At 32.2% G+C, this 112,054-nt stretch overlaps 3 protein-coding genes across 14 annotated transcripts; 2 read left to right on the top strand and 1 right to left on the bottom strand.

The window, feature by feature from the left end:
* The first annotated feature begins 18,783 nt into the window (after window positions 1–18,783).
* Window positions 18,784–31,238, top strand: LOC148614059 (aplysianin-A-like). 2 transcript variants are annotated; one of them, XM_088587876.1, is made up of 8 exons: window positions 18,784–18,941; window positions 19,906–20,028; window positions 20,489–20,695; window positions 22,734–22,929; window positions 23,437–23,532; window positions 24,225–24,449; window positions 26,983–27,064; window positions 30,538–31,238. In XM_088587876.1, the coding sequence occupies exons 1-8, from the start codon at window positions 18,842–18,844 to the stop codon at window positions 31,222–31,224; spliced, it is 1,716 nt and encodes a 571-aa protein (XP_088444002.1). In that variant the 5' UTR covers window positions 18,784–18,841; the 3' UTR covers window positions 31,225–31,238. The 2 variants fall into 2 exon arrangements, with proteins under 2 accessions (XP_088444002.1, XP_088444003.1); XM_088587877.1 differs by lacking the exon at window positions 30,538–31,238 and adding an exon at window positions 27,844–28,135.
* Window positions 31,239–38,607: 7,369 nt separating this feature from the next.
* Window positions 38,608–69,280, bottom strand: LOC148614058 (src substrate cortactin-like). Of its 11 annotated transcripts, none has more exons than XM_088587866.1 (17): window positions 69,170–69,280; window positions 66,534–66,625; window positions 64,348–64,421; window positions 63,699–63,828; window positions 61,195–61,305; window positions 59,298–59,352; window positions 58,561–58,671; window positions 57,107–57,217; window positions 55,333–55,443; window positions 53,505–53,615; window positions 50,670–50,780; window positions 49,944–50,110; window positions 48,685–48,751; window positions 47,102–47,250; window positions 46,423–46,738; window positions 45,024–45,079; window positions 38,608–43,201 (listed from the first exon to the last, which is right to left on the bottom strand). In XM_088587866.1, exons 2-17 carry the CDS (start codon window positions 66,621–66,623, stop codon window positions 43,121–43,123), a joined length of 1,851 nt encoding a protein of 616 aa, XP_088443992.1. In that variant the 5' UTR covers window positions 66,624–66,625; window positions 69,170–69,280; the 3' UTR covers window positions 38,608–43,120. The 11 variants fall into 11 exon arrangements, with proteins under 11 accessions (XP_088443992.1, XP_088443991.1, XP_088443997.1 ...); XM_088587865.1 differs by lacking the exon at window positions 69,170–69,280 and adding an exon at window positions 67,704–67,722; XM_088587871.1 differs by lacking the exon at window positions 61,195–61,305.
* Window positions 69,281–72,714: 3,434 nt separating this feature from the next.
* On the top strand, window positions 72,715–110,669 carry LOC148614057 (circularly permutated Ras protein 1-like). The gene is made up of 17 exons (XM_088587864.1): window positions 72,715–72,827; window positions 78,242–78,366; window positions 82,967–83,127; window positions 84,458–84,658; window positions 85,607–85,797; window positions 88,034–88,225; window positions 91,094–91,309; window positions 93,553–93,704; window positions 95,132–95,332; window positions 96,217–96,301; window positions 97,075–97,181; window positions 97,906–98,060; window positions 99,720–99,902; window positions 101,360–101,486; window positions 103,208–103,313; window positions 104,433–104,570; window positions 107,634–110,669. Exons 2-17 carry the CDS (start codon window positions 78,275–78,277, stop codon window positions 107,742–107,744), a joined length of 2,418 nt encoding a protein of 805 aa, XP_088443990.1. The 5' UTR covers window positions 72,715–72,827; window positions 78,242–78,274; the 3' UTR covers window positions 107,745–110,669.
* Window positions 110,670–112,054: the final 1,385 nt, after the last annotated feature.

The raw sequence follows: 112,054 nt of genomic DNA, 5'->3' as shown, positions 1-112,054 counted from the left end.
TATACATAAATGAAAAGCTAGTAACGTTTGATATGTAACAGAACAATGAGTTAACATTTTACTGTTGACTATCCTGATGTATGTATAATGTTTCATTTACGAATCTAATAAATCGAGTGTAGTTCCTTTACAAATAAAAACTTTCATTTATACTCCAAAAAGGGTTTACAACAAAAGTAATTATCTACATATAATGTTTAGGTATTGTTTCAAAATTGCAATTCCCTGTGGTATTTCCCGACCAACTCAAATAACAATTTTTTGTTATTAACAATGCATAGTTTGCAAAATTGATTTCTTATAAATCAAACGAATGATAGGTCTAGACCACAGACACGCTCTTGGATATGAAAAAGGAAGGGTGAAAGTATCGCCGTCATTTAATCAGAATTTACTTCGTTATATGAAAAAAAAAACATGTTAATTTTTGTTTACTACAACATTTTAATCAAAATATCAAAACTTAAAATGTTTATGTTTTCCAACCATAAAGCACATTTTGCTTGATTCTTACCTTGAGCCTTACTTAATAGAAAATGAACATATATGATGAAGCGCAACATAAGCACCATCGCGTAACCTACACAAAAATAGTATATACTGACAGAGGTCTTTAATAAGTGTAAACACAACTTCAAGTAAGTTTTGAAAGGACCCAACACACCAATACCAAATTCTGGTTACATTTCCACGTCAATTAAATAAAATATTTATAATGGAAAGCATCCACGAAAAACTACCATGAAATGTGTCCTTGTGAAATGATATCCACGTGCTTGATATATAGATATAAGACACAACATATACTATTGTGCGTTAAGCGTTTCTTTGAAAAGTACATTTATATAATACAATGTTTACAAAGATAACTTTTCAGCACCTCCCATGTTTTTTTATGTGTATCATTACAAAGAAGCTGAATTAAAGTGGTGTTCATAGATGTTGATCTATTGAGCAAGAGTTGTAAAACACTCTAGACATTTTCATGTCTGAAGACGACTTAATGGCAAGTATTTCGGCAAGCATCTTGTCATGATTTATCACCTTCAAATGAAAGCAATTAAAAGTTTATGATATATTTAGTAGTAAACACATCATATGTGAATATCTCATAAAGTCAAAACGTTTTTATAATGTATTTAACATTAAGATTACAAACCCATTATCACACCCCTGATTACATGGCTGACCCTTTATTACAGCGCTTCTCGTACTTAATTCTCTATCATTTTCGTTACGGGTTCTTTCCCACTTTTAATTACTGACCTATTAAAATGCATAATACAGCATATATATAACATGGAAAACATATGTACATGCCGTATCTAAATTGATCAATAAACGTTTTTGTCTCGAAGCCCTCGTTCTGATATCGATATCTCGAGATAAAAGAACATGTGATACAAATACCAAAATATCATTTCGCATGTGATGACTTTGAAAAACAAGTAAAACTTGTTTTATAAGAAATATTATTCAATATGACATAACGACAACTATATATCGTTATAGCATCGTAATGTTTTTTGTTTTTGTTTTTGTTTTTGTTTTTGTTTTTGTTTTTTTTTTTTCGGGTATTATTTGATCATTTGATTGGGTCATTGTAATTTAAGTACTTGTGTATGAAGTTTATGAAGGACATTTAAATTTTCTGAACAAAAGAAGACATTTCTATGGCCATATAACAGAATATAAACAATGCTAGTCTAATTTAAAAATATACCTTTTATTATGTTTTCATTGACTTCTTATGTCTCTATACTAATAATGTACATTTATTTATTATTGGATCTGCAGCAAAGCCATATATTTCAGGATAACATAAACGGGATGTGCAGAGAAGATGATATAACGTCTTACCGCTAGAGGTTTTTTTAAAGATCTAGCCAAAACAGGACTAAAAACAACTCACAATTGAACTTATGTATGTCAAGTACAAGCAAATGTCGATATTTCGCTATTAGTATTTATTACAATAATATTTTAAACTCATTTTCATCAAACGATCTGCAAACTGTCAAAAGAATTGTTTGGTTTATTTGTTTGAAATCCCACATTACGGAAAATCGAACAGTTCTCTACCAAATAGGCTTCTGGAACAGAGTTGTTGCTACAAGATTAAAGTCATCACTTCAGAAGTTTTATGGTCGTCATCATGAACTCGTGGGTCGTTATGGTGTATCCGTCTGCACAATGAAAACTGATTTATTCAACGGGGCATAGTTTTCCTTTCCTCGTTTGTGTGCCCCGGACTTTACTTCTTTATGGGCGACTCGGTGGGCGTTTCTGGAAAAGAAGAGGACGCTTACCCTATCGGTGCACCTGGTCCATGCTCCCAGTTTTAGTGGAGTCCGAGTTGCTCATTTGCTTTTATTACTTTGTATGTATGATTTTAGTTGTTTTGTGTTCTTTGTTGTGTAAGTCTGTATTTATGAAAATACATTTAATTATTTCTGATGTAACAGTAATAATAGATGTGCTTAACTAGTTCTTTTGTTTCCATACGTGTGGTGAACAAACGGTTTAAAATACAGACAATGCTTCAGTAATGAGTGGTTTAAATTAGTTCTCCACTCGAGATGGTAAAATTTCTCCACTCGAGATGGTTAAATTAAAATTTTCAACATGCGCTATTATGCGAGTATGATAAAATCTTGATTTTACCAAAAAAAGTGGAGAAAAAGTTTAAATCAAGAATGGGCTGAAACAGAATTGGTTTCTCCCATGAAATCTGTAGAGAATTCGAAAATGTATAATTGCGAAAAAACTCTTGCAGAATTTTGAATACCGTCCGGTGGTTAAAAAGTCACTTGCAACTTTAATTAACGGCTTTGAATGAAAAAAATACACTACTACTATCATCGGTTTCCTTGAAAAACGCAAATGGTCTGTCATAAAAACACGCACACGAAAAATTACGAAAAAAGAGGAGAAATGATAAACTTTCAATTTTAATGGGTAAAAAGTTTATTCATATTTGACCATTCATTGTCTTTGATAGCAGCGATCGAAGTAGATTCGAATTTGTTTATTAATTTTTTTAATTTTAAAATATGATTCTGAATATTATACATCGATGCTAATATTTTGAAAATGGAAAGGTCATTTGCAGTGGATCATAAACATAATTATTGACTGACTTTTTAAAAACTTCAAACAAATTCAGAAAAAAAGGAAAATCAAAATATTGAATGCGATTGGAAAAAAAACTAGATAGCGTCGAAATCCGCTTTGAAAGAAAACTACAGATGGGTTTTCACATGCAATGAGCTTGATGCATCATACTCCATGGTCTGCGGAAAGGATTTTCTTTCGTGGTTTGACAATCTCAATCAACCCCCAGAGGTAAACATACCGAAAACACTGTGGGCAGAGTGTCCAACATACCAGATTAGACGTTCTGCCAGGCTTAGATCTGCATTGCGCTCAATCTTTATTACTTCCTGGTTCTGCACTTCATATTATATAATAAACCTAAGATTTGAAAAGAGTTAACGATATCATAATTAGATGTGATTATGCGACCAAATAATATATATAACACTATTAACGATGTCCTGATATTTCGAGGATTTTCCGAAATATAAAGAAAGTATAATTTTATATATTTACTTAATATTGCAATTCCTCTTCATTGAGAAATCTTTTAAACTGTTAATGAAGTTCCTTCAAGTCGTATTTTCCAAATAAAATTGGTTAATTTAAACACACCCTGATCATATAATTGATATTAATACTTTAAAACAAATTACACATGAAGGATGAGGTATATATTTATCTCAAATCTGAACATCAAATCTAGAAATTGTAATTTTCTAAAGATAAAGATAGCATTATGAATTCATTTTTTAATAATTATTAATATCACATTTTTATAGGGATAGTGCTTATTGGTAGATTTTTCTCCTTAATTAAAATGTTGTATCACTTCTTATTTTCTTTCCATTTCAATTTGGTATATATTCATATCATTCTTCAGGATCGGATGGTTATACAAATGCTTCGAGTAAACTAAACACATATTAAAGACACATTAAAACGAAATGTTGGTTATGCATTGTGAACAGTGTTTGGCTTTATTCGTGTCAACAGATATATTTTTGTTTATCATTTTTACTATTAAATAACCGTGGTTTTCCCGATGTAATTTTTTTTCAAATTTCAATTTTTGTCAAAATTCTAGAGAAAGTATATAAAAATTATACAATTTTAATCACCGAGAAGTAGTAGGTGTAGGGAATTTATGAAATAAAGCAAAATAAAATTGTGTACGTTAGAATTTTAATTTTAAGCTAGTAAGGACAATAAAGACATACAAACTACGGAGCATTGGTCTCTTCCATGCCTGCACTACTTTTGCCATTCCAGAATAGTGGAGAAACGTCAACGGTACGGAACTAGAGCTGCCTTGGAGTTTGAAAGACATAGTCTATCATGATTTGATATATTAGAAACAGGGTTTGTTTCTTTTAGTAATGATCACCGATCAAACTCCTAGAATATATTTTCTTCATTTATTTTCTCGTCTGTTTTTAATTTTGTTGTGTTTTTCTTTTATCTGTTGTTTCTTTTTATATTATTTCATTTTTATTACTATTACATGTATTATTATTATTTTGGCGATTACTGCAATAATTTCAACATTCCAAAATGTATTTTTCTCTGTTCTTGAAACTGTTATTTGGAAATTAAATAGATGAGATTAGTGTTAATAAACAGTTATTTTAGCATTAATTGTTGAGTTGGGAAAATCTGAAGTAAGATGTATTTTGAAGTATTTCTAGTATAATTTTTTGTAGATATAAGAACTAGTTCAATATAAATATATTATATGAGACCGTGCTACCCTATTCGTACAAGAAGTTGTAATTGGCGGGCAAAAAAACCACTTACAACGTATGCTCCATCTATATGAAAGCACACACCAAATTTGAAATCAATCTATTGTTTGGGAGTTCAGTAATTTAATGACGAAATTTTTTTCTATCATTCCATGTAAATTAAAAAAATAAAAAGTCACACGAAACATAAAGTTGATGTTGGACAGCATCTGAAATCGCTAACAATGTATGACCAATTGATATAAAGCCAATACAAGCAAATAAGGATGCCTGATATATTTTTATTGTAAAATATAATAAAACACTTATATTTATATTATATTATTATTATCATATTAAAATATGCTCCGCTCGAACAAGGTTTGCTCGAATAAAATTAGCGTTCTGTGTGTATATGTGTGTGTTTTTTCTGTATAACAGTGTATGTATCGTTTTAAAGATATGTAAATTAACTTTCAAGTTGGTTGGTTGTAGACTAAAATTAACTATGTAACTATGTCGAATGTGATGAATGGTATACCTAATCTGTCACCCTATAGTTCTGTGAAAAATTCATTTCTATTATAATTGGTTTAATTTCTTCTCACAGACAATTGAAGAATTTAGAATGTCAAAAGAAATATAACTCATATATTTTCAATTATATAATTACATATTTGTTGTAAATAAATGCTTATGCTAAATGCAGAGATCAGTAATGGATTTTTTTTCCAGAGTCGCAAAATGCCAGTGGTATATTAAAAAAGTGTTAAATGTATTACAGAGGTTAGGCAATCACACTACCTTCCTCATGTACGTATACATAGTAAAATCCTTGCATGAGAATTTTTCACCACACTTGCTCATATGATTTGGTTTTGAGAGAGTAATGAAGGGAACCAATATTATAGCAGAAATCAAAAGAACGCAATCCAGGGACAAAGACAAGAAACGGAAATCAGACACACACAACAAAAAAAAACACAAAATATTCCACCGGGATGACAGAATGTCACATAGGCTACCCCCTATCTTCAGTGAACGACGTGGAAACCCTTACACTACCAGGCAGGCTACAGATGGTCACAAAACAACATTTTACACAGGTACAGCGAAAGAGTTGCCCTTATAGACTCAAGCAAAAACAAAAACAAACAAACAGAAAATACAGAAAACACACCTAAAATAAGTTCAAAAAGTTCTGAGTCCCTTTTTAAAACAGAAATGAGGAAACTTATTATAAGTTAAACGAATGAACAATCAAAGAACTTCTATGAGTTAACTGACATGCCTGCTTTAGATCAGTTTAAACCTATAAAACGTTATGTTCTCAATGTATGCCATTTCAATCCCAATTGTTCCCATGCGGGGTTGGGAACTACCATACATAAGTCATACAACCACTGTATGTTTAAAAAAAAATACATCTTACATGAGATCGATCGAGAACTAACGGGGTTTATACTCATATGACAGATTGTACTAAAATAACAGGTCTGCGATTATGATCAAAAGTAGCACGTTCTTTTGTTTTTCTTTACGTAACAAAGATATATTATTTAGATACGTACAGTGCAGTCATATACATTTGACATGTGTTCAAAAGTAAATTAATATCGACAAAATTAGCTGTGTAAAATCTACTTTTTGTAACAAAGTTGCTACTTTGACATGTTTGACTTTTGTTAGAATCCTCCATTTGAGCTGATGGCTGCTATATTTGTATTAAAACTAGCGCATTCGATTGTACGTGCAATAGGATTGCAATTGGTAAGATATTACAAATGTACTTTAATTGATACACAGTCGAAGTTGAGATTATAAATCGTTCGTAGCAATAGAATAGGAGAAGATTGAATCCTTTGCAGTGACGAAATGTGCAACAAACTTCGGCTGACTATGTTTTGAGAGGTCTAACCGAAAAACCACTTGCCAATGACAGTCTTGTTTTGGAATGGTCCAGATTTTCTTCTACTTCAAGTAGACTCCTGACCGTTAAATTGTATAACAAAGAACAAGCGTGTGATGTAGAAGTTAAAAGAGCTACAAAATCGTCTGATATTAAACATTTCTTTAATACTCAAACTCATTTACGTGTGTTTGTGTGGGTCTATAGGTTTATTGAGCTAATAAAGGACTTGTCAAGAATAGGAGCCTTATCAAAAGATGAAATCGATGAATCCAAAGCCCAAATTATTCGTGACGCACAGCTAGACGAACTTTATGATGATCACCATGCAATAGTTAGACTAATGGTGAACTGTATAATTTGAATCAAAAACTGAATAAATTTGGACTAATACAGAGAGCTGGGCGACTTGTGTATGCAGATTATATTACCGAGAAAAATCTATGTGACAAAACTTTTTGTGAAATATTACCACGAAAAAGGTAAGCATGTATGTAGAACTAATTCGATATTATCGATGATGTCTGCAAAGTTTTGGATTATATCTGGTCGCGAAGAAATAAGACAGTGTTAGATCAAATGTTACGAGTGTCGAAGAAAAAAGCAGAAGCTGGACAGCAATTGATGACTTTGTTGCCGATTATTCGATTGAAAACTCCGTTAAAGGTTATACCAAGAATAGCTGCTGAAAGTATCGACCTTTTATGACTGTACAAGGCAGTAGAAAACGACCTAAAAACGTTATTTGTGTTTATTTTCATGTGCTTAACTTCATGGACCGTTCATTTCGAACTATCGTATGGACTAGATACTAATACGTTTTTAACGCATTTTATCGAATGGTGAATCATAGAGGACTTCCTACTGAGGTGCTATCCGATAATGGGACTAACTTTATACGAGCAGATTGTGAACCTTAGGAATTAGTTTTGAAGTTGGAAAAGGACAAAATAAATGATTCGGTATGTAATCATGGGATAATTTGGCATTTCAACCATACTGCCGCTTCACATTTGGATGGAGTTCACGAGACTAAGATACAATAAGCCAAAGGAGCTATTTATACAAATATTATGAGGAACTTCTAACCGTATCCGCCGGTGCTGAATCTTTGTTGAACTCAAGACCGTTAACTTATCAGGTAGCTAATCCACAAGGCGACGTACAATTATCTCCGAATCATTTTCTTCTTAGACAATTAGGCAGACAATTTGCTCCAGAATCGGCCTATAAAAAGGGACAATAATCCAAAGAAAAGTTGGCGTAGAGTTCATGTAAGAACTTGTTCGACATTTTTGGAATCATTGGTTACCGTGGTTACCAGCGTCAAATTGGACAAAAAAGTTCAAGGACTTAAAAGTTGATAATATTGTTCTTGTCATGAATCCAAACATTTTGAGGGCACATTGACCGTTAGGAAGAATGAAAGAGGTGTTTTCCTGACGGAATGGACATTTGAGAGTTGCGAAAGTGAGATTAAAGGAAACTATTTTTAGTAGGCCATCATGTAAGTTATGTCGATTATATATAATTAAAACTCTTTGATTAGTTACCATATACTTTACGAGTTACTCAATAATGTTATTGCTTTGTGTATGATTTTACTGTATTCTTATTTGCATTGATTTGTATTATTGATTGTTAGATCCAATTAAGAAGGGGGATAAATGGTGTAAAGCGAAAATTGTTATTATTTTTTCAATTGAAATTATCTAGTTAAATTGTCTCCCAAAGCGTTTGGTTTCTTCAAAACTTTCAATTTCAGTTCAAAGATAAGACAGGCTGTCCAGTCTAATAATTTTCTTCGATTTGTTGTCAGTAGATTAAGGTTAATATGTTTACTGATAGCACCTGCAGTTGTCTGCAGTATCAAAGGTTCAGCGATTTTAATACTCTTACAGTCCATTGTTTAGGTCAATTCATTTTGTTACTATTGAAGCGCGATAGTTGGTGAACATCTGTTTATTGGATGGAGCTATAAAATTGCAATCGAAGTAGTATGTAAACACAAGTTCGTTTGGTCTGACTAAGTGGTTGGTCAGTTTCATATCGGTACATCGTATCGTAATCGCATTCGTTAGTTTATTATTATGTAAAATGTAGGTGTTTATTTTTATTCAATTCAAGTGTGAACACAGACTGGTATCGTCCGAAGAGCAAATTTGAACATACATTCATGATGTCTTGAATGTGTTTGCATTGGCTAGAAATCAAAATATTGTGGTATTGATTAGCAGTAAGTACAATATTATGTTGAAAACAATATGATCACATGTCCATGACATTCAGTTTATTTTTTGTTACTTTGTATGTATGATTTTAGTTACTTTATGTTCTTTGTTGTGTATATCTGTTTTCCATGTCTGGTCTTTGTCCCTGGGTTACATTCTTTTGATTACCGCTATAACCTTGGTTCCCTTGATTACTCTACATCAGCAAGAAACAGGCATTACTACTCTTGAAATGTTAACATGCGTTAGTGAATACTACATTACAATATAGTTTAAATAATTAAAAACAGATCATTCTTCTCCGACATTAAAGAATCTTGTTTCGTGTAAGCAATGCAGTATAGCAAATTTCGTAACTTAAAGATTCTTTGAAAGTTTCATTAAATTCCGTTTAGTGGTGAAGGAGGATTAAAATTAAGATATGAGAACTCCACTGCATAAAGGAAGGAAGAACGGTCAACTCTATTACTATAATCCCCCACTAATATCGGGGGTGAAATAATCGCGGATGTTTCCTCTGTTATACATAGAGGAAATGGAGGGTACTTGTTTTTCAGAGTTAAAGTCCTATTTCTCATAAATTGAGTTTAGATTTATATATTACAAGACAAGCCATATACATAAACATACAATGCTATTTTCCTGAAGGTGTTCTTGCATGGATGTGTTGAACTTTGCTATGGCATGTAAAGGATTGACCATTTCACTTAATTCAGTTAGCTTGGTAAAATATGTTGCTCTAATTCTGGAGTTTTTTTTTCAGTTTAAAAGAAAACAACAGTATGGTATCTATTGTTTTGTATTAAGTTAATTATGGGCCAGTAAATGGTACCTGTAATTCGCTAGATCAGGATTAGGATTATTGTTGTATGCACAGACTTTCTCACGACTTTCTTTTGATTGATCTCAGCATCACATGATGATCTAGAGTTTTATTTTGAAAACATTTATGGTACTATCCCCCGTTGAACATCACAATAATTTAATTAAATGCTTTTGACAAGTAAACATTCTGGTTCAATTGAATCTGAGAAAATTAGCCATTGGTCAGAGTTCTTCAACTTTTCTTTTGAAAACAAAGCATTATACTTGTAGTACATGTTGTTATATAGATAGAAAATCCATTCAGTTGATAATATGATTACTATGATAGGGCACTATAGATATGGAAATGACATAAATGTCCAATGTATTAAGATATACGCCTCTGCAAATTAAAAAAAAACAAGAGTTCTGCTGGAACAAATAAAATAGTGACCAGATTTCTAATTTTACAGCTGAGCAATTAATGTTGATTTTAGTTACTCTATGTTCTTTGTTATGTATGTCTGTTTTCCATGTCTGGTCTTTGTTCCTGGATTAATTCTTTTGATTACCGCTATAACCTTGGTTCCCTTGATTACTCCTGAGCAAGTTGAAAATAAATTCTGGCCTACACCTCCTAGACAATAGATATATTTTCTGAAATCAGTCAAGATAATTCATACAGTGGTAAGGGAATACAAAATCTTGCCCCCAAAGGCCCAACGTGATTGGAAATAAATTTTCTGACCTGCAAAGTTCCAAAAATAAATATTCTGACCCCCTTTAAATCTACCCTTACAACCAATGGTCTTCCCTTAATTTTTTGGTTTCCATACAATATCTGTTGATAACATATCAGTGATCTAAAAAAGCCCGAACAATGCAAAGATAAATGCAAAATATGAGAAAATTTGTCAATAGCACCGATCGAATCACTTGATAATCGCCTTCAACATAGTGCTAATCGGTATTATGCTTGTTCACGGTTTAACTGCCGTTTCGGCGTCCCTTCACTCTTGTTTCGTTCATTGTGGAGCTCTAACTCATACACGACGGCAATAATTTGCAGACATCGTATCACGTGATTTATGTACACCTATTTTATGAATAAACATGTTCACATGACAACAAAATCCGAAATTGACCACACCATGACCAAATTACATGTAATATATTGATGCATCACAGGAATGGTTGGCGAGTTCACTAAATTTTTCAAAGACTGCAAATTTACATTGCCCCCTGCAGAATTGTTTTAACTCTTAGGTATCGCAGGCAGGATTTATGTTAAATAAATGTCGACTAAGCAATTGAAACACAAGTGGAAAAAGTCATGATTTATGTTTAAAAAATTTCTTTTACATATTGTTATGCAATATCTGATGGACTGACGATGTCATGTAAACAGGGCAATATATAGATGCTTCTGTTGCTTTTTTCTCCAAAAATTGTCCGGGTTATTTTTGTCATTTTCTTCTGTACTCAAAACAAGATAATTAAGTTCATATTAAGTTTTGACGATGTGTCATATTATTTTACTTACCTATTGGAAGAAAACTGATTAAGACAAAATACCACACTATCATCATAACAATTTCATTTTCTGTTTCATTTTGCTGAGGTAACCACAAAGTAATGAATGATAAAAATGACAGTATTATATGATAGGATATATCATAAATTAGTTTTCTTTTTAAATGTTCATACGCAACAACTGAGGTTGAAAAGCGAACGGAAATGACATAAAACAGCCACAGCCAGCTGATTATAATTTTATTGTTAGTTTGGTCTCTTTCTTTCAGATTGTGCGAGCAACTCATACATACCGAATGGAAAATGGAAAAATGACATTTATATTTGAACAGAAAACGCGCTAACGATTTTACCATTGATAATTTTAAGTATGCAAAATGTTTCATTGTTTAATGCATGAAACTAAAATTTTCTACAAATAAATGACTAAATTGTAGCAGCGGGTGGTGGCATGACAACGTAAACAAACTATATATGATTTTTTAACATTTTTTCACAGTACAAAATAAGTATCATCACTCTCGTATTTCCTGAACATTTCTTAAGAAATTCAAAGTGAATAAAAACGATTTGTTATTAAATCGCTCATTTCGCCATTTTGACTAAACTATTTAGTGTTAAAAATGTCAGGGTCGCATATATATATATATGCATAATTTTGAACACGCGCTTTAAGTAGAGCTCCATCTAAGAATCATGCAAAATGTGATACATGGTTGGAAAGCCTACATATTTTTATTTTTTGATATTGTGTTTAAAATGCTTTAGTAAACAGAAAGTAACATTTGGTTTTTCATATAACCCGTGCTCATAGGAGATAAAAATTGTATAGAATGCACTGTAGAATACGAAAGTAAGGGAGATAACTCTGTAATTGACACTCAAATACAACATAATCTATTGGATTTTCAATGTTGATTATCTCCTAAGAGCAGGCAGATTTGAATGAATAATTACACATTTCATAATATAGACCCATATAACAACTTAATTACAAAAATAAAAGTATGTAGCCTTTTTTGGGGTGTATCACATTTTTCAGATTTTGCATGATTCTTACAAAGACAGATACTTAAAATGCAAATGTGTATGATCAAAGATTAATCAAGGAGAAAAGAAGAAAGATTTTGAGCAGGAAAATATTTTTTTTTCAAAAGTACGTATTATTGTTACGAAATTTACGCTTGTGAGTTATTTTTCCAGATATTTGATTTGTATGTATCGCATCTGTGTGAGTTTCCCCTTTTATTCATTTGTCAAAAAGAGCATTTAAATGATTTTAGGCGACAGTTGAATTTTGAATTTGCTTGATTATAGTTTGTTTGTTTGTTGGGGTTTAACGTCCGAGCAGCAATATTTCAGCTATATTCAGACAATGAACATGAAACGGATGACAAAACGAACATGAAATGAAAAAAGAAGGATGGGTCACAAGGACAATAGAGTCGACAAATTTTGATTGCCACTGGAAAAAGGGGGGATGGCAAGGTCGGGCAATTTAGCCTCCTGTGGCGGAGCGCAAAGGTTCCTACTCCTATCGAATACCACAGCAGGGTTCTTTAACGTGCGAGGAACGTGGCATCTTTCCCAACACGGTGCACCACTATGGTTTGCGGTCAGGTTTTCCGTATTATAACCTGACAACCCCAGCATGCAACACGCCAGGGGTACCCCATTCCACCACCTGGGGCACACATCCCAGTTGCTCTGTGGGCAGAGCGCCTAGCCCCCGGCTAGGTTTCTGAGCACTATTTAGTCGCCTTATACGACAAGCTTAGCGCTGCTGCAGGCCTATTCTTTTAACACCCGGGCCTGCACGGGGCGCTTGATTATAGTAATGAAGTCATAGATCTCTTCGATGTTACGGTAAAACCGATAGATCCTCGAAACTAGTGTTAGTTCTTTTTACATAATGAAATCGGGGGTATGATAAAACATGATTTGAGTTAATACAAAAATACCAAACCAACTTATCCATCGGAAATGCCTGCTCAAAATCAAGACTGTGCGATGGTTTCCCACTTTTCGGTTTTTACCCTGATATTGCCATCCGTTATGTGAACTTTCCTTTTTGACTATTGCTAGGATTTAATAAGTTCGGCAATTTTGTTATTACCTTTCGTCGGTAACAAAGGAGAAAACTTTCACAAGGTAGAATGTAGTAGTTCAAAATGTAGCCTACAAGCTTCACTGCTAGTAGATTTACTGGTTTTTCTTCAAAGAAATTCAACGCTGCATACTTATCAACATTGGTTTGATGGCCCAAAAAATATGAGCCAAAAAATATAGATATACCCAGGCCAGATCCATAAAACAATCTTTAACTATCCTTTAAAAAAATAACAGTAATTTTGTTTTCAATAAAACAAATAATTTTTTTCACTTACTTTTGTATTAAGAATTCTAATACAAATTTACTGTAATTTTAGTTACCTGTATTATTCAAAGTTTGTTTTGATATCCGCTGTTTTGAAAATTCGTAATTTTCGAAGAGGAGATATGATACACGTCTGAACTCTTAATTTCAAATGCTAAAATGTTTTTGAAGTATTCATGTTTTTAATTGAAGCGATTGAAGTAGATTAAAATTATCTTGTTATATTGATTTGTGTAGTTTAACTATTTATCTGGTTCTGGATATTATACATGGATACTCTATAATAGGGAAAGATAACTTGAAGTGAACCATGTGTATTTATTGATCAATTCTTGTTGTATTGTATATATAATGAGACCGAGAACAAGTTAAAAATAAAAATAATTTTGAAATAGAAAATGATATGGGGATCGACAAACAAGGACAGACATAATACTGATTAAAATTATGGGGAATTTATAATGGCTAGAAATTTTGTCATCTGTAGAAACCTACTTTGATAGAAATCTACAGATAAGTTTTTCTTTGTACAAGGAGCGTTTCACTCTTCACACACTATGGTCCGCCGTCAGATTGACAACCCCCTACCCTCTGAGGTACACATCTGGAAATATCTTTGGCTTGATCATTCAACCAATTTATAAAGGTGTGATTTAATCATTATTCATAACACATCTATGGAAAGGAGACAATGCTTTCGTTAGATATGTTTTTGTGTTTTCAGTTTTTATCAATTTAAGCACTCAATGAACCTAATAAAAACATGATTTGAAACTGAAATACATATATGGAATATTACATATTCCGTTGCGTTTTAAAAATTGAAGTGTATTATCACTGCTTATACTTTTTGTATTTTGTATATGTTTAAATGGTTCTTCAGGATAAGATGGTTATACATATGCTTTAAGCAAAGAAAGCACACATTAAAGGGACATGAATGCGGAGGAAACGACTATGACAGTTCTAACATCGCTGGGAATTTTTCAGACCCTTCTGCGCTTACGTTATCTTCCCTGACTCAACTTGATCCGATTGAGCGGTGTAACAAATCGAGTCGTAACATTCTGAGTCGTTTGTATAATATTGATTTGTTGTGACATGTGACCGCTAATTTGATCCCCTATTCTACATAACAACACATAGATGAGCTGTCATGTACTGCCATACATCGTGTACTTGGTTAATGTCCTAGATAAATCCGACGAGGAGGAAAGATCCGGCTAGCGGAAGCTATATTTTAGGGCGATGAACTGTGTGCAGGCGGTGTTGCCATAAATGTCACAGCGGTACGAGTTCGAGTCCCGAAGAGGGAAAGATAACAAAAACTTGCTTCGCAAATTTGACAGTTCTAATAGCTTTGTGAATTTTGCAGACCCTTCAATGCTTACATTATCTTCCGTGTAACAAATCGAGTCGTCACATTCTGAGTCGTTTGTAAAATATTGATTTGATGTGACGTGTGTCGTTACTTTCATCCTCTATCCTACATAACAACACTTAGATGAGCTGTTTTGTACTTCCATACATCGTGTACTAAGTTACAGCCCTAGATTAATCCTACGAGAAAGAAAGACCCTGCCAGCGAAAACTACTCTTTTATTTAGCCTAGTCAAGTGGTCTAGGGCGCTGGACTCTGTAAAGGCGATATTGCTATAGATGCCACAGCGGTACAAGTTCGAGTCCCAAAGAGGGAACGACCAAAAAACTTGCATCGCAAATTTGACCGTTCAACATCGTTATGAATTTTTTAGACCCTTCTATGTTTGTATGTCTAAAGGATTGTACAACGATACCGATAAAGATGTTGATACACTATAATAAAATATATAATTAGCAAAATTTTCAGTCAACAAGTGACCTTCTTCAGTGGCTTAAATAAACTGTGTGTGTATGAAAGTAAATGGTCTGTGAACACAAATCACTACCTAAGCAGGTGAATACCTGTGACGTAAACAATTTTATTGACAGTTAACGAAGATGTTGAACATTGTGTTATAGACACAGATTGTATATTGATCTTGAACACTAAACTATAAAACTAAACATATTTACAAACACTGTAATAAGAAACTACAAAATAGGAAGAACTTAATGTTTTTGTTAATTCCGTGTGGGTGTAAAACACGGAGTTCTTTTATTCAAAATCCCTCCCTCTTCACTCTCTGTAGATCGCTCCAGACCATGTTTTGTTCCAAGATGAAGATTTTCATTTTGTTGAAATCATCAAGGCAGTGGTTTGGTAATCTGAAGTGTTGACTCAGTTGGAGTGAAGGCTTTTTTGTTAGGTCGCTCCTGTGTCTATTCAAGCGATTGGGAAAAGGCTGTTTAGATTCACCAACTTCACCAACATATTGAGGGCCACAGATGGGACAGTGGAGTAAATATATTACATTTGCACTCTTGCAGTGCACGTTACAAAATATTTTGTAGCGTTTTCTCGTGACTGTGCTGGTGAATGATGACGAGTGGTGCATTTGGTTACAATATTTGCACCTTTTGTCACTACAGGAGCGACTCTCGCCCGGAGTCAAGTTGGGCTTAGATATTTCAGCCCTCACAAGCAGACTATGCAAACTGTCTGGCTGTTTGAAAGCAATCATAGGTGGTTCGGGAAAAACTTTGGATAATGTTGAGTTTTTCTCGACAGAGGCCCAGTGCTCACGAATGGTATTGTGGCTGTTTTTAAGGCAGTGGTGGTATGTTAGAACACAAGGGATTCTGTAACATTTTTTCATTGCCTTGTATTGTAACAGACTACTTCTTGAGATATTGTTTAACCCTTCTTTGATGGTCTTGTATCTATATATCCTCCTTAAATTGTACTTCAGTTGACCTAGACGTTTTTTTAAGGATTCGTCATTTGAACAAATGCACCTTAGCCTAAGAGCTTGACTAAATAGTATTCTCTTAGGCATAAGATATTGATGTATGTCAGTTGGTTTGGAGTATAGGTCCGTGGAGGGCTCTTACTCCGATAAGGTGCTGCAGGTATCGAGGAATGAGATGTTAGTAGCAGATGTTTCGTGAGTTTACTTTATTGAAAGATGTTGACTGTTGGCACGTGCGATAAAATTGTTTAGTTCTTCTTTGTCATGTGTCAACTGTGACGTCCATAGTGACCAGAGTGGTGTTTGTTGGAAGGGAGTTAAGAGACTGCATCTTCTGTAAGTAATCAGTCTTATCTTTTATAAATGATGGAAGTTTTTCTACATGTGAGCGTAGATGAAAGTCCACGAATTCCGAAATTTTCTCTGTTGGATGGCCGTTAGCAAAGACTATAGGTCTACCTGGGTTCTTGACTGTGAATTTTGGGGAGAATCGACCAGGTCTAGGATTTTCAGATTTGAGATATTCAAGAGTTTTAATGTCAATGTGGTTATTTTCGTACATTTTGTTTAACTCAGAATGTGACGACTCTATTCACTACACTGCTCCATCGGATCAAATTGATACAGGGAAGATCACGTAAACTTATAGAAGGGTCTGAAAAATTCCCAACGATGTTAGAACTGTAAAATTTGCGAAGCAAATTTTTGTCGTTCCCTCCGCGGAACTCGAACTCGTACCGCTGTGATATAGAGTCGTCACATTCTGAGACGTTGTATAATATTGATTTGTTGTGACATGCATCATTAATTTGATCCTCTATCCTACATAATAACACCTAGATGAACTGTCCCGTACTACCATACATCGTGTACTAAGTTACAGCCCTAGATCAATCCTACGAGGAGGAATCACCCTGCCAGCGAAAGCTATATTTTATAGCCTAGCTGGCCGAGTGGTCTAGGGCGCTGGACTTAGTGCAGGCGATGTTGCCATAGATGTCACAGCGGTACGAGTTCGAGTACCGCGGAGGGAACGACAAAAATTTGCTTCGCAAATTTGACAGTTCTAACATCGTTGGGAATTTGATCCGATGGAGCTTATGTTCTAATATCTTTAAAAATAAAACCGCATTTTTTTAAATTTCAATAGAATTGCTTGAACGACCGATAAAAATATCCTCGTGTTTGCACGGAAGCTTTATGATCATTTTTGGAAAGAGTAATCAAGGAAACCAAGATTCAAAAGAATGTGACCCAGGGACAAAAACCAGATATGGAAAACAGACTTACAGAACAATGAACATAAAATAACCAAAATAATACATACAAAGTAACTAAAGTAAATGAGCTACTCGCACTCCACCAAATATTGGGAGCATGGACCAAAAATCACTTTTTACGGCTGTTTAAACTGCCAAATAAATATTAAATAGATGACATTTATTTCAATTTTAACTATTTTAGAATTAATGGCTGAGTGCAAACAAAAATATCTGAATGTATATTGTTCTAGGTAAAATATTAAGTGTTGGTCGGTATTTGAACTAGTTCACTATCAAACATTTGTAAAAGAATGCATTGTATCTATACAAGCACAGAAGAATGCCTGAAATATTTACTACTTAATAATACAATATGATCATTTATACTGCAGTATTATTCTGCTCGAATATAATTTGGTCGATGAAACGAAGCGCTTTGGTATGTTCTCTCCAGTCATTTGTATGTTGTTGTTTTTTTTTTCCTGTTTTTTTTTTTTTTTATTATTATCATTATTATTATTTTATTTTAATTTATGTATTTATCTATTTTTTTTTCTGTTTTTCGTTCCCTTTATAGATTTTAAGTATTGTGCATTACCATTACATTTTTCGAACGTTAATGATCATTCTAAACGTTTCTGAAAGTACGTCAGTACTCTGAAATAAGATTACATCTTATTGTGAACGTGATGTCAATCAAGTAATTTTTCGATTGTGCGTTTATAAAGTAGGATATCTTCTCCTTATCTTCCTTGGCTTCTCAAATTCTGTCGAATCAGGTTATATCGTGCACAATAAATTAATCTACAGTGTACTCTGTTTAAGGACAGAGAGACTAATTCTCTTTAAAACTGTTTTAAACTTACTTATGCATATAGTCCTACTGTTAAACTAATCAGTCCCTTCACTTGTCTTAAATACAACATGGGTCGTATATATACGTCACTTGTTTGGATAACTTAATCAGAACATTTCAGATCATGTGGCTAAAATGTGAATTGTGCACCTTATAATCATTATGTTATCTATATAAATGTTTCCTATCAATTGTCCCGACAGTTAGAATCTTGAGCAATGAAAACACTAACCGTTATTTTAATCGCTACTGTAGTAGCGTGCGTTAAAAGCGACATACTTCAAGGAGTAATTTTAGATGAAGAAAACTTGCAGGATGGTAAGGTTTTCTAACGTCACTAAGCCTGCCACGAAAGGCAGTTAAAGCTTCTGTTATATGAAATAGGCTTCCTTTGAATATATAATTGCTATATAGCTATACAACTCATATACTATAACAGTATTATTGTGTTATATGTCATGATCTCTAGGTTCAAAATATGCATTGTATTATGATGCACTCAAAACTTGAAATGTGCTTCAGAAAAGGTTATTTATGGCATTTGTTTAAAACATGTTAACATGATATTCATTTTCGAAATAAATTATTGGTTGACATGTAATACCGAGTAAGGATCTTTATTACTAGTTTCATATATTAAAAAAACGAAAAGGCATCTGTTTATAGCTCATGTAATTTTTTTTTAAATATGATTATAAATCATAATTAATGTAAAACTTGTAAAAAGCATTATTAAATCTAAACCTATCAACATGTTTAACTTTGTTCTCTTACAGGTTACATCTCCTTCATATTACATTCTAAGTAGTGGTTATGCAAATTCTGTAATATTCGATATATCCAAAAAGGCTACACATTTTTAAGTCGCTAATATTGTCAACAACTCAATGCACTCGTAATTTCAGTACTGTACATTCGCATATGATTTGCATTATCATATATTACTACCCCACCTTATGTTGCAGATGGGTGTCATAGAACCGTCAATTCTAGCTTACGAGACCAAAATGTACCTCAAATATCATATATGTATACATGTGTTCCACGTGTATATTTTACTTTAATGAGACCACTATTTAAACATTATTTACTAAAATTGGTATAATTGAAATATCGTGACATTTCTTAAAGTAAATCCTATACTTTTCAATATTCCATTTACGTGAAAACAATGTTTTTGTACAAAATCGTTTGGTGTTTTGTAAGTATAGAACATAAGCAATGAAAATATTTTTTTTTACAAAAATACATTCGATATTCATCTTGTTCATTTTATTAACAGTTGATTTAGATGATATAGGTGATAGTGCGCCCTTAGCAACCGACACAGTAGAAGTTGATATAGAAGATGAAGTGATTGGATCGAGTACGGGAGGCTTCGGCAACGGCAATATCTTGTTCCCAAGTAAGCAAAGGACAGAAATTTTACTTGTTCTTTTTGGTTTTTGTTATATGATTGCGTTATTATCCAATCAATTCGCATTCTTTCATAGCATGTGCTTCCGCTATTTTAAATTTTTTCATGAATAATATAGGGGATTATTCTTCAATTTTAAATTGACAAAATTGTCTTTTATTTATTTTAACGTTTTATTATATAAGTTGTAATGATTTTTTTTCGCATGCATTTGAATGCAGCTTGAAATGTATAAGAAATACTACGCTGTTACTGCAAAGTATCTTGTCCATATGCAATAAGTGCTACCTTACTTTTAAAATCTAAAAGTATTTTAGGGGACTTTAACTATACACCAAAAGATCTTTAATTCCACATATATATGTATTACCATACGAATGGTTGGAAGACGGAAAAAAAAACCAGATTGTTTTATGTTCTTTTTATAATGTTCTAATTATATCACTAGATGGTACGAACACAGAATGTGACGATGTAGCTATAATAGGAGCAGGTATAGCAGGATCATTTGCTGCCTGGAGACTACGACATTCTAACCTTTCCATTTCTGTTTATGAATACTCAAACCGTATTGGAGGGAGAATATTTACTAGTCATATCAACGGTGTCAAAGGATTCAATGCCGAGCTAGGTGCAATGCGCTTTCACATACCATGTAAGTGGATTAGGTTAAGAATATAAAATTATTGCTATATATAGAACTGCTTGTTGGTATTTTAGATTTTTTTCTTTCTTTACCCTTTATTCTGATTTATGGACTGTATGATTTTGATGGTTTCAAAAGACAATTTTGTCTCAAGGTAGAACCTTTCTAGTATTTCTTGAAGATAATTTTTTTTCGGAAAGATTACATTGAATAAAAATATTAAAAATTTTCGTGTGAAAAAACAGAGATCTGCAAAATTTGATTTCGAGATATTGCTTTTGTGTGGAATTTCAATATTTTGCAAACTATCAAAAACTGGCAAACAGAATTTCTTCTAAATGTAAATTAAAAACACTTAACTGACATTCTTTCATATTGCAAAATTGGTCACCGTACCTTTTTTCTTGTATTTTAAAAAAAATCCCATTAATTTTCCTGCAATTTATCGCTCCTTAAAATATGTTTTATACAATTAATTATTGTAATTTTATGTCAATTTTTTTTTTTTGAAATAATTTAAACATACTGTTTTTCATTATTTTTAAACATTATTTGTCGGTGAAAATAGATATGTCTTTATGTTTTTGTAAGATGAAAGAAATGTTCAGTGTAATAGTTCTGGTCTAACTCAACTGTGTGGTAGTCGATATGCATGCATGATATATATTTCTGCGTTGTAGGGTTTAGAATAGAATAAAGGATTTTCCTTACGGAAGTATGTATTCGGTATACACAAAGACTACCCCGCTAAAGTGTCTATTTGGGTAATGTGGACAATGTTATTCTTTTGGAAAAGGAAAGCATGTTTTACATGGGCAACTCCTGATTTACCTCTTGATCATTTTTGATATATCATTTAGAGAATTGTTATTATTCACATGCTACCTATTTTAGCTCCAACTCTATTAGGGATTTCCATTGGGTATGTAAGTCTCGTCATTTGACCCCGTGATTTCACGAGATTGGGTCCTAGTCTACCATTCAAAAGCATGGAGTCTTGTCATTTAGAGAACGTTGAGTTCAGTGTTGAGGGCAACACATCTTTTTGTGTTACAAAATACCGATAAAAAATAACAAATATCTATTTCTACATGATAAAGATATTACGAAAAAACATAAAATAGAAGATTTCGCATTGTTATACAGCGTTTCGAGTACTCGGAAGTAAACAATAAAATGCAAATAGGTCTTCGGTTTTCAATACGTTCCACGTTGTAAATTCCGGTAAAAAATGAAAATAGAACAAGACTTACATATCCTTATACAAAAAACAGACTGAATTATTGTCACAGACAGAGGGAAGTAGGCACCATTTTAGTTCTATCCGCACAACTCTCCCTTAACCACTCGATGAGTTTGAGTGAAATTTTACTTTAAAATCACGAGATAGTTCCTTGGGAACCTGATATTCGATCCTAATTAATTCGGGTTTCCATCAACCTAACATGAAATATTCCGTTGAATTAAATAGCCTGCTCCTGGGTCCCATTTTGTATCTTAGGGAATTTTTGAATAATCATATATGTTTCATATATCTCAATACAGTTTGTTTTCCACTCACTGCAAGTCATTTTTTTCTTTTTTTTTTTCTTTTTTTTTTTTTTTTTTTTTTTTGTTTATTTTCGATAATTATTTAAATACACATGTAAGTTAAATCCACAATCTGTCAATCTGTACTTCCTTTCATTTCAAACTTTGACGGTTCTATTTATTCAGTTAAAAAAATCAACATTGTTCAATAGTTATTTTTTTGATACCGTGGAAAAGTATGAAAAGTAATATTGCCGTTTTTTGCGGGGCGTGTAATTGTGTAATTAAAATGTTAAAACATGTTTTAATATATAATAGTAACAATTCTGCTGAAAGCATATCATGAGCTTTCATGTTATCTATAAATCAAACGCATAATAGTATTGAGATTATATTTTCCCCATACAAGGGTTGTATTAGTATTACCTCTCTCGTTAATAATCAATAGTGATACTAGTATTCGACAATAAATGTTTTTCAATGATGTTTATCAAGAACCTTAGAATGATTGTTTCAGCTCACCGTCTATTGAATAAAACAATAAACGAACTTGGGTTGACAATAGTCCCTTTCACTCAGGGATACGGAGCCTCAAACCATACCTCTATGTATCTGCGTGGAGTTCACATGCGGTATGACCAACTTGGTAAAAGCTTACAGACGCCTTATCATCTCAATCCAAATGAAAGAGTCCCATACGACCAATTAAGATGGTACTAATCATTAGAATCTTTCTGTGAACGTACTTTTTAGGGATTTTCTTGCTTCAATGGCTAAAATATTTGATCTGATTTTTAAGTCATGGTCACCTATCATAATCTAGAATGAAAATGTAGAATTTTCTAGTATCAGCTTTTTACCTAATAAAATGTTGCAATTGCAATGCATTTATCCAACATGTGTCTAATTCGACAGCTAAATGTTTAAAAATCCATCATTTTTTGACACCTTTAAAAATTGTATTTGTATGATTTTCTATATTGCTACATTTAATAATTATACATTGCAAATAATAAACACTATGATAACCCTGTTGATTAAAGAGATGCGTGCCTAAGATATTTTTTTACCGAAAAGGGTATTGGGACTAGTTCAACATTCAATTGACATAAAATGGACTATTGTGGCCCCATTTTTACAGGGATTTAATTGATTTGATTGTTTGAATTAGTAGTATCATCTTAGTGGTGAGATTTTGGCATATATTATCCTTTCCACAGGGAGATATTCATAAATAATACAGACTATCTACAACATCCAAACAAAAGTTCATTCTACTTGAAGACAAAGGATGGTATTCCACTTTACAAACAAAGGTATGAGACATTTGAACTGTTGAAGAGTAATCAAGGGAACCAAGGTTATAGCGGTAATCAAAGGAATGTAATCCAGGGACAGAGACCAGACATGGAAAACAGACATACACAACAAAGAACATGAAATAACTAAAATCATACATACAAAGTAACAAAAGCAAATGAGGAACTCGGACTCCACTAAAAACTAGGAGCATGGACCAGGTGAACCGGTAGAGTAAGCGTCCTCTGCTTTTTTAGAAACACCCGCCAATTTGCTCATAAAAAGTCAAGTCCGGAGTAGACGAACGAGGAAAGAAAAACTATGACCCGTTGAATAAATCAGTTTTCATGAAGCTTTAGATATAGCTGAATCTTTATTCGACGTTTTACATGATAGGTTTATATATGAATATTATACTAACGGCCAAGCAATATGTGTACCAATTTTATCAATTTTGTAACAGCATGTTTTGGTTTCAAAACACTTTTTTGTTATATGCACGTTCAGGTTAATTTCAAAATAGATAAATATTGGAGAAAAGGTATTATTTATTCAAAACAGTAGTTTTTCTTGTTTTTACTTCAAAGTGGGCATTTTAACGAAACAAACTAGGTCCTTTTAAATGCAGTTTGAGAATATATAGAGAACTACATAAAATTAAAGCAAATAACTGGAAACTATTTGTTCTTATTTGTGCAATCTTTTGTAGTATTCAAGCAGTATTTGCCAAGTATTTAAGCTCCGAGCTAGTACATTATATTGAAGACGTAAACAGTTTCTTGTCTGACTTCGGAACTACCAACGCGGCTTATGCGCTACCAGCAAGGGACCCAATCACTCCCGGGGAATCGTCACTAGAAATGTCTACTGTGAAAGAAGGAATGAATGCCCTTCCAAGACGTTTGCTTACCCAATTCAGAAATGATAGCACCAAGTATGTTAAAAATTATTTCTTTGATATCTTATGATTTACGTTTATGTATACCCTTTAATGCTAACTTTGTTTTATTCCATTTTATCATCTGTTATTTGAAGAATTTATCTATTTAGCATTTGAATTTCAAAATATTATTATTATTATTATTATTATTATTATTATTTTAATTATTTCATGTATTCCCAACTCAAGTAATAGTTTCTATGTTTTTTCTTTAACCACATACGTTGTATTTATAAATATTGCGTTTACGTGTGTATTAAACATACAAAAATTTTAGAATAAATGTAAATTTAGATAAAGAGCTATAAGGTGCCCAATGAAAATGTAATATAATAAATTTAAATCTTATGAAATCGTGCACTGAAAATTAATTCATCAGCCAACCTTATAACTACTTCCCGATTTAATTACTACTTAAAACTTCATAAAAAAGTCACTTAATGGGAAGAATTCCTTTATCAATAACAAATCGTCAAGGAAACTATTTTGTTGCAGCTGCAAATAAAATATCATAATAATTTTAATATCTTAGCAGAACTATATCCAAAGAACAGTATCATTCCGTTCGTATTATAATTGTAAATATGATTTTGTATAATGTATAGCGTCATACTATTAAGCAGTCTATATAAACCTAATTAGTCCCAGGGTAGCGTGTTCGCCTCAAGTGCGGCACGTCGTGGGTTAGATATCCGGAAGCGTCACCCCAAAAGACTTTTATAATTGGTATTCACTACTTCTCCGTCAAGCACGCGGTAGTGACGACTGGTTTGCTCGGAGATACAGTAATGTGTTCGAGTGGGGTGGCATGCGGACATTTTTGCTTCTGTGAGCCAGTATAAAAAGATCCGGTTAAAAGTGTTGGTATAGTACAGAGCAGGGTCTGTTCGTTTGGTAAATCTTTCTAGCCCTGAAATGCATGAAATGTCTACTATAGGACATTAAACCCTTATCAATATATTAATCAATTCACCTCAATTTCCACTGGTGTTAATATAGCTTCAAATTCATGACTTCATCGATAACAAATTAAAAGGACAGTTAAAGAACATTTTAAGCTTGGCTATACAATAAAAAACGGGTATTACATGGAAAGTATCACTCGCTGAATGCACTAAGTATTTACACTCCCAAGTATATGCAATATAAATACTACTGAGTATAGTATTCCCCAATATTCATACATGCAATAAGCATGTATTCTGAAAATGGGGGTGCGGTTCATATTGTTTAATTATATACTTGATGCCCAGTAGACCATTCCGTGCTATCTGTGGGATGGTCGATAAACATGCATGGAGCATGCTCATTATACACTTCCGTGATGAAACTTGTTTTGTTCTATTAAAGCCCCACCACACAAAAGTATATATTACGTATACTCATCAACTTATCAAGAAAGGGTCTATACTTTATGCTTTGCGTATTTGTATACTTTCACACCCCGTTTGATTACCCCGTATTGAATGTAGTTGCGGCCCGTGCAAGCATCCATTATTTTGACTTTCAATGTACCCAATTTATTGTGGTCACGTCTGTAGCCATATTGATTAGAGAGATTGTTTTCCGCTAGGCAGTCAAAACAAAATGAGTAGCGTTCCATGCAAAACATAAGAACCACTTCATTATCATCATTTTTTTCAACATGCGACCTTCTCTAACATTACTATGATAATGATATTTACAACAGTAATCCAATTAAAACTCTTGCTGGATACTAAACAAGTCAAATGTTTCTCGCTTGTTTAAATGCTTATATGATATCAATTTTATTTTCACATTTTTTATCTATTATTTTTAATTTTTGTCTTTTCCTTCATTTTAGGAAGCAAAATGATTCTTAAATTTCTCAAAATGATGAATAGTTTAAATAATGTACATAACATTTTAGGCTGATATAGGGGTCTCAGAATGATACCCTAACTAATGTGAATTTGCCAATGCTCTACAATTATTAAAATTTGTTTTTGTAATGCATAATCCTACGAGGAGGAATGACTCGGCCAGCCAAAAGCTATATTTTTATATAGCCTAGCTGGCCGAGTGGTCTAGGGCGCTGGACTTTGTGCAGGTGTACCGAATTAGACGTATGTTATAATATTGATTTGTTGTGAAATGTATCGTAAATTTGATCCACTATCCTACATAATAACACCTAGATGAGCTGCGCTGTACTACCATACATCGTGTACTAAGTTACAACCCTTCATTTATCCTACAAGGAGGAATGATACTTCTAGTGAAAGCTATATTTTTATATACCAAAGCTAGCCGAGTGGTCTATGGCGCTGGACTTTGTGCAGTGTTGCCAAAGATGTCACAGTGGTACGAGTTCGAGTCCCGCGTAGGGAACATCGTTGGGATTTTTTTCAGACCCTTCTATGCCTACATTATCTTCCCTATATCAATTTGATCCGATGGAGCAGTGTAGCGAATAGATTCTGAGACGTTGTTTATATATATATATATATAGATAGATAGATAGATAGATAGATAGATAAATATTTGGGTTTTTTTTCTATTTCAGACATCACATTTACTTAAAACATCATTTACTGGCTATTGAAAAACATGGAGATACTTACACCCTGCACTTCGATCATAATAGAGTAAGTTCAATAAATTGGTATTTTTGTCATTATGAAAATCTTGAGTGAAGGAAATTTTCTAAAAAAAAAAAAAAAAAAAAAAAACGCTTATTTTAAGAGTTTAATGGAGCAAAATACCATTCGATTAAAGGCTGTCGTAGAAGTTTTCCATGGTACAATTTTCGGAAATTCGTGGTCAAAGATCAACATTAAAGGCTCAATTTGAACATTTTTAGCATTTTCTTTGCAACTGTTTGACTACATTTTACGAACGTTGGACATAGTTTTGTAACGGCATTACTGCGAAGTCTAAAACTATCTTTTGTCTTTCTGATTCTTAAAATAGACCTCCGTCTGGAAAACCCAACACATTCAAAAATTTTAGAAAAAAACGCAAAAACTGTCGACATTTTTAACAAATTTATGATTTTTGCATTAGAAATACAATAAACGGTATACTAAGATAATTTGTGGAAAGTTTGAATGAAATCCTTTAAAAAAAATTGACAAATGTGATCACAAAATTACATGTTTTGTCAAAACACGGTTTTGTCATTGCATTGCTAGTAAAAAAGTTCAATTTACGATGTATCTCGTTAAAACATTAGTTCGCGAGTAAATATTGATACCTTAATCAAACAGTTACTTTTAACACATAATCTAAGAAATTATTTAAGGTTTAACCAAATTCTGACACATGTTCGGCATGATGAAATATATTGTTTGTCAGTTTTGTCATAATTTATAAATTAGACAGATTGGAATGTATGTTAACGAAAGCTAATTACATTCATTTACAGATTCATTAGTACTTACAGTTCCGTATTTTGTGTCGATCACTGATCAATGCCCCTGCATTTACCATCGTTTTCGTCGGTCCAGGACGTATGACATTCCATCTTTTCAAAGTATTATGTAGTTGCTATTTAAATATGGTCATGCAAATGCTTTCCGATTGTCAAAAATTCCTACACCTGGTAAACAAAAAACCGTTTAAAGAACGGTGTGAATGTCAGCTACATTTATAAAGTCAGCTGGTCAGTAAAGTTGCCCACATGTGACGTTTACAGAGACTTGGATTACAGTTTAACATATTATTAAGTTTAAAATACAATGAATCTTCGTACACAAAAGATTTCAAGTAAGTAATTATTTAGATTTATATCAACTTTATTTTATTTTAAAACTACATGTTGACAATTTTGTGTATTTTTACAAAATGTTTTCTTCCACTGTTCAAAACAAAAGGCGTATCATTATGGAAATTTTTGTTAAACTAATCGGTCACAATATAGATCTCAAGTTAATGTAAAGCTAATGATGAAAATTATTTAGTTACATCAAAGTCTTTTCTCTTGGATTTACATATTTACACACATAATCCCTGTCCAGTAAGACAAACTACCGCCATGAACTGCCGTTGCTCCAATGTTCCTATATGATATGTATGATAATGTTAAACCTATTTTACAACCCTCCATGATTTGGTCATCCTGCATAGTACTGTTTTAATTAGTTGTAAGTAATACAGATTTTGTTTGTTATAAGTTTATAGTGCTTCGTTATGTGCCATAATTTCCGTTAGGAGCTTTTTGCTATACTGATTGTGCCAACATTTTTAAAATTGTATTCAAGTCTTAGATGAAAATTCTTTATTGTATATTTGAATTTGTCTATACATGGTAAAAATGTACTATCACGTGTAAAATGCTATTCTTAATGGTGATATCATTAACATAATACATATCATTTCATGGACGGTAAAAACAGGGGTATTTATCCGTTATCGACACAAAATGTACAATTAAAAGCTCCAGTGATTGTATGAAATATCTTCATGCATATTGCTTACCCATGTCAATATGTTTTTACGTTAATGAAACTATAATAAATTGTAGGACATCGACAAAATTATCTTTTTGGTGTAAGATGTTATAAGACGGTGAACTTTTGACACACCATTGTCACTTTTTTATTTGAGGATTTCGCTCAAACTTTCCGCAAAATACGGTTTACATTACAAAGGTAAAATAAGAAAAATTAAAATCAAACTTTCGATAGTTTTTAATTTGGCTTTAAAATTTCGAAATTTCTTTGGTCCTCTAGGAGAAAGCATGTTTTGACAATGAAAAAAAAAACAAAATATAATATTCGACTATATTTTACACTTCGCAGAGACGTCTTGGTAAAGCTATTTTCAAATTTCGTTTACGGGTAAACGGTTTAAAAGAAATGCACAAATCATGTGACTTTAATGAGCTTTGATGTCGACCTTCGACTTCAAATTTTCGGAAATTGCACCACAGAAAACTTCAACGACAGACTTTAATCGGAATGCCTTTTAAACACCTTCAAAATGAAACAAAAATCAGCCTTGTGGTTTTTTGGTCCATAAAATTTTCAAAATTTACCCAATTTTTCCCGTACTATTTTAAGTACCATAATGTGTAAGAATTAGACACTGTTTGGCACATAATTTTCTCAGTTTTAGTCTGTTTTGCCTCATATATAATCAATACATCAAGAAAACAACGGAAGAGCTATTTCAATTTATCGCAAATTACCTGTGACGAAGATATTTTAAATGCTTATATAAAAAAAACGTGCGGGAAATTAACATATCTCTATCTTAAAAGGCAAACTATACAAACACATAGATGATTTTAATTTTTTAGACGTTTTCGTAAATATGAGGACATTTAGGGCCCTACAAGAAACGTTTCAGATATATGATAATAAATAATGTCTTTATCAGACTTTACAGTACAAGACAGTATGCCACTTTTTCCATATTAAATTGTATATGTGTGTATCATGGAATGATTGCTCCATGAGCGTTAGAGAGTGAGAGTGAGTAAACGTGAAAAGCGCAGTTTTTTTTTCAGAATATCATTATATAGTGACGATAATATTTATATTGTGTAAAACCCCTTACTACTCTAGTCCTTTTCCAAAAGATATTAAAAATAAAAAAAGACAATTAAGAAAAAACACTTTGATGATCGTTTCTGAAGATAATGCTCTATAATACTTATAAAATATATCTGCGTTTTGTTTTTTTTTGGTTTTGTTTTTGTTTTTTTTTTTTCTGTGCCACACCTTTTACACATTTTGCCTGATTCATACACACACTAGTATTTAAGTTGTTATTTAATTAGCAGTATGACCTCTAAATTTTACCAAATAATGATTTAACATACGCTTACAGATCAAAATACTTCTCAGGACGCTCTTGTATTTGAATACTTCGACTCTTTGTATTTGTTTTTAGGACTCCAATCGAACTCTGTGCGCATTTCAGCAGTAAACGTTCGATTTTTAGAGGGTATGATTATTTTTTTTTCTTGAATTCTGTCCTGACTTTGTCGCTTGTCTTTGATCTTTGACCATTGATTCTGTTCCTTTCTATTTGTTAAAAATTTTATTCTACCCCCATAAAAATCAAATGAGTGCCTTTAATATATACATTCCACATATTTTGATCGTATTTTTAGAACCCTGCCGTGAAGGACCAGTGTGCGAAAAAGGTTATTCTGGCTGTAAACAGAGCTGCTCTTGAAAGACTACAATGGGACGTGCTAAAACGCCCACATATGCACAAACTTATTACAAAGTCATTACGTGATGCTCATGCGGTAAAATTTTTCTTAGCATACGACAACGCATGGTGGAGAAACAGCAAGTATTACGACGTATTCGCCATTTCCGACACCCCTATTCACCGCACCTACGACTTCGGCACAGTTCATGGTACAAATATATCTGTTCTTGATGCCGTGTATTCAGATAATGACGTCACATTATGGGAGGAGCTAGTTCGTCGAGGACCAAAGTTGCATGGCAATAGCATGCACACCGTAACAAACGAAACTGTTTTTATCATACATAAGTATCTTGCAGCCATTTATGGTTATCCGTTTGAAAATATTCCCAAACCTATCGGCGGTGTAATAGGGATATGGGATTCATACCCGATAGGTGGGGCTTGGCAAGAATGGTTACCCGGATACGTCATGACAGATGTGGAAAGACAGATGGTCCAACCGTCATTGGCAGATGGTGTTTATGTTGCATCCAATGCATTTAACACCAAATCTCTGTCGTTCTGGATCGAGAGTGCTCTAGAAGCAGCAGAATTGGTACTACAGAAGTTTAAAATGCCATCATATTTGACAAATTAAATTATTTTTTGTGGTTTTGTCAATTTATTTGAAGGTATAAGATTAGGATACTTGATACATAATTGTCTAGCACCACTTAAAACTGTGAATTTATAAGGAAAGCTAAAAGTAATATGGTATCTTGTATAGGACTGTTACATCTGGTGCAACACGCGGTGATCCAACAAGCAGAAGAAAATGTTACCCATGAATGACAAATAGTTATGGTGCGCTATTGCTTTTTTATTGTTTTTGTGTTTATTTGTATGTTTGTTTGTTTTTATTGTTTTTTATTGTTTTGTTGTTGTCTTTGTTTTGTGTTGTGTGTGTGATTTTGTTTTGTTTTGTGTGTATGTTTTGTTTGTTTGTTTGTGTTTTAGTTTTAAACACTAGTTTTAAAAGGCCTTAACCATCCCCTTTAATGTAATGTAAAAAATGAACTGAAACAACAAGTAAACACACTATAAAATTCACTCAATAATACACCAAATACCTCAATATACACTATGTAGACAAAATGGGATATCCACTTAAAGAACGCTCACAGTTACTGTTACTGAAAGCTAGCTTAGAACATCTTAAAGGATGAAATTACCATCCAAACAACTAGCAGTAGAAATAATAGGTCACTACAATCCAGTAAATAATCAAGATTTAATGTATTGTAATGCTAGAAAAATAAAATTCTTAGTTATTTATGAATAATTTAATTTCAGAAGTAACAGGGTTTCTGATTGGATAAAAAAAAATTCGTTTACCATCTCACTGACCAAATTTTGTAACAACTGTGACGTTATCGTTTTTTTTAATGATTTACTCGTTAAATTTTGGTACTTAAATTGAATTATAAGGAATGACTTTTTTTCTCGGTCTATTTGAAGTAACTTCAATGCCCGTGGTGCACACAGGTTATTTACTGTGCACCATGTGACTAAGGTTATTTCTTCATAGACCGAAAAAATAAAGCAGTCATTCCTTGAAATAGTGGGGCGGAAACCTGACGTAATATTTCAAATTATGATACAAGCACAAATTTTTGCACACATCTTCTTCAATAAATGCTCTTTCAAATGAAATCGTGAGCTACTTCGATTTCGCCATTTTCAAGAAGGCCGTCACCTTTTGTCATGTCGGTTAAAACCAAACTACCATTCACCAAAGATATGGTCTTTATGCCAAGTTAATTTAAGATAATATCTCCATTCAAATTATCTTTGGAATCGAAATGGTCCTAAAATATAATGAATATCCAAATTTATCAGTGAAAGGTTTTCCCTTCCATGCGCCATTTTTGTCGCCTGAGCTCGTACAGATTTTGAATCTTCTTTATATATATGGGCGTGTATAGAATGCCATTTTAGGTATCATAAGACGTTTTTGTCGTTCTGAAATGCCAAAAATATGAAAAAACGGAATTTTTTTGGATTTTCCCAATATTTTTTAAAAGTGGTAATTTTACCTCATATGTTTCTAGTAATGCAGTTAAAATGTTGTACATCACAATAAAACATTTGTTCTTTATATTAGAATGCTTATTATTGATTGGTAATGCACATGTGCATGTTTGGTAAAAAAAAACCTTTTCATCTGTCATCGCAACTACAACTGCATAATGCTGTGCTTTGCAATCCGGATTTGTAGTTTTAACAATTTCTGGAGCATAGTTTCCTGGAACTGCACTTCAAAAGTTTTTTGCACGATGCCGTAATCAGAGGCAATGAAGTTCAATATGGCACCCACACACCGTCTTGTCTTTGCCAATCTCATCTATCTTGAGGCGGTAATTCCATCATCCGATTCAAGGACTGACCCAAAGTATGACCTGCTTGCAATGTAGCTCTTTTTACAACCTCTGTCAATGCAGCTTTGGACGGTGGGATAGCATTATATGGCTTTTACTTTCATGCAAAAATAGCAAGAGTCGTTTGTGGCTGTCATACATAATTACGACGAATGATTCAATAATACTGACACAATGCGAACCAATTTTGCCAATTAGAGACTCAATCAATGGAGCATCTCCATTGCACCAGGAAAGACATTCCAGGCGTGCCAACATGACTTTTGCACATTCCCAACAAAGGCAAAAACGGTATCACAGCCTTTATAAGCGTAGAGAAAAAACGTAGGACTCTTGCCTTCGATCAAAGAGTTCTATCGATATCGTGAAAAAGAATCCATCTGAAATATTTCCCCTCTCTGAATGCAAAAGTAGCTCAACATCCAACTGGACAAACACCGATAACATCAGAAATACTATCGCTACCATTAACAGCTGCGCCCTTCGCATGCAAGAACATTCGACAGTCTGGTTCTTCATAGTTGCAACGGAGAAATTTGTGATACATCGTTTTCACTATTGGAAAGAACATACTCAACTTTTGTCCCAAAAATTGTATATCTGTACCATTACGATACCGGAAATCATTTGAATAATGACATTATCCGAATTTAACTTGACTTACAGACCTCTCTTGAGGAAATGGAAGACTGGTTTTGACCGCCATTTTTAAAAGTTGGCGGCCGTCTTTACAAATGCAAAATCGAGCTGGCTCACGCTTTTATTTCAACAAGCATATAATAAGGTATAACGGTGCAAAATTTGGTGCTTGTATCATAATTTGAAATATTTTGCTGAAATTCTGAGGTTATCCGCTCCACTAAAAGGTTGCAATTTGGAGTCGAATATCTCTGTCTGTGAAAACCGGATTCAAAGAGCACACAATAATTTCTTTCCGAATAATTCCATTAAGGGCAGTTGATAAATTCATGGTTGAAAGAATGTACTTTATAGACTGTATTTCCGTAAAGAAATACTTCAGCAAGTCAGTCAGATGAAGACAATCGGTACGAAGTTGTCAAAATATGTGTTCGAACGGAACAAAAATACGACGACAATTTGGCAACTTCCTTACAACTCGTGCTAGTTCATTAGGCAGACGTTGCCACCTCCCGTCAATAACACATGCAAATATTTCTTGAGAATTCCATACGTTTCGCTTCTGTTTTGAATATGTAAAGCCCAAGCCTCCAGAAAAAGTGAATATAATAAATAGAAATAGAATAATTTTCCTGGCCATTTTATCAATGGCTTGAAGACAACAATATTAGTTTGTGAAATGAATATGTCCAATTTCTTATTATATATACATTGTATATAGAAATACTGGTATTTCAAACAAAAGCGATACTCATAATTATTTCTTTTAATTTTTTGAGTTAATGACAAATGTCCATACATGTGAGACTACAATGTATAATGTTGTATAATTTTTGATGTAAAAATGAGATGATACCAAATGAAATTCACAACGCTATCATTATGACCTTTTATTTGATTCGAGTTTTATAATGATATAACATTTAGTAATATTAACCATATAAATTTTGGAGGAGTTTTTTTCAGACAAACGTTTAGATGTAGAATTTCATAGAAAAGGTATCTATTATATTGCAATTTGTCTTGTTTTTGTTTGCGTCGTAACTTCCCTTGCATTCTTCAAAAACAGGATGTGGGTAATTACAGCTTTTAATAGCCTGGCTCTACAATTCACCATCACGAACGCAGGACAACCGTTGAATTTTTTTGAAAGTTATATGTACTACATTTCTTAGTTGAGTTCATTTTCATTTACGTTTAGCAAAACGACAACTGAAGAGGCAAGAATTTGAACCATTCTTTTTTCTTGGAAAAGAATACACGAGTTGATGCTTGTATAATTAGGCAATTTTGATACATCACGAATTGATTATGTATTTCGCCGATGGGAAACTACTACACTAACGGGTGTAATTTCATGGTATGATAAAGAGCTTGCAGCATGATCCGACCGCAGCATGCCGAACCCAGTTTACTTGGTTCAAGTGTGGAATTTAATAGGGACTTTCTATTTATTATGGGCACAACAAAAGGTTTGGACACAATATAGCAAAAAATTTTAAATAAAAAAAAAATAAATTCGAAATCGAACAACAAAATAAACAAGGGACTCTCCAGAGCTTGAATCGCTCAACTAATTTAATATCTTTAAAGTTGAATACATGCAAAAACTAAACATGGTTAACACCTTTGACCAAATTTGCACAGATGATATTTGTCACTTTTGCTAAAAAAAAAATAATCATCATTCTATTTGTATGTTAACCTATTAACAGGCTGAAAGTGCAAAATATTATTAAAATGCAATCAACAGAATTTCCGTTTCCACTAATCCTAGATCTTAAACAACTGATGTTGTTTGGATACAATATAGCACAAAATTTGGTATTTGATTTTAAATATTCGAAATCGGACCAAAATAAACAAAAGACTCTCAAAAGCCTGAATTGCTCACCTAGTTTAAAACTTTTAAAAAGAATACATGCAAAAACTAAAAATCATGGTTAAATACTTTTGACCAAATTTGCACAGATGATATTTGTTATGGTACTAATCACTTTTGCTGAAAAAAATTAATTATTATTACACAATTGATTTTTTTTTTTTTTTTTGCAATTTACATTAATCATCAATATACTTTTGTTTTATTAACAAAGGGCATAAACTGGGAAAATGGTCAGAATGACACTTCCTGGCACCAAAAATAGATATTGAAATACTGAACATTTCATCAATTTACATTAGTCATCAATCTGCTTTCTCTAAATAATAGGCAAAACAGATGAAAACGTAAAAAATTGACACTTTCCAAGGCCATAACTCCAAGAAGTGTCGACACATTTTCCGAAATTTGCACTAAAAACAGATATTGAAATACTGAATATTTTATCAATTCTAATTAATCATCAAACTGCTTTCCTTTCTAAATGATAGACAAAAATTGCCAAAAGAAGGTATAATCAGCAAAAAAGGAATAACAGATATAATTTTGGGAGTAGACAAGCCAAAGATTCATCAAATTCTGTTTAGCGGTTTCAGAGGAGAAGATTTTTAGTAACAGCGGCTATTTTTTTTTTTTTTTGACGGATCGAAAATCCGCACAAGACTATGCAAAATACCTAAGGAACATTAATACCAAATTTGGTTCCAATTGTTCAAGAAATGTCAGAGAAGATTTTTGTAAGAAAAAACGTTAAAAAGAGTATAAAACGTCGAAAAATGGGCAATAACTCCAAAAAAGCTTAACAAATTAAAACGAAAATTTGAATACAAATAGATCTCATCTTGCTGAATAATTTTACCCTAGTCAGAATTTGGCTTTACCCAACTGTTTTGGAGATATATGCTAACAATTTCTGTCTGACACCTTTGTTCTATTTTTTAGTAATGGCGGCCATGTTTTTCGACAGATCAAAAATCAGTTTTATACAGGAATATTCATACGAAGTTTGGTTCTAATTGGTCAAGAGTGTCAGAGGAAAGAGTTTTAATAAATTGATGACGACAGACGACGATGATGCCATGTTAGCTATTGCCATCACTTGGCGTCCGTCGTTTTCGTCGTCCGTCGTCGTCGTTATACAAAAAAACTCTTCTCCTCTGAAACTACTTGACTAATTAGAACCAAATTTGGTACGAATGTTCCTTGGGGTATCCTGCATAGAACTGATGTGAGGATTTTTGATTCGTCAAAAAACATGGCCACTGTTACTAAAAATAGAACATAGGGGTCAGACAGTAGTTTTTCGCATATATCTCCTAAACTGTTAGGTTTATCCAAATTCTTTCAATAGCTAAAATGATCCATATTATTAGGACTACAAAAATCTTCAGACTCCTTGTAAGAGTTATTGCCCTTGTGAGGGGAAAAATGACTTTATTTTTGATAGTTTTCAGTCAATATCTTGAAAACTATGATAGATTAAAAGAAACTTTCAATTGTTGAAAAGATCTTGTGATAGTCCTACCAAAGACTTCTTTAGTCAAAATTGTTGGGAAACTTTTTATTTAATTTATTGCCTTTGAAAGGCAAAATTCAAGAAGGTGGGCGATTCAGGCTCCTGGGAGCCTCTTGTTTTTGGGTGAGGCCAAATTTTATACCCCTTCAACCCCTTAACGGTAAATGACACACCTACATTGTAAAAAAAATCAAAACAGAATTCAAAAGAAAAAGAATTGACATTTGAATCATAAAATTCGGATCAAAAATACGCTTTTCCTATCAATTCTGATGAAGGGTTACTGAACTGATTTACTCTTGGAAAAAGTCAAAAGGAATAGACGAAAAGAAAGTCCGTATAACAAATAGCACTATCAAGGCAAAAACTGGAAACAACTGCCTTGGTCCTTAGTTGGTACAGGCATTTCTCACGGAACTTGTGGGTTAAACCATATAATGCACTAAAAATCTCGCTTCCATGACAGTTATTTGTTTCCGGTATATAACAAAAAAAGGCAAAATAAAATTGTCACTGGGCAAAGTGTGTAAAAGAGTAATCAAGGTACCAAAGGTTATAGCGGTAATCAAAAGAATGTAATCCAGGGACAAAGACCAGACATGGAAAACAGAAATACACAACAAAGAACATAAAGTAACTAAAATCATACATACAAAGTAACAAAAGCAAATGAGCAACTCGGACTCCACTTGAAACTGGGAGCATGGACCAGGTGCACCGGTAGGGAATCAGTAAGCAGCTATTCATTTTGAACGGGGTAAAATTTGGTTTCTTTCTTAAGTGAACAGTAAAACCATTGATTTTGACAACAATATTTGTATTCTTTGCATTTGAAAATGATATAAACAATATTACATTGGAACCAAAAATATAAGGGATAACATTTACTATTTGTCATCCATATCATAGGAACTGCCTGGTTTCTACACGGGCTTAAAACTTGGTTTCTTAATAGATGAATTTACAGATTTTCAATCGAACTGCATTAGATGTACCTTAAATTTCTTTTAACAAAAGCTAGTGGGCTTATTTTTTTTTATTTTTTTTTATTTATTTTTTTTTTGGAGGAGAGAGGTGTCGTCCATTTGGGACTTAAATATTTCATGAATAGTGGTTAAGTAATTTTTTTCTAAATAAAACAGTCAAAAGGGGAATCCAGGGGAACCAAGATTTAAACAGTAATCACAAGAAGATAATCCAAGGATAAGGACTACACAGGGAGACTAGACAGGTAAAATAGGCACACACAACAAAGAACACGAAATAAACCAAAATAACATTAATAAAGAAACATAGTAAATAGACACCACAAAGAAAATGTGGATGGAAACTAAAGACAGATCAATGGACTAAATTATCAATAAACATCAACTTTTAAAAGTGGGCGGAGGTATACGATAATAATTTTTCAACGATTTTGATAGTATTAATTAATTTCAGGGAAAAAGGCTTTTCAGTGATTGGATTTTCTGCAAAATTACTAGAGGTAAATACACTGATTTCTTACTTGTCTAAGAGAAGAAATAAGAAAAATACATTACACGCATAAATAACTTAATACTTATATCTTATAAAATTTCTTTATTTATACATTTTAGTACAGCGTTTATAATAAACAATTAATTTCATTGGTTGATCAATTTGGTTTTTATTACTTTCTATTTGAATAAAATCACATTTTTATGAATAAGATAGTATAGGTATAAAATGCTTCTATCCATTAATTAAAAAATATCTTCAGTAATTGTGTAATAAATAGGTCCACATTTTGTACACAAACCTATAAATACATATAACTATAAATACATAATGAATTTTATTGAAATAAAAAAAGATTCACAAGTAACATCTTATATTTGAATGTGTCTACTATTTCAAACTAGCAGTGCAAAAAAATATTAATGATAGCACTTTAAGGAATGAAATATCTATATGCTGGTATTAAAGCATCAATATCAGCACTGCAAATACAAATAGCATTAACTGTATACAGTGTTGGGGAAACCATTATGGCAAATATGAAAAATTACATTAAAAAAGGCCATTAAAATTCTTCCAACCATATGCTTGATTGCAGAATAACAGTCAATATATTATAAGTAATTTTATATATGATCAGGAGTTCATAGTTTCAGCCAGGGCCAGATCCAAACACTTTAAAAAGTGGATGCCAGTCAAGGTTCCTCAAAAAAGGGGGTGCTAGGACATTATATGCTATTCTTTGTCAATTTTACACATGAAAATGACAAATTTTCCAATAAAAAGGGTGGTGACAATCCCCTGCAACCCCTCTGGATCCCCCACTGCCAGCTTTCTAACTACTGTGAATTTTTAAATTATTGTAAACAAACTTTTTTTCAAAAGCGATTCATTTTTGTTAACTTCATGATCAAGAAAAAAATGCAATAATAAATCCCTGAAATTTTGCCTTTTTATTATAGAATATGGTAAAGTTAAACAGAGTTTCCCTTCTGAAAAGAAATGGGATCAATCAAATAAATAGCCTGAAACATGAAAATAAAGATGGTTTACTGAAAAAGCAATTTCATTTTGTTTCTATGAAAAGGTGCAAGTGGATTATAATCAAAATACTTAACCTTGTAGCAGTCTATCTAAAATTCAGATGGAATGTGATTCATGCATGTCAAAAACCCAATGAAATCAGTTTTAATTCTTGTTCAGAAACAGTTACTGGTCACATGACTTGTCTCAGTTTTTCATTTGGTTGTTGCCCTTTTGAGATAAAAATCATATGTGCATGAAATTTGCACTTTGCAAGAATTATTGTTCTTGATTTTGTTTCATTTGGTTGATTTTAGTGGGAGATGAATGTATGATTTTCTAAAAAGTGCAGATCTGAATGCAGAAATGATTATCGTTCTGTGAAAGTAGAGCATATGTAGACTGAAATGGCATCATTTGTTTGGTGAATCACTTTACCACTGGCATTGTCTGAAATTTATGTGGACTGGCACTAAAATATTTCATGTACTGTTGTGTACTATTGTTCATACAGTAAAAATCAATATTTTATTCAGAAATAAAAAGGCAAATCACAAGGATTTCTGAACCTACAGTAGCTGGAAAGGAGGAGGTCAAGAAAATATTTTGGAAGGCAGCAAACTTTATGGAAACCTAAACTGGATTTCAGCCTAAAATTTGCAAAAGTTAAAATCACTGCATTTGACAATTACATATGTGTAGGTTATTTATATATATAAAAAAATATGAAATATCTTACAGTACAAAAAATGATATGAATAGCCATCAACAGAAATAACTTGATTCATTCAAGGAATATGACACAGAAAGCCATTAAAATTATATACATATAAAAATACAAAGATGAAGGCCATCAAGAGAGACATGTTTAAGCACCAATGATACCTCCCTTAAGTGGTTGTACCATACAAATGTTAAACTCCAACTACACCTGCTAGGAGTCCCTTTCTGAAATTGTCTTTTTTATCTTTTTTTATTTTCATACCTCTTCGTGATAATGTGAGACAGTTCTCAAAGCAAAAAATGGAATCATGGTCACAATGTCAGGGCTTCATTATCAACTAGTGATCGTGGATGCACTGTATAACTTGTATAACTATGTTCAGTTATAACCCAACCGGCGACAACCATTTTCATCCATTATAAATTGAAATGTTTTAAAACAGCCAATCAAAACTTCCTTATCCTCTAAATGCCTGAACAGGCACAATGAATAAATATAGTTGGTTCATGTAGAATGTATTTGTCAGAAGAAATATATCTGGAAAAATTTCAATTTTGTTTACTACTGCTTCAAAGGTGTCCATATTAGAATATTTGAGCTTTCCCATAAATGTAACATTCAGATTGGTCAGTATTTAAGTATGAATTTATCAGGCATACAATTTACTGGTAGTTGTCCATAATACATTATATCTGTATCAATAACAGACCGAAAATTCTAAAAAAAAAACTACATCCATTTCTGCATTTTTTTTTCAAATCAACATAAAATACAAGATCATATAAAAGATAAATAATATCACAAAACATTTTACAATATCAAAAACATACGGTTAACATATTGACTTCCACGGTTCCTAATTTTAATGAAATGTCCAGTGAACACAGTTTTAAAAAGGTTAATGGTTAATAGTTTTGAGAGTCAATTGCCTTGGTACAATTTTTTGCTCTCATCTGTTCAACATGAAAATAGCAAAAATTGGTGAAGCACAAAAATTAATATGTTCACAGTATACAATGTATCTAAAATCATATTTGTTAGAAACTCAAGCTGTTCAAATGAACATTAGATAAATAATTTCTCCACTGATATCATATAAAAAGTAAAAGTGACATTAATGACATTATTACTTACTTTTCTAGTACCATAAATCCATAATAAACTTAACATATTGACTTGAATGCTGAACTTTATGGTGATACTGATTCTTCACAAAATTAGCCCTTTCACACTTATTTTAAGTCCATAGGTTGATTCAAAGGGAAAAGGGCTGAAGGGACTGGTCCCCCTCTTATGCTGAAAACCATTAAAGCTAAAACCTTAGGACCAATCAGAAGATTTTTTACATTTTCTAGTTCAACTACTGAAGATTAATATTAAATTTTCCCCCATTACTGATATATTAAAAATAATAACATCAAACCATTCTGTACTAGTATAATATGCATATTGGTAATATGGGAACATAGGCATAATTATGTCATTTTAAGAGTTGGCTCCCATTTACAACACCATTCTAATAAAAGCTAAATGGAAATGGAGAACTTCATTAAATTTCCTGACAGAAAGTAACAAATTATGCTGTGAAAAAAATTCATAATGGGCAACTACACAGTCAATGTTTAATTAAGACCTATTGAAAATTACAAGAAAATAAAAACCTGATCTTGCCCATTGCTGCATATAAAATACAGTCATAAATAGCAGTCAAAGGGAGGTAATTCCACTTCTCAAAAAGACAAAATAATGATGGAATGTTATCTGAGTAAAAAAGGAACTCCTCTGATCATCTGTTTTACAAATCAAGTATCAATTGACATTTCTGTCCATAAAAAAGAAACCCTTAACAAGTCACAAACCAAATTTTAAAAAAAGGTCTTAACCTCTCTTAAAGAGTCAGTGTACACAAATAATAATACAAAATAAAAAAACCTTTAGCAGGTGCCAAATCAAATGAAAAGCGTACTGGGCATACACCCTCCCCCTAAAAATGGGAATTTTTTTTGCATAAAATCTTGACTTTTTACAAATTCTATCCTGAAAAATGTCTTGCCTTACTTTGCTCTGAGTCAAATTCTATTTTATGCCCCCTAACCAGAAATCCTGGATAGACCCTGCCTATGTTGTGCTCACCTAAACCACTGACCTTTTATAAGGTCATGCGAAATTGATACCAATATATTATATAAAGGAAGGTTAAAACGTTGTTTTGAAATACATGTACAAATTACCATGGGTATGTAAATACATTGTAAAATCTTTCTTGTTATTTATCATCAATATTGAGTGACAAAGCAACATACCCTTCCTCTGCCAAAAAAAAAAAAAACATTTGACAAAGCAACATACCCTTCCTCTACAAAAAAAAAAAAAAAAACATTTTTATTTCTAAAATAAGTTTGTATCATAAAAAACTAAAATTTTCTCAACTAACAAGTTTTTTTTTCTATAAATATTCGTGGACTCCAGTGTTTCAATATATCAGCATTTTCAGAAATATAGTTCATATTTCCTGACGATGATTCAAAAGGTGAAAGTTCAAAACTTTAAGAGATGAATCTTTAAACATCAAGTATAAGGTTCAGAATGAACCACACCTCTCATTCACCATGACTTGTTGACTTTCAATGAACTTCTGACATACAAAACTAAGAGTTTATCCTTGACATGTTGTTCAAAAGTTCTGATTTGAACCTCTAAATGACTTATGAATGCATCCATAGCTTGATCTCTATACAGTGATATTGTCTTTGATGTCTAGATAACAAACATGCACCACATTGATAATACCATCTAATCATTAACAAACATACATGGTTATGCATAGATTTTGACACCAAATGGAATGTTTCCTTACTGCTGTAACTCAACATAATTAGCTGGAAATAGTCCATTTTTCCCTCTGCAATCACCTCGCCACCATCCATCATCAATCTGTCAAATGATAAAAAAATTTCAACCATTTATACTCAATTTCAAGGTAAACAAAAAATCAAAATTGGTAAAAATATATTAAAAAAAAACAATAAAATCTACAAAATACACTTCCCACATTTTTTTTCTAGCTTTGTGCCATGTTAAATCTCCCGAACAGCCTTTTAGGGACAACGAAATGTTAATAAATAAAAGGCCACCCTCTCTTACTGGTTTTCATGCACAATGGCCTGACAACCAAGAAATTAACTTTCATTGACCTTAATACAAAATTTTTTCAAGCCATGAAAAAAATAACTAGATTAAAGTACCTTCACAGTAAAAAGGCTTGTAGGTATCTTTCTCAGTTTATTTTCACCCCGTGCAGGTCCGGGTGTCAAAAGAATAGACCTGCAGCAGCAATAAGCTTATCGTAAAAAGCGACTAAATAGTGCTCAGAACCCTAGCCGGGGCCTAGGGCGCTCTGCCCACAGAGCAACTAGGATGTGTGCCCCAGGTGGTGGAATGGGGTACCCCTGGCATGTTACATACTGGGGTTGTCAGGCTATAAGACGGAAAACCTGACCGCAAACCATAGTGGTGCACCGTGTTGGGAAAGATGCCACGTTCCTCGCACGTTAAAGAACCCTACTGTGGTATTCTCCCAAAGTAGGAACCATAGGGCTCTGCCACAGGAAGCTAAATTGCCCGACCCTACCCACCTCTCCCTATTTCCAGTGGCAATCAAAATATGTCGACCCCATTGTCCTTGTGTCCCATCCCATTTTCATTTCATCATCAGTTCATGTTCATTTTATCATCAATTTCATGTTCATCGTCTGAAATATTGCTGCTTGGACATTAAACCCCAATAAACAAACAAACAAACAGTTTATTTTCAATCCCAAACTTTATTTATGAAAACATTACAAACCAAAGACCAATTTGTATTAAGTTTACTACTTCAGGGTACATTAAAATAATTTTGAGTTATGTGAATTTTCTATTTTGTGTTATTATGAAACTTATTATCCAGAAATAGCCAAGCCTCATATTATCTGGGTACACATACAAAGTTTTTGTTGATAGGTTTGTATTCTATACTCTATAAACAACAATATTCACAGCTTTTAAATGGAGTCAGAGACCCATTCTCATGAATTCACATGGTCATGTGATGAGAGTTACAACTCTGAATGTAAGGTAAGGGGTAAAAATTAGAAAATACAAGCTGGTAGCCCAAACTACGGTATATTTTTGTTGCATATTTACTATATGTTCAACTAAATTTTACCCATTAGTTTTTTAGCCCAGTTCAATATCTAGTAGTTATGGGTTATTGGGCAACTGCTAATTTTTACACCTGTAAGGTTTGGTAAAAACTTCAAAAGGAGTAGAGTCAGTAAAGTACATTTGAGATGATAAATTGTGTTATTTCATGCAATCTTTTGAACACAGGCCTACAAGTATTCGGAAACACCCTAAATCTGGTTGCCTGTTTACTGCATTAGGTGTTGCTCAAAATGAAAAAGGTATACAGGGGACAATATTAAGCTACCACACAAATAAACCAGTGGTTTATTCAACATCCTGTATTTGTATAATAAAAAGTCTTGTCAGAAAAAAAAACTGGATAAATGTCATTCTATGATCATTCTAAAAAAAAAAGGATCAAGTTGAGCATTAAATCAAAATATTTTCCAAATTCTGACATTTGTAATTGAATTATTGTTTTCAGGAAGTTGATGGAATGCAGACTTCAAGGAGAAATGTGAAAAGTAATTGAAACATTTAGCAAGATGAATAATGACAAGAATACATATAAACAGGTACATGTACTTACAAATTCTATGTTAGTAATAACATCATCAGGGTCAAATGTTAATTCATCTTCATCAGCTGAAAAAATAAAAAAAACCTGTTTTAAAGAAATTCCAGTTTCCAAGGGAAACTATTTCAATATTAGCTGATTGTTTTTTTTATTTTCAAACTTGTCCCACAGATTCCTGAACCATCTTTTGGTATAAATTTTATCAAAGTCTGAATAGAAATTCAAATGAAGGCATGAGCATGCTTACAAGGTGTGAAGAATCCACACAGGGACACAAAGCATTTATGCAAAAATACATTTCCAACCATGGTTTAAATTGAAAATATGAGTAACTGAGCCTGAAACCATCAATTAACAAAGCATTATTGTTAACAACCCTTTCAAGTTTAAAACAATTTGCTGTTGTGGTTTCAACAGAGTCGATCTTTGAAAATTTGCCTATATGAGGCTTAGACAGCCTCTAGATACCAACCTCTTCAATCAAGAGGAAATAAAAATAACTCATGTGTAGAAGTCCTCTATTTAGAATGCACTATATTGTTACATTTAGACGTACTGTTTCATACATAAAATTGATCCCATCTAATGTAGTAAAACTTAAAATGGAAACTTAAAATTCTGTGTATATTTTGATTAAATGTATAGTGTTGAGTATTTATACATGCACAAGAGTAATATATGTGATCGTAAACATGTGTAATTTGAATGAAGTAAGTTATCCAGAATGTTTCAGTGCCCTGCCATATCAGGTTCTCTTCTCAGCATGAGCTGGCTGATTTTCAAAATACCTAATTTCCTACAAATTTTAGGAACTAAAATTGCAATAAAATGAATTGAAAAAGAAGTTTAATTTTTACCCTTTTCTCACCTTCTCCATGCTTTCTTCCTGTGGTAGTGTCTAAGTGCCTGATATTTTACAGAACATAGTATTTGGCGGTTAAATTTTGAAGGCACCCCTGATTTGCACTAAAACTTACTGGCTTTTATGACAATATTCACTTATGCACCTATAAATTACTTAAATTTCCGCACATCCAGGATTAAAAACATAATTTTTTATGAAAAAACACTTAAAATTTCTATTTTGTCTGCCTGAGAACAGCTTTATTTCAATAAAATGAGAAAAAATTTTCAGTATGACAACCCTATAGTACTACTTTGAAAATAGAAGCATTTCTGCCAAGTTCACTTACCATGGGTTCAGTCTAAGCAGAGATAAAAATCACATCTTTGATAAGAGAAGTATAAAAATAGTTTGTTTTTTTTACTTCAAACAACTACCATTAATCATTTACTTTTTGGAAATTACAATCATATTAAAACATTATGTATATTTTTTTTTGTTTAGTCAACATGAAAACCCTCAGCTTAAATATGATACAAAAACTGAACTTAATTCCAACCATCTTACCAGCTTGGTAATCATATAAAGCAATAGCAGTTTTCCCATCTGATTGAGTTTCCACTACTGTTTGGGCCTCATTATAGGTTGTTTCTTCCTCTGGTTCAGGTCTGACTTGGACATCATCATAATCTACTTGTTCTTCCTCTTCAGCTTCCTGTGTGTCTGGAGGTGCAGCAACATCACCATATTCAGCTGGTTCAAAATCTTCCTGTGCACTGGTCCCTGAGTAGTCAGGGTTGGCAACCATCACAGTTTCCTCTTCCTGTTGGGCTTGCTCAGCAGCAGCTTGTTCTTCTTCCCATCTTTCCTTATTTCTCCTCTCCTTAAGAAAAAAAAATAACTCATTAAAAATTTTCTATGTGCATATACTTGTATTATTGAGTTATAAGAGGAGTACAAGTTTGCATCATAACTAATCTACACATCATTAGACCTACAATATACATGCAGAAAGAAACCATATATAACATTACAAATATGTATTTCCAAAAGCCTATTTTCCATGATCTAGGCTTGGATCATAAACATATTATTCTCCTTACATACACTAAAATTAAGATCAGAAATAACCTTTGACCCTAAAAGCACTACTGACAACCATGTGATTAAATTAAGCAGTCATTAATAAACTGCAATGCATATTTGTGACACAACTCAATATGTGGAATTTTTTAACACTGTCTACCTCTTCTTGTTTTCGCTGAATTTCAGCTTCTTTTTCTTCTCTTGCCCTTCGCCTGGCCCTTTCTTCCTCTGCTCGCTTCTTTGCCTCTTCCTCACCAGCTTTGGCCATATTTTCAAATTTGGATCTTAGATTTTTAGCACCTTCAGAACCTATAAAAGTATGCATATAGTTAATAGATATATGCTCTAATGGAAAAAAGGACAACATAAGACAAGGCCTATAATTGACCACTGCATCACTTGAAATTATACATTTAATATGGAATTTTTTTTATTGCTGTTAATGCCCAAATTTGGGAAATTTGTGAATGTTTCATCAAAAATGCAAAAATTGGGCACTTTTTGCAAAATTTATTTTCAATTTTTGAGTGTCTCCACCATTTTGGGGCCTAAAATTATTTATTACAATTTCTTCACACAACTTAGATAGGAGTTCAAATTGGATAAGACCTGGATCGTGCTCGCAAAGACCTTTAAAATATAACAAAATACACAGTGAAAAATGACATTTTTCCAATGTTGTAGTAATTGACAGATTTTTTGCCTTCCAGAAAATTGATTATTGAAGAAATAGTGAAAATTTTTATACCATTTAAAAATTTTTTGTCATTTGCTTCAAAATAATTTTGGAAAATAGGAGCCAAATATGGCCCTTATCATACCTTCTCCGTTGACTATAATGGGTGTTTTGATTCAGCAAAGAAATTAAATAAAATAAGATAAGAGTGAAGAAAACTGCCTACAAAATAATAATGAAAAGAAATATTCGTGACAACAATTAGTGACAACAAGCCTCAAATACTGCAAACTGCACAATAACCTCTTGTTGGCTGATACATATAGGTAAGCACAAGTTATTATATTTAATTTAGAGGATCACTCCAATTCAATAAGCTGGATTAAATGTTATTTTTAACAGTACTTGCATGGGTTTCAAACAATCTCCATTGACAGCTAGAGAGTTCTGAACCTGGTTTCATAAAACATCTGATATTGTGATTTTCATCAAATTCTTGAGGTTTTTCTCAAATCTTTATTTACAAACCATAAATTGTGTATATGGAAAATTTTGCCACAAAAATCTTTTTTGTCATTTCGAGGTTACCAAAAAAACACAAAAATTAAAAATGTAAAATATAAATTCCCTTTATCATGACTACAGATCAATTACAAATTTTCCTAAGTACTAGTATACCAATATATAAATATATAAAATAAAATACACATATTTTGACACCAAACCACAAAATTTTCTTTCCGCAAAAATTACTGATTATACAGTAATTGGTTGAAATTTGAGTCGAGAAGGAACTTTAGAAAAATCAGAACTTCTTTATGACACCTGGTGTCGGTTTCACAAAAAGTCGTAAGTGTGAAATTGATTGTAAATCATGACGTCACAATGCTAAATTACTTTATGACGTCATTACTTACGATCAACTTTACACTTACGACTTTTTGTGAAATCGATACCTGCCCATGAACCTATTCAGACTTTGCTTTTACTTCTTTTTGCAAAGTTCCCCCAAAAAACATGGAGATATACCATATTCTTAATACTTTTTACCCCAAAAATTTGCATACTTGAACTGGCTCTTGTCTTTTGATAAGATGTGGAAGCTCCTTGCATGTCATCATAACCACCTGCTGACTGAAAATTAGAAATATAAATACTAACTACTTTAACTTCAAAAAAATTATAATTTTTCAGGTGTTTCCTCAAAGAAGGGAGACAAATTGTCAAAGTGGTCTTATATTTTTAAGATTTTTTATACGCATACATTAGCACAGTGTCAATTTTATAACTCTTATATAATCAATTACCATATTTTCCAGACTATAAGTCGATGTGGAGTATAAGTCAAATTGCCTAATTTTGACAAAAATCGATGAAAAAGCTTAGATAAATCAAATTTGGCAGATAAGTTGAGGGTCAGAGATGTGCATTTATGGTAGGTGTCAGTGGAGATCCGAGTTGAGCGGTTTGTTTTCAACAGCATATTATTCCAGCAATATTACTAAATATAATATTTCTGAATTGAAATAATATTTGTGTTTTGGTTAAAGTTTACTTTGTCTGCAAGTTCAATTATTTTTATTGAATGGTGTGTCAATGGCTTTGAAGACTTAGATCATCAGGTGTACGAAATTGTAAATATGTCAAACGAGGGCACCCATGTGTGAAATAAGCGGGAAATTCATTTGACTGGTCATAATTATGAGTGGTAATTAATAAACAATATTACCTGGTATTATAAAATACAAACAAACAATAATTATTACCTGCAAATTTGGTTGTAATTAGCCATTTAGATAATACCTTAACTAATTGTAATTTGAGCCACATGCGAACGTGTTACGACATACTGTAAATGGGTATAAATCTGCATATTAAAGGACCGACAACTCAGAACACTCAATAATGTCTTTCCAGTTAATTAAGAGTTTTGTTAATGTATCTTCCAGAGTTTGTTAATGTATTTTAACGGTTTTCAAAGTTTTTATTAACATTGCCGTAGTTATTCATGAAGGATAGAGGCAATGATCAACAATATTTGAATTCAATCACCGGTTTGACTGTTTGAGTAACAGCTGTCATTGCTTGCAGTTCACCAAAAATTTTGAATTAAAGACATTAAAAGTGAACAAAGCAAATCTAATGAAATGCATTGAAGATGAACATTTTCTTTGAAATCCTTATATAAGTCAAAGTGGACAATAAGTCGAGGCTGACACTCTTCTGAAAAAAAATATCAACTTATAGTCCTGAAAATACGGTAAATATATGTTCTTATTGTTATCAATAGCAGTAAATGTTTGCAAACTAAGAAGAAAATGTTTACTTGATCTCGTCTGTCATCTTCAATGCCAAACTTGCCACCAAACCCTCGTTTAGAATCAGTCTGTGATGAATGTAAAGGTACCTTCTCATGGCTATCATATCCTGCAGCTGACTGATCAACTCTGTCAGACTGAACTCCATATTTCCCACCAAAACCTTTGGAATAATCTGCAAAGGAAAACACAAAAGACTGGTTCCAAAGTTATAGTCAGAGTGTAAGTTATAATCCACATTTAAGTTTTGACACTTTAAATATTTTACAGATAGGAGACTACCATCTCTGGACAACATCCTTGTGAAAAGTTTGATAAAGGGTAGTTTTAGTAGTTCTTATCATTTCTCTTGTTGTTTTCTCTCTCTAATCTTTGATTGTGCTATACTGTATATTGGCCAGTTAATACAAAAAAACTTTTATCAGTACATCTTTTTTTACTAAAGTAAATGTTCAACAGATTCATACATTATTCTTTTATTTGGCTATGATATGCCTCACAAAGAAAATTACTTGGTTTCCAGGCCCTCCCCTGTCTCTCATTTTTTCTGTATGTAAAAAATTAAAAAGCATCTACATCACCTTGTTAGGCAATGAAGCTGTGAAAACAAATGTCTCTCTCCATCATTGCTTTTCATGAATAATGTCCAGAAAACTTAGAAATTTAACTTTGGAAGGCCTTACATAGTTATCAGGTACATGCATTAGACAGCTGGGTCCCTATTTTATATTTACCTGTTTGAGACTCATGCTTTCCTAACTTCTCCTGATGATCAAATCCCACTGCAGATTTATCCATGTGATCTGACTGAACACCATATTTACCACCAAAACCTTTAGAGTAATCTGTAAAGTTCAAGATCATATTTGCTTTTCGAACAATATAAAGGGAAATGGTGAAAATATCCAGAACTGATTCATTAATATACTCTTACATACACTTTCTTACAATTTAAGATTTTGTACAGCAAGAAAAAATGAAACTTTACAAAATAATTATTGAAATACATATGATAAAAAAATAATTTTCACCTGAAAATGATAATTTATAACTTTATACTTCCCAAATTGAAGACAGGGTTGGGAGGGGCAGGAAGAAGGGGAGAGGTAGTAAAACAATATAAATATCTGAAAGTAAAAAAAAAAACATGCTAATTGTTTTTGTCCTTTAAAATTAAATTAAAATTTTGTCCTACAAAATACAGTGAACAAAACAAAATATAATTATTCTGATGATAACATATCAGTATACCATTTACAGCAAACGCATTAATTTTTAACTTTTTCTTCTTTCACCATGGATTGATAAGCTCGGAAAATAGTACCAGGCGAAATTGATTTTTAACACAATGTAACACTTATCTGGGAAAATTGATACCTCCAAATGTGGTCACTCAAAAAAAAATTGGGAAATTAATACATTTACAGTAATTTCAAATTTTCAAAGCAAAAGAAGGGATATTTAAGAAATGTTGGTGCAATCTACATTTGATCAAACTTGAACTGCATTTTATAATGTTCAGTATATATCTAGTCTTCTATACATACATTTACAAAACAAATAGGAGCAAACTTTAAAAGCTGCACATGCACTATAGAGGCAGTATCAGTCTTTTTAAGAATCATGCAAATTCTATAAAATGTGATACACCTAAAAAAAAAAGGCTACATATTTTTATATTTGTTATTAAGTTGCTTCATAGGTTTATATGATGAAATGTATAACTATTCATTCTAATCTGTCTACTCTAAGAATATAATTCATATGGAAAATTCAATAGTATTTATTGTATTTTAGCGTCATTTACAGAGTTATCTCCATGAATTTTGAATTCTACAGTACATTCTACATAATTGTTATCTCCTATGCACAAGAGTTATATGAAAAACCACAAGTTACTTTCTGTTTACCATGGCATTTTAAACAAAATACCAAAAATAAAAATATGTAGGCTTACCAACCATGAATCACATTTGCAGGATTCTTACTTAGACTGGTACTTAATAACATATAATTCATGTATTGGCTGGATTTCCATGAATTCTACATAAACAGCTTCAAATTTTATTTGCTTGATCCAGGTGAAAATCTTGTAGCAAAATTTAGCCTTTGTAGAATGATTCTTATCATTTAGATGAAGTATTTTATTTGTATACGTAAGTATACTGTCGACATATAAAGACAATAACAGTGAATTGACTTGAAATAAAAATAATAAACAGATGAAGCCTATATTAAGGGTAAAATGCCAAGCGTTTTTTACAAGTCAAGCCAAATTTGTATATTGTTTTCATTTCTAGTCAAATATACTGTTATTGTTTTTATACTACAATCCTTGTAACATTTTAAATCGTTTGTTTTTTATACGACATGTTTACTGCATTTCTTCCCCACTAGTGGCCCCCGATAGTGATGATAAGATAATCTGGTAGTTCACGAAGGGTAGAAAAGTAGGCAGAGCCTAAATTTTATACACTGTAATGTCAACATGCAAGAAATAATGGAAAAATTATCAAACTTCTCCATAATAGGAGGTGCACACCTGCGACATGTATATAATAACTGTGCAATGTTAGGCACAAATGTACTTTTCACATCATGAAGTGATGAAAAATAGCTAAGTTCAACATTTTAAAAATGTATAACAAAATTAATTTAACTCCTTCATAATAGGAGGTGCACATCTTTAACATATACTAGTATGTAGTCACTGTGCATGCTTTGAATAATATTGGTTTCATACTTTTTGAATCACAAAGTACAGTGTAGATACCTCAGTGTGATGGCCGAGTCGACGGGCTAATAGACCTATTTTCACCATTGGTGAGGCAGGTAAAAAATGTATTGCCCCTAATTTTTCTATGTATTCTATATGTATATTTATACAAGTGAGAATTGAAAGTATTTTATTATCTCAAAAAATAACTAACTTCGAACTATCATATGTAAAGACTTTGAAAAAATCAAAATGGGGCAAAATGTGTATAAGGCGTGGCACATGACAGAAAAATATACAGAGATTTTTTGACATTAACCAAATATTTATATCTGATATCCTCCAGAAATAACCATCAGTGTTTGTAAAATTTGCCGATCATATCATCATGTCTAATGCTGGTATAAGTATTGTGAAAGTACTATTGTTCATGAGGTACCAATTTTCATGGTTTATATTGATAGGCTAAACCACGAAATTTGGTTATTAAGGAAAATGAAATTTCCATTGATGTGTATACTGAAAATCTCAAAAACACAAATTCAGGAATCCACCAATCTGCGTTTGTTTCTTTCCTAATCCAGTAAAAAATTGGTATCCATGAATTAAAATACTTTCACAGTATTTGGCGTATAAAGGGGACACATGTACATATGTACAATAAACACATGCACTATAGTACACTACAAACTAAATTCTACATGTTAGTACATGTACTGCAAAAAAAAAATCAACAACAAAAATCAAAACAATGCACACATAGCATGATTCACTACTACAAAAAATCACAACACACAATACCACAAAAAAAAATCCATGCAGTTAAAACACTACAACACATACAACCCAATACCTTTTTGAGATTCATGTTTTTGTAATTTTTCCTGGTAATCCCAGCCGACTGCTGATTTATCTTGTCTGTCAGCCTGTACCCCAAATTTACCCCCAAATCCTTTAGAATAATCTGTAATCCAGGCAGGAAATAAAAAATAAAACATACCAGCAGATCCAGGAATTTAGTGAAAAATTGTTGCATGAAAACATCTTCAAACTATTTTGATTGATTGTATGTTGCTTTATGTCCTATGTCAGATATTTAAAGCATTTCTGGGAGAGAATAGTTGATCAACTGAACAGGCCTTACTTTATACTAGTCTGAGACGCCAAGCTGGGTTTTTCATGTGCTAGCTCACAGAAGCCTTAGGCCTGTCAAACCACTTGGACTCATAAATTAGACCCAAGCCCAGAAGTCATCACTCTATCTCTTTTGTGTTATATGCTTGGCAGAGAAGCAGTGACTACTAATTTCAAAGAATTTGATATAATTCAGCCAGCAATTCTACCAAAGACCTCCCATACTTGAGGCAATCACACTTTCAGAATACCATTGAAGCAGTTTGATTTATTTAGAGCATTTAAATAGAAATTGTATTTAAAAGATGATTGAGGTCATTTAAGAATGTATATAGATAGTATTCTTTAATAATAAAATGAGAAAATTTACAGTCCTGAGAAATACAGTTCAAATCAATAAAGGATTATGAATTCAGTTAATCCTTGCAACCACTTGACTTTTAGCAAGAAAAACAATTTTTTGTTTATATAAGTTATCTTTCTTCGCCTTGTTTGTTCCTTGTACATTTTTTAAGTTCATAAACACCGTGACACTCGTTATAGAGGAAAGTGGCCATTTGGCTATCAGGAGTTTCAGTGAGCGTGTAAAATAGGATTTTACTTTCAGGTTCTCTTTCTAAGGGGGTGCAACTACAATTGACCTTTTCCTATGGAAATCACTAATTTTTGTCAATAGAGGGGTTTCCTTACCTTCTTTTGGTGGAAATAAAGAAAAAACATTTCAGATTTGTGAAAATAAAAACAATAGATAGAAATTGTGTTTAAAAGACAATTGAGGTTACTTTAGAATGTGTATAGATAGTATTCTTTAATAATGAAATGAGAAAATTTACATTCCTGAGAAATACAGTTCAAATCAGTAAACGATTATAAATTCAGTTAATCCCTGCAACCACTTGACTTTTAGAAATTTTTTGTTTATATAAGTTATCCTTCTTAGCCTTGTTTGTTCCCTGTGCATTTTTTAAGTTCATAAACACCGTGACACTCATTATAGAGGAAAGTGGCTGAAATCCTGATAATACAGATAAAATCAGTGAAGGATTATGAATTTAGTTAATACCTGCAACCAGTTCATGCACTTGGCTTATCATGCTTATGTACTCTGCCAAATTTTGTATTTTTACTTCAAACATTTATCTCAATCCCATTTTACAAAAGATGTGAGAACTTCATATTCATCTGAAAAAGGGGGTATTAGTATCATCCACCAACTTTTTAAGGCTACATGTCTTAAGCACCCATTAATAAATAACCTAATAAGTATTGTTTAAAACAAAGCATTTCCCAAACCAGGGGTAAAAAATTGCTTTTCTGCTACAGCTATTACATACATCAAATGGACCAAACTCAATGCATACAGTTAACAATAATACATTTCGCAGTTGCTAATTTTGGTGGACTCTAGCTGGCACATTAAAAATAATTAGTGTTTCAAAATGTAAAATATGAATTCCATGGGATATACTTTTTGTGCTTCGCGTTTTTGTCCACCTCCAAAATTACAAAATCTAATTCCCATTATCTGCAGAAACTGAGTACTTTACCTTGCTGTGATTCATGCTTTCCTAATTTTTCCTGGTGATCATATCCCACGGCCGATTTATCCACTCGATCAGATTGTACCCCATATTTACCCCCGAATCCTTTAGAATAGTCTGAAAACATGCAAAGATATAAATACATTCACAGACAGTCAGACACAGAACAGAAAATAAGTAGAAAAAAGTGTTCAGTGAAAATCTGTTAAAATATAAAAATCATGCAGAAAAATGTCTTTCAAATTCAAACTTTTTTTAAAACATAGGTTTAGTTTAGTTTTAGTTAAAACATATCTTATTGCTAAATTTATAGGCTATTAGATTGGACATAAGTCATAACAACTTACAAAGGTCCTTTCCACTTAATTAATTACAAGTATTTTGTGAACATCTGTCAGCAATAAAACATGATATACAATGTAAACAACTTATTGTGACAAAACTGAATCAAGAACAGTATAAATGTATTTATATATATATAATTATATGTTATCATATGTGATTAACTTGTCATTTCAATATCTGTGGCAATAGTTATCTGAACTAAAAAAAAAAGAGTATAAAGAGAGAAAATATGGGCTTATTTAGACTTGCTAAAAGTGCCTCTTTATTATATACAAGACACATAAAATCTGTGTAATAAACCTCTCTGATAACATTACTACTACTTTATGTGTAATAATTAGTAGACTTGCTATCAGAGGGATACATGCAATCAATAAACTTTTTCGTATAGCAAGTCTAGGGCTTATTGGATACTAATACTTTTTGTACATAGTATGTTCAACCATAATCTGGCAATTTGAAACGAACATTGTTTTTTTCTATTACAATCAAAAAAAATACCTGAACATCTTGTTCTCAGTCTCAAGATTAGAAATTCTTTAAAATTCAAGGACTTGTTGAAGAAAATTAAGAAGACATAGAAAATGAAAGTAACATAACCACTTTAAAAATCGATTATAACCAGCTTTATCATTCTTAGTAAATAAAGTTATTTCAATTATATAAGTGTTAAAGTAACTTAATTTGTAATTTTTAAGTTTTTTTTTTTTTCAAACAGCAAAATATGGTGTAATTCGAAAGTTGACAAATATTTACCAGCAGGCAAGCTTATTTCAAATTGTAAAAAAAAAATTAAATGGAAGAAATGCTTAGAATACAAAGCTAGAAAAACTATGAGCATAGTCATTAAGCAGGAAGTTGCTTCAGTCTAAAATCAAAGCCCACAATGTGGCATATATAGTATCAAGTGGCAGTGATTAGAGTGGCAGAGACTATTGTAACAAAGAAGTAGTGGACGGATGGACGGACGAACAGACACCACGACCACTACATACCTCTGCGGGAGGTATGAAAAAAAATTAAATGGTTATCACATGGTTATATATTTTTGTTAAAACATGAACTGGACTAAAAACATATATGATGTAGTACAAGTATAATAGGGCAAATGGCCTCATGAAAGGTCAGTACTTAAAATGGAGCTTGAAAGATTTAGTATAGCTAGGTTATTTTTAGATCTTACTACATCACAATCAATAGCTTTGTAGAAATAACTTTTAATATAATGTTCATGCCTAAAAAATAACAATATGCACATTTTCTTTTGTTGCAATCAAACCCAATGTCACTTTATAAATATGATTATGAGTTTAAACCTTCATCTAAATCAATAGATTTTATAATGTTCAAACTGTATTTGTTTCACCACCAATTAAATATTTGTGGCACTCTGGCCTGGGGCTAAAACACCAACAGGATTGGGTAATCTTCCTACCTTTCTGTGACTCGTGTTTTTCAACTTTCTCCTGATGGTCCCAACCTACAGCACTTTGATCTTTTCTGTCTGTCTGTACCCCATATTTACCCCCAAAACCTTTGGAATAGTCTGAAAACAGGCAGTTATTGCTAACAAGTAAAAAGTGCAAGCTAATTTTTTGAATTAAAAATAAATTAGAAAGTATACTTGTTGCAAAAAAATTAAAAAAACAATCTGTTCTAGACAAGTAAAAAGTGCAAGCTAATTTTTTGAATTAAAAATAAATTAGAAAGTATACTTGTTGCAAAAAAATTAAAAAAACAATCTGTTCTAAACAAGTAAAATAACTGAATAGCATCAGTTATAGCACCATATATTTTATAGCTATTTTTATCATACAAAGTATACTTTATTATTCATATCACTTTTTATAAAGCAAATAAAAGGCTTCATATGGTGCAGCTAGATATGACCACATAGGTCGAAGCCTGTACAGGTTGGGCAAGTATGAACACACCATTCAAGCTTGATATAGCCTTGAATTTTGATTGCAATTAAATATTTGACACAAGAAAAGAATTTGACCAGAATTTGAGCATCGGTTATAATATCATTCATTTTAAAGATATTTTTATTAGACCAACTGTATTTGATTAAATGACATACAGGACTAGAGCAGTTTGAGTTATCTTTATAAAGGTCAAAAGCCAGAAATAAAGCATTTTGACAAAATTTTAAGCCATGACTTACTTTGAACATTTTGTTTTTGTTAAAGATAAGAAACTAGTAAAGATTATTACTCTGTATTACTAGTTAACTTCATGTCTGACTTCAATTAGGCTCTAAAAGCTTCTAAGGTCAAATGTTATTTTTTTATTGATTATGGTTATGAGAAATTACTCCTCTATAACCTCTAAAAATATATGCCAAAATATGTTGCCCATAAGGCTTTCAATAGCAACTCTGACCTACTGCTGTTGTTCATTAAGCCACCTGAGCCACAGAAGAAGTGGATCATGAAAAGAGGATGTTTACGTAATCAACCCCATCATAAGACAAGGTAAAAAAGTATAATACTTACTGGCAAAGCACAAAGCTCTTATAGTTTAAAAATAAAGGAGATAAAATTGCCCTTAAGGAGGTAGACCTAGGGTAAGGGACACAACTCTTAAAAAATCATTGGAACGCTTGTATTCACCATTTTACAACAATCTCATGTAAGCATCAAAGTAACTTGGACTGATTTCAGTCTGTTTCAAATGAAAGCTTGAAAGACTTTAGTGAAATTGAATGAGATACAAACATATCACTGATTTCATGAGTTATGTCCCTTACCATAGGTCTACCTCCTTAAAGCATAATAACCAAAAGTTTTTAGTGCTGAAATCAGTCATAGAAGTCTATGACCTCACAAATAAGTCAACTTTTTACATTCTGAGGTATGATATATTGTCCTCAACTTATAGACAAACCTTTTTGTGATTCATGTTTGTCAATTTTTTCTACGTGGTCCCAGCCTACAGCTGATTTATCAACTCTGTCTTTCTGTACACCATATTTACCACCAAAACCAGATGAATAATCTAAAATATGTAATACAATGTAATTCAGTCCAGATAAGTTTGTCACAGCAAAATTAGTGTTAAGCAACGTAATTTTACATGGCATAATTATTTTTATTCTTTCAGAAGAAATTATAACTTAACCAAATATACATTCACTAAGTAATACTGTGTAAATTTCATCCATTTGAACTTGATGAAGTTCATATCACAGTGAATCATTATAGACAACTTCTTCATTATCTAAAACTTCATAATTATGAAACATATTAATAAAACAGCGACATATATACATGTATGATAAAGTAATGCCAAAATTATCGATTTTAAAAAGAACACATCATGTAAAGACATTAATTTTCAAGGTTGCTTTTTTTGTGATTCTATCAAGTGAAAATATTAGCAGGCATCAGCTTTCAAGCTTTTGAGAAATGATTTATGTTACATAAGTGTTAGATGTACATCTCTTGGGTACAATATTTTGCAGTTATCTGGCCACTGCCCAAATAGGATAAACTAGTATGCCGCGGAAATTAATACATTTAAAGTACACAATAAGAATGTGTACCTATGATTATATGTACGCTAGGACACCCTTACCAAACAAAAGCTTAAAGAGTTTTGTGTACATTATATAATCAGCTAACCTTTCTGTGAAGCATGTTTGTCTGTTTTTCCTTCATAATCATATCCAACAGCATTCTATAATTAAAAAAAAATATCAGGTTTAAGACAAAATCAACTCATGTGATCAGTCCAATGTGTATCTTGATTCAGTAACTTTCCCTCATAAAACAAAATTCAGTGGGAAAAAAATTATGTAGGCCACCCGTGTCACATGACTTGCCTGATTTTTACATGAATTATCTCTGAAATTGATCAGAATAAGGTTAATATGTTACAGTCAAATTTTAAAACAGAATATTCACAAAATTTCATAGTATTTTTTCACAGTGTAAAATAGGCCTAACTTCAACATGATTTCTAAAAAAATAATAATCATTCCATTAAGTAGTACTGGATACAAATCAAGATGCTTTTAACTATGCATGCTCAGGTTAATAATGAAGTAACACTGCAAAATCACTCGCTGGTTACCGGTATTCAAACAGCATCCACTCATCTAGCATCTAAATTACCTTTTACACTGATAATAATATATCTATTAAAAAAATCGTTGTTCAGTTGCCATGGATTTAGAAACTTCATTGTCAGGGCCTTCAAAGAGCTTACTTAAAGGTGTGTTTACACTAATTGAACACCTTTTGGTGATCAATGAAAGTATTTACTATTTGGTATTTAGGATATATGCTGTTGCATTTTATGTTTCATGCTACTTTTGCCATATTCGATCTTTTCCTATTAGTATTACTGTAAGCCAACTTATTTTCACAGGAACTTATCTTTATATTTAAAGAAATCAATTAAATTTTATTATCATTTATTTTTGCACTTTAAAACTGCATAACATTTCTTCCTTACTGAAGGGTCCTTTTCCAAATGATTTGTCTTTCATGACATTTTTCTACCTTCAGATATAAGCTGAAATAAATAGCTGGCGAAAATAATCATTTAGTTTACAGTATTGATTGATTAACAGTCAGGCATAGCTCTTCCACAAGTAGTAGCTGTGTAACTACAATGTACATGTATCATAAACCATGATGGATAAAAAACATTCTTTCAAATAATTCCATTTGTCATACTCATAAAAATGTTTATTTTCTGTGAATGAAAAAAAAAATTGATTTGTAATAAGCTTTCTGATTGGTTTGTTTTATTTGAGTAAACCAAGTTATACAAGAACTGTGATGTCACTACCATCTATTGGCCAAAACTCTGTGATTTAAATAATCCCAAACAAAATAATGTTTTGATTACAAATCAATTATACATTTTGACTGGAGTGCATGAAAGATTTAGTCAAAAGGAATGTTTCAAATTTCTTAACAAGTTAAACAACAGTTTACACTTATAAACCCCCAACCCCAAATCAGCTAATTGCCTCTGGAACAATTTAGCTATTTTTCACAGGAAAACATTTTTCTACAAGGGGTTAATAAACTTCATATTTTTTTTCATCATGATGTTTCATAACATCAATGTTTAAGTCTTTTATCAGTATTAGTGGCTCATATTTTATCTCTTTCAACAAAGAAATCAAAGGTCAAAATACTACATGCAAAAAGAAACTAAAACTTATTGTCAAATGCTCAGTATATTAATTCATTCTAAATTCTTTTCCATACAGATTTTATTTAAAGATATAGGATAGAAGATGGATTAGCCTGGTATGCAGATGACATTATTAAGGACTCAGAATATACACATTCTGTTCTGTTAAAACATCTTGCAACAGCTTTAATGATCTGCAGTCCTTTTCACAAAAAAAAAAAACGTAAGTGTAAACTAGTCGTAAGTTCTGATGTCATAAAAGATCAAAGTGTTACTATGTCATAACTTACAACTAATCTTACACTTATGATTTTTGTGAAATTGACCACAGAATACAAGATTCTTGCGCACAGGGTCTGTTCATCTTACTTGATCTTTCCTGTCTTTCTGAACGCCATATTTTCCACCGAATCCTTTTGCAGCATCTGTTTGACTGGCATGTTTAGATAAATCTGCATGATAATCATGGCCAACAGCTGACTAGATGGGAATAACAAGGATTATAGTATTAAAAGCCCTACTAGCACTACACAGCAGTAACCTAATAGTCATTCATCACATCAATACGAAGTAGGTTGCTCATTTCTCCAAAATATAGATCTAATAAAAAAAAAGGGCTATAGTTATGTACCGGTAGCCCTAAAAAGCACTGTTTGTTCAATGGGATTTCTGCACTTTGTATCATCCACACCATTAGCAGTGTATGAGGAGTTTTATATAAATTGGTACTTCAATACCATCATTTTATAAAGGGAGATTACTTAATACATGATGAATGAAAATAATTTAGTCTATTTAAATTTCCACTTTCATATCAGAAAACATACATTACATGTAAGTAATAGCACTTCCAATAAATTATCTCCCTTTATTAGTGTCATAGGTCCTAAAATTAGGATTCACCATATTTAAGCTTGGAGATTTTTATACTTAATAAACAAACAATTTAATACTTTTAAAAATATTTGTGTTCTCATTCAATTTTCTATTTGAAGTGAACTCAAATTAAAAGAAAACTTATTAACAATGCCAAGGTCAATGTCATATATATCTGGAATAACTAATTCATGTTTTAAAAAATAACATAGAACTAATGTTTCTGATACTTGTTTTTACTTCCTTTTTGATTGTTCTATTTTGTCACAGTCGACGAAAGCTGAAAAAGGGGCTACAACCCACCATTGAACTTTTTTCTTCATTCAACATATATCATTTTTTTCAACTGAAAGATTTCATGAAATTAACTTTAAAGTCCATTCTTTTCACTTGTGTCTATTTACAAACATAAAAGCACAAGCATTTGTCCTAGTGAAGCATTCATGGATATAATACAGCCATTTTCTGTGACTGAGCGAGCAAATTTTATTATTTGACTAATTTAAAGACAAGGCATAATTACACAAGTATATATACAGATTGTATAAAATAGATATGTTATAAATGCTTAAACAACTCAACTTTTGAAATATTCATTATTGTCAATACTTAATTGTGAAACTAATTCATTTTCATATTTCTTAAATATCAATCACAAGTGGGATTAAATGGAATGGCATTCTAAGCATAAAGGCTGGTTGCTTTTAAAAAAATGACCATTTCAATGCCACAGCAGAGCAAAATTACTACACACAAAGTATCCTTAGCCCTATAGCACAACATAAGCACACATATTTTATGGCACATTCAACAATCAAGCATAACTCTGAATACTAAATAATTATAAACAAGGAATATAAAAAAATCAAATAGATGGTGTGATGGTTTTTATTCAAACTAAAAATATCAATTTACTGAATTCAAAAATGGGGTTTTCTGAAGTTATTGTCTAACATTTCAATATCATGCTAGGAGAAAATTGAATATCTTTCTTTCCAATACTAGTTATAAAAACAGATACATTTTATTTATAAAGGAAGCATTTTGAGGAATTTATCATTTCACTTTGAATAAAACATAATTTCATGAAAATCTAAGACTATAACTTAAAATAACTAGAGGCTCTAAAGATTCTGAATTGCTCACCAGGAGAATTTAAAATCATGTGGTCATCTCACTTAAGGTTTAGAGAGCTCCCTATATTTACATCATTCCTGCCATCCACTAAACCACCTGAGCCATGTAAAGACAGAGGTATTGGACCAAATATGCTTCCCAACAGGGTTTCAATGGTAACAGCCAACAGCTAAGGAATCTGAGCCACACATAAAGTGGATTGTTTGTAGAGGGCATTGATGTCATTATACCTATCTAATTCTGTAACATTAACACAAAGGAGTTGATCTTAGCCAATCAGAAGCAAAAGTAACCTCTAGTGGCAATCTTGTTTAAAGAACCAAAATTATATCATATGTTAAGCAATGTTAAATTTGTCCAAGTTTGGTCACCATCTGCTATGTAAAAACTAAGATATAGGCAAAAATGTGTTTCTCAATAGGGTTTCAATTGCAACTTTGAGTGGCCGCAGCCACCTGATCTATACAAAAAGTTGTTTGTTTGTAGGGGCATTTAGGTCATTAAATCTACATGTATGAAGAGGTTTCCAAGGTGATGATCTAGAAAATTTGACAATCAAAAGCTTAGATGACCTCTGGTGCTATTTTAATTAATCAAAAGGAATCAAGTGGATCTTCTGTAGAAACTCTTGCAAACATCATTTCTGCAAAGTATGGTTAAAATTGGTCAAGGGATTTTCATGTAGTTTAGGAAAATGTGAATGGTTTACTGACAATGGACGATAGACAACAGATGCAAAGTGATGGCATAAGCTCACTGGGACCTCTTGTCAAGGTGAGCTATAAATTTGAGCCGTTATTTCTATTGTTACTTCTTTATATTGACAACTTTTTCCTCAAACAAAGCAACTAAAATATTACTTTATCCATCCTATCCTTCATAACACCATATTTTCCTCCATATCCTTCTGAAGCCTTTGGACCTTTCTCATAATCATCTTTTTTCTTCTTTTCATCATCAGCAGCCACTTGACTTCTCAAGTCCTTTAAACTACAAAATTACAATGGCAAAATTTGTCCCTTTTTAATAAACCTTTTTGACATTTGTCAATGCAGAAGTGACAATCACTACTATACCATCTTTTCTGCAATACTACTGAACATTTTCTGTTTAAAATTAGATCCAATTATACACCTTAAAGCATGATATAGATATATGGAAGAAATGTCCACAAGACAACCATGCAAGAAGCCATATACAGTGCAATGTAGTTTTTCAATCCCTGTTACATTGAGATAAAAATAGAATATCAAACATAATAGCTTGTACAGTGTTTTCGCCAGGATGGGTCAAAATCCCAGACAAAGCTTTAGTCAATTGAGAAAATGATTAGTCAATGATTAAAACGACTATGCCTAGAAAAATCACTGCTTGTAACTTGTAGTATCATACATTTGACTTTTCCAATTTCGTAAGTCATTGCCTTTTTTTATATGTAATTGAAAGTCAAATTTCAATAGATACATGTAGTAAAAAAAACTAAACATGTATATTGTAACATAGTCTTACTTAAGCGAGGCTTGATGTCCTGACCCTTCTATGGTTTTAGCACCCCATCTTTGATCCTGTTCACTGACATCATTCTGAAAAAAAAGGAAAATATCAAGTTATAATAAACAGAATCACCCTGAGCCTTATACTGACAGGATGACACTTGTGATACAATCTGTATGTGTCTGGTACTGACAGGATGATACCTCTGATACAATCTGTCTGTGCCTGGTATTGACAGGATGATACTTGTGATACAATCTGTCTGTCTGGTACTGACAGGATGATACTTGTGATACAACCTGTCTGTGCCTGGTAGTGACAGGATGATACTTGTGATACAATCTGTCTGTGTCTGGTAGTGACAGGATGAAACTTGTGATACAATCTGTCTGTGTCTGGCACTGACAGGATGACACTTGTGATACAACCTGTCTGTACCTGGTAGTGACAGGATGATACTTGTGATACAACCTGTCTGTGCCTGGTAGTGACAGGATGATACTTGTGATACAATCTGTCTGTGCCTGGTAGTGACAGGATGACACTTGTGATACAATCTGTCTGTGTCTGGCACTGACAGGATGACACTTGTGATACAATCTGTCTGTCTGGTACTGACAGGATGATACTTGTGATACAATCTGTCTGTGTCTGGTACTGACAGGATGATACTTGTGATACAATCTGTCTGTGCCTGGTATTGACAGGATGATACCTCTGATACAATCCTGCGGGGTGATATAGGTTGAGTGTTGATACCACACGATTCAGATTTTGACATGTCCTGTTCATTATATCATATATTTTCACTAAACTTCAAGTATGGTCCATAAAGAGAAGTGATATAGGGTATGTGATATAGGTCTAGGGGTGTGATATAGGGTATGTGATATAGGTTTAGAGGTGTTATATTGATCTAGGGGTGTGATATAGGGTATGTGATATAGGTCTAGGGGTGTGATATAGGTTTAGAGGTGTTATATAGGGTATGTGGTATAGGTTAAGAGGTGTGATATAGGTTTAGAGGTGTTATATAGGGTATGTGATATAGGTTTAGAGGTGTTATATAAGGTATGTGATATAGGTTTAGAGGTGTTATATAGGGTATGTGGTATAGGTTAAGAGGTGTGATATAGGGTATGTGATATAGGTTTAGAGGTGTTATATCGGGTATGTGATATAGGTTTAGAGGTGTTATATAGGGTATGTGGTATAAGTTTAGAGGTGTTATATAAGGTATCATATGTGATATAGGTTAAGAGGTGTGATATAGGGTATGTAATATAGGTTTAGAGTCCATAGAATCCATATACATGGCCAAAATGTGAAAAATAGGAACACTAAAAGATGGATATTTCCTATTGTCGCACCATTAAAATTATGATAGCAATGAAACATGGAAATTGCCATTTTGTACAAAGCAAAAGTGGGTTTTTATGTTAACCATGATTTTCAAAGTCAGCACCTGTTTCCCAGTTGTCACCATTACATTGTATTTTCAATTAATGAATTCACCTTCACATTTTGTCATAGTGTAATCAATGCTACATTTGCATAAAGGGAAAGAATCTGTTTCTTTAATGATAACACCCAGTGCAGGTCCAGGTGTCAAAAGAATAGGCTGCAGCAGCTCTAAGCTTGTCGTACAAGGCGACTAAATAGTGTTCAGAACCCTAGCCGGGGGCTAGGGCGCTTTGTCCACAGAGAAACTGGGTTGTGTGCTCCAGATGATGGAATGGTCTGGCGTATTACATGCTGGTGTTGCCAGACTATCATACAGAAAACCTGACCGCAAACCATAGTGGTGCACTGTGTTGGGAAAGATGCCACATTCTTCGCATGTTGAAGAACCCTCCTGTGGTATTCGATAGGAGTAGGACCTCTTTTTCTCTAGTGACCCTATTATCCTTGTGTTCCATTCCCTTTTTTCATTCCATTATCATTATCATTTCATGTTCATTGCCTGATATAGCTGAAATATTGCTGCTCGGCCGTTAAACCCCAATAATCAATCTTTAATGATAACTTTGAAATATAATACACATTTACATGTACAAGTACAATGTATGCTCTGGTTTAAAACAATAAAGTCGGATAAGTTTATAAAGCAGTCATTCTCATTTAGCACATACAAATTTGTTTAGGGGATCATAATTCTTTGCAATGAATTTCAAACATGTCAAAGTTTCCAAGATCCTTACCACAAAATCTGCATCTGTTTCCCAGTCATCATCATCAGCTCCATTAGATGCATTCACATTCACATTTTGTCCTACTGTTGCTTTCCACATACCTGAAAATCAAGAGTTAAAGATGTATAAACAACACTGGTAATGGGCAGATCCAGTTAGATGAGATCTAGTTAGATGATAGAAAAGACAATTACAAAATCCTTTTAAAAATTCTAAAAAAACATATTACAAGTAAGTCTAGCTAAGTAATACAAAATGTAAAATCATGAATATGTCCACTGCAGTTTAACCCTTTGGTGTAATAAACAAGTATTGTTGTTTTTCTGATATACATGTACATGCACAAGCTTCTCATCATCTGCATTTTTTTTTCTTTGACATACATGTACACAGATCTCAACAACAGTGTTGTTGAAGAGTATGTATATGTATAGATGCAGATGCTGAGTCTTGGGAGAGATCCATTCACTAATTGACACCAGGAAAATGCATGTTCCTGGCCCCCCATTTTTTGTCCTCTAATATCTGTTTTAGGCTGTGTAAGAGGCAATATGTACAGTATCTTGATACTAAGGTATCGCTTCTAAATATAATAATACTGTATGTATTGTGAAATTTCTAATGATATTCAGCTCTATCAATGACAGACTACGGCAAGAATCTCTGCGATGGTACATTCTGTAGATGTTGAATGTCAAGCAACCAACAGGAATTCAAAGAAATCATAGAGTAAATGGTTTTACAATTCACTGAAGTTGAATATTACACTAATCATGCTACATTATTCCCTCAGAGGTGTGTTTATTATGATCTTGGAAATTAAATAACATGAGATGTTACAGTAATTTGTGATATTCAAATTTCACTCATTGTGAAACCTATAAATTACACACACAATAAAGAAACAACCCAAATTTTGCATATTTAGGAAGTATTATACCATGACACTTAACAATGTAAGTCCATGTCTGAAACAAATTTCATTAAATTTGTATTTCCTGGTGCAGTTTAAATAGCAAATCAAATTGAATTCCTGCTTTCGAAAATAAAAACCAGAGCAACTGATAGCCAGACTCCTGTCTCCTTCCAAACCAATAAACACCCTTAATGATATCCAAATGTATAGTAAAAGTGTAGTGTAGCTGATTCACAAAGGTACATTTTTGTATATTTAAATACCACACTTCATAAGCTTCATGCAGCTCTCTTAAAACTCAGTTGGTAGAGCATCAGCTTAAAGTGCCAGGAGACTGGATTCACTGTTGTGAAATTTGTCACATGCTTCATGCTCTCTTGTTACTGTACATTAGGCAAGCATCTGAAATACTCATGATGGTACAAATTTACATGTATATTGTGAATAATCTCTTTAACTAGGGGTTTTCAATGTGTTTCAATGACTGTTGAGGTCCAGGAGGGGGAGAGTAACAATGGTTTCTAATTCAGAGGTAAATTTAAATAACCTCTTCATTGGCCATGCTAGAGGAATACTCTTTTAGTTTAGTTTGTACAGTGTCAATTTACTCTGTCTAGGGTCCTGAATGTCTAGAATTCCATATACCGCACATAGACAATGTTCAATATGTACCCTGCTTTATTTTCATTATGTACATTCGTACATAATACAACATTTTGTATAACCTTATAAGTGCATGAAAGAGCTTTATACATATTGATATGAATAGATACAATACATGCATATTTTCTTTTAACCTATACCATTATGCCAGGGTAAGACATTAAAGGTTGTCTTATTGCCCAGGACACGTGAAACTACCATTAAGACAAGTAAAAGTAAAATTATTCTTGCCCGCAGGACAACTATTTTTTTTCTTTTTTTCAAAATTCATTTACTAAAGGGCAACCTTGATTTCAATACGGGTAGGTAGATTTTTCATCAGAATATGACCTTTTGCTCCTGACAAGTGAAACTAACATTGGACAAGTAAAAGTTAAATTATACTTGCCCGGAGGACAATCAAATTTTATTCCTTTACTATATTTAAGGACAACCTACATGAAGATTTCAATTTAGGAAAGTAGACTTTTCATCAACTTGCCAATATGATAATGTTCATAACACATCATACCCTGTATGTCATACTGGGTTTGGTTCCAGTAATGTACTGTTGTAAATTTTGTCAAGAGAAGTTCAGTGCATTCATCAGTTCTCTACTGTTACAAAAAATAAACAAAGACATGAATGAGGGTCAGGATATTAGATAACAACCCTCTACAGCTACTCTGAAACTGTTCATGCCATATTCATCGTCTGGGTCCCATAATAGGTTTAAGATTCAACGATACATTGTAACAAACAAATCTGACACATGAATACTGTGTGATTCACTGCAACTAGTGCAAGTGTAGTGACTAATAGTGTGGCAGGACAGCATAATTGTATCGTATTTACTTAGCCAGTTAACTGGCTTAAAACTTTAACCGAATCGGTTTGTCAATGGCTTGTTACCGAGCGGTCTAGGCTCCGATCCTCGGTGGTGGAGGTGTAATTTTGCTCTCCCGTTACAATATGAACACAAAATAATATAATTACTGATCTGAAGTCAATATCTAAAAAATGACGAATCGATTTCATTGGAGGTAGATGTCTCATTATTAAATATAAGAATGTCCCTTAAACTTACTGAAAACTTTAGAAAACAAGAAACACTCCAAAATCCTATTCACTTCAGACACTTGTCAGGTTCTTCCTGAATCTAAACTTCCCACTTCCGGTATGGTCACATGATCTAGTCGACTACTAAATACAAGTCGTTAACGGTTAATCTAGAAAAGTAAACTTCACTATTCGAAACACGTGGAATCATTTCTAATTTCAATAAAAGAAGAAAATCATGAATTAAGTCGCAATAAATAAACTGGTGACACTTTAGATAAGGAATTTATTATTTCTTATGTTAATATACCATAGTTAATATACGATTTTATTTCAGATAAGGCGATTAATCTAAATTGAAATGTAGAGATTAAGTGTACAATCGTTAAAAAATATATCGACTTCTCCGAAAAATTCAGATAGATATAATTTTAAAATGCCTAACTTAAACTGACATCATAAGATTAAATATATAAATGAAATAAACGTAAGACAACACCGTACACGTATTAATCTGTTGAGTCGAGTGAAGTGGGTGGAACCTGTAAGCTGCGAAACGAAATGAAAGAAAACACCAAAAAAATTCGAGACATGACATAACAAGATAAGAAAAAGAAAAATAATAAATAAAAGAATACACTTAACTATTGTTTGCACCTAAAAGACGCCCTGCTTTGATAAATTGTGTGTCTATGTAAATACACTCGGTTGAATAATAACAGGATATGGAGAAAGGAATTTTTTAAGGGAAAAAATTTTGATGAATTAAGCTTTTGTTGATGTAGAACTCTGCTTTAAACTAAAATATTCAGTCGTATTTTAGAACTTACGATGGGTTAGAGTAAATTCAGAATTGTGCCGTAAGTTATGACCTTTTCCATGCAGTTGCGGATCCAGGGGTAAAATTGACGTGACAAAGAATGGTAAATAATATCCCAGCATCTCCCTTTTTCCGATGAAACCCAGCCGGAACCCATCCTTTCAAAAGTATCTGGATACGTTCCTTCCGTGTCCAGTTTATCTCTCGCTATAATTAAGAAATTAGATATTTCTGTATTACACTTATTGCACCCCATTTAAATCCATCTTTTTTTTTTACTTAAATCTAAAATCAAATTCATTTCTTCTCGTAAATCATTAAGAAGCTCACTGTTTTTTTTTTGTTTTGTTTTTTTTTTTAAACCTATTTTTCGAAACCTACTGGGTCAAAAAGCCAATATTTTTGTGAACAAATTGAACTCATTTAGGTGTCATCATACAGCCCAATGTCTCAGCTTTACGATGGTACCAAACATGTCGCGGTAACACTTTTGCAGTAAAGTGAAAAAAAGAATTACCCCTACCCCGCCGAAAAATCGCTTAAATTTACATATTTTTCAATGTCAAAACCCCTAAAGTATTAATGCTTCAGTAAAAAATAGCTTATTTGGTATTTTCTGTTTAGTAGAATCACAATTTATACTTCTGGTGTTCTTTTGATGCATTTTGTCGATTTTTGTACTCAGAAATTATCAAAAAATGCAAAAAAAATGGATTTTCGATTTTTCGGTCAAAAGTCACATAAATTCGACTCTACAAGTTATTGCTCAACTAAAACGTCTCGAATTTGGTATCACTCGATTGATAATTTGATTGTCTACATAAAGTTAACCACGAAAGACTAATTTTCAAGAAAGGATTTCCCAAAAATGTTTTTTTTTATGTTTATTTTTATGCGTTTTGGTTTTTTTCAAAAGATTAGGTCGGTTTCCGTCTTTTATGAATAGTTTCACTTCATTTAGTTCGAGACCTTAGATTTACAGCTCGCTTTATTGTTTCGAGGTACTAAGTCGTTATAACGACTTAAAAATAAGTGAACACCTGGCACTTATGGGCTTCCATAAATTTCCATAGATCACAATATGACTGGAATATATGGGCATGGTACTGTCGTCCGCGTCATCACCGTTGTCGTGTAATGGTATGGCACTGTCGTCCGTGTCATCGTCCTATAACACGTGCTTTTCGTGTGATAAATTGAACATTGGTTGGTTGATCTTTATAAAATTTTATAACAAGGTTTTAAACCACAAAAGGAAGGTTTGTATTGACTTTGAGGGTTATGACACCATGCTAAGGACAAAATTAGTCCGAAAACAAGCATTTCATAGAGATTAACTATATAACCCCAGACAAAAAAATAGAATCGTTTATGAGTATTCTCCAATAGTCAGAAAGGGATTTATTTTATGGGTTAAGATTTGAACATTTTATAAATTAGGGGCCAAAAGGGGGTCAGAAACATGCATTTTTCTCATGTCCAGAAAATAATTTGACTATTAAAGAAGTGCATCGCATTGAAATTGCATTACAGGGCGACTTTACCACGAAAGAAGACTGGGATTGATCTTTTTTTTTGGGGGGAGCTAGGACGAACTTTTTTGAAACAAGCACTTTCCTTATGTCTGAAAAAAACTACTTGAGTCTTCCTTTTGTGGTATGGCAAGTTTTGTCAAATTTATATTAGATCCATTTACTTTCACTCAAAGAACACATGTGTAAAGAATTTCCTGATGGTATACAACACTGTGCCTTCAATATGATATTTAACTGCAAAGAAATTCATGAGAAAATCAGCAAAGACGGTAAACAAGTTTTCCACTTGTTATAAACTTTCAAAATATATTGACAAGCTTAATTGAAACATAAGTAAAAAATCCTGTTTTAAGTCCCAGTGTTTGGAAGATTAAGGTAAAAACTTCGTATCTTAATAGATAAATAATAAACAAAATCTGAAAAAGAAGATTCTGACAACAAATTTAAAATATAACAAAACAAACAAAACAAAACAAACAAACAGAAAACTAAAATAAAACTTTCAAAACTTACATGTTTTCGAACAGGTTGGAAAAGAAGCAGACGATTTGACATTAGCATTAGTCTGAATCAGCAGCATTACATTGTCAACTTGGGAAACAATTAACTGGTTTAGAACCGGGACTTTATATTACTATAATAGTATTATATTGTCCCTGTTAAGAACCATTAAAAACCTGTAACCAACTTCCTACTTAGATTACAACTACAGCCACTACCATATCTTATAACTGATTATGAGACGTTATTAGGCATTTGTTTGTCATGTTTTAATAGAATTGGTCCAGAAACTGACAAAAATACGATTTATAATCAACTCTACGAATCCGCGGAAATATTAGTTCTCGATGAAAAAGGGGGTGGTTGAAACCATCCGTCCCAAGTGATTGTCCCTTGAGTCTTGGTTCCATTTGCCCTTATTTTGTTTTGTTTTGTTTTTTGTTTTTGTTATTGGTTTTTGGTAGATTTTTTTTGGGGGGGGGGTTTGATGTGTTTGTTGTTTTTGTTGTTTCTGTTTTACGTTTTTTGTTGTTGGTTTTTGCTGGTTTTGTTTTAGTTGTTTTTGTTTTTGTTTTTGTTTTTTTGTTTTTTGCGTGTTTATGTTGCTTTTTTAAAAGAATCGCCATTTTATCTAATTTTTTTTTCAGATCCAATTATTCCGGAATCGAGAAGCATCTGAACGGAACTAGTATCAAATTGTAATATCAAATTAACTTCCTGTTTTCATGTTGTTTTTTTTTTCCTAAAATAGAAATGACCAGGAAATTAATTGTTGTGAAAGATCCTGTCTCTGTTAATACAACATAAAGAAATCAGATACATCTGAGATTGTAAGTATTGTTTGTAGTCAAAAAGTTATTGCAGTCAATCTTTACAGTATGGTTCTAGCATCTAGAGACTAGATTTGTATTTAGCTATATACTATATAGGTAGGAGGACACAATTAATTTCGTAGTGCATTTCAACAGACCCATCTTGACATATAAAAAAAAATTCCACTGCTTCAAACTCATTCAAACTTCACCAATATGGAAACATGTATAAAAGCAGATTTCTATAAAAGTGCCAGAAAAATTCACCATCAATGCATCATATTTTATTTTTAGCAACTTTGCTTTGGAGACTCCGTAGTCGTAGACATGAAACGTGACCACTGCCAAATGTCCTAAATTTTGACCTTCTTTCAAAGGTCCAAATCACAACTTCCACATAAAATTACAGAATGAAAAAAAACCTTGTAAATTTGACCCTTGCCCTACATTTCTGCAGTTAATACTAAGCAATAAAGTTTATGACAGCAAAGAAAAAAAAATCAGGAAGAAACACACTAAAATAAAGGAACTATATTCGTATACAACGAAAAGTCAAGGGGAATTAATTGTGATCTAGTACCTATATATAGACAAGGTTTTGCCAAGGTGAATGATGTTGGAGTCTTGGACTGGAGAAAAGGCCGCTTTTGGGTCACATATTGCAAATTACTCATCTTGCGCATCTCAAGGAGTTAAATATATGCCATATATAAATCTTGGTCAAACATCCAATTTTAGAGCAGTTTATCTAACTTGAATGGTGTGTTCATGCATACTTGCTCTTATTTCAGGGTTCAAATTCTGAGGTTGCATCAAGCAGGGTTTATTACAATTAAATTTATTTGATAAATTGACAACTACATTGTACATGTACTTAAGTTGAATTCAAAGAACAGTTTGCATAATGCATTATCATGTCAAGTTCATGCAGCAGTACCTTTATAATTTAATTTTTTACCAGAATCACTGCACGGTTTACTTCAGTTTTGTTTAATAGCAGCACAAGGATGAATATTTAGATCCTTTTAAAAACATGTATGAAGAATCAAGTTTAGAATTGAATATTTACATGTTTGATGTATGTTTTTTTATTAAATTGATTTTCATAAGTATAGAAAGAAATACACCACAACTAATCAACATGGTAGTGGTAATTGCTAAAAATTATGAAATTGAATATCTTTTATATTTTTTAAGATACATTGTACATTCAAACTTTTTTTTTGTATTCAAATCCATATGCCTTCAGCTCTGAATGCTGAAAAAAAATACAAAAATATCTAATTGTAAAAAAATAATTTGGCATCCACTCTGTTAGTGGTTATCACTATCACAGTGATTACCCCGAGACTTATTATTCATGTACATGTATATGCTGCAGAAAGTAAAAAAAAAATGTATCATCAAGGAGATACATGTACATGTTGTCATCACTTTAAGCATTATTAAGTATGATATATAGTACGGTATTACAGTTGAATTTTCAATAAGATAAAGACTACTAGTATCTTGAATGAAAAATTAAATGCTGGAAAGAAAACAGGTCATTTTGTGGTCAAATCATTTAATGTACATGTACCTCAATTACCGGTAAGAGCTTATACACCAATAAAATTTTGCTGAAGCCAAGCTTAAATGAATAATTAAAAATTTTATTGACTTTTGAAGACACAGATATTGAGTATTCTCAAGTCACTTATTTATAGCCATATTGCTGCTTTGTGTGAATAGAATTTGCAATAAAATGAAAAAAAAACTAGGCATTATTCTTAATCTATTTCTTAACCATTTCTTAAATTCAATGAATTTAGGTATTCCTCATTCATTTTTATGTGATGTGCTTTTCAATCATGAAAATTCTCTTTCTGATCATGATTACTGTGAATGTTTAAGTACTAGTCTTAATAAAATTCACTCACTGCCAATGGCAGAGGTGATTCATGGTAATAAAAAACCTATTAAAAAACAATGTTTTTTTTTTGTTCTGCAAATGCTTTACATGTATTTTAATGAAACAACAGTTTTTTTCTGTTTCAGATCTGTATTTTTATGAAAAGCATACATTTATCTCACATCAAAATCAAACAAATTGAAGAAAATCAATATTTAGACAAGTCTTGCAATGTGCTGATTTCATGTACAATCTATATACATGTATCTCTTAAGTCAACAACTGAATATAATGTAGGACTGGTTACATGAATGTGGTCTGTAACAGATTCTGAATAAGAAATAAAAGTGAAATCTGTGGGTTTTTGACATGCATGAATCACCTCCTGTTTGATTTTTTATAAAGATTGCTACTAAAAAAGTCTTGAATATTCCATTACCATTCCGAAATATGATAATGCTATGACACTGTCATTACACATGTACAAAAATAAAGTTGCATGGATATAATGGTTTTTGACCAATCCATCACAACTTGTTTTCACCTGACTATCACCTCCATCTTTTGACTGATTACCTTCGAACTTGGTAAATGGTTAGTAGCAATAAAATCTTAGATGGGGTTGAAGAGTAGCACTTTTTGGGAAGGGACTTAGTGAAAACTTGATGATTAAAGGTTGTAGCCTACATGCCTACATGTAGGTAGCATCTCAATCTTTAGACCAATTACAATGTACCTTCAAACTTTGGAGAAATGTTACTAGCAGTAAAATCTTGAATGGGATTGATTTTTCACAGAAATCAGTTACAGGGAAGCACTTCAATGATAAAGGGTTGTCACCATGATAGCACTGCCATCTTTTAATTGATTTCTTTCAAATTTTTGTGAAAAGTTACAAACTATAAATCTTAAATGGGATTAATTTTCACAGAATTTTTGTTAAGGGGGACTTCAATGATTTAGGGGTGTCACCTGGATATCGCCTCCATTTTTACTGATTTTCTTCAAACTTAAGTGAAATGTTATCAGCAATAAAATCTTGGATGGGATTGGTTTTCACAAATTTCAGTCAATAGGGACCACTTCTTTGGGAGGGGGACTTAGTTATTAAATCAAATATTTAGGGTTATTGACTGGATACTTCCTCCATTTTTTTGACTGATTACCTTGAAACTTTTGTGAATGGTTAGTTATTGCAATAAAATCTTGTAAGGGATTGATTTTTGCCGAAATTGGTGAAGAGGGACCACTTTTTATTTCGATATGGGGATAGCATGCTCACTTAAGTTCTTTAATTTTCTGCACAATTGACATTGTTATTGCCAGGGTGGCATCAAAACACTGGATTTTCATGTTATAACCCAAGTCTAAGTGGTTGGATCTGGCTAAATTTTTCAAGAAGATTTCACTCCACTATTTAAGCACCTCTCTGGTTTTGGGTCTATATAACATTCATGTAGTTTGAGTAAAAGTGTTTGAATTTCTATGAAACTGTACATCAAGTTTGATACTGCAAAAGAAAGATTGGTATTAATGATGAAGATTCACTGACATATACATGTAACCAAGAAATTAATTAGGGGGCAAAACAAACACTTGAATCAGAAAGTGTTTTCTTAACAATTTGTCGGCATTTTAAAGCCAATTAGTAGGAAATTAGTAAATTGAAAATTTCTGTTACATCTCCTTTAAATGTAGTTATATGGATCTGTATAAAATTGAACAAGGTTCTATTAGGTCAGTAGCAAGCATTGCCTTGAAGAGCATTTTTGTTGTGGTTATATACCCTATGCAACAATGTTTTTGATAAGTACAAGTATGTCAGTCCCATCAATCCCAACTGCTCTCGAACAACCAAACAATAATTCACAAAATTTAGTATGTAGTGAAGATGCAGTATGCAGTTTTGCATTTTACCTTGAATGTTTGATTCCTGATATTTTGTTGGAGTACTGTCTCTTTGAACTACATGTAGTATTCTAAAGAACATAACTGAAGCAACTTATCATTGCAACTCCTCTCAAACTACATGTACAATTGTATTTAAGTTAGCACAATGGCAATCACTAGCCACACCATACATATTATATCATACATTTTGTACTTTACCCAAATGTAATGTTATCACTTTGCACTATTTCAAATAGTCATGACACTAACTTTATTGGAATGAAGGCCAAAAAGGGGACAATAACAAATACATTATGTACATGTATTTCCTAAAATTTCAATAGAGAACTCAAGCACATTTGGATCTCAATGATATTATAGCACAATGTTTTATACCACAAAGGTCAGACATGGATTAATTGTAGGGGTATTTACTTACATTGTACATCATGATCATGTATTTGTGTATGCAAATATTAAGGGCCAAAAACTAGAGTTTTCCTTGTTTCAAAACAATAGCATGGGTAAAAGTGTATGGATTTCTATGAAATTGTACCATAAGATTCCATACCACAAATGGAAGGTTTTACATGTAATTGATTTTTGGGAGGTTATAAACTTTACATTTTTAATAAAGGGGGTCAACAAGGAGCCAGAAGAAAGTATTTAAGTACTTCTCTGTTTAAGAATCAGGCAAACTATGTATTAGGTGTGGCACTTGAAGAAAGAAAATATTCATATCTCATAATCCTCAGAAATACACATGAAACCATTAGAGTGTTTACTACTCTAAGTTTGCCTTTTTAAGATATTAATACATTTAGGTCAGATTTAGTTGAGATGCACTATGGAGAAAGACTTGAAATATTTTCACACATTTTGCATTATATAAGCAGTCAAAAAATGTCTATGCAGGCCTTTCATTAAGAGGCCGTACCAGGTACTTTTACCCTTCTAAACTACAGAAAGGTACCTCCAGAATTTTAAAATTTTATACATTTTTAATAAACAAAATGGTGAAAAGTACCTCCTACAAAACCAGAGATACCTGTATTGCGAAAAAATAATGAAACCTCTGCTATGTAACAGATACTTCAGGATAAATTTAAATAGCTTTCTTGGTTGTTTTCTAGAGGTATTGAATACATTTGAGGCAAAAAAAAAGACCCAATTATTGAGAAAAGTGGTGTGCCACCAATTGCCTGATTCTTACACAGCATGGTACAGAAAATGTACCTAAAAGCTTCACCGTGCACATGGGTTCTATACCAGAAAATGAAAGGTTTTGAGGGATTCAAAAGGTCATGGTTAAGTTTTGGGAAAGGAGCCAAAAGAGGGTCAAAAATAAGCACTTTCTTGTTCAACATAAAAACTGCTTATTTTCATGTTAAACTGCAAATTGTATATTCATAGCTATAAGGATTTAATTATGTGTGCAACCCCAGTTCAGAGCTGTACCAAATTTGAATGTTGTGTCCATACTAGGGTCAGACTTCCATGGTCATACAAAGCTGTGAAACATTTTATTTCATCTGTACATAAGAATGTAGCAATAAGATGAAAATTTATCAACTAGATATATAGTTTCTTATTTACATACATGTATATGTTTGTTTTCAGTTTGCTAATATTCAACTTAATTTGTTTTTAGAATATTGTAGTACATCATACCCACTGAGTCAAGATGAATTTTGGATCATCTTATGTTTATGTCTATGATAACCCTGAGTATGAGGTTATTTCTGATGAAGAACTAGAAGAAGGAATGCATCTGAGGTATATTGTTGTAAACTTTAGTAGCAGTCTTTATAAGAATGGTACAAATTCTGTAAAATGTGATACAACTAAAAAAAGTTACATATTTGAATTTTTGTAATTGAGTTGCTTTATAGTTCTAAATGATAAGATGTATAATTATTCATTCCAATCTGTCTGATCTTAGGAGATAATCAACATTGAAAATCCAAAAGTTTCTGTTGTACTTAAGAGTCATTTACAGAGTTATTTCCCTTAATTTTGAATTTTGCAGTACATTCTATATAATTTTTTACCAGATGTAGTGCTCACCAGGTGCAAGATAGTGTCCTTAGTGCAATTTTTCCAGTGCTTGTTCCCTCTGATGGTAATATAAGCCAAAAGTTGTTCATTACAATAAGTGGAAGGTCAGGGGTCTCCAGAGGGGTCACACATTTTATTTTGCAATTTTTGGTTTCAGCACTATGGATCCATTCTGCTGTTGTTGGAGGCCAAGTATTGAGCCCTGCCCTTCAAAAACTCACAATTTTTTGTCGTGGCCTTCTTAACTCATGACATCTTGTTCAGCTGTCAAGTTCCTGTTTTTGCTAAAATCTATATAATATAGCCTCATTTTAAAGCACATTCACACTGCTTGCATATGAAATCAAATTATGGTTTCCAAAGCCAAAAATAAAATTGCCAGACCCCTAAAATCGGAAAACAGCCCATGACCATAATAATATGGTTCCCACATGGTAAGGGTTAAACAAAATATCAAAAATAAAAATATGTAGGAGCACATTTTGCATGATTCTTATGTAGAGTGCTACTTCAAAAAAAATCAACCAGTGAAATTCCATTTTATCATTGTTTTACAACTGGTTGACAATGTATGTTGTATAATTTTGTATGTACATCAAATGATAGCAAGGGGTTAAATTTTGACAAATGGAATTCCAATAATAGGAATTACGGTCCAGAAAATTGGCCAGAAACAGTCTTTTTCATTCTGTCAGGACAAAAACTTTTGTATAAGTGGATATATTTCTTTGTACCATATAGGGTGCCAGACCACCAAAGGAAGGCTGGGATTGATTTTGGATTGTTATTATTTGAACTGTTTTGGAAAGAAGGTCCAAAAATGTGCCATGTACATGCACAAGCATTATTGTGACATTGGGACAATAGCTTGACTATAAATGAATGAATCTCTTTGAAATTGCAGTTCAATATGTCATACCAAAAAAGGATTGCTGGGATTGATTTTGGGTGTTGTGACTAGTAAACTGATAGGGAATGAGGAGCAAAAAAAAAAGCCAGAAAAGAGGATTATCCTTATGTCTAGATAATTACTTGAATTAAAGTCACCGTATTGGAATGCAGATGTTAAAACAGTGCATTGTAAAGAACGTGAAATGCGTAAAATATGGTTGCAGGAGGGTAGACCAATGGGTATGCAATATCCGTCTTACTTTAATTATAAACGAGCGAAACGTAATTTTAGGAATATACAGCAACTTGCTCATGATCAATATATGGAAGAGACATACGATGATATAAATAATGCAACTGAATGTGATATAAGGTTGTTTTGGAAACTTACAAAGCAACAGAAACCAAAACAGTCAAAGGTGTGCTATGAGATAAACTTTAATAACACTGTTCATAATACCCCCGAATCCATTTGTAATGCGTTTGCCAGTTACTTCAAAGACTTATATACACCATCCAGTACTTCTATGTTTGACGAATCAACATTCCGTGAAGTGAATAAAATGTATGACGACAGTGAAACTGTGTGTGACGTTGTTAAAGAACAATACTTACCTGGTGGTATCATAACTGACGAAGATGTTGCGGCGGTTATCAAAACAATTAAAACATAGAAAAGCTAGTGGAAATGACTTGGTTCAAAATGAACATTTAATTTTCGGCGGACCGAAACTAATTGAATGCCTCACAGTTTTTCTAAATACCATAATATCTAAATGTGAAGTACCCATTGATTGGCGAAAGGGTCTTTTGGTTACGTTATTTAAAGGTGGTGGCAAGCCTAAGTCACACCCTGACAGTTACCGACCCATTTGTCTCTTGTCCAGTGTGTTGAAAACATTTTAGAACTCCTACTCCATTGTATACAAACATTCATGATAATACCAGGAACGTTTCCAAATCCACTGCAACACGGGTTTCAGAAAGGTCTAGGTTGTCTGATTGTGTCCTTTTGTCTTCTTGAAACAATTTATAATAACATTGAACAACACAGTAAAGTATTTGCCGCATTCCTAGACAGTAGAAAAGACTTTGATACAGTATGGCGCAAAGCACTTATGGTCACACTTTGTAACAGGTGTTAAAGGTGAAGCTTGGTCCTGTATAAATATGTTATATAGTAATACACAAAGTTCGGTTATTGTAAATCAATGCAAATCGAAGTATTTTGAAGTAAATGAAGGTGTAAGGCAAAGTGGTGTGTTATCTGGTTTTTTATACCTTGTGTTTATTAATGATTTAATTAATGAGCTGTGTAATTCTAATCAGGTAACAGGTGTAAATAGTATAAAATGTTGTGCCCCTTCGCTTGCTGACAATATTACATGCATTGCTACAACACCTAAAGCATTACAACGAATGCTTAATGTGTGTACCGACTATGGGAATAAGTGGCGGTTTCAGTTCAATGGAAAGAAATTGTGTGTGATACAATTTTCTAAATCGTTCGTAAAATCAAACTTAAACTGGACAGTTAGCCAGGAAAAAATTCGAATTTTAGAAAGCCATGTGCATTTAGGGATTGAACTCAATGGTAAATTTAAGTCTCTCTCAAGGACAACAACATTTGTAGGAAAGGTAGAAATACTTATTTTGCAATTGCCAATGTCAGATGTGAAAATACAAATCCGTCAGTGCTTATAAAATTATATAGATCTGTTGTTATACCCACCGTTCTATATGGTTGTGAAGTATGGAACAATTTAACGAATACCGAGCTAGTGCTTCTAAATAGATTTCAACATTTTGTTGTCAAACATGCACAAAAGTTCAACACACTCACACGATCGGACATTTGCAAAAGTATGGTTGGGTTACGCAGCATAACAAGTGAACTCAAAAAACGCAAACTTTATTTCTTCGGCAAACTTTGCAAGTTGGATAATAGCTGCTTGGCGAAAACTATCTTCCTACACAGACTTTTACATGCTTAACAGACGATTGAAATCGCATAGGCATTATCCCAGATGTTTTAGATATCTTAATCAAATATAACCTGTACAAATCCCTTGCGATCTTTATCAGAGACAGTGACTTTTCTGGTAAATTACAATGGAAACACATGGTGGTAAATGCGGTTCATACAAAACATGATAATGACTGGAAAACACGTATAGACTCACACAGTGGCTTTAGTTGATTCAGAGAAATCCACAATTCCATTGCTGTTGCTGACATCAGGAAGTACCCTACAAACTGCTTTGATTTGCGTACCGCTCACATTATTGCTAAATATATTTCATCTGTACCAAACCTAATCGAACAATCATGTAAATTAAGTGATCAAATATTCACCAATATGCTTGTCCATGCTACCCAAAACTGTACAAGTACTTCAGAGTTGTTTAATGTTTGGATGGACCTTATAATTGAACATTTTCCTCTAGAGCTGTACGTAGAACTAAGCGAGTATGATGATGAATCGCTTGTGCGAATTCTCCTCGGTAGAAAAACTTTCACTGAACTCTGTGATTCCGATATAGATGAATTCAGACGACTCTGCTACATGCATATTGTAAAGTCAACAGGCGAATATTTAAGATGCTTATGTTGTTGCAATACATTTTTGTAGCTAATGCATGTAGTGTCACCAGTACAGGAACATATCTTGCTCACTTTACTTGTATATAGATATGAATTAGTAATAGAATTCATTATTAGTATTATTTAATATTTCGTATTTGTGTCTTAATTAATTTGTAATTATGTAATTGTAATTCATGTAATCTCTATTTTGAGGAATTAAAGAATGAATGAATGATTGAAAAATGGAGAAAATATGACAAATATTTAATACAAATTTTTTTAACCTCTTGAACTTAGCCTTATTACTCGCAGTTCATGTATATGCGTGTTCTATGATATGTACATACTTCAAGTAATTTGTAACATAAACTAAAAATTGATGGTTGTATAATGGTATGGCACTGTAGTCATTGTCTGTGTCATCTTCTTTGTCATTTTGCCAAAGGTAGGTTGGAATTGATTTTGGAATTTTTGACTGGAACCAATTAGGAATCCAGGCCCAAAAAGGGGCAGCTTTTATTCTGGTCAAATTCTTATCCATTGTCAAATGTTCAATCACATTAAATTTTACTACATATCAGTCATATATTGTGTGACTATACTTCCCTCAACTTTTCAGGGTTCAACCTCAGAACTTGTAATAAGCTGACCCTGCAGAGCATTTTATTAAACTTGCTTAATGTTATTACCTATGTTGCAAATATTTATCTGCTGACATAAATAGGACAGTGATGCAGGTCAGGGCATGCTATTGGTCTTTTGTATTTAAACATGAAAATTTGTACATTTGTAATTTGCATCAAATATGCTTGAAACTGACATGATGTCTCAATGGTTTCAGTGATTCAGACTCTGATGAAGATGATTTGTTAAACTTAGATACTATCCCAGAAGCATCGCTGACTGCTACGCAGAGAGCAGCCTTGGCTAAGAGAGGAAATGGACCAGGAAGTGATCCGAATGTTATTGATTGTGCTAATGTCGTTGATGCCGTGATAGGAGGTACTGTGAAAGTTCTTTTATTTATGGTTACCAATTTTCATGGTTTAGGAAGAAACTTCAGTTGGTTGATTCTTGAATTTGTGGGATCAAAACCTCCATCATAAAAATGAATGGAACATTTCCTTTTTGTTCAGAACCAAATTTCATTGTTCCTCAAACCAATGGAAACCTTGAATATTGGTACTCCACGATCAATGGTAATGGCTTTCACTTCAAATTAAGATATTCCCCAAATTTTTTATCAATTGGAGATGAAGTGTCTAAATGAAACCTCTTTTGAACTAAACCATTCAGGTTTGGTTTAGACAGATGTACGGTTTACTAAGGTTCTAAATAAATCAAAATTTTCATAAAGGGACTTTTAAAAAAGTGTCTGGTTTAGACAGGATTTCAAATTATTCAGGGTTTGGTTCACTCAGGTTTTATCCTTGCCATTTCTTAGGGAACAATCAAAATATGTCATTTCCAACAGATGATGATTTGAACATAGCTTAAATATTTTGTCTTTTGAAAGTAGGAAAGTTGCTGGATCTGCTGTTCATGTAACTTCAAATAATTCATTAAATATCTGTCTTTGTAGGAATCATGCACATTCTGAAAAATGTGATACAACCCAAAAAAGGCTTAAGTTGTTTTATGGGTTTATATTATGAAATGTTCAAATCTGTCTGCTCTCAGGAGATAATCAGTATTGAAAATCCAATAGATTCTATTATATTTGAGTGTCATTTACAGAGTTATCTCCCTTAATTTTGAAATCTACGGTGCATTCTATATATTTTTTATCATCAAAGAACACAGGTTATATGAAAAATCAAATGTTAATTTCTGTTTACTGTGGCAATTCAAACAAAATATCAAAAATAAAAATATGTAGGCTTTCCAACCATGTATCACATTTTGCATGATTCTTAGCTGGAGTGCTACTTAATATTTACAATTTAGATTAATAAAATTATCTCTCAAGAAGTAATAAGTGTACTTGTAAGCAAAATTTATGAATTGAAATTACATGGTACTGTATACATTGTAAGTGGGTTTTTTTTTTTTTTGTTGTTGAAAATTTTACATTTTCATTTTTTCTTAAACATGAGTGATTTTGCTTGCAATTTTCATGATCCCAGAATGTATCACACGTGTATACGTATGAGGAGGAATAAACCTAAATTTTTGGGGATAATAATTCACGTTTTTATTTTCCTATTCTGATGTCTACAGTGAAAATATTAAATCTCTGTGAAAAAAAGACAATAATACAGTATATCTCGCAATTAAACAAACGATTTTGATGTATAGTTTTTCTTTTAATTTGTTAATTTTCTTTTTCCAGGTGGACCACCTCTGCCACCTAAACCCCCATCTATAGTCAGTGACTCCCCTGTGACTCCAAGTTGTATGATTCCTCCAATATCTCCTATGGATTCAGTACCACCTGCACCCCGACCTCCTCCTCCTCCCCCTCAAGTGATGTCTGCACCTCTAAAGAAGAAGAAAGGTCATTGGAGGAATGTACAGTCAAGAAATGAGATGTGTAAGTTACAAACATATACTGTGTAGCAGCTAATACTACAAAATGTTAAGGGGATCAAATAAATGGGGGTTTGAGGTCTGGGACCCTTTTTTCTGACCCTATGACCTTTAAAATTTCATTTACCTTGGTATTGGTCCTTCAACACTTTTCATTGACACCTAAGTGTGAACTTTTTGATTTTTCTTAAGAGGTACATTGATTTGAAACTTGGAAAAGTCCTGGACCTTCCATTTTTGAGAAGAAATCTGAACCACTGGTGTAAATTTTTTTTTTATCATGAAAAAAGTAATCTTAGTGGCATATTTTAATTTTTTTCCAGATGGAACAGGAAGTTTTTGATGATTTGACTTTTCCTACAAAAAATGAAAATTAGAACCTTTTTTGAGTAAAAGTATAAGGAAAAAAGTCACTTAATCTAGTGTTTACTGTCAGGATTATCATGATTTATTCACTATGGTGGTAAGAAATAATGTTGATTAAGTTGATCTGATTAATAACTTTCTTGGTATATACTACTTGTGAAATGACAATAGGGTCTGTAAGTCTCGTTCTAGTTTCATTTTCTTTTCTGGAATTTCAGATGTAGAGCATATTGAAATCCAATGACCAATTTGCATTTTATTGTTTACTTCCAGGATCTCAAAACACTGCATTACAATGCAAAATCTTCTATTTTAAGTTTTTCTTAACATTTTTTATATATAAAGCAAGATATTAGTTATTTTTTATTGATAAACACTAAAAAAATGTTTTGGTATTGATACTAAACTCAATGCTTTGTAAATAAAAAAAAAAGATTTCTGAGTATTTGAATGGTAGACCAAGAACCATTCTTGTGAAAGTACTGTGACGAGACTTACATATTCTAAATACTGGTGATCAACATTATAACCCTTTTTTTTCAGTCACGTTAATTGACATTTGCTTAATATTGATGACATATTGTAGATGAGTCTCCAGCCCAACAACCAGTTATTAAAGGAAGGAGAGAGAGACGAGCTGACACCAATGTGGTGTCCATTAACTTCTCCAAACTGGTTACCCCAGGTCACATGTTTACTGGGGATCCAGTATACTGTGCTGATTGCAAATCTTTACTGTCTCATATCAGTAAGATCAACAAAGATGGTGAGCAACAGGTTAGTTGAAATAAATTGATTTGCATATACACATGTGTAATACATTCTGAGATCATGCCATCTGTGCGAGACTCGTAAGAGTAGTCAATGACATTAAAAACCCCCTTAGTAGTATTTTGGGATCATGAAAATTATTACAGTTAAACTGCACTTGCTTGAACTCTGATGGCTCGAACACCTGGGATTTCTCTGACACAATTCAAAATACCTATATGATCAATATAAATAACCTTGGATTTCGCAAACTTCGATTTCTCGAACACTCGGACTGACTAAACAAATCCTAGAGAATAACTTGGACTTGTCAGCCATTTTGTCAGTTTGCGTGATATAAGGGGTGAAAAACTGGAAGCCTATCATTAATCAAAGTGTCATTTTAGTTAATTACAGGTAATATTTAAGTCCTCGTTAGTCAGGTAGTTTGAATCTAACACAGTAGTAATTGAAGTTTGTGATTACATTCTGTTGATTACTGCTAGAACCTTGGTTCTCTTGATTACTCTGCTGTAAAGACAATTTTCGGGAGTTCTGTCTTTTTAACTTTGATCAAATTTAAAATCACGTTTAACAAATCAAAACAAAAAATTACCATTACATTAAGGTAAAAATAAGGTACAGTTTTTAATAAAATATTCATGTTTCTAGAGAAATAAAATATCACTCATAAATGATGGTAGGAATACCAATTTAAAGGAATTAGTATGCCTTATAGAAAAACAGTACTTGTATATAGTGAAATCCACGTGTGATTTTGATTTGTTACTTATGATTATTTATACATGCAATTCCCTGAAATACTGAAAATTTAAATATTTTGATGCCAAATATGGTATATAATCTAGAATTACGGATGGCAGTTACAAGTTGGCATAATGAAAGCATCAAAGAAAATTAGATGAAAACAAATCATTGACCCAAAAACTTGAAATCTGAAAGTTGTTTTAAAAGCAAACACAGCATTTTTAATGTCCTCAAATCAACATAACTTTCCGGAGGTGAATTACAATATCCAAGAACTAACAAACTGCATAGGATGTAAGCAATTTCTAACAATTAAGTCAAACTCGGATCGGCAACAAAAAGAATAAATGTGTAATATTGTGGTTGGATCCTGGCTACCATGTAGTGTGCTAGTCTTCAGAAGATAAGTTAATTTAATGTAATGATAGACTAGTTTTTGTCAGATTCAAAGCCAGAAAATAAAGAGGTGGGACTATAACATCCAAAATTGGTCCAAAATAAAATAAAATATTTTATTTGCTGTGAATAAAAGAAACTGATAAATGTTTTAACAAGTGGTATAGTAACATCATTTCTGTAAGAATTAGTTTTCATACATTTGATTCTGTGACCTTATTATGACATCATAAAAAAACACATTTTTTTTTTAGTTTTAAAATAAGGAAATTCTGAGAAAATTCCGAAATTTATGTAGGTTTCTTGAAAAAGTAGTAAACTCCACATTCTCTAACCATGAAGAGTTTTGATAGTTGTGTATAAGAAGTATATATAAAGTATATCCACATTTTGGTGGAGGCATCAAATTTTTACAATGATAGATGCATATTTTACCTAATTTTGAATACCAGTAAATTGCAAAAATACCCATTTGCAAGACGTCATTTCTTGATTTTAGTTTTTGTAATTTTATATTATTAAGTTTATCTATCAGATACCCAAATGCACACATACTTAGAAAAGTAGAGACATTTTATTTTGTGGCCATTTTAAGCTTTTACAGTCCCAACCTCTTTCTAAGTGCAAATTTAACCACTGTATATGTTTGTACACTATGTTCTACATATTTAAATTAAGAAATAAATTCTCCTAAACTAAATATTGATTAAAATATTTTTTCCATGCATAAATTTAGATTTTGAAACCTTAGATGGGGAATATCCTATGAAGTACCTCAAGTAATGAAGTCATTTAAGGAGGTAGACCTAGGGTCAGGAAAATAACTCTTAAAATCAATGATATGTTTGTATCCTATTCAATTTCACCAAAGCCTTTCTAGCTTTCCTTTGGAATAGAATGAAATCATTCCAAGTTATTTTGATGCTGACAGAAGATTGATGTAAAATGGTGAATACAAATGTTCCAATGATTTGCAAGAGTTGTGTCCCTTACCCTAAGTCTGCTTCCTTAAGCAACTCTTCCTAAACATGCTAAAGGAGAATATATAGAATGTAAAAACATGTATGTATAGATTTCAAGTATTTGTTTCTCATTTTAGGTATGGATGTGTGAGTTTTGTTCTAAAGTTAACAAGATAGATGTCATGGAGGAAGAAATCCCGAAAAATGAAGATGTCACCTTCATGTTAGAACCAGCCTTATCTACAAGCTCTGCGGGGCCCTCTGGCACAGATGAATCATTGGTGGTCTTCTGTGTAGATGTATCTGGCAGTATGTGTGTAACAACTGAGGTAAACATTAGATACACTACTGGTATATAGCAGGGAATATGGGAAAGCTAATTTTGGTATATTTTAGCAGTCTGTCTGAAGCTGCCAAAATAAATTAAGTGCAAATTTTACCCTGGGCTTAAGTATTATTAGTGAATCACTTAGCATTCACTAAAATTTTTCAAATACCTTTTTGTCTAAATATAGTCATTTTTTTCACTTGCCAAACAAAATACTCCCTCTTCTCCTCTTCCCACTCATAAGGTATCAGTGTTTTTGGTCATATTGTTTTATGGGAGTAAAGCACAATACACTAACATTCTTATTAAATTTAACATAAGTAGGAGTTTTGATCTGATTAAGTTCTTTCAACTGTTTTGTTTTGTTTTAAATTAATTGCTTACTGTAAACCAGGAAAATCTTATCCCATATTTAGCAACCACCTTACCTTCACACTTCATACATATTTTTATAGGCAAAATTTTGCACTCTTATAATGGTTTCAAGCTGTTATCTTCATCCTTAAGCACTTCCATGTCCAATCAGTAACTTGAGTATAACTGTTAAGATCTTTATCACAAGATGGCATACTACAACAAAAAGTCTGGCATTGATTTTTGGGGTTGTGACTTGTGACTCGAGGAATTAGGGGACATAAAGGGACCAGAAACAGGCATTTTCATGATGTGCATTAAATAACTTGAGTATACATGTAAGTGTATAGATCTGTATGAAATTATATATCACAAGGTGCCATACCATGAAAGGAAGTAGGTGTTGTGACTTTTATCATTTAGGAAGTAGGGACCAAAAAAGGACCAAGAACTGTCTTTTTCCTGATATTTGGACAATAACTTGACCTTAAGTGAATGAATTTCTTTGATATTGTCTACAAGATGCGGTACCGTGAAAGGAAGGCATCATTATCTAGATTTTTGGGGTTGTGACATGAAATTATTTGGAATGAGGAACCAAATAGGGACCAAAAAAATGCATTTCTTTATGTTAAGACAATAATTTTAGTGAATGTGAATGGACCCGTTTTAAATTTTAATGTGTTGTTTCACAAACAGAGAGTTGGGATTGGATTTGGGGGGTTGTTACTATGAGGGACTAATAGGGGCCATCAAACCAAGCATTTTTTTAAAGTTTGGACAATGATTTGTGTAAAATTATTTGATCTCTTTGAAATTGTACCACAAGGTGCCATACCACCAAAGGAATGCTAGGATTATGATATTTTTTTTTTTGAGGGGGGGGGGGTTGTGACTTCAACTATTTCAGAATGAGGGGTCTAAAAAGGGGCTAGAAACAAGCATTTTCCTGATGACCCATCAATAATTCAAGATCTCCTTGAAATTATATAGCAAAGTGCTATACAGTCAGAAGAAGACATTGATTAATTTTGGGGTATGTTAGTTGTATTCATTTGGAATAAGGGACCACATCATTCCTGGGCAAATTCTTATCCTGTGGCAAACATTTAATCTCAATCCTAATTTAGAGCTGTATTTATTAAGCTTGAATAATGTCTCCATACTTGTTGAATTTAAACATGTGTTCAAATTTGTATCAGTAGTTTTATGGCCTTATTCAAACAAAAATGGGATCATTTTCTGTGTTGGACTATAACTCAAAATGTACATGAAACTTTGATGAAATGTGTATTTAAATTCTGTTCTGCCTTAAACTTGAATAATTGGTCTATATTGATACATTCTTTGACCACTGCAAGAATATTGCATTGTGTAATGGAAAGCAATTTATTTACAAACTGATTAAATTGAAAATAAAGTTTATAATTTATATTTTTTTTTAATATTTTTTTTCCATTTTACAAATTATAGTAAACAATAGCTTAAGGAGGTAGGCTAAGGTAACTCTTGAAATTAGTGATATTTTGTATCATATTAAATTTCACCAAAGCCTCTGAAGCTTTCATTTGAAGTAGAATAAAATAAATCCCAAGTTACTTAGATGCTTAGATGAGATTGATGTAAAATGCTGAATACAAACGTTCCAATGATTTTTAAGAGTTGTGTCCCTTACCCTAGGTTTACCTCCTTAATTTATCATACTTGTTTACTCCTATGTAATGAAAAAAATAACAATCCTGGTATATGTAGGTACACACATTCTTTGTAAAGAAATCCGTGAGCTGTTTATAAAAAAGAATATCATAGAATATATCTATGTAACTCAGATAACAGCATAGGAATGTCTAAAATATTGTTCAACAATATTGTTTACCACATTTGTCAGTATTGGTTTTAGGAGTTAAGACTTAAACATTTTAGAAATTTTGGGCCAAATGAGAAAACAGGAACATGCATTTTCCTAATGTCCTAATGTCCTGATGTCTGTGCAATAACTTGAGTAAAAGTGAATGGATATCATATAGATTTTACTACATTATTGATAGTGCCATACCACAAAAGTAAGACTGGAATTGATTTTTGGGGAGCCATAAAAAGGAGGGAGGGTCACTTTGATTCTGGTCAAACTCTTGTCCTGTGTCAATTATCTAATCCAAATTAAAATTCAAAACTGTATCAAGTCTGAATGTCCGTACTTGCCCCAGCTGTTCAGAGTTGAAACTCTGCGGTCATATTAAGCTGCACCTTGCAAAACATTTTATTTTTTTATTTTTGCCTTACAGGATTTTCCAACTTATAACATCTATCAACTATTTTCCAACGAACAGTACTCTAGCACTTGTTCAAAATCACTGTAATGGGAAGAAAGAACAATTTTAGTTCAATGCACATACTAGGAGAAAAAAAATGAAACCAAAAAGTTTACAATGTCAAAAAATTACTACAATATATGTCATTACATTAACACAAGTATGACTTGTGATTTAATATCAATTAATTATCATACATTTAGGTTCCAGGGCATATAAACTTCAGAGGATCTCAGGCTCTTAACCGAATCCAAAGAACAAGAGAGGACCAAAGGGATCAATATCTCCCTCGTCAACGTCGAGATGTCACATATGTTTCACGTTTACAAGCTGCTCAGGCTGCCGTAGACCATCAGCTTGAGGAGATGCTCAAAGAACATCCAAACAGAAGAGTGGCACTGATTGCTTTTAACAATGAGGTATATACCTAAAGAGAGTAGGTGTTGTATGTACAATGAAATTTGTCTAAACATAAATTCTCATCCAAATGAAATATATGTTCATAAGACAGGCACTTGGTGAGTATAGGCTCAAAATATATTTAGATATTTTAGTGTCATTCCCTGTAAGAATTAGGCAGTAGGTGAAACATAGTATAAAAAACCATCATTTTGATAGTGTAATTTGACTATTTGCACTATCAGAATCAAGGAAAACAGACAAAATTTTCCATATCATGCTGGATCATTGAGTTACAATTTCATTTAAATGCACTGAAAATGAACATTCCAAGGGCAGATGAGTCTGTAAAAAACCTCATATTTCTAAAATCTATTGAAAAATTTCTGAGCAAATCCAATGATACAGAGATCAAATAATGGTCTTTTCAAATAGAGGAAGCATCATTGAATGATGATTTATTGTCAGATCAGTGGGGTTTTGACATGCATGTTTCTGATTTTTCCTGTTTTGCCAGATTCTTACGAACACTTACACTTTAGGTTCTCCAGAAGTTGTCTGATTTATTATACAGATTTCCGACTTACTTAAGGTCCACAGTCCACTGTACTGTCATTAGGCTACTCCAGGAAAATTATCATACATATATTTTAAATATTGAATAATTAGGTTTGATAACAATGATTATTTTACATATTTCTTTGAAATATCATTGTTGGTTTTTGCATATGTAATCAAAGTACTCATGTACTGAATCAATTTATAAATGTATATCGATTATTTGAATTTTCACTCATCAAATAATTGTCAAATTGCATTCTAATTACAAAGGACATTACAAAAAGTACACACCAATTTCATAACACATTGTAGCAGTATGCCAGCTTGCATAATATTCAGGTTCGATGTCGGTTTACATGGCACACCTAGATGAATGAAAACAAAACTATAAGACATACTGCGTAACTGAATTACAAACTACTAGTTGGCCTTTCCCGGTTTCTAAATATTTTCGAGTTAAATTTCAGTTTTTTTACCTCTAGGTCAAAACTGTCTGTCAAATCATTCAAACTTGAGCAACCACAATTATCGAAATAAATCATGCCCTTAGATATATGTCCCTCCTTCACAGTTGATCAGCTTTATAGCTCAAGTGCTACAAGTTATTGCATAGACACACATACATTAACATATACGCCAAAGTCTTAGAATACCATTTTAACAATTATGTATGGTGCAGACAACTCTAGCCATGCACTTTTAAGGCCCTGGAGCACCTGCAGCTCTTCACATGTGGCCAAAATAGCCCAATAGAAGGATTATAACAAAAGGCAGTATCACCAGACCACATACTAACACCATGCATTATTGAAATTCCTATGCTATCATTTAAGCAAATTTTTTTTTTATTTGTCATCTCCGGTCTTCTGATGTCATGAGGCAGATACCGTAATAAAAATACACGATTCAGTGAGTGATAGTTTCAGGGATCATGCTATGTTTTTTGTAAAACATTTAGCAAAAAAAATGATTGGCAAATGATAGCATGGAACCCCTTTCCTTACATAAGTTTCTTGATCGGATCCACTGCCCCCTTTTTGCAAATATATTTGGATTCAGGAGGACCTGCATGAAATATCAGAAGGCAACTTCAGCATTCTGACTATTTATATTCTCGCAGGGTGTTCATTTCTATCTATATTAGGCGTCTAAAAATAAATAGGCAACTAGAATATATTGACAGTGAACGACTGATTGCATAAGAATAAACAGGCACCGATAACAGATTAGAGGTCAACTATTTTTTATGGGATCATTGTTAATGCAAATGTACAATCCAAATTAATCCTAATTAATCAGCATATTAAGTTTGCAGTAAAAGTTGTTTATTGAGTTTGTTTATTGGCGTAAATAACATAGAATTAAGTTTGATATATTAGAAATACCTATAAAATGGACCTAACCATCTGCATTTGAACCTAAATGGGGTTTTGTTCTGTATAATAACAAAACATTACATGGTAAATAATGACTAGATTTCTAGTGATTCCTGTATGTTTTTATGTTATTTATTTGTGGAAACGAAAGTCCTATTTCTCCTTTAAAACCCTGGTAACCTATGCTGAAAATTTAGAGGTTGATGTCAAATTGCAAGATCTAATTAAGGAAAATTTTTTTAAAGTTCTACGGACGAACGCCTTACTGCAAGAACCTTGACCTTAAACTGTTCTTTGATAAGTAATCTTAATACTCTTATTTATAGGTAACAGTCATTGGAGATGGTAAAGAAACTCCAGTTACTGTTGCAGGAAATAAATTAACAGACAAAGAAGAACTTGTAAAAATAGGTAAAGATTTGAAAATGCCTGTAGCTGTTAAAGAAACCAGAAGATATCTTGGAGATCAAGTTTTTAAGTAAGTTATTTGAGTGACAGAATGAGATTTGCCTGTTTTTTTTTACCCTCACTCATTGAATGGGTGATATATTGGAATCATCTTGTCTTTCCATTTGCCATTTCATTTTTTTTATACGACCGCAAAAAAATTTCCTGTTGTATAATGGTTTCATGCTGTTGCTGTCATCCATAGGCACTTCCACATGCGTTCATTAACTTGACTATAATAGTTAAATTAAATAGATTGTTATGAAATTATACCACAAGGTGACTTACCTCAAAAACAAACCTGGGATTCGTTTTTGTGGTAGTAACTTGAATTGTTTAATGGACAAAAGGGGCCAGAAACAGGCATTTTCATGATACCCTGACAATAACTTGAGTAAATGTTAATAGAAGTCTTTTGAATTATATGACATGGTTTCACACCACAAAAAGAACACTGTGATTGATTTTTGAGGTTGTGACTTGAACCATTTAGGAATTAGGGCTAAAAAGAGAGCAAGAACAATCATTTTCCTGATATCTGGACAATAACTTGACCTGAAGTGAATTTATCTGTTTGATATTATTCCTCAAGGTGCCATACCACCAAAGGAAGACTTATATAGATTTTGGGGGTTATGACATGTACTGTTTTTGGAATGAGGGGCAAAAAAAGGGCTTGAAAAAAGCATTTCCATTCTATATATGGACAGTAACTTGAGTAAATATGATTGCATCTGTTTATAATTTTACCACAATGTGTCATTCTACAAAAAGAAAGTTTAGGATGAATTTAGGGGTTGTGACTTGAATTGTTAAGGAATAAGGGGCCTAAAAAGGACCAGAAACCAAGCATTTTTAAGTCTGAACAATGTCTGTAGTAAAATTAATGGGATCTTTTTTAAATTGTACCAATAGGTGGCACACCACAAAAGGAAGGCCAGGATTAGTTTTAAGGGTTGTGACATGAACTTTTTAAGAACAAGGGCCCAAGTGTCCAGAAATAAGCATTTTCCTGATGTCAATAATTTAAAATCTCCTAGAAATTATACTGCAAGGTGTCATACAATAAAAGGAAGAAAAAGATTGATTTTTGTAGTGTTCTTGTTTATTGGCATCCATGAACTTTGAACACAATTAACCAATGTCTTTTTCAAAATCACACTTGTGATAAAAGAATGATTTTCAACCATGCATTTATATTATAAAAGGAAAAATATTCAGTGAATGCATACAAAAAATATTGTTTACAGTTTATTTTTTTATTGTCAAATAAATTCTAATCCTGTGTCAAATATCTAATCATAATCAAAATTCAAACTGCATCGAGTTTGAATGGTGTGTCCATACTTGCCCCAACTGTTCAGGTTTGTATCAAGCTAGGCCCTGCAAAGCATTTTATTCTGTGTTTCTCTTTTGACAATTTTCATTGCATCATCATTCTGAATTATTTTATAACAGTCTGGAGGAAGGTGGAGCAACAGCACTGGGACCTACTCTATTAATAGCAACAACAATGGCTGCCCAACACCCTGGGTCAAAGGTCATTATCTGTACAGATGGTTTGGCAAATGTTGGACTAGGTAGATTAGACCAGGAGTCTGAAGAAGGAGAGGAGGGAGAGTTCTATGAACAAGTTGGTATAGAAGCTTCATCTAAAGGGTAAGATAATCTGTCAGGAGGATGACCATTTGATTCTGGTACTGAATTACATTTTTTTGTGGTTTTTTTGTTTGTTAAAATATTATTTTCAAATATTTGCAGGTATGAAAATATGTTTTCAACAAGTTTAGGACAGGGTTAATTGTTTTCTTACTTAATTAAGACTCTGGACTTGATGTTTTTTGTTTGGTTTTTATTTTGGGTGGGGGGGGGTGGCAGACAAAATAATTTATCTATCCGCCTAAGAATCAAATAGTTGTCCCCTGACACAAAAAATTCAGTATTTTTCCTTTTTGAGTTCTTGTGTCAAAATTAACTGGTGAATTTGTAGTTTTAGATTTAGCAAAAAGCTATAGAGCACATCATGTTTCACTATGTTGTTAACCTTAAAATTTGAATAGATAACCATTTTAGGGAAATAATCATTTAAGTAGCAGTCCTTCTAAGAATCATGTAGGGGTGATTTGGTCAAAATATTTGATATTTTAATATGTTGTGAAGAATGCTTCAGAGTATTGACATTTTTTCTGACCTTTCTCATAGTGGTGGGGGGAAATTCAGTGGAATGCACTATCTTCTTTTTTTTCAAAGGGAGAGAATTCTGATTTTGCCACAATAAAAACTTAATTTATATCAAATATCTTCTATTATAAGGCTTCATATAAAAATGTCATTGTCTATTCTATAAAAATAAAATGCCTCAAGCTATCTGACATCAAATACAAATATATGTCACTTTATTTATTTTATGAATCATGTAACTATACATTGTAAGTTTGCATGATTCTTATTTGGACTGCTACTTACAAATCCAAGTGAAGAGATTTACTGTGAAACCTTTTTAAACTGGTCCTCTTTTAGACTATGTATATTTTTTTTTTCAGTGTAACCATATCTGTGATTAGTATAAAAGGAACCGACTGTAAATTGGTACACCTTGGTAAACTGGCTGATAAAACTGGAGGTCAGGTTAGTATTGACACCATCTACATATAGGTACTGGCGGATTGAATTCTGGTAGTTCTTCAAAATACTTAATCTCACTGTGCATAGGAATGCAGGAAATATTCCTATGGTCCTATTTTTTTCTATTTCGTGAGGATTGGTGAATTGGGAAAAAAAGCTTGCCGAATTTTAGTTAAGATATTTTACATATACTTCTCATTCCATTAAATCTGAAAAATAAAGACCATGAAAATTTAATTCCCATATTTAAAGAGCAAATTGCAAAATTTGGCACCCATGAATATTACAGTATTTAGATTTTGGTCATGTTCCACGTTTTCAATTAAGTCCAAATCATGGTCCAAAAAACTTTTTCTTTAATCAGTACTTTAATAATTCTAGAGATTCTTTGATATGCTGATGGTAACCATGTATTTAGAATTTAGATATTGTACCATGATAGTTAAAGGTCAATTTCAAATCTTTGAGCTGTTTTACAATTTTCATTTTGAAATTTTGTCCAAAACCAAAGCAGTGTCAAATGAAATTTTCATAATTAAAAATCAGAGCTATGTCAAGCATGAATGTTTTTTTTTTCACATGTTCAGTGTTCTGTATCTAGAGTTAAATCAAACTACAATTGTTAGAGTTTGCTGTAAAAAAAAGTAGAAAATGATCTTGGAATTCTCTGACCTACCAATAAGCCCTTGCCCTTATTATAACAAATCCTTATACACCTTAGGAGGGATTGTCACATATTTGAAAAAATCATCAATTAAACTCGTATTATTTGTTAGGTTAATATGGTTGATCCACTGAAGCTTACCCAGGAGTTTTCCACCATCTTGGCAGACCGTATCATAGCAACCAATGTGGTTGCTACTTTACTGCTGCATAAAAATCTGTAAGTTTTTGTCTAAATCTACAAAATATTAATAGATTATTAAATACTTATATCTTTTCCTATTTCTACTTTATTATTTTCATATTATCCCAAAAGTTTGATACTAATACAGAAGTTTAAGGCAGGACATGACTAAGGAAATATTCCAATAATGTTCTAAGTTGAACATTTGTTTAATCCTGTGGGAAAGATAAAGAAAAACCAAAAAATATATATCGTATGAGAAAATCGATATAAACCCCCTTGATAGGACACTATATCACCTTTAATAAGCCTAAAACACTGTTTCTTTTTCTTTTTATTATGAAACTTTGAGCACTTACTCTTTTCTTATCATAACACCTCGGAAAACAAAAGAAACACCCTGTCTATTTGTTTGTGTGTCTGTTTGTTTGTCCTCATTTATTATTAGTGCAGCTTGTCCTAATCCACTTGAGGGATTTTGCATCAAATTTTTTAGGAAGGTTGGACATATGTATTTGTGCATGAAGGAATATTTTTATTATCGTTGCACTCCAAAGGGGAATAATTCATCTTAATGGTTTAACATTAAACTATGTGTGACGTTGGGGATATTCTCTTTGTAAGCATGTTACAGTATGTCTAGCTTAAAGCATAGAATTTACTGTCATAGTTTTGATGTAAATTCAGAATTAAGTTCAAAAGTGTGTCTTAAAGCAAAAGCATTCTATACATAATCATTGATTAATTATCTTCTTTTAAGTTATGTAGAAGAGGATGAAAAAGAATTAAGTAGAGTTGAAAGAACAATTGGAAATGTAACTGCAGATACAGAGATTACATTTGAATATGGGATAAGGACAGGGAACAAACAAGAGGATACACCTGTACCCATGGAAACTGACCAGAAACCAGAAGGTAGCTGATTAATTGGTTTTGGAATCAGACAAAATTTAAAAGTAATGAATCATACTCAGAAAAAAATATGAATCTGACAATGTGGGCTATTGAAGATAAAATGACAGTTTGTTTATCTTGGAAGTGTCAGAGGTTGCAGAAAAGTGAGTTCAAAATTACAAAAGAAGGATGGGGGAAAGTGAGTTATCTCCCTTTGTTGATGAAATTACAGTGTGTTTCATATAATTTATACCTTGAATTACTGATATTTGAAAAAGAAATGAAATGAATGCATTTCAGATTACATTTTGAATAAGATTTCATGGATTTGTGTTTTTAACCCTCTGCCTGATTCTTACAGAGAATTCTTTAAATGCTTCTTTAAGTTCTGAAGTCCTAGTTAACGAATGCAATTGTATAAAATTTGCAATAACTAAAACTGGAATGACAAAATTTCCTCTTAAACTAGGGTGGAATTTTCTCAATATAGTAAAAATTGAAATTATTTTTAAGCAATTGAATAGTTACAATGTAATAAGAAATTCCACAATAAATCCTGACCTGACAATAGTTCACATCTGTATGAAGTTTGTAAATTTTCATTGAAGTAGTGAGCAGGCATGGTAAAGAGAAATTTCTAATTATCCCTTGGCTGTGAGAAATAATACCGGTACTATTAATCAAATTTTAGCAAATTGACTTGGAGTATAATATAGACAAATATTTTGTCACATTTTTCTCAGAAATCTCAAATGACAGGTACATGTACTCTACTTCAAAAAGGGATCCAATACAACACTTGCTGAATTCTTCTGGTAACAATCCCCTCGTCATTGTGTATTACACAAACAACAGACACAAAATAATGCTTTAAGCTAGACACTGAATAACCTTGTATCTGCAAGGGGAAAAAATGTAACAATAAAGTGGATTGCTGCACAATGCCGCTGCAAAATACAGTTTATTATAATATAAAATACATAGTATATTCCAAATGAAACACTTTGCCATGTATAGTAAAATAACGTCTAAAATTTAGCGGAAGTGTTCTTTAGGATTTCGTCGTGCTGAATAAAAGACTTAGAAAAAAGCCTGCCAAAATCCCAAAATATTTTGAGCAGGAAAATATAAGAGCAGGTAAAATATCAACTGAAAAACCGCAACGACACCCCTACTTAAATGATGCAAATACCCAGGAGAACTTAATTTCTTTCTAATTCAATATTCAACTGAATGAAATTATAATTCTCCTTTTAAGGACTTAGGTGAGGGCCCAACTGGGGAAGAGTGTAGAATACAATGAAACCTGTCTAAACCGGATCCCTTTCAGACTTTAAAGTTGTTCGGTTAAGAAAAAAGTTAGGTTTACCCAGGTAAAAGTTAGGTTTATCCAGGTAAAAATACATTAAAATTGATACAAAGTGTCTTCAAGATAAATCTGGTTTAGACAGGTTTCAGATTATTCAGGGTTTGGTTTAGACAGTTTTCACTGTACTAAGTTAGCGGTTATACACATACTTCTTACTTGCTTCTGATTCTTCTTTAATTTAAGGAACTCTGAATATACATGTATTTGGTAAAAAAAAAAATGTAATCATAATTCTAGTAAAGTAAACCCACCAATCTATCTGTTTGTTTTACATGTATCTTGCTTTTGAAGTTGAACATCTTTAAATTCAGATACTAAATCTACGGAGGCAGCAGGATCATCTAAAAAAGAAGATTCCAATTTCACAGTTGAAGTTCCTGATGAGTTGCCATTCCAGCTACAGATTAAATACACTGACACAGAAGGAGCAACTGCTTTAAGAGTTCTTACTCAAACCAAACCAATAACAAGAGATAGGAAACAGGCTGAACTGAGTATGTTATAGTGCATACAGTGAAAATGTTCAAGAGATAGAGTTTGTCCCTTGATATAAAGACAGGTAGTTAAGTGGACAATTGAGAAAGAGATTAAAACTTTTCAACAGAGACAGATTTGAATACCTATGTACTGATAGATAGTTTAAATCTCCTCCTCAAATGTCCATTTACAACATCTTAAGGCAGTTTATCAGATGATTGTTAGTTAATCAAGGGTAGAATGATCCATGAACATTATAATTGTATGGGCTGTAACACAATGAATTTTTTTGCATGATATAAATGGTTTATGAATAATCTTGAGTAATTGAGGGTCCCACTAACCACTTTAGAAATACATGTATTTAAGAATGAGAATTTATGTAAATTACTATCAGCAGATGTAAATATATAAATACTAAGTGAGTGTACTTTTTATACAGCTGCAAAAAAAAAGATGCAGTCATATATTGGTATGATGCTGGCGTCTTCATCTGTAGACACTTGGTTTCAGGGCGATAGCTTGAGTATTAGTCGTAATTAGATATTTATAAAATTCAACTAAAGAAAGCTTGGTAATTTGATTTTGGGGATTATAGCCCCAACTGTTCTAGAATTAGGAGCCAAAAAAGCAAGTCCAATTTTAATTTTTTTAAAAATTCATTTGACACCTTGTGGTGGAAATCACCACCTGTATTTTTCAAAAGTTTTGAAATACAAATGTTTTTCTAAGTAGCAAGGGGTTAAAGGGGTAAAAAAAATGTCATTTTTTGAAAGACTGTATTTTTTTTTAAAAATTCATCTAATTTTAATAATTATTATTTGTAAGTTGTACCTTATTACATGGGCTTTAAAAGTATGCTAGTATTATTAACAGTTTTTTAGATGAATACAAAGTGATCCATGAAAGTACCTTGACACCAGAACATTTTACTTGAATTCAAAATGTTGTGCAATATTGTATCCAGACCAGTTGGTGTGTCCATAAGAAACTTAAACTGTGTCAAAAACTTACATCGTATCATGGAGTCTGTCAAGTGAACATATTAGCGGGTATCAATTTTCATGGTTTCAAAAAATGATTTGCATTATATGCTGTGATAAATAGCTTTTCTGTCCACCACGAATATATTGAAAATTAGTATACTTAAAAAGTGTATAGATTGGACAGGTTTACAGTGTATTCAAGGCTTGGCTTAGACAGGTTTACAGTAGGTTTATAGTGTATTCATGGCTTGGCTTAGACAGGTTTATAGTGTATTCAAGGCTTGGCTTAGAGAGGTTTACAGTGTATTCAAGGCTTGGCTTAGACAGGTTTATAGTGTATTCAAGGCTTGGCTTAGACAGGTTTACAGTGTATTCAAGGCTTGGCTTAGACAGGTTTATAGTGTATTCAAGGCTTGGCTTAGACAGGTTTACAGTGTATTCAAGGCTTGGCTTAGACAGGTTTTATTATATATGTTTTTCTTTGATAGAAACCAATGTTAAAGTAATAGGAAGCCATGTGCAGAAACAAACTGCATCCTTAGCATTGGATGGTATGTACACACAGTCTAGATCTAAAGCTCTGATGAATCAGCGGTTACTATGGAGACACAAAAAGCAAGTACCAGCTCATGTACTAAATTGATTTAATGTAGACTCCTTCATGTTTGATTTTTATACAACTGCAGAAAGAATTGCGGTCGTATAATGGTATGATGCTGTCATCATCCGTTGACATTTAGTTTTCGTGTGAAAACTTGAGTATTGGTGGATCTTTATAAAATTCTATAACAAAGTTCCAAACCACAAAAGGAAGATTGGTATTGATTTTATGGATTATGGCCCCAACTGTTTAGAAGTTAAGGCAAAAAAAATCAGACTTGAATTAATTTTTGGGGTTAAGAGTTGAATTTTCAGAAATCAGAGATCAAGAAGGAGGGCAAAATCATGCATTTTCCAGATGTCCAGACAGTAACTGAATTATTAGTGAATGATTTTTTTTAAAAAACTGTATTAAAAGGTGCCATACCACCAAAGGAAGAATGGGATTGATTTTTGGGGTTATGACTTGAGCCAAGTAAAAATAAGGGGCCCCATAGGGTCCAGAAACAAGTATATTCTTTCTGTTTTCTTGATGATACCTTGTTTATTTCTGGTCTAATTTTGATCATGAAAAAAGCATTTTTCAATCAGATTTCAGTTCTCATATGGTCTTCAAGTTCTTAGGGGACCATGCCCCAAAATATTTATTATTTTATTTTTGGTCAAGTTTTGAAAAAAAAATTTTTATTGGGATTCCATATGAAAATCCCAGTCTAGATACAAGAGCTTTAAGAAGTATGCTTACCAAATTTACCCTTTCATTCTCCTATTTATGAGAAAATAAGGTACAAAGTGATCTTTAAATGCACCATGAAGCTATACAAGTATATACTTAATTGAATTTCAAAATATTGTGCAATATTGTGTCCTAGTGAGTTGTTGTGTCCATAATGAACTGCACGTCCCTGTGTTTAGTGTGTCAAAAACTAGTTTTGTTTCCACACTTGCTTTAAGTGCGCTCAGCGAAATTTTTTATTGATGTTTCATATAAAAGCATTTACTGCTCGCATCATGTTTGACGTAAAGCCCTAATGTGTTTCTTTGAAAATGTGCTAAGGTCAATGCTTTTACTTGTCAATGAAACATAAAAAATAAATACATTCAATTTTTGAATATATTTTAATTTTGATCATTTAATCATTATGTAATACAATTAAGACTAAGTGTTGGTAAGAATCAGGCAATATGGGGAAAATCGTTCATGTCAAAAACCCACCGATCTGACAATTGAATATCACTCAAGGATACTTTCTCTATTTGAAAAGACAATTATTTGATCTCTGCATCATTGGATTTGATCAGAAATTTTTCAAAAGAATCTTAGGAAAATGAGTTATCTGACCTTGAAATGTTCATGTTCAGTGCATTTCAATGAAATTGTAACTTAGTGGTCCAGCATGATATGGAAAATCTTGTCTGTTTTCTTTGATTCACTTACTATCTGATTCTTACAAATACTTACATTTAAAATCGGAATCCATTAGGAGGGTGTCCGTAGTCAGGACTCAGGCAGTTGGTGGCACATATCAATTTGAAAAAAAAAAAAAATTAATTTCATCCATTAGAGATCACAAACTCACTCAGACATTAATGTTGGTTTGTAACTTATCGAAATGGTATAAATGAAATAAGGTACTTAGAAAGCTGTAGAAACTTTCAGCTCAAACTAGAAAAAGATGATCAAAAAGAGGCTACAAGAAATATTGATAAAACATTTTTTGTGAATATCTTTACAGGTCTGTTCCTTTAGGATCAAGTTCAAGATCAGAAGCAGGAGCAACTTACAAGGGTGTATTTAACACTGTATCCAAGTTAGAAAACAAAGTTAATCTTGCCCAAAAGGTTGGTAGAATCACAAATTATATTGAAGATGTGTATGACATGAAACTTAAGTTTATTTCTGTGTATGTACATTTTCTTCTTTTTTTGTCCCGTTTCCATATTAATTTAAGGTATAAATTCAAAATTTTTTGGATTACATGAAAAATTGTTGCTTTAGTTTCTTTGAAATGCTAAATCTAACCATATTTTGGGTTGGTTTTTTTTTTCATTTTTTTTCATTATTGCCATCACTTGGCGTTCATCATCATCATCCGTTAATGTCAGTTGTTGTCATTAACAATTATACAAAACTCTTCTCTTAAACTACTTGACCAATTAGAATCAAATTTGGTATGAATGTTCCTTGGGGTATCATGCATAGAACTAATGTGGGGATTTTTTATCCATAGAAAAACTTGGCCACTGTTACTAAAAATAGAACATAGGGGTCAGACAGTAGTTGTATCTCCAAAACCGTTAGGTTTAGCCAAATTCTTTCAATAGCTGAAATGATGCTTTCTATTAGGACTACAAAAGTCTTCAGAAAAAAAAGTTGTCAGACAACTCCTTATCAGAGTTATTGCCCTTGAAAGGGAAAAAAACACTTTTTTTTAGTTTTCTATCTTGAAAACTAGAATAGATTCAAAGAAACTTTCAATTTTTGAAATTTTTTTTTGTTTTTTTACATTTTTCAGCCAATATCTTGATAATAGATAGAAACTTTCAATTGCTGAAATTATCCTTATGATAAGTCCTACCAAAGACTTCTTGAGTCAAATTTGTTGGACAACTTCTTGTTAAATTCAACCAGGTGAGAGATTCAGACTCCAAACAAGGTAAGTGTTAAGTTTCAGAATTTTCAAATGTTAGAACATATGGTGTGTCTAATGTATAATCACAACCTAAATTCAAATCTGAATGTATGGTCAATACTTGCCTCATGTGTTCATGGTTCAATTCCTGCAGTCATATCATACTGTACTCAATGGAACATTTTATTGATAATTTTATGCTTTGTTATAAACAAATGATACAGAAAATCAGACAGATTTTAATCTAAGCATACAACAGATAAAAGCCAGAATCAGTCCAGTGTTAAATTTACCAATTTACAGAAATATTGTGCCTAACCAATTTCAGAAAGAGAGATCATTGTTTGGTAAGACAAGAAGTGACTCAGAGGGTTCTGACGATGATGAACCTAACGCACCCTCATTTTCAGTACTAGATAAACCCTCAGCAGCTACCAAATCTAAAGGGTTTTTCAAGAAAAAGAAGGTAAAAGCCTGTTAATTAGTTTTAGACATGATTTTCTTCCGCTTTCAGCAGAATTCACCTTTTTTTATATGGTTCTTTTTTATATGACCAATAAAAATTTGCATTTGTATAATGGTATGGCACCGCAACCACACTGTTGTCATCATCCATGTCATTGTCTTCACTGGTTTAAGTGTGATAACTTGAATCAACCTTTATAAAATTTTACATTGAGGTTCTAAACAACAAAAGGAGGATAAGTATTGATTTTGGGGGTTATGGCCCCAACCATAAATACATGACCTCATGAATTCGTGTCTGTAGTTAAATACTGTATAATATTGTAATTTTTTTTACAGTGGAACATTTTAAAATTCATAAGTATTCCATTCCTATTTCAAAACTGTGAAATCAAGAAGTAATTAATTTTAACATTTGCTTTACCTGCAATAGTATTGTTAGAAACATATTGAACAACATTTTGTGTTACATTTGTCGAAGAACAGACCAAAAAAATCAAGAAGAAAACATTGTACCAAGAAAAAGGGTGTTTTATGATTCCTCTGTTGGTCATTTAAACCAATTATAAATAAAGGCAGAAAATAATAAACGCAATCTAAATAAATCATACTAAAAATATATTAATGATACATAAATGTTACAATTACAAATTCAACAAAAATGATACACAAATGTTACAAAATCTTCAAAAATGAAACATTACTGTTACAAAATCTACATTATTGTTATAAAATCCACAAAAATGATACATAAATGTTACAAAATCTACAAAAAATATACATAAATGTTACAAAATCTACATTAATGTTACAATTACAAAATCATCAAGAATGATACACATATGTTACAAAATCTTCAAAAATGAAACATTACTGTTACAAAATGTACATTAATGTTATAAAATCCACAAAAATGATACATAAATGTTACAAAATCTACAAAAATTATACATAAATGTTACAAAATCTACATTAATGAAACAATTACAAAATCATCAAGAATGAAACAAATGTTACAAAATCTTCAAATATGAAACATTACTGTTACAAAATCTACATTAATGTTATAAAATTCACAAAAATGAAACATAAATGTTACAAAATCTACAAAAAATATACATAAATGTTACAAAATCTACATTAATGTTGCAATTACAAAATCATCAAGAATGATACACGAATTTTACAAAATCTTAAAAAATGAAACATTACTGTTACAAAATCTACATTAATGTTATAAAATCCACAAAAAATGATACATAAATGTTACAAAATCCACAAAAATTATACATAAATGTTACAAAATCTACATTAATGTTGCAATTACAAAATCATCAAGAATGATACACAAATGTTACAAAATATTCAAAAATGAAACATTACTGTTACAAAATTTACATTAATGTTACAAATTCTACAAAAATTATACATAAATGTTACAAAATCTACATTAATGTTACAATTACAAAATCATCATGAATGATACACAAATGTTACAAAATCTTCAAAAATGAAACATTACTGTTACAAAATCTACATTAATGTTACAATTTCACAAAAAATGATACATAAATGTTACTAAAGCTACAAAAATGATACATAAATGTTACAAAAATCTACATAAATGATATGAAATCTACATGAATGATTGAAAATTGATTTACAATGTCACCTAGTATCTTGTAGAACCTAAATATTTTATAATCTAGACTCTATCTACTTGATACCGGTATATGGGTTGGACTACAAAACCTTTATATAGCTTTTTATAGGACCACACAAAGTTTGTAGTTGTATAATGGTATCATGCTGCTGTTGGTATCAACCATAAACATTTGAGTACAAGTACATGGATCTCTTTGAAGTTTTATCACCATGTTTGATACTCTCAAAAGAAGGCTAGAATTTATTTTGGTAGTTGTGACTTAAATGGTATAGAAATAAGCACCACCACCCCTCCCAAAAAAAACCCAAAATGTTCCTGACTTTTTTGCAAAAACTTGAGTAAAAGTTGAAGGATCTTTATAATCCTATATTTCATACTGAGGATATCAAACAACATTTAAAGGGTTATTATACTAAAAAAAGGAAGAAGGTCAATATTACCTTCACTTTGTAGAGATTTGAAAATTTTGAGTTCTTTGCATACCTTCATTATGGGCAGAATCTTATATTGTGTTGAACTTTTAATCACAATCCAAATTCAAAGATGCATCAAGTTTAATGTTGTGTCCACGTTGAATGGAACTGTTTAGGGTTTAACCTATTGGATCGTTAGAATCTGCCTTCTGTAAAGCATTTTATTCATTGTGTGGTAATTTACAGTTGAACTAAGGATTTATCATAGTGGCTAGTAATCCTAGTATTTCTGTTGCTTATTACTAGCATTGATGAAAGTCAGTAAAGGTGTAGGTTCAGTAAGGCCCTATTTTTGCCCCAGTCTTCAACGTTTTTTGAAAGATTTGTTTTGGTCTATACTAGTTAGTTTATTTGGAAGGATATTGAATGTAGTAAATACATCTCAGCCGATTTTGGTGATATCATGGATGTTTTTGACCTAATAGTGGTAAAAATTAACATATTTTAGTGAAGTCTTCAATTTTGTTGCATTTTTGCACATATTTTTCTATGGTTTGGGGCTTTAACAGCAGTGGTTGCATCAGTGTTGATCCAAAATATTGACATATATGTTGTCTCTTACAATACTACACAATATATATATAAAGATCAAGAATGAACATCCATGTGGCCACATTTGTTTTTCACAAAAACCATCAAAAATATGCTGAAATATTGAGATTTTATGGACTTTTCATCATTAAGGCAATTTTATCGGTGCTACAATGACGAGATGCTTTTCTGTTTTGGCCTAAATCTTATTGAAATAGCTGGTGTAAACATTTATTTGTACAAAATGATAAAAATCTTTATTTTGAACAATTTCAAGTTTTGAGGCCAAAATTGACCATAACCAAACCTTCTCCTTTTAAAAAATGTACAGGTAAGTGTCTGAATCTGTTTTAAATTGTTCCTGTAATAAATGTTTTTTTTCAATATATTGTAGGCAATGAGGTCCAGAGATATGTCTGACTCCTTCTCCGTAGAGCTTTACCAGCAGATTCACAAACCAAAGTTTAGTAAAGATGAAAAAAAGAAGGGGTCTGATAGTGATTGATTTGCCATTTACATTGTTTTATTGTGGACACATAGCGTGATATTTTGCTTACCTTCGATATAGCTGATTGTTGATATTACTCACTAATGAATAAAATACAGTAAGCAAAATAAATAAATTATGAAATGATTTAAAGATAAAAAAAAATCATAAAAAAAAGAATTTTAATAAATTCCCTTCGTTACCAATGGCAAATCCAGAAATAAAAAAAATGGGCCCTGTTGATTGGTCTAAGAGTTGGCCTGCTCCAGTAATTTCCAGTGATGTGCTTTATGAATAACCAAAAAGGGAGGACTTGACTCCACCCCACCCTCTTTGGATATGTCTAGGTTGTGATTTGCAGAATAAGAAAGAATCAAAGTACTGAATTTTGTTTGTATGAACCAAATTGTTTATGTATAAATGTATTTTCACGTATTGGTGGTCTATAGAAAACTGGTCCTAGAATCATTTATAGTACAGTGAAACCTTCTTAACCAGGAAGAAACTAATGGCATGTGCAAACCATTTAGAGTACTTTCATATTAATTTTTAAGTACCCGTCCACATAAAATTCAGACACTGCCAATGGTAAAGTGATTTATAGTGTAGAAAAACCCACCAAGCTTACAATGCCTTTTTAAGACTATGTATGCTATATTTTGACATAAGTATATTTACTTCTGTATTGAATTACTGTTATTATTAAATTTGTGAAAATTAAACATTTATCTCCCAATAAAATCAACCAAATCTAACAAATTCAAGAACGATAACTCTTGCAAAGTGCCAACTTCATGTCCAATCTGTAAAATTTTTATCTCAAAAGTGCAGCATTCAAACAAAAAACTAAGACTGGTTTTGTGATCAGTAACTTTTTCTGAACAAGAAATAAAACTGAATTTGGTGGGTTTTTGAAATGTTTGAATCACCTTCTGTCTGAATTTTACAAAGACTGATGCCTTATACATTTTGTACCTGTATAAATTGAACACCTGCCTAAACTAAACAATTTCTTCAGTCCCAAAGATTTCAAGTTTCACTGTGTCTTTCTAAGCTCTAAGTAGATTCAGTTCTTATTTAGAGAAAGAGTGTGACCATGACCTTGTCTAACGATTGAACAAACGTTCTGTTTTGGTTATCATTTTTTATTTCATTTTTCCTATAAAAGTGTAACCTATACTCCAGTAATGCTAGAGGTTGTCTGGCAAGCTATTTTCTGACTTGGAGTAAAGAACAGAATTCCAACCTCTTTACTTTTTGTACATTATAGGAGTACTGTAACCCTTTGTTGTTGTTTTTTTTTTCTTTTTTTTCTTTACATGATTTATTTTTTCAAAAATTTACAACTACAAAATTACAACTACCAATTACTAAATATAGATCATAAGGGTCTGTGACCAGTTTTTTGCCTTTATTTAAAAGAAACACAACAAATATAAGAAAAAATAAACTTCTTAGACCCTTTATTCCAATTAGATTTTTCTTCCCTTCAAATTTCAAAGAAATTTTAAAACTTCTTTCAGAGTTATTTCCCTTTTATCCCATTTTTACCAATTTTTGTTGTCCTTATTGTTTCTATAATTGTTAATGTTTTCATTATCTTTAAGATGATTGAAGTATTAATTATCAATTTGATTTGAATTGTTCCATTATTTTAACTGTATATGTACATTTATATGTATACATGTATTTGGTTTTTAAATTATATGGAAACATATTTTGCATATTTTGTGATTTTATTTTTTTTTTATCTCATTCCCTATTTATGTATTGAAATCAGTTTTAACATATTCAGTAACATCTGTGCGAGAGCTGAAAGTTTAGTGAGTAATTGGAACAGACCAGAATTTCCAGAAAAGTAAAAAATACCCATAAAATTATGTGAAAAGACAACCATCCAAAATAGACATATGATCAGAATTTGCATTTTTGTATACATTTTCAATATTCCACTGATCTGACTAAAACCTATTTTTTTTTACTTCTGATCTGATAACAGCAAAGAGAGAGAAGAACGCATTTAGTTAGTAAATCAGATGATAGTTCCTTCCTCTGCTTTTGAAAATTGTGCTTCAAGTGAAAAATGTGTACTAACAAAAGCTTTTACAAGCCATTGAAACACGAATTTGTACGTTTGATGTTTTATGTTAAAATTCACAAACAATTAACAATAGGGTTTGTAAGCCTCATTCTAGTTATATTATCCTTACGGGAATTTCCAATGTAGAATGTATTTAAATCTGATGACCGATTATTGTTTACTTCTGGGATCTTGAAACACTGCATTACAATGCAAAATATATGGTATGCTTTTCTTAATACATTTACCATGTAGAAATAGATATTTGTCTTTTTTTTATCGGTATATTTACACTTAGAATGTTTTTTCTTTTAATAATGAACTTGACGCTCAGTAAATGACAAATTTTCATGCATTTGAATTGTAGATTATGACCCATTCTCGTGAAATCATATAGTCATGCAAGAAAGACTTACATATCCTACATTCAACCCTCAATAAAAATTTTGGAAATTAACAACATTCCACTGACTTGTGAAGCATTTTTAAAGCTGACAATCTGATGAAATTTTGATATTTTAATGGTATGCATTGTTAACCTTTGAGTCTAAGATGGAAACTGCTGTTAGCATTTTATTTCCTACAAGTTAAGTTTTGATGTTGTCCTGTGGTCCTTTTCACAAAAGTTTGTAAGAGTAAAATTAGTTATAAGTTATGATGTCACAATACTTTTACTTACTATGACATCATAACTTACAACTAATTTTACTCTTACGATTTTTTGTGAAAAGGATCTCTGGTTATTATTCTTCATGTTTTGTAAATATTGTCTTTTTCGTGTTAATTAAGTTTGAGTTTTGTAATAAGATTTTATTTGTTACTTAATAAAATAAATTAATAATAAAGTTTCAGGTATCTAAGAATTCTTTATAGTTATGGCATTTGACAACTTTCCAAACCACAAAATGAAGGTTGGCACATGTATTGATGTATAATTTGGCACTTATTATGGTATACCATAGTCCATTCACTAAAAAGAAATGCTGCCACCAATTTTTGGTCAATTGCTTATTTTGATTGATGTGAGCTCCCTTTTTTTTTTTGTATGAGTTATGGGACTTTATTTGTTCAAAAATGGGATGATTTTTGGTCTTCAGACTTGAATTCAAAAACCCATGCAGCAATATCAATGATACTTTGGTGGATTGCTTTTATTTTATATTGATCAAAACTCCCTTCCAATTTTAAAAAAAAATGATTTTACAATATAGAGTTATGGGGCTACATTCATAAAACTAGAGGCTGTAAAGAGCCTAGCCAATTCGCTCACCTGGTTTGATATGCAACATTCTATTTTTTAAAAAGAGGAAAGGTAGTTTTACTTCATTTTCACAACTGAATGTATTTCCAGTCAAATTAAAGCTTACTTTTTCCCCACAGGCAAAACCTGAAACTTTTCTGGATTTGTCTACATTTGATTTATGGAAAACCAATCTATAAGTGCTAAACTGTCAGGTTCTAGATTTTGCAGAACTATATCTATGTTTTTCGTGAAGTGGAAAAAGTCATTGATGAAGATGCTGAAAAGTACAGGGCTGAGAACTGAACACCGTGGAACTCCTTTGTAAATATAATGCCATTCATTCAGTGCTGTACTAAGTTTCATTGGTTGTTTTTAGGAACCGGTCATTATTTATCTCCAGGGGTGGGCCGGCAAAAAAGTAGGGGGTCAAAGAAAACAAGTACTATCTTTAAAAAAAGATAGCCAAACACAGTAAAATTTGTTCTTTTTACTTATAATTATCATTAGGAAATAACACAATGCATGCAGTTTCAATTTCCTTTTTCGAACCCCACTAAGTTATCAGTATTTGGCCAATTTAGAAACAGAATTTTGATCAGGTGACTTGCGTTTCCATGGAAGATCGTCTTTAAGGTCAAAGGGTAAAAAGGGAAACTATACCGACTCCTTCGGAAAAATAGCAGTACTTGAAGGGGAGTATGTAATTTTTTATGAGGGGGGGGTCATGATATTTTTTAAAGAAAAATTATTTACCCATGTACTTGTGCAATACATAGAATTTTATACATAATGTCCTGTGTAATAAAGCTTTTTATGTTTGGTTCAGTCATTGTCTCTAATTGTCTGTTTCATTATTTATCAATGCATAGAAAATGACATTGCTTAAATTTTTATTTGGGGCCTTTCAGAGCTCACTACTAAATGAGGTTATCCTCATGATGAAGGTCTTGTTGTGACCGCTGAAAGTATTTAATTTACCACTGGTTGTGATGGGGGTTTGCATTT

Source organism: Perna viridis, chromosome 6 (assembly GCF_037379345.1).
Source record: "Perna viridis isolate PV_CMFRI_1.1 ecotype Kerala chromosome 6, ASM3737934v1, whole genome shotgun sequence".
Classification (NCBI taxonomy): Eukaryota; Metazoa; Mollusca; class Bivalvia; order Mytilida; family Mytilidae; genus Perna; species Perna viridis.
The sequence above is the reverse complement of the archived record's forward strand: the minus strand, read 5'-3'. Positions and strand labels throughout refer to the sequence as shown.

Excerpts from the sequence above, each read along its gene's own strand:
- LOC148614059 (XM_088587876.1), top strand. The coding sequence starts at position 18,842 with ATGAAAACACTAACCGTTATTTTAATCGCTACTGTAGTAGCGTGCGTT. Across the intron at positions 20,029-20,488 it reads CGGCAATATCTTGTTCCCAA|ATGGTACGAACACAGAATGT; the intron begins GTAAGCAAAGGA and ends TTATATCACTAG. Across the intron at positions 27,065-30,537 it reads TGCACTTCGATCATAATAGA|AACCCTGCCGTGAAGGACCA; the intron begins GTAAGTTCAATA and ends TCGTATTTTTAG.
- LOC148614058 (XM_088587865.1), bottom strand. Across the intron at positions 50,111-50,669 it reads AAAGCATGAGTCTCAAACAG|ATTATTCCAAAGGTTTTGGT; the intron begins GTAAATATAAAA and ends TTTCCTTTGCAG. Across the intron at positions 43,202-45,023 it reads TTATTACTAACATAGAATTT|ATTGATGATGGATGGTGGCG; the intron begins GTAAGTACATGT and ends ATCATTTGACAG.
- LOC148614057 (XM_088587864.1), top strand. The coding sequence starts at position 78,275 with ATGAATTTTGGATCATCTTATGTTTATGTCTATGATAACCCTGAGTAT. Across the intron at positions 78,367-82,966 it reads GAAGAAGGAATGCATCTGAG|TGATTCAGACTCTGATGAAG; the intron begins GTATATTGTTGT and ends CAATGGTTTCAG. Across the intron at positions 101,487-103,207 it reads TTACTATGGAGACACAAAAA|GTCTGTTCCTTTAGGATCAA; the intron begins GCAAGTACCAGC and ends ATATCTTTACAG.